Below are 137504 nucleotides of genomic sequence, written 5' to 3' on the forward strand. Positions count from 1 at the left end.
ATCACACACACACAGAGAGAGACCCATCACACACACACACACACAGACCCATCACACACACAGAGAGAGAGAGAGACCCATCACACACACACACAGAGACCCATCACACACACACAGAGACCCATCACACACACACACACAGACCCATCACACACACAGAGAGAGAGAGAGAGACCCATCACACACACACACACAGACCCATCACACACACAGAGAGAGAGAGAGAGACCCATCACACACACACACAGAGACCCATCACACACACACAGAGAGAGACCCATCACACACACACACAGAGACCCATCACACACACAGAGAGAGAGAGACCCATCACACACACACACAGAGACCCATCACACACACAGAGAGAGAGAGAGAGACCCATCACACACACACAGAGACCCATCACACACACAGAGAGAGAGAGACCCATCACACACACACACAGAGACCCATCACACACACAGAGAGAGAGAGAGAGACCCATCACACACACACACACAGACCCATCACACACACAGAGAGAGAGAGAGAGACCCATCACACACACACAGAGACCCATCACACACACACAGAGAGAGACCCATCACACACACACACAGAGACCCATCACACACACACACAGAGACCCATCACACACACACACAGAGACCCATCACACACACACACACAGACCCATCACACACACAGAGAGAGAGAGAGAGACCCATCACACACACACACAGAGACCCATCACACACACACAGAGAGAGACCCATCACACACACACACAGTGACCCATCACACACACAGAGAGAGAGAGAACCATCACATACAGAGAGAGTCGTACCCCTCCTCTGATCCGCCAACAAGTCGGGGAGGGAACTTCCCGGCTCCAATCTGCAATCTGCCCGCGAACCACCGCGACCCCATCGCCAATAGCGCACCTCTCGGGCTTATTCACAGAACATTGTTCGGGGACTCCTATAACCCTCCAACAACAACAGCAGCGACAGCCACCTCACCCCCAGGCGAATCCTCCGGTTGAAATGATCCCGTGGGGACATCCCCAACTTCCGAATCGCCGTGGCTGCGTCCCAGCCTACCCCTGCCCCAGTTCGCCGTGCCGACGTGGGAGTCCCGACCCCCTAGGGCAGGGGTCTGCAACCTTTAAGACATAAAGAGCCACTTGGACCCGTTTCCGAAGGAAAAAATAAACTGGGAGCCGCAAAACCATTGCAACATTTAAAACAAATATAACACTGCATATATTGTTTCTTACCTTATTGCTATATACAAGATCGTGCAGTCAGCTGTCAATCTGAATAAAAAAAGGACTTTTTCACTTAACAATGTAAAATATATTTTTGCAAATTAATAGCTAAATTACCTGGTTAATGGGATTTTTGCTCCTGAACCTCAGTGCACAGTGTCTGCACATCAGGGCTGTAAGACGTCACCTTCATTTTCACACAGGCTTGCAAGCTGTCATCTGTGAGGCGTGATCGATGTTTGTTTTTAATATAGTTCATGTTGGAGAAGACCTGCTCACATACATATGTGGAGCCGAAGATCGACAGGACTCCAAATGCATACTTTTTCATGTTTATATAAGTGTTGGGGATGGCATTCCATGTTTCGAATACAAGTTTGTCCTGTTTGGGAAGGTTTTCAATATCACTCCATTTATGATTCTGAGCCAGAATGGCCTTCTGACGGGAAACATCCTCAAGAGTAGCGGTCAAGCATTTGAACTTGGACACCCATATATCTTTGTCGGCTATATCGGCCAGTTCCATCTCAAGATCAGGTTGACTTACACCTGCAAATGCAGTCATATTCAATAGGGATGGATCGATCGCCAGGGGAGTGACAGGGAAGGATAATGTCGTTTTTTCCTCTCTGAACTCACAGAATCGTTTCCCAAACGAACTTTGCATTGTGGTGATTGCAGACTTGAAATATTCCAAATTTATCGTATCATGACTTTGTTTGAACTCTCTCAAAGAGGGAAAGTGAGACAGTGTACCTCTCTGTAAATCTTTGACAAACACTGTCAACTTGTGCTCGAATGCCAAAACCTCCTCCAGCATGTGCAGGGCTGTGCCTCCTTTCCCCTGAAGGGTTGTATTTAGCGTGTTTAGATGTGCTGTCATGTCTACCATAAAATGTAATTTTTCCAGCCACTCTGGCTGTTCCAGCTCAGCAAAGGTGAGCTCTTTGCTGCCCAGGAAGCTTTTTACTTCTTCCAAACATGTGACAAAGCAACGGCAACGTTATTGCCTGTCACCGGGCGGGCAGTGTGGAGCGGAGCGGCGAACTGTCAGCAGCGGCAACGTCAGAGCAGGTGTCACAGTGCGCCTCCTCCCCTCGCTAGCATCCGCCCCGGAGCCGCGGTCAAGGTTCAAAAGAGCCGCATGCGGCTCCGGAGCCGCAGGTTGCCGACCCCTGCCCTAGGGTATAGCCCAGACCCCCTATCCCGAAGACCCCCCCTGCTGCCTGCCTTGAAGGGCGCAGGGGGAGAAGGACGCTGCAGCAGCAGCACACGTGGAGTCGTGGCTGCGTTTGTGGCTTTACGAGCCCGAGTGCTCGTAGAGGGAACGCGTCTGTGGGTCTCAGTAAGCAGATAGATCAGCAGACGCCTCCCCCCACCCCATCCCATAGTTGCCCCTCTACATTCACAGAGTCAGCACGCATTCTGTGGACACGTCCCATCAGCCACACACTGAATCCTGGGGGTGCATCTCATCAGCGGCATCGGTTTATTACGAGAGAGGTCTGGAGCCGTTTTGACTTTCAGTGTCTCATCAGCAGCATCATCAGCAGCATCATCATCATCAGCAGCATCATCAGCAGCATCATCGTCATCAGCAGCTTCAGCAGCTTCAGCAGCAGCATCATCAGCAGCAGCATCAGCAGCATCATCAGCAGCATCATCATCAGCAGCAGCATCATCATCAGCAGCAGCATAATCGTCATCAGCAGCATCATCAGCAGCAGCATCAGCATCATCATCAGCATCATCAGCAGCAGCATCATCAGCAGCAGCAGCAGGGTCCAGTTTGCTTGACCCGATGCTGGTTAGCTGCCAGATGTTTATCGCCGCTGCTGCCAGAGATGATGGTTGTGTTGAGATGTTCAGTGATTGGTGATTGCAGGACAAAGTGACCAGGGGAAGGGTGGAGGGGTTACTCAGGTGAGGCTCCACCTCCAATGGGGTTGAGGGGCCACCCATCCACCCACACCTTGATTATTCATACGACAGAGGGTCACGATCACGAGGCGGTCATACTTTAGACAGCGTTGTCCCTTCGACTTCTTCACACGATGCTCTATCCGCTGCTGGATGAGGAGGGCCTCCCCACTGGGCTTGTTTGACCATACTTCACCATTCCACGGCAGCGTAGGCCGTTGCAAGCGGGGAGCATAGCAGACATCGAAGCAGGGTGCAGTTCAACTAAAGATGTTGCTGCACTTTCATCTGCGGACACCACAGCGCTCATACAGTTAACGGCGATGAACTGCCTAGCTTAGTTAAATTACAAGTGATGGGTTAAGATGACCCTGGCTAATTCGTCTAATTGGTCTCACCACGTGAATGTGCAGGGCTGCTCTGTGGGCGGCAGAGGGCAGTGCGGAAAAGTCCGATGTTGTACTGCACTTGTATGCTCCCGCGTCGCGTCCATGCGTTCCCGCCTGCTCCAACCCGCACTGACCAGCGTGGTGAAGTATGGTCACGCGACACCCGCGGCCCATTGGCTTTCTTTACCCAAGCTCGAACATTGTAAACACAGTTCGTATCCGCGCTGGGAAATACAATAGCAACGCTTATCCGTGTTGGGAAATGCATTCCAAATCCTTAGAAACGCAAAAAGCATGCTTATCTGCGTTACTAAATACAAATGGAATGTTTATGCAGGCTTGGAAATATAAAGGCATTGCTTATCCACATTGGGAGATATACACGCGACTCTGTGTTCTCATCTGCAGTGGGAAATAAAACACCTTACTCTTGATAGTTGTAGACAATTTAATACCCGACGTTTTTCCCAACTGGAACTTGCTTATCCGTGTTGGGAAATACAACGCGCTATGTTAAACTGCATTAAGAAATGCAACATCACCGACTTAGCCGTGCTTATCGGTACTGTGAAATCCAATCCAAGTTCGTGTACGCGGTAGCCAATGCAACGCCAGCTTTCCGATGCCCATGTAGACTAACAAATACATCGGCGTTGCTTATCCGCGCTGGGAAATATAGCTTGCGGCCGCGAGGGGCGGGGCTCGGTGTCGCGGGGGGCGTGAGGGCGGGTGCGTGCGCATGCGCAGTGCGCGCGCGGCGGGGCGAATGAAGCTGAGCGCGGCCAAGGTGAAGGAGTCGGCGGCTCCAGCTCCGGCTCCGAGCTCCAGAAATCCACTCGCCGATCGGGGCTCCAGCGCCAGTCACGGCTCCAGGCTCCAGCGCAGACACCGCTCCAGGCTCCAGCGCAGTCACGACTCCAGGCTCCAGCTTTAGCCGCAGCCACAGCCATAGCACCAGCGCCTAGCAAAGCCGCGTCTCTAACCACGCAGCACCGAAGCTCACAGGCTTCAAGGCGCGCTTCTCTCTCTCGCCACCTTCCACCGCAGCTGCTCCAGGTTCTGTCTACTGCTAGCCCCGTGCCTGGCTGTACGACTCTGTGGGCTCCGGCAATCGCCGCGACTCCAGGCTCTATCTCCAGCTACATCCCAGACATCATCTGCAGCTGGAGCCGACTGCTGCGTGTCTGCTGCGTGCCTGCTGCGTTGCCTGCTGCTGCACGTTTCATTCCCACAGCCGCGTCCTCTTCCTTCCACACCCCCCCCCCTTCCCGCGTGGCCGCAGCCTCGTTCCAGCAGGCTCCAGACTGCCTGCAGTCATTCATTGTCTCCGCTCGCATCTCCATCCCCGCCACGCGTGGAGCGCGGTCGACGAGGAGGGAGCCACGGGGAGAGGCAAACACGGAGGGAGACGAGGAGGAGGAGGAGGGAGTCGCATAGTGAAGACGGGGACGCTTCTCCGGGTCCCCTTGGCCGCAGCCCAGACCCCCGAGACCAGAGGCGCAGGCGTGGGGACTGCACTGTAGTCGCCGCCTCGTCTCCCGATCGCCAACCTCGTTCTGGTCGTCACCACCACCACCACCTCTCTCGTCTTCCACCTCCCGGAAGCGTGAGTAGTGCACTTGGCGATCCTGCTGCTGCTGCTGTGCGGAGTTGGGCGCGTGCGTGCGTAGTGCACCACGTGTTTACGTGGTGCACTACACAGGGTTGTGTATTGGGGGGTGTGTGTAACACGTGCGTGCCTGTGTGCGACACGGCGCAGTGTGTGTAACACGTGTACACGTGTGTGCCTGTGTGCTACACGGCGCAGTGTGTGTGTGTGTGTAACACGTGCGTGCCTGTGTGCGACACGGCGCAGTGTGTGTGTGTAACACGTGCATGTGGATGTTGTGCGACGTGGGTTGTGTGTGTTGTCCGCACAGCCTCGTGTCATGGGTGACACGGAGCCTTGCGTCTGTGTGTGTGTGTCAGTGTGTGTGTGTGTGTCAGTGTGTGTGTGTGTCTGTGTGTGAGATGCACGGGGTCACGTGCGTGCGTGGACACAGCACAGCGGTGCAGCACGTGGTTCACCCCTGTGTGCGTCTGTGTGTGTCAGTGTGTGTGTCAGTGTGTGTGTGTCTGTGTGTCAGTTTGTCAGTGTGTGTGTGTCTGTGTGTGTCAGTGTGTGTGTCAGTGTGTGTGTCAGTGTGTGTGTCTGTGTGTGTCTGTGTGCGCACGTGTTCATGGTGGCGGCACTTGCAGCACAACCGGGGGGTCGGCACATGTGCAATAGAAGCAGTGTCTGGTGTGTCTGTCTGTGTGTGAGTGTCTGTGTGTCCTGTGCAATAGAAGCAGTGTCTGTGTGTGAGTGCCCTGTGCAATAGAAGCAGTGTCTGTGTGTGTGTATATCTGTGTGTCTATATCTGTGTGTGTGAGTGTCCTGTTCAATAGAAGCAGTGTCAGTGTGTCTGTGTGTGTGTAAATGTCCTGTGCAATAGAAGCAGTGTATGTGTGTCTGCGTGTGTATATCTCTGTGTGTGTATATCTGTGTGTGTGTGAGTGTCCTGTGCAATAGAAGCAGTGGCTGTGTGGTGCACCAGTGCGGACCGCCCCCGCCATGCGCGTGTGCACTCCACGCGTGTCTCCGTTGCGCCTCCATCCCCATTACCGCTGCCGCATTAATTAATGAAGCGACATCATCATCATCGCCACCAGCAGCATCGTGCCCATATCGGCACAGCAGCTCGTACGCACAGCAGCAGCAGCAGTGGTATCGGCAGTGGTATCGGCGGAAGTACAGTTCTGTATATGCAGCGGCAATATAATTCGGGTGAGCCGCAGTAGTTGCAGTAACAATAGCAGCAGTATTGGTGGTGAGTGCAGAAGCAATCACCACAGCGGCAGGAGGATCAATAGCAGCACCAGCAGCAGTAGCAGCAGCAGTAACAGTAGCGACAGCCTTTGCAGCAGTAGGAGCATCAATGGTGTGAGGGCTGTCGGTGGTGGTGAATGATCGTCAGCCTGATGAAGTGCAGCACTGCGAGCTGTGAGTGGCTACTGAGTGCTGCACACAGCTGCAGCACAGACGACTGCTGCAGCACAGACGACTGCTGCAGTACAGACGACTTCTGCAGGGTAGTAGTGTATTGTAGCATCAGACAAACTATTGCGTAGACAGCGAGAGTTGAACAGTTCAGAGAAGCTGCTGCCGCTGCTGCTGCTGCTGCACACGTGGGGAGACCGGCAGCAGCAGCAGCAGTGGCGGCGTGGGCGCTTGGGGCTGTGAGAGAGATCGCCTCTAAGGTTGGCACGGCGCTACGGAGGGGTGGTGTGGCCTGCACCACGCCCGGCCGTCTTTGTCTCCCACTAGCGATGCTTGCACCAGGTGCTCATTTACACACACACACATACTGACACACACACACATACTGACACACACACACATACTGACACACACACACGCGGGGGGGAGACGGGAGGGTCGTCAGCACACTGACACTGCGCGCGCACTCTCTCACTCACTCACACATCGTCACACACTCACACACTGTCACACACTGTCACACACATCGGCACACTGTCACACACTGTCACACACATCGTCACACACACATACTGACACACATACTGACACACACACAGTCACACACACTGACACAGTAAACACACACACACTGACACATACACACTGACACAAACACACACACTGACACACACACACTGACACACACACACTGACACACACTGACACACACACACTGACACAGTCCCCCCCCCCGCCCGCAAGGACACGCGCCCCGCTGTGCTGCTGCACGTCACGTGCGCGTGGGGGTGGGCGAGGGGGGGTGGGCGAGGGGAGGGGGTTGGCGAGGGGGGTGGGCGAGGGGAGGGGCGAGGGGGGTGGGCGAGGGGAGGGGCGAGGGGGGGGTGGGCGAGGGGCGGGGCTATTGATCACAAGCCGCTTATGTAACGCGGGGCCTGACGCAAGCCCTGGGGCCCGCTGTGTTCCCTCCACTCCAGAGCGGGCTTGCTGGGCCCCCTGGGCGACTCTCTGTGTCGGTGTGTTTACTGTGTCGGTGTGTGTGTGTCGGTGTGTGTGTCGGTGTGTGTGTGTCGGTGTGTGTGTCGGTGTGTGTGTGTGTCGGTGTGTGTGTGTGTCGGTGTGTGTCAGTTTGTGTCAGTGTGTGTAAGTGTGTGTCTGTGTGTTTGTGTGTCTGTGTGTTTGTGTGTCAGTGTGTTTGTGTGTCAGTGTGTCAGTGTGTCTGTGTGTTTGTGTGGCAGTGTGGGTGTGTCAGTGTGTTACCTTGTCTGTGTGTGTCAGTGTGTATCAGTGTATGTGTGTTTACTGTGTTTGTGTGTTTGTGTGTCAGTGTGTTTGTGTGTCAGTGTGGGTGTGTCAGTGTGTTACCTTGTCTGTGTGTGTCAGTGTGTATCAGTGTATGTGTGTTTACTGTGTTTGTGTGTCTGTGTGAGTGTGTGTCTGTGTGTGTGTGTGTGCTTACTACACTCGCGCATTTTGGTGCAGACCACGCTAGTGCAGCCCAGTGCAGAGTCCCCGAGTGCAGCACGTGCAGCCGCAGTACTTGGTGCCATTGCACTCGACTGTGTGCAATATCCTGGCGTGCGGCAATGTGCCGTGATGCAGTGTCCCATGAACACTCGCCTTGAATCAGGGCCTCATTCCATCAGACGAGGTCTGTGCCCCCGGCACACCACGTCCAGGACACCCCTCGCTCTGGCTGGGGCGGGGTTGGCGCGACCCCACGACTTGGGGTTTACCAGCAGCTCGGAAATCATCGCGTGTGAAGTGAAGTCCGTGGCTATACAAGACAACGATCCCCCGTGTTGGGCCAAGTGCTTTTCGAGAGCACCTTGCTGCCCATGAACACAGAAACTCGGGCCAACGTTTCGGGCCCTGGTCCTTCTTCAGAGCCAATGGCTCTATGCAGAGCGCAATAGCCACGTGCTGAAAGAGTCGGGTGTGTGTTTCTGTTAGGAGACGTCTATCCTTACAATGGTAACACAGCAGCAAGCAGCAAGAACAACAACAACGATGATGATGAATGAACTGTGGTCATGCCGGTCACTCAGCACAATTACGGGCTCACACTGAGATGATGATGCTTGTGGCAGCATTAGCCCGCCGCTGTGAGAATTAACGCTTTGCAGACGCAAAATAGATTTAAATTGACGTCTTGGTAATGCAAAGACAGAAAGCCCCCGGTTATATATCTTCCAGACTGTCTGGGACAGGGGCTGTGAGCGAGCACTCGCGAAGGCCAGCGCAGCGCACGGATTGTGTGGCCACATCCACTCCCCGCCACCTTTGTCTCCCCAGTGCTGCTGTTACACGCCGCCGCATGAGCCACGGGATGAGATGTCGGTCAGCGGTGTTGGCCATGAGCGAGAATCGAACTCGGGTCACGGGCTTCGTCGTGCAGTGCGCCAACCACTGCGCCACCGCTCGGACACACACACGTGGCGTTTATTAATATACACGCGTGCGCGTGCGCATTGTCTATTTATAGACACGTGCGCATAGCTGATCATACACAAACACAGATCGAGATCCCCGTTGTAAACCCCGATCACCTTTACCAGACTGGGGGAAGTGCTGTTGGCGAGCACCTATGAAGGACGTCATGTATGTATGTATGTTGAACTTCTGTTGCACCATACGTAGCTAACCGTGCTAATCGGAGGTGCGGGGGGGGGTGAGCGAGAGAGAGAGGCGTTGCAGCACTGCTCGTGTGATCCAGACCACCAGTTGGCGCATGGGGGGGTGGGTGGTCAGCACCACGCCCGGCCGCCTTTATCTCCCCAATTGTGATGTTTACGCACGGCCCCAGATACTATTTTAAGACTGAGTTGGCCTAGGGGAGACCCGGGACCGATTCAGGTATTTATCAACGATGTTGACTTTGAGCAGTTCTAGAACTTGGGTCGCTGGGTTCGTAGCGCAGCGTGCTAACCACCGGACTACCACTCTTCGTAGGCGTTCAAACAGAGACACACACTACAACACACACTACAACACACACACTCAATACACACACTACACCACACACACACATTACAACACACACACATTACAACACACACTACAACACACACTACACCACACACACACTACACACACACACCACAACACACACACAATACAACACACACATTACAACACACACACACAATACAACACACACATTACAACACACACACACACAATACAACACACACAATACAACACACACACTACAACACACAACAACAACCGCCATTCGCCACTAAGTGGCGGTGATGTCACCACTATGCTTGTGCCAGGCCATGTGCACCTTGAGGCCACGTGAAGTGTCGAACGCCCGCTGGCAGGAGGTCACGGGGCAGACCCAGGTGCCACGGGTCGACTGACCGAGATGACCGAGATGACTGGCTGATGCACCACCTGTGCCCCCTACTGTGCCAACTTTCTGTGCTTTAGCCACCCGGCGCTCCGCTCGTTGTTGTGAGTGTCGCTCCTCCGCCCTCCGGTGTTGTTGGAGGGCGACTGCCTCCAACTGCCCAGTAGCGTCCTTCACGAGCCTCCTCCACAGAGGCCGATCTTGACACCGCTGGTACCAGTCATCGGCAAGTTCACTCAGCTCCACGTCCTCCTGTACCACATCACTCCATCTCTTCTGTAGCCCGTGCTGCGCCCGTTTAGCTCCCTCTATCCGGCCGAACAAAAGCTGTTTCGGCATGCGGTGGCTGGGCAAGCGGGCTACATGACCCAGCCAACGCAGCCTTGCCTGCCGGAGGAGCTCACCGATGGGACTTTGCCCAGATCTTTCAAGGATTTGTGAGCTCCTCACACAATCCACCTGGTTAAACCCAGGATGGATCGTAGGCAGGCCAGCCTAACACACTACAACACACACACACACTACAACACACACACACACTACAACACACACACATGCCGTACGGTAATAATCATTAGCCATGATCCATCCACTGCTGGATGAAGGACTCTGCCAGTGCCATCCCTCGTGCTCACGAGCTGCAACGATCCATTGCAGCGGGCACATGAGCCGAGCTATCACTGCGTCGACCTTGAGACTCGACCTTCAGACTCGACCTTTAGACTCCACTTTTACACTCCACTTTTACACTCCACCTTTACACTCCACCTTCAGACTCCACCTTCAGACTCGACCTTTAGACTCGGCCTTTAGACTCCATCTTTAGACTACACCTTTAGACTTGGCCTTCACACTCCACCTTTAGACTCCACCTTTAGACTCCACCTTTAGAATCGACCTTTAGACTCCACCTTTAGACTCCACCTTTAGACTCCACCTTTAGACTCAACCTTTAGACTCCACCTTTATACTCGACCTTCAGACTCGATCTTTACACTCGATCTTTACACTCCACCTTTACACTCCACCTTTAGACTCCACCTTTAGACTCGACCTTTATACTCCACCTTTATACTCCACCTTTGGACTCGACCTTCAGACTCCACCTTTACACTCCACCTTTACACTCCACCTTTACACTCCACCTTTACACTCCACCTTTACACTCCACCTTTAGACTCGCCCTTCAGACTCCACCTTTACACTCCACCTTTACACTCGACCTTTACACTCGGCCATCGTCCCTGCTTGCGACGTCTCCAACACGCCTCTCGCCTGCTGCCGCTATTGCCCTCGAGTCCGTGTGCTCCTCTTGCCGTCTCCCGGTGCAGTTTCGAGTGTGCACCTCTCCTCCACCCTTTGCCATTTAGTCAACTTGAATGTCTCGTTCTTTGCTCGTGTCTCTCTGTCTGGTCCGTGTGCCAGGGCTGGCGTTGTGAAGTGATTGAATACGCGAAATTATGGGTTCAATATCAAGGTACCTGCAGCAGCAGCAGCTGCAGTAGCAGCTGCATCGGCCTCGGGCTACGAACATCATCAGCGCTGTTCAAATGTGAAAACTATTCAGTTATGCACACATTCACACGCAGGCACGCACAGAGTCCCGTAGACCGATTCGCACACCTACGTAATTGCAAAGCAGAGAACTCCCCGTGTAGCCTTTAACACTGTTTGGGCAAGTGCTTGTTAGCAAGCGCCTATTAAGTAAGGATGGCGTGGCGCACGAACGGTGGATTTTAGCGTGCTTCACCGTGCCGGTCAGTGTCGTTTGGTGAACGGTGGTGGGTCGGGGTACGACGGCTTCAGTCGCCACTGATGTTAGCCCTGGCCGGGAATCCAGCGCGGGTCGCCGGGTTCATAGCACGGTGCGCTAACCACTGCGCCACCGTTCCACCTTCCGTGCGTGTAAACGTGTGTTCGCTCCCCACTTTCCATGTTTACTGTTATCCTCCTGTCAAACACCAATTACACAATTGCTAATTACGCCCTGCACGCATCTTGATTGGTAAACACGGACACGTGGAGTCAACACAGGCCGGAGCGGCGGCTGAAGGAGGCCGCCCGCGCTGAGATGTCCATCTCCGGCGTGTCTGTGCTGCGTGCTCAAGGCCGGGCCCCTCGGACCCAGAAACCACCCTGTGGGGGGGAATAGAACAGTGATTGTCACGTGGAGAGACCCGCCCTCGTCGTAGGAATGTGGACTTTCCACCGCTGCCCTGAACAGCTGTACACAGGAGATGGCCAGCACCTCGATGCCCTTCGGAGCAGGACATCACTTTTTTTTTTTGACAGTGGGTCAAGGGTGGGGAGCGGTGGCCCAGCGGTCCGCACACTGCGCTATGAAATCCGCTGGACGCAAGTTTGTTCCGTGACCGTGGGCAACACGAGGCTTGGGTCTCCGCTTGACCGGCCCCCACCGGTCCGCGTGGTGAAGAGTGGTCACGGCATTGGGAGGCCCTCATCCAGCAGTGGATTGATTAACGACTCTGAAGTTATTTCCGTGTTCTGTGGATCCTAAGACGCTCTGGGTAGTACGATGTACCCAATAACTTGTGCACCGTGTCAATAAAGTCACGTAGATCTGATCGCGCGCACGCACATGCACGTGCGCGTACCCACCAAAGTAAAGGACGCACCCACAACTTTTGCCTTTAAAGTGCAGTGAGGTGGGGAAATTGTGTCTTATAATCTGGAGAATACGGTGTTATTATTTTTATTATTGTTCAATGTTCTGGGTAGGGAGGAACACGCAGCACACACGGCCGCTGTTTATTGTCTCTGCGCGTGGGAGTGTGAGAGGAGATCTCTCCTGGGAGCGCCGATGTTTGTCTTGCACGTGTGCGCGCGTGTGCCTGTGTGCTTGTGCGCGCGTGTGAGCGCGTGTGCCTGTGTGCGTGTGCGCGCGTGTGCGTGCATGCGTGACCTTGGGCTGGGGATGTGGTTGGGGTCTCGGTGATTTGGGTCGGAGCGTGGTTTGCGGTGTGGAGAGTCGTTCTGCACAGCGGGCATTTCCATGAGCGATCGGTCATCGCCACGATCACTGCAGTTGCTGCCACCATCGTCACTGTTACTGACACTGCCATCGTCTCCACCACCAAAACTACCATCATTATTATCAGAAGTCTCATCACTGCCAACACCACCATCACCACGACTGTTGTCATCGTCACCATCACTGTCACCAACGCCACCATCGTCATCATTATTACCACCGCCAACACCGTTGCTGCAGCCATCATCGCTGCTCTCACCCTTACCACCACCAGCATCACCAAATCACTACCGCCTACAATACTGGCCACTGATAACCTCCACCACCACCAGCTCCACCACCACCACCACACCAAACACAAGCGACAACAACGGCAGCAGTTCCCGTGACCGTCCGGGCGCGCGCCATCTCTCCGCCTCACACCTGCGCGCCCCGCAGCCGCCCTGATTGCGCCGCACGTGCGAGCAATTAGTCGTGGAACGCGGCGGTGGGGGGCCATGGGGCTCGGCCGTTGGCTGCGGGTAGAGGGGGGGGGTGCGTGCGGGGCATTGTGACTCGCGTCACCGCAAGCCGCCCCCCCCCGTAGTCTTTGATGTCCCTGTCAGTTTGGGTCCGTGTGGCCGGGCGAGGCTCCCCGCCGGAGCGGGCCGGCCCCGCTCGGCCTTGCGTGGGGGGGGGGGCTCTTATCAGCCGTCGTGCTTCCCCGTTGTCGTAATGACATAACGAGCTCTTATCTGTCCGCGCTCGACGCCGTCTTGCGTAACCCGCGCGCACGGTCCGGTGCCCGGCCGGCGAGCCGCTCTCGCCCACAGCAGGGCGGCAGCGGGGCGGCCCGCGCGCTGCCGCCGCTGCTTTGTGGGGCTCGCGGCAATCGCCGCCCGGTGGTCGGTCGCCGGCCCCGCCCCCACCGCCTGTCCGCAGACTCGCACGACACCGAGACTTGCAAAGCGACCCACAGACCTGCGTAGAGATCCGCAGGACAACACGGAGGCCCACGGACTCGGCTGCCACGCCGCCGTTCGTTTTGACCACCGGTCGTGGTCCCTTCCAGCGGCGGTGTCGTGCCCAAGCCTCGTTCTGTCTCTCGGCGTCATTCCAAGCATGCGCCTCTCTTTGTACAGAATGTGTCATTCTTAGCAGCTCTCTGAAGGGGCCTAATTTTTACACTCGGCAGAGCGGAGCCCGCATCGTACTTTGCTTGGGAGGCTGCCGAGTAACGCCAGACGTTACAGGCTGCGTGCGGGGTGTCCAGGAGGCAGCACTAGAGCAGAACGTTATTGAATCTATCTGTGCCGCCTCTGAGCATTACCGCTCTCGCATTGTTGGTGGGCTTCTCCTCCAGCGTCTCCACGAAGCCAGTAAAAGGAATTCGTAGCCAAACATCCCGACGTCGCAAAGACCCTCTTGAAACGAACCTTGAGGCTCGGCGAGGCTTTCCTGGGTAAATAAAGGGCACTGTTATATGGTGCTGTGTCGGGTCAATGTGCAAGTGTGCGCAGACCGGGACATGCATGTGTGCAGAGAGACTGGGCATGCAGGTGTGCGCAGGCCAGGTAAGCTCCCCTTGGAGCCGGTGCTGCGGTGGGACTCGCGGTTTGCTATCATATCTCCCCACCCGCATCCTATTGCTCTTGGGCATGCGCTCGGGGTGTGCCTCCACGTGCCGTTTTGCTCTCCGTGCCGGGAACCTGTGCTCCGTTCCTTAAGAAGCTCCCAGCAGGATGGAGCGAAACGTCGGCCATCGTGCCGAATGACACGTGGTTGCATGACTGGAATACGCGCGGCAGTGCCGCACAATCGCGGGCACCCCGCGCGTCACCAATATCGGATCGTCAGAAATCACGCGAGCCCCAATCCCCGCGTGTCTTAAGAGCGCCGTCTGCGCGCCGTCTGGAAACACGAATGGGGCCAGCGGAGGCGCGGGCGGCGGCGGCGGGTTTAGCGGTGGCGGCGATGGCGGGGGTGGCAGATCAGGCGATGTTGGGGCGGTGCTTATGGAGGCTGATGAATTGGTCATCATCGAAGGGACTGATTAGACACGTGGCGATTAACCCACGCCCTCCCGCCCCAGCCCTGCGAGCTCGTGGTCGCACATCCAGCGCATCAACACGGCCCCCAAGTCCCGTTGGCTACTCGTTTCTTCCCTCATGCTGCTCGCCTTCTTTCTCCCGTCGAGCCGAAGCCGTCATTTGCGTCGTCGCTAATGAATCCGTTCTGGGCACGTGATTGGATGTCATCCGTGTTAGAATCGATCTGTTACATCGTCATTGTCGTCATTCTCAGCCATGATCCATCCACTGCTAGATGAAGGTCTGCCCAAGCCGTTGCCACCTCTCGCTGTCCTGCGATGTAACGATCTACCCGGCACCCGCCCACAAATGGGATTTTCATCGCTCCACCTCTGTGGCGGATGTGCTCTCAGGACGTGCTCTCCTCTCTGGCTGCCACCCAGTCACCTCTCACGCCCAGCGGCCATCGTCCTTCCCAAGCCGCAGTGCAATGGTTGCCTTTTGCCTGCGTTTGTTCTCTAATGCACGTGTTCTTCTTTTTACGCTGTCAACATAACTGACAGCGTCCGAATTCTTGCGTGCGAGGTGTTAATTGGGGGTTTGGTGAGCGGCGCTGCACTCTGTGTTACGCACGCACCGTCGCCGCCCTCACGGCCGCTGTGCACGGCCGCCTCTTCGCCCCCGAGGTGACCGATGGGGCAGTCGTGTGGCCTAACGATTCATCGATCCATCCCAATCGATTCCTCCATTGATTTACTATAAAGTTGATATATTTTGTTTTAAACGCTCTCGGTGCATGCATGGAACAGACATCGCTCACCACTCCATGTGACCCGCCTGGGTGGCTCAGCGGTGGAGCGAGTGGCTCGCAATCGGAAGGTCGTGAGTTTAAATCCTGGATGGTGGTCAACTCTCGGCCCGTCATCGCTGCGGAGTCCATAACACGACCACCACCTCGTGTGGAAATCGACAGCATTCTCGCTCGCTGTCAACTCGACCCCGCCGTGCGTACGTGGACTTTCTGCCACCAGCACAGGGTTGCAGACGGGCGATGAAATGAGATGGCTCCCGAGGGGCGGACAGCACGGAGCAGGCGGTCGGCACGGTCGAGGCTGGATCAAAGACAATGCAAAATGAGACGGACGGCACAAATGAAAACGTGGGAGCGAGCCGGCACCAACGGCTCTTCGCACAGAACACACGAGCGCAACTTTAATTAATTAAATATTCCGCCCAGGTAATCGTGAGAGGTGGTACATCTGGATGTCTAAGGTGTCAATTGACACACGCGCGCGCGCACACGTGTTAAATCTATAACTCGCTCACACGGTACAAGCAGTTGGAAGCGTACAGGGCTCGTAACACCAGCAATAGACAGGAGGCCTTGTCGGCGGCGAGTCGGAGCGGACGAAGCGAGCCAGACGTCGCGCCAGCGGAGCGGGCGAGACTGCGCCGAGCGAGAGGCCGTGCACGACAGATGGTGCCGCGAGAGCGGCGCACGCGGGACGGATTCGTGGCCCGCCCGATCGTGTGAGCTCACGGAATCAAATCGTTACACGCGCCGTAATTAATCTTGCCATCGTCATTATTCACCGTCGCCGTCGTTTGATGTCTGATGCAGAAACGGGTGTGCGTGCGTGTGCGTGCGTGCGTGTGTGTGCGTGCGTGCGTGTGCGTGCGTGCGTGTGAGCGTGTGCGTGTGAGCGTGTGAGCGTGCGTGCGTGTGCGTGCGTGCGTGTGTGCGTGTGTGTGTGGGGTGCGGGGCAGGGTCACTGGGGCGTTGCTGCCGGCGGGCCCATGGGGACATTCCGTCCCACTGCGCCGCACGGCGGTGGTAACACGCCCCAGCTGCCCGCACCGTACCTGCCGAGCCTGGCTGCGTGTGTGCGTGTGTATGGGGAGTGGTGGCATAGTGGTTAGCGTGACGAACCCGGTGACCCGTGTTTGATTTATGCTCGTGACCAAACTTAGTCGTGGATATCCGAATCGGTCCTGGGCCTCCACCGGTTTGACTCGGCCTTAAACGAGTAACTCGTGCGGTGTGTAAATATCAGCGGTGGAGAGACAAAGGTGGGCAAGCGCGATGTCGGCCACGCCACCAACCCCCTCTTGTGCCGTGCCTGCCTTCATAGGTGCTCGCTAACAGCACTTGCCTCGGCAGTTTGTTAATAGCGCTATGGGAGATCCTGGTCTCGCTTCTGTTTGGGCATTGTGTGTGTGTGTGAGCATGTGTGGAGGTACGTGCGCGTGTGGTGTAGTGGCATGCATGCTGCGCTACGATCCTGGTGACCCGAGTTCGCTGCCAACATCAGTGACGAATGTCTCGTGTGTTTGTATGTATGTATGCTGGCCTACGCATAGCCGACTGCTGATGAGAAACTGGATGTTGAAGCCGGTCTAGAGTTTACTCGCATTAAATCAAAGCTGCTGAAACATTCACAGGCTTTGTTGTGGCCGATGGGATGTGTAATGAAAGCAGCACACTTTTTTACGCGGAGAGCCAGGTATGGGAAGGAGGCGTGTTGTCTGCCTCGGTGTTTTGAGCTGTCTGCTCGCATTGTCTGGTTCGTTCTGTCTGCCCTGCCGGTCTCGTACGGCCGTCTCGTCTCGTCGTCTTGCCCGCGAGTGTGGGGCACCGCGTGGAATCCGCGCGCTGTTTGTGTGAGCGGTGATTAAAGGACTCTGGCGCGCGCCGTCTGGTGCGTGTCTCTCGAGCGCCACACTCTGCTGCTCCCATCTCTTGGCCACCGCGCAGCTGCAGCCTGTAACACCTGATATTGGCAGGCAGTCTTCCTATCCAAGGGCACACAAGACTGGAACCAGCTTGGCTTCTGAAATCTGATGAGAAACAGGCTCATTCATTGTAATGATTTACATTCACATACTGTGTGTGTGTATATGGTGGTGTGGCAAACACCACACACGGCCGCCTTTGTTTCCCCAGTGCTGATGTTCACAAATCGAGTTGAGGCTGAGTTGACTTAGAGGAAGCCCAAGACAGGTTCAGTTACTATCAACATCGGCCATGACCAATCCGCTGCTGGATGAAGGCCTCCCCAGGCCGTAGCGAACCGTACAGCACGCCTGCACAGCACGAGCTAATTTCATCGTTCCATCTCCGCTGAGGACGTGCCTATGGCGCGTTACTTCCTTGGGCTGCCATTCCGACTTTAGCCTTGACCCCCGGCCACCGTGCTCTTGTCGCGACAAGCAAGCGCATTCGCCACCGGTGTTGTGGCAAGTTTCCACTTGACACTGGGGTTGCACGTGACCGGGCATTGCCGACACTCACCGCTCGCGGACGGACGCGCGTTACAGAGCCGGGTGTCGGGTGCCGGGACCTGTGTAAGGTACACGGCCGGTAAATGTTTTGGCAGCACCGGAGAGACGGCGATCGATTGATCGGCGAGAACATCGGTTTCTGTCTCCACGCGAGAGTTATTACCCCCGCGTTGCTCCGTTTCGGCCGCAGCATCGCCGCGCGAATCGCCGTCGCCATCGCTCGTGATCTTCAGCAGGTGAGAGCCCATTAGGATAAACCGTGTCTTGCCGATTTAAGGCAGAATTGCCGCGTTTTGCAGCGGCGCGCGCATCTCGCCCGTAATGGAATTCGCCGCCCAGTGTTATTTAATTTATACAAATTGCTTGCGTTTTTTACGAGAATTAAAACGATGGGACGGAGCGCGCGGGTATTTGCACGGGAACCCATTTGCAAGAGTAAATGAAAAGCAAAGGTCGGAAAACCTTGAATAAGCACGAAGGAACTCGCTGCGTCGGAGGAGCAGGAAATGGGTTTCGTATGAAATGGATGTAAAATCTATACGGCTGCGCGTGTGTGGTCTGGATCTCATCGCACAAGCAAACAGATGGGGGCTAAACTATCGCTCCTGCAGCCCCCCCGCATGCCAATGAGAACACGGAGACGGGGTTCTCATTACGCACGCACGCACGTACATATGTACGCACACATGTACGCACGTATGTAGGCACGCACTTTCTTTTTCTAAATACACTGCCGCACGAAGGCCTCCACGTGCCGTGTATTTCACTGGGATTGCTTGGCCCGACTTCGCCAGAGCTGGACCCGCGGCCGTATCGGATGTCACTCGCCGCTGGTGTTCGTCAGCCGTGGCCGGGAATCGCGCTCGCGTCGCCGGGCTCGTAGCGCAGTGTGCCGACCGCTGCACCGCCTCTCCTCCCAAACTGATGATGTCATCTCCGAGGGGTTATTCGTGAGAGCGAAGCTTAATTTCAGCCGGGTCCGGCGACCTGAAAGAGAATTCCACGCCGGGCACACCACATCCAGTATAGCCGCGGTCACGAGTGACACGCCGCCTGCTGCGCTCCGTGCACCTTCCAGCGACACGCAAGAACGTCCGGCGAGGAATTTTAGCGTCTGCGATAAATGAAGAGACGATTTCGCTCTTGATGAGAGAAATCAACAATTGAAGCGGGGTGGTAGGGAAGGCGTACGTGACTGAAACCCGCGAGCGCGAAGCCAAAAGGGAAGCGGGCCTCGCGAGGTTGGCAGGCCAGGAAGCGTTGGAGCCGACGCGAAGCCACGAGGTCGTGGCCGCGGTGTCGGCCGGCTCGCAGAGGAGCGTGGGGCACGTTGCGGTTTGGCCCCCGTGGTTCGTGACGCGAGAATGTCAACTAGACGCCCGTGAGCGAGCTCCCGCAAAGGTCACGTGGGGGTTAGCCCACGTGCCCGGGTTGTAACGTTACGCAATGACGGGAAGAGCGGAACGAAATCTGCAAAAAGCGCGTAAAGAAGCACGCGGAGGTCAGAGGCGCGTTCTTGCATGAACGCAGAGACGGAAAAAGGGAACGCGTGGAATGGAGAACCAGCGCAAGTTGAAGACCCCGTACTGACGCTCGACAAAACTACGCGTGCGAGAGAGACGGTGGCCGGTGGTCGAGACAAATGACGGAGCAGCAGCCAAACGTGGCGAGGTGCTCGATGACGTCCGCCACAGAGATGGAGCGATGAAACCGGCTCGTGTGCGGTTTCATCGTGAGGCTGCGAGAGGTAGCGATGACTTTTGAGAGGCCTTCAACTTTGAGTCACGTCGGCAGCGTGCAGCGCAGACCGCCCATGCCTATTTACCACTTTCATCATCGTCATCATCATTGGCCATGATTAGTCCGCTGCCGGATGAAAGTCTCCCCAAGCGGGGTCCACCCCTTACAATCCCACGCTGTAGCGATCCACCCGCTGCTCCATCTTCGTGGCGAGCGTTCCCTCGTGCGCTTTCGCTCTTTGGCTTCCGCTCATATCGCGAGCCTCGACCACCTTCCGTTGGGGCCGCGACGCGACGTGCCACCCAAGGCCCCTCCGTGCTCAGGAGTCGGTGCGACGTCTCCGCCCTGCGTGCACCTCCCATGAGCACGGTCGGCTACGTACGGCGCAAAAGAAGTTCAGCACGCGCACATTGTGCGCGCGTACGCGCTGCGTTTTCCGTTTAACCTCCCTGGATGCGCCCGATTGTAATCGGATGTCGCGAGCTCGGCGGGTTTGAGCCCGGTTAGCGCCCGGAAGGCTGCCCGGCCACGGCCGTTGAGGTTTGCCAGGGCGGAGGCAGCGGCGGCGGCACCACTCGGCGGCGCCGTGAGCCGGCGGCGGTGAATGGAGTCGCTAGGAGACCCCGAGACAAAGGGGGCTTGGATTGGGCAAGAGTGGAGAAGTCCATTGCGTGCGGGAGGTGGCGAGACCCCCACGCACGCAAAGATCGCCCACGTCGCCTCTGCACGGGCTACACGCGCGCCGGCACTGTGGCACACGAGGGTGTGCGGGTGGGCAGCGCCGCATCCGGCCCACTTTGTCTCCCCGGCGCTGATGTTGACACACCCCGCCGGCTTCTCATTGCAAGCCGAGTTGACCTGGGGAAGGCCCAACACTGGTTCAGATATACGCCATTGGCATTGTTCGTGAGCGAGAATCGAACTTGGGTGGTCGGGATTGCAGCGGAGTGTGCTGACTGGCACGAACACTCTGCGTGCGTGCGTGTGTGCGGAGAGCCGTGGGCACACAGACGCACGTTCAGCGTGCAGTCTGTTGTGGGCGTACGAGTGTGTGTGGGCACTTGCTTATGTGTACAGGTGTGGGTGTGTGTGAGACTAGTTCGACTCGGCCTTAAACAATGACCTCATGTGGTGTGTAAACATGAGCACTGTGGAGACGAAGGTGTGGTGATCGCTATGAGATCACCTATGAAGGTTGTGGGTTCGATTCCGACCCTGACGCCTGTATATTTTTCTCCGGGTACTCAAGGGTTTCCCCCCTGCATTTCGGAACGCACGTTTAGAGTATTTGGCTGCTGTGAATTTCCACACGATAAGCCACTAAGTTGGACGATCATGGCCAGGTCTCTTCTGAGAAAGTGGGCCTAACCTGGTAAAAATGTCAATGATTAGAGTTTGTACGTGTGCTCGTCTGCATGTGTATGTGTGTGTGCGAGTGTGTGTGTGCATGCGAGTGTGCACGTGTGTGTGTGTGTGTGTGCGTGCGAGTGTGCGCGTGTGTGTGTGTGCGTGTGTGTGTGCACGTGTGTGTGTGTGCACGTCTGCATGTGTGTGTGCGAGTGTGCGAGTGTGCACGTGTGTTGTGCGAGTGTGCACGTGTGTGTGCACGTGTGTGTGCACGTGTGTGTGCGAGTGTGCGCGTGTGTGTGTGTGCGTGCGAGCGTGCACGTGTGTGTGCGAGTGTGCACGTGCCGGAGAGTGTACATGTGTGCAAAGTCAACACCAGGAACGTACAGTGAGGGTAATCTGCTTAGCTCTTGAAAGACAATGATCCCCCATATAGCCTCAACAGAATTTTGGGGCAAGTCCTGTTAGCGAGCACCTATGAAGGCCATAGTGCGTACACACACGCACGTGTGTGTCGAACGGCCACTGAACGGCACGGCGAGTGTGCGTCTGACTTAGATTTCTGTGCCGGCAATAGGCACTCCAAATTTCCACCTCTGAAAACCACCTCTCTTAAAATGTCGACACACGCGCGTGTGTGCGCGTGTGTGCGCGTGTGTGCGTGCAAATGTGAATAATCCGTTGCATCTCCCAGGCGCTGTGGGATGCTCGGATGAATTGGCCTGCGGGTATCCTCCTGGGCCTTTTCTGCTGCCGAGAAATCCCAGCGGGAGGGGAGACTTTTGATTTTTTTTGCTACTGCCGGCATCCAGCAGTGGATTGACCCTGGCTGATGACGACGACGATGATGACGGCTGCCCTCTCTTAAGTGGGGAAAGAAACGTGGCAATGCCATTCCTGTCCCCGCGGATTTGTGTCTCCGCGGATTTGTGTCCGATCCCCGAGCAGATGTCCGCCCCAGCAGAGGGGGTGACACGTGCACGTTTCCATGTAGGGTTAGGGGTTCGAGATTAGGGTAAGGGTTAGCCATTTAGAGTATAGGGTTAGGTTAGGGTTATGGCTAGTGGGTTAAGGTTAGAGGTTATAAGTTAGGAGGGTGAGGATTTATGGTTCGTGGTTATGGTTTTGTGGTCACGGTTTGCGGTTCGGGTTTACGGTCGCGGTTAGAGCTTAGGACTCGGGGCACGGGTCCGGAGGGTCGTGGCTCGGGTTGGCCGTCGTGTTACCCGAGCCATGGACTCTACTTCTCTTGCCCCGCGTCTTCCGGGATGCCCACTTTGAGCCCCGGAGTTCTCTCCACGGCGTCCCTGCCGGCGCCACGGGCAGCGGTGGCGGCATGGCGGCGATGATCCCCGCAGACGCCGCTGCGCCGTGATCCGGCGCTGATAACGTGGCCCGAGGTGGCTCGCGCTTAACCCGCTAACGACTCCCAAATCCGGGACGCGGCGATAAACGGGGCTCGACTCGGCTAATGCGGAGACCTCGGCCGGGGACCCCTCCTGCCCGCCGCCTCTTCCCCCGGAGCGCTTGGCGGCCTCGTGGCGGCGACGTTGACTCCGCACGCGTGAGCGCGCACTTCCTCGTGCACCGTGCTACACTTTGTGTCGCGCGCAGCGCACGCCTTTGAACTTTGCCCTGTGTTTACGTCCCAGGTCTCCTTTCCCAAAGAGGCCGATCGCAATGGGATGCCTCCCTCCCTCTCTCCCTCCCTCACTCACATGGGTGGAGGAGGGGGGAGGGATTGATTGCCAGGCAGCGGTTGTTTGTGTGAGGTCTGACGGGCGTGCCGAGGCCTGTGAACACGCGTGCGCCTGTGTGCGCGCGTGAGCTCGTGCGCGCGTGCTCGTGTGTGTATGCGTTCGTGTGCCTTCGTGTGCCTGCGCGCGAGTGCGCGAGTGCCTGTGCGTGTTACCGCGAGCCGCACGCCGTCTGTTTCTCGAAGGCGGTGCTGACCTAGATTTGGCAGAGCGGCAGCGGCTTCCGATACAATGGCGGCTATTGAGTGCGGGAACTGAGTTGGCGCACAGAGAGAGAGATCCGTCCTCCATTGCCTCATCCCCACTCCTAGTGGAGTCCAAAATTACTCCTGACACGAGACGGCAGAAAACATTCCAACAAAAACAAACGACCCCCTCCTCCCCCCCTCTTCAAAAAGAAGCGGTGACTTTTACTCGTTACGGCCGCGCCAGGTTAGCCGTGCGTGCGCGTGGGGAGCGGTGGAGGCACGGCGGCGAGCGCAACCCCCGGTTCGACTCCCGCTCGCGGCCAACGTCGGTGACGAATATCTGCACCGGTCCTGGGCCTCTTCCCGGTCCACTTAGCCTGAAACGAGCACCTGGTTCTGCCGCTTAACCATCGGCGCTGGGGAGACAAGGGCGGCCCAGCTTGGTCCTGGCCACCAGCCCCGACGCAGACCCCCGACACCTCCGGCGATCTGAACCAAGCTTCGCACTGTCAGCCTCGAGCGCACGCGCAACACGGCGCCGTGCCTGCTCGTGGACACGGAGCGGGGGGAGGAAGCGGCGTGTACCGCTCGCGAGCGCTCCGCGTATTCCCATCTAGGGGAATTTGGTGACGTTCCAAGTCTCGCTCGGAGCGGTATTTATTCGAGAGACGCTTTTGAAACTTCCCCGTGCGGGAATTTGACAAGACGGGACGCCCTCCCTCCTCCCATCTCCCCACACAGCCCCCCGCAAGCTGTGACCCCTCCGAGCAGGGCGCCCCCCCCCACCACCACATCCTCACCCCCACCACAATTGTCGGCGTTGCGAGTCGTACGGGGAGCCGGGTGAGCGATGGGGGCACCGGGAGGCCCCGTCGCCCTGCAGCAATTAGAGTAATGGGCGCGGGATTATTATGCGTCGCGTGCGCCCATCGGGGATTAATGAAGTCATTGTTCTTTGTGCCGCCGTTGCTTTATGCGAATCGGGGTCGACGAGAAACATTCCCCCAATTTGTTTCCCGTGTCATTGTCTGGCGTCATTGTCTGGTGTCTCCCGCAGAAGAGGAGGAGGAAGGGGAGGGGGGGGCCGCATTTTAGCCGGCGTGCGTTTGGCCCGGAGTAGTCGGGGCTCGTGCCTGCTTGGCTCTCCTCCTGCCTCCAACTGCCCGTGTCGGCGGGGAGGCTCGCGATCGTTATTGTCATCAGCGCTACAATCGCACTGCGCTCACTCTTACTTTGTTCGCCCAGAAAGGCCCTTTGGCTTTGGCGATGCTCGTGGCTGCCTTTCAAGAGGGTTCCGCCTTGCAATTTTTCGGGCAGTCCCATTTTTAAAAAATACATTTTTCTGGAGCCAGTAGTGCGTCAAGAATGTTCACACGAACGATAATTCGTACCACAACCACAACCGCCACCGCCGCTACAACTGCAAACACCGCCGCTGCAACCATCTCAACTGCAACCACCGCAAGCAGTACAATCACCGCCACCAGCACCACGACCACCGCCGCACGGCCAAACCCCGCGTTAGTGGCACTCTCCTCGTGGAATGTGAAAGTGGTTAAAATCAAGCGTGCGTCTAGGGTTACGCAGCCCGCACAGGGAGCAGCCCTGCTCTCTCTCTCTCGAGCACACTGACATCGCCGTTGTGATGTGGTTGTGATGATCGCGTTTGTGGTGCGGTCGTGGTGCGGTCGTGGTGATTCCGGTTGAGTTGTGGTTGTGAAGGTCACGGTTGTGATGGTGACAGTTAAATGTGGCCGTGGTGATCGTGGTAGTGGTGATCGTGGTAGTGAATAGGTCGTGGTGATTCCGGTCGAGTTGCAGTTATGATGGTCACAGTTGTGATGGTGACAGTAGATTGTGGTTGTGGTGGTTGCGGTTGTGTTGTGGAATGTGCCGCGGGGCGACGGAGAGAGAACCGCGGAGAATATTTACCGTTCTTGTCGATTTATTCTGCGGTTACCGCTACGAATGATTCTATAATTATCTCAAACAAACTCGGCGGAAGGTTTGTGACGACGATCGGTCCGGTGACGGCGGGGGCCCGAGCCCTCTTCTCGCACTGAAAATCGAACTTTCACTCGACATCACCGTCCTTCGGCAATCGGCGATGAACGTTCATCGGCGTTGTAAAGATTCTGCGAGCGATTTATCCCGAGCGAGGGCTTCCGCGCAGGGTAACCGGTTTGCCGTGAAAAGGCCGCATAACTCTGAAGCCGCGCAGAATAAACACGCGGCGGCCAACGCCCTAGGCCACCGTCGTCATGCCGGAGCGAGGTGAAAGCCTTGCGGCAGCGGCGGCGGCGGTGCTCTGGAAACCGGGGTTTGCCCGGCTCACGTGAACCGCGCCGCTGCGGCCGATGCGCGCGCGGCGGTCGTGCCGTAAAAAAATAAAATAAAACAACAAAGCCGCCAAATGCCGTTTCCTCTTTTGTTCGGTTATCTTTATTGGCCAGCGTCGGCAAAGCGCGGCGTTAAACACGGCCAGCGTGCAATCGCGCCGATAATCGGCGAAACATTTTTGTTCGTAAAGTGCCGCGCAAAGTGGCGCGGTGCAGGAAGCCGAGGGCTCCCGGGGTCCACACGGGACCCTGGGTTCCCGCGTGACAGTCGGCGGGGGGGGGGGCGCGTCTCGTCGAACCGCGAGCGGGAGGACACGATCGATCGTGGCTCGGAGCGGCTTCGCGTCCGCTACGGATGTGCAGGCGAGCGGCGGGCTGCTCGCGGAGCGGTGAGGAACGGCGCGAGGGGAAGGGGGGTATGGCGCGCACTGGGCTCACGAGGACGGACCGGACGATGGGGAAAGCCGAAATTCCAGGAAATGATTGAAGGAGTTGCTGGCGTGCTCCTGAGATCGTTAACGCCACCAATTGTGGTCGGCCAAGGTATTTGTTTTTTCTTGGAGTAAGTGGGGGGTAGTGGTAGGGGGGGGTCTGTTCCATCGTCCTCACCCCCTTTCTACCCCCGCAGCTACCACTAACACCCACCTCACCCCACCACGCTCACCCACCCCACCTCGCCCCACCTCGCTCACCCACCCCACCTCACCCCACCACGCTCACCCACCCCACCGCGCTCACCCACCCCACCTCGCCCCACCTCACCCCACCTCGCTCACCCACCCCACCTCGCCCCACCTCACCCCACCACGCTCACCCACCCCACCTCGCCCCACCTCGCTCACCCACCCCACCTCACCCCACCACGCTCACCCACCCCACCGCGCTCACCCACCCCACCTCGCCCCACCTCACCCCACCTCGCTCACCCACCCCACCTCGCCCCACCACTACGCTTCACATTCGCGTTCGCGAGCTGCCGCCAAAATATAATCTCTGAAAAATCTCATTTTGAAGCGCGACTCCGAGATATTTCAAATGGCGTCCCAACCCCGAGCCACCGCCCCGAACCCTCCCCAAGCCTCGCGTCGCAACGACGCTCGGAGCACGAGAGAGGAAAATGAAACGAACGCAAATCTAATCGTGGGAATTGGCTGCTATTCCTTAGGAGCCGCGGCGCGCGGCTTGCGCCGCGGGGTTCCCGAGCCCCTTTCGGAGCGCATCGTTCATCTTCGCTGGCGGCAGCGGTGGCGGCGGTGGCGGCGGCTTGCCGATCGTTCCAGCGGTTGGGGTCGCAATGGGCGGCGGAATGGGATGGGCTCGTGGTGCCGTCTGTCGGTCCGACCGACGGGGGCGTAGCGCCGCGTTGCGTGTTGATTGTGAAGCGCCGCGTTGCGTGTTGATTGTCAAGCGCCGCGTTGCGTGTTCATTGTGAAGCGCCGAGTAAACCGCGGCGCGCGCTTATTCCAAACTCGGTGCGGTGTTTGTTTTGGCGCGTGTTGGTTGCACGTGTCAGAGGTGGGACAAGGGAGGACATTTCCGGCACTGGCTTCGAATTCGTGAAGCCAGTTCCAGCGCCTGGAGCGAGCGGTGCTTCCCAGTATAACCACCACGTCTGTCGGGAGACACGGGGGAACTGGATGACCTAGGGGACCTTTGGGGACCCGGGAGACCTGGGGTGAGGGGGCACGGGGGACCTGGGAAGAATGAAAGACCTGGGAGACATCAGCACGAGAGAGACAAAGGCAACACCGTACCAACCCGCATACGCCATGTCACAGGTGCTCGCGGCTACAAAGCACCGGTTCGGATGTCGCCTGCCACTGATGTGAGCTGTGGCCAGGAATCGAACCCGGGTCGCTGGCTCTGTAGCACCGTGCACTAGCCTCGAGGCTCCACTCGCCCACCCCTACCATCTACACGCACGTGCACCTATGCACACGCACGCACAACGCTTGCTGTAATGTTTTCCGCGGCTGGGAATGGAACCCAGATCTCTGCTCGCTAACAGCCAGAGGTCAGAGTGCTGAGCCGGCAACGCCGAGACCCTGGGTTTGAATCCAGGCAGCGTCCCGCCCGTGTTAAGCGTAACCGAGTTCTCAAGCGTAGCGAGTGGACGTTCTCAGCCCCCGGCTGTGTGTGAACCGGAGATCATTTGAAGGGCTCTCAAGGGTAGCTCTTCGATATCCGCTTCCGTGAGCCGTCCGCTCGCACGAAGGGCTGCGCGCCGCGTGCGGAGTTCCGAGCGGCTTCTTAATCCCGTGCCGCCGGGACGGAGAGGTGCAGCGGATGCACGGAGCCCAATTCGGCGGCCCCCTGCGGTCCGCGCGGCCACGTGGGAGAGCGAGTGGGATCCTCGCGTCCGTGAGCTCCGCAGGAAACCTCGAATCCGGCGATTTCCAGAGCGGCTGTTTTCTCGAAAACCCGAGCGGGTTGTGTAAACACGGCGACCCTCCCCGCCCCCGCCCCGCCCCCGCCCCGCCCCCGCCACCGGCCGTAAATTGTTTGCGCTCGTTATTTAAATGTGGCGGCTGCGGCCGGCGTACTCGTTCCATTGCGTCACCAAACAAGGCGATTCATTTCGTAGGTGTTGGGTGGGGGGCCATGCGGGGGTGAGGGTTGGTTGTGGCCACGTGCTAACCACGGCCCCTGCCCTGCTGATCTGATTTGGCACGCGAACCCAACCGTTCTGGCCGCCCGCCACCGTCAGGTCCAACTCCACGTTCGCTATTCGCACGACGACTACCGCTACTCGTACTACTACTATTAGTATTACGAGCACTACCTCCGTGTGCCGTGTTTGTTTAGGTGGAGCCGTACGTGTGGACGCGGTGTGCGTTTCGCAGGGCGGACGCGAGCAGAAATAAATACGCGGACCCCGCCGTGGTGGGCCTGGCCCGGGAGCCAAAATAATAACGGCGCAGCGATGATGCGGCGCCGCGTGCGTGCGAGTGCGCACGAGCCGCCCGGCAGCGTGGTCGCACGGCGCCGCGATGAAACGCTACCTGCGCTGCTGGCAGCGCGTGCGCGTGGGACGCGCGTGTCTCTCTGCCAAACACGGCTTGGAACGTGGCTGGATACGGGCTGTTTTCCTCCGGATAACCCCCCACGCGTGTCCACGCCGGGTCCCGTTTTATAAAAACATTTATAAAAACCACGGGTGCTGAGTGCAGGGCCCAGAACGTCACGCGGGCCAGCAACAAACAGCGCTATGATCTACATCGTCAAGCATTAAGATTTGCCAACACGTGTCTGGAACCGAGCGAGGTTGTCGTCGTTATGAGAAGAGCTTGGGGGGGAAAAGAGGCCGATGGTGATGGGAGGTGAATTCAAAATTGGAGCAGTGCGGGGTCGGAAGCAGAAAGAAGTGGTGTGACCTTCAGGGTGGTGAGTGGCTGATGTAGGCGGGTTGGTGAGTGGGTGGGTGAGTGGATGAGTAGGTGAGTGAGTGTGTGAGTGAACGGGTGAGTGCGTACATTCTTGTGACCTGCGGTGTGGTGATGTTTGCACGCAGCGTGGCTGAGACGAAAGAGTCACAGTCTGGCATAGACTCGAGTCCTCAATGCGAGCTGGGGAATCGATGAGTAACCATGGTAATGGTGATGGAGAAGTGACGAGGAGGCGAGAGAGTGGCTGCAGTGAATCGGTGAGTGCTGGATGCACTCCTTATCTTGGTGAATTTGCTAAGAAACCAAGAATAATGGTGACAGTGCTGCACTCACACTCACACGCAGGGCTCACTGCTGCCAGCAAGGGTCACGGTGCGAAACCTCATCCGTGATACGCTCTCCTCATCAGGGCAGTGTTATTGGCGGATGTGGTGTGCGTGCGATCGCATGCCGCATGGCCATAGAGCGTGTGCTCGTAATCAGCAATGCCAGTCGTGAGTCTCAAGACTCCTTTTCAGGAGGCTGCTGCTCCATTGGGGCGTTTGACCAATTCCAGAAACGACTGTTTCCCTCCTACACGGGGCGAGGGGTGGTGGGGGGGTGGGGAGCGGCTCCGCACCGCCACCTCCCTGTTGCACCTTGCAGCCTCGCGCCTACAACACCTGGCAAGCCTTGCCGGTGGCTTGGGAGAGCGTTTGAGATTGCGTCCATTTAGGGTGATCTGGCTGGGACTCCTATCGCTGTTGTCATTACAATTACAGGTGTGCAGGAGGTGTGTTTAGCGGCCACCGGTGGCTGCGGGGTCCACACGGAGCAGTGACATCCAACGTACGAACTGGAACCGATGTTTCGCGCGCGGTCCCACGCGGTCCCACGCGGTCCCACGCGGTCCCACGCGGTCCCACGCGGTCCCACGCGGTCCCACGCGGTCCCACGCGGTCCCACGCGGTCCCACGCGCGCGCCGTGAGCTGACCGATCGACGTCGATCTGCGACGTCATCTCCCGCTCCTCGGCTGACTCGACGCATCATCCCGCCGTGGCCGATAAGTCGAGAAACACTTTGTGGAATGTCAACAGCGGCTGTGTCCTCCGGGTGGTCTGGCCTCTGTCACGGGAATGTGGACTTTCCCCACCGCTGTGCCGTGCCGCGGGCCGCGTTCACCTGCGCGCCCGGGCTCTTGGCTCGCGCCTTCCTCCGGAGCAATGCCGGCGTTCTCGCTGTTATTCTTAACATTTAATGACTCCCCGTGTTTTTCGTCGCTGCCTTTTGCTCCGGTTTATTTATTCGCCGTTGCAATAAGCGCCGGGCGAGAGCAAAGAGGTTTATTTACTACTCGCGGTGTTTGTTTTTTAATCCGTATCGGTTGCCGTGTTTGTTTTTTTTATCCCCAGACGTTTGACCGGTGAATAATTTTCTCCGCCGACGACTCCGGGACGCTGAGCCTCGCGGAATCCTCGGAGGCCCCTTCCTGCGCGCGCTCGCTCGCTCGGCCGCCGCCGCCGCTGCCCACGCGCCGGCCCACACCGGGGAGGAAGCGGTCGCCAGAAGAGGTAACTAATGCAGGCGTTAGGAAGCAATAAATGACGGGAGGTTATAGATTCCTGGATGGGCCGGGGCGGGGGGGAAACGAGCCAGCGGGGAGGCTGACGGGAGATTACGAGCGGCTTAAAGCAAAGCTTTTAAAACAGCACGGCACGCGCGTTGGACGTACGTCCTATTCAAACAGAATTTGCGCCCCGAAAAGAGTTTCCGTCGCGTATTCGGGGGGGGGGGGCGACGTGCGACGGGGGCCGCCCCCATTGGTCGCCGCGGGTGATGGACGCCGGCGGCCGTCAATCGCGGCGAGGGCGGCGTAGCATGTTTGGGAGCGACCCTGGGAGACCGTGAAATTTTCATTTGAGCGGCGGCGCGCCTCGTAAACCGCGCGCCCTGATGGGTTTCGGTATTGCGACGCTCGCCGGCGGAGACGGAGCGGGGGCGGCGGGGGGGAGCGGGCCGTGGGGGGCGGGGAGGTCGCCGGAGGCCCGTGCCAGCCGCCACTCTCCAGATTTAGCGGTGGCGCGGTGCCAGCGACGGCTCGCGTGGCTCCGGGTTGGAGACATCATAAACTCCACCGCTGGATTTTACGGGGTTGCGTGATAACGCGTACGGGCGGATTCGTTGAGACACTGGAATGCGCTCGCATCGATGAATCGTATTGAAACCCAGAGACACGCACGGAGACCCACGGACTCGCAGACGGACCCACACGCGCACAGACCCAGAAACTCACAGAGAGACCCACAGATTCGCATAGAGAACTGGAGACTCGCAAAGAGACCCCACTGAGAAACTGGAATGCGCTGGCAGGGGCTTCACCATCGTCAGCGCTTTCTCCGGCAGCGCCGGGCACTTGCGGCCCACACAGCTTCTCAGGGGAACCGGTGGAGCCCAGCTCTGGTGCAGCATCATCACCGCTTCCACCACAATCATCATCATCATCATCACCACTCCACTACTGCTATAATCATCATCACAGCTTCCAGCCCCTTCCAGTGATCAATTACGCTACCTGTGAGTAGAGATAGATTTTGTCATCTCTTTAACCTTGAGCCATAAGCTGTCACGGTGCCGCGGAGATGAGAAAATACTCTCAAATTACAAATTACTGCAGCGGTGTGATGCAGATGCACGTGGACAATAGACCGCACGTCGCGTTATTGAGATACACATTGAGGTGTGTAATTCAGATATCGATTACAAATCGCACGCGTCAAGTGATCACACGGCACATTGAAATGACGTGTAATTGGGACGACGCCCGTCCCGATGTGGCGGGGATGGCCACGTCGCCTTCGCGTCTCCTCCGCTCGGCCCGGTCTCCCCGAGCTCGGCCGCTCTGGCCCGGATGACGGCGGAACAGCGGCGTCCACGCCGGTCTGCGCTTTATTTCTTTCATTGTTTGTCCTGAGATCTCCTTTGTTGGCTGAAACATTGACCGCGTATGAACACCGTTTCCAGAGCCCTCCCTGGGCCTTGTTTACTCGGTCACCGCGCCGCTACGGCAAACCCCACGGAGGCAACGAGCGCCATGCCGTCGCCCGCCGCTCACGCCAGAGCCGCGTGTTTTAAGTGAACCCAGCCGGGGCTGATTTGGGATCTTTATTCTTTTTTTATTGTCTTCATTCCTTTATTTTAGGCGGCATCGGAAATGTTCATCGTGGCGGCGGCGGCGGCGGTCCCGCGGCGAGCCGTTTTAATGTTCCGTCTGAAATATTTGGGTTTTAATGCAAATCGACGGCAGTGGAATGTAATTAAGGCGATGGCGGGGATGGAAAGAGGGCTCCGTCCTCTGGGCTGCGTGCACAAACGGCCTTTATTTACCGCGTTACCAAGACACGGTGATGTAATCGCAACTCGGAGCAGAATCCTCTGGCCTCCTTTACGGCCAAAACTGTTTCTTGGCTGGCCCACTGGGCAACCAGAAATAAGTTGTTGGATGCCAGGCGACGTTTGTTAATCATCGTCCCCGGGGGGAAAGGGCTTCCAATGGAAGTTAATAATCGCGCAGGCCGGCCAGGCCCAGATGACATCACCTCGCGCTCATAAAACGAGCGTATCCTCGCGAGCGCTCTCTGCCAAAAACAAACTGCAATAAAAAATATTAATACTACTCATATTAAAATATATATCGGTGTGTGCCGGCACTCGGTCGCACATTTGCTGGCGAGGGGTTCGTGGCTTTGGGCGGCGGTGGTGATGTGGCTGCTGCGTTGAGTTCCGGTTGTGAGGTGTCTGGGGCCGGTGCCACCGTCGCTACACACGCCACCGCCACGATCGAGGAGGAGGTTTACCCGAGTGCCAAGTCGCGCGGTCGCTCTCCGTCATGCCGCGGGTTTTTGCGCTCCGGTGTTAAACGCTCGTGGCGGGAAATTGGCCGCTAGTGGTGGCGTTTGGCTCGCGGACTGCCGGGTCGATGCCGCGGGCCCTGGGCTCTCTTCAAAGCAAGTTGAGAACAAACGGCGCAGCTTTGTTTATTATTTACCGCTGGTAGCTTTACTCATAATGGTGTGGCCGGGGTGTTCGATGCGGCGAGTTGGTGGGCAGATGTGTGGGTGGGTGGGCGGGTGTGTGAGGGAGCGAGCGCCAGCGATGGAGCCGAGATCACGCGCGATAGTTTGCGCTCGCTGTCGGTGTGAGAATGGACCATGCGCGCGTGCGTACTTGCACGTCTTCACACTTCACACGTGCGCGTGTGTGTTGATGCGTGCGCGTGTGTGTTGATGCGTGTGCGAGCGAGCGCGTGTGTGCTTATGGGCATTGTGTGTGTGGGTAGCGGTGGCGCAGTGGTTAGCGCATGACGTTGGGGAATACGATGAACTAGGTTCATCCTCGGCCACGACTAACATCAGCGATATATACAAAGGAACTAATCCTAAGATTGCTTAGCCTTGAGTCTCTCTGGTGGCGTTGATTATTATGAAGCCAGGAGCACTGCCAAGAGGACTATTTGTGTTTCACGTTTTGTTTTGAAACGGAGAACTCTGTAGGAGACACAGAGCGTGACCGATGGACGCTTGTGCATTGTACATTTATAGATCGTTACAGGAGAGACAAAGGTGGCTGTGTGCGGTGAGAGCCACACCGCTCCTTTGTATACCGTTTTATCCTTAACACGCGCGCGTGGTCCATTCTCACACCCACAGCGAGCGCTAACAGCACTGGAGAAGGCTGTACGGGGTTCTCTGTCTTGGATCTCTGTGCGAGTCTGTGGGTCCGCGTGATTGTGTGCGTTCGTATGTGTGTAGTGGGGAACGGTAGTGTAGCGATTAGCGCGCTGTGGTACGAACACCGGTTATGATTATCTGCACCGGACCTGGTTGATAAACATCACCTTTGGGGAGACAAAGGTGGCCAGGCGTGGTGATGGCCACCCTCCCCCTGGTGTACTCGCTAACAGGTGCTCGCTAACAGCACTCAAGGCTATACGAGAGATCATCGTCTCTTTGTGCGTCTGGCTACATACGCATGCGTGTGTGTGTGCGCGTGTGCACATTAGCCGCGCGACGCGCTAATGGGCGCCGCCCAGGATGCTGCACCGCTGCATTAGTTCCGTGAAGATGTTCCTGGTGACTCGCTCGGTAGGCCTCCCTCCCCCCTCCCGCATCAAAATTCACGCATCTCAATCGACCTTATTTTTCACACCCAGAATATATTCCACAATTTAAATCGTGTAAAACAAAAAAATGGAACAATTTGGCAGTAAAGCCGTCCTGAATCACTTCCCGTTGTAAATTCAACGGCGGAGAAAGCCACAAGTGTCGGCGCGTCGTGCGGTGGCGTGTGTGTACGCTGAACTGCTTTTGCACCGTACATAGCCAACCTTGCTAATGGGCGGTGCATTGCGAGGGGCGGCGTGTTACGCCGGCGCTCCGTCCCCAACGCCGCCGCTGTCGTCGGCAGCGCTTGGCGGCAACAGGTGGATTCGTGCGAGAGGCGCTCGCCAAACACTCGGCATGCGAAGAGATGAAATTGGGGCCTGGAGGTTTCTGGAGACTTGTGAAGGGTTTGTGCCGACGTGCCCGCCCCCCGAGGGCTCGCGGTCGCTCCGGCCACAGGGGAGAGATTGGACCGTCCCCAGGGCCGTCATCGGCGCAGGCCCAAATCCTGCGCCGACGGCCTTTATTTCCCGCGGAAAATGAATATTTCGCTCCGCTCGAATGCGTGCTTCAAGTCGGCTAATGATGCCCGGGACGATCTATCATCTCCCCCCCCCCCCCCCCCCCTTTGTTCCGTTCCTGTGGCTCGCCGCTGCCGCCCGTTCCGTCACGTGGGCCCCGTCCGAGCAGCGTCGCGGTGCGCTCCCCGTTTCTGTACGCGACGACCGTACCCCCCCGCCCCCCCATTATCTCTCTCGCTCTCTCGCTCTCTCTCTCTCACGCTCTCTCTGGGCCGTTAATGCGCTGGGGGCGCTTTGTGTGTGTGCGCTTTACAGCTGTGGCAGTTCGTCCCTCCACTCTCTGCCGTTTTATTTGTTGTGTCACTCTCTCCGGCTCGTCCGCTGAACGTTTTTTTTAATCCAGGAATTGGAGTGGCTGAAAGAGGACACATTACAGCAGCAGAGATCCTCTTAGACGGATGAATGAGACGGCGATCGATGGCTGCTGTCCGGCTGTTTGAGTGTGCGCGCGCGCGTCCCGCGTGTGTGTGTGTGCGGGCGGTGGGCGGGCGCGTGCGCGCACACGCGTGTGCTTTCCCCACGGGGAGCGGTAGCGTCTTGGTTATCGCACTACGCTGCAAACCCGGGGACGCCAGTTCGATCCACGGACACGGCTAGCGTAGTGGCGAATATCTAAACCTGTTCTGGGACTCCCCTAGGTCGGCTGAACCTTAAATGAGTACCTGCCGCAGTTATGTAAATAACAGTGCTGGGGAGACAAATACTCACTGGTGCCCCAACAGTCTGTTAGACTCAACAAAGGGTTCTTTGTCTTTGCCATTTTGTGAAGTGCAATTCAAGGTCCACTCGGCCTAAAACTAGAGTACCCGGTCAGTCGTACCCCTGGGCACATGTTGCGTGACCGTCCTCGACACCAAGATCACTCGCCCATGGCAATTGCACGCTGTACGCGCGCAGTATGTATGTGTGTGCGCGCGTACCGATGTCGTCATCCCCGCGGCATGTGAACCAGTGGGGCAGGTTGTTGCGTGCGGTGTGATCGAGTGTGGGTACTCCCACCTCTTTCAACAAGTCTGTGCAGCCAGCGTGGAAGTTTAGGCCAAATACACTCGCAGGGAGGCCCTTCCAACCAGCAGCAGTGCGAACGGCCGCTTGCAGGGCAACGCCGTTAACATTGTCGTCGGCAACCGTGATCGTAGACATTTTGCGTCGGGTTCCGTGTTGGCGTGTTCGGTCGCGGCTACGTGGCGACGACGACGTTCCCCGCACGCGTTGGACATTTATCTTGCACGGCATTCATGCCGCAGCCTCCCCCCCCTCCCCAACCCCAAAGGCTGCGGCTGCTGCTGCCGTAGGGGGATGTTCGTGGCTCTCGCGAGCCAGGGCCTTGCCCTGAGCCAGTGCCAGCGACCCGAGCTGCACCTGGTCCCGCGCGACGCGCAAAACTGTCGGCAGTGCCAACCGGCGTGCGAGCCAAGCGCTCGCGCGCGGAGCCTTGGCGCGGCTCCTCGTCCCTGGCAGAACCGCCGCCACGCATCCCCCCCGCCCGCGTGGGGCTTCCCCAAGGTCGACTTGACCCGAAACGAGCGCTCGCTCCTGCGCGAGCGTCCTTCTCCCGGGGCCAAAGCCGCCGTATAAATAGACGAGCCCCGGTCGCTCCGCGCGACGGAGCCATCTTTACGGAAGCCTGTTTCGAACAACCCGGTTACGGGGTCCCAGGCGAGACGCGACGGGGCGTTACCGAGCCGTGTGCCGGCGGCGTTCGCCTGCTCGTACGAGCACGATCTGCACCCGCGGTGGAAATTCCACGGTTCCATGGGGCCCAGTTTATCCGTTGGGATGTTTGTTGTCAAGGTGCTGGACCCGAGAGATGAAGATGTTGATGATGATGACGACGATGACGACGACGCTGATGATGATGTTGATGCAGGGTTGACCCTCCGTACCTGGTCTCTGTAACCTTGACCATGGCACGCAGCACGGTTATACAGTACGACACCGCGCATCCGACTCGCTCGGGACCGTGGTCTATGATAGTCGCACCATCACGCACAAATACTGCTCTGGGTGTGGGACAGTTAATCGGTCAGGGCAAATATGTGACGGTCGGATATGTGACGGTGAAAAATTAAAGGCTCGGCCCTGCCATTGCCCGCTCATGTCATTGCTGGCGGAAGGGCCTCCACTGGCCCATCTGGGAGGATGCTTGGCCTACTCTTCCACGTTGACTCACCACGCGAGACCCGCCGATCCACGCCGATCCACGTGACCACGCCGATCCACGTGACCACGAGGAGAACATGCAAACTCCAAATATGCAGGTGTCAGGGTTGGGATCGAACACACGACCTCCTGCACACCAGGCGAGGGAGTTAACATCTCCTAGCCACCACAGCGATCTCTGGGTTGCAATGCGTGAACCGTTGCACCAGGGCAGCTCCCACGGGATGCAATAGCCGAGCAGCAGCCAAGCACTGGAACGCGTCCGAGAGGATGTCCACCGAGGGGGTGCAGCGATGACGAGATCGGTTCGTGTGCACGGGAGGCGGCTCAGGGGAGGCCTTGGTCCAGCAGCGGATTAACCAATGGATGATGATGATGATGGTGACTGCGATGCCGGTGAGCGGTGAGAGTTTGAGTCTCTTCAGCGGCGGAGCAGGGATTTTAATTGGCCGCTCGCTCGCTCGCCCTCCGAGCCGCCTGCCGTCCCGTAACGCACATCCGCTCGCGGACACAATTTTTGCGGAGCACCCTGCCGCGGGATACACAGAATCATTGTCCGTAGGGCGCCCGTTATTCTTTTTTTATATTTATTTACTTTTTCGCCGCTAAATAAATGGATTAGTTTGCACGATCCGCTGGATCGTGAGCCTCCTGCCACTCCTGATTTGCTTCATCTCGCTCCTAACACAAAGCAACTGGTCCCGGACAACGTGTTCCCTCCCTCCCCACCTCTTCCTCCATCTCCTCCCTCCTGCGCCTCCTCTGCAGTTGACAAACACGCAGGTATTCAAAACAAATGCGGGAGGAAAATTACAGAATCTCTTTTCTCTATCGCCGCTATCGGTTATTGCGTGGCGCAATGCCGGTCCTCGCCGGCTCCCGTCACGGCCGGGGACGGGGCATACCACCCTCGGACTCGGGCCGCCGGAGGCTACCCTCGTCAATAACATAACCGGGACCCAAGTAGGGGGCTGGCGGGCTGGCGGGCGGGCGGGCGGGCGGGCGGGCGGGCGGGCGGGCGGCGTCGTGCGGGAATGGCTCTCGGCGCGGAGGCTGGAGAGCGAACACCGCCGGCTAAATCCCTCCCCCGTCTCTGACCTTCGGGTCAATAGGGCTGCACACAGGGAGGTATATTTAGCTCGTCTGGCGCTCGCAGTCGGGCGGGTTTGGGGGCGGGGGGGGGTGCAGCGGGCGGTGAAGTTGAAGATGGGGGCGTGGGGGTGGGGGGGGACCAAGCGGGTGGATAGGTGGGGACTCGAGAAGGGACGGTGGTGGCTGGAGGGTTTCTACCGATGCGCTCGCCGTGCCAGCGGCCGGTCAGCCCGGGTCCCGGCTGGAAATAACCGCGAGCGGAGTGGAAGACGGGACGTGCCGTTCCTCCCGTCCGCGGCCTCTGGCCAGCGCCTCCATTACCGGGGTCGTCCACCTTACGTAATGCGGCCGTCTCCACCGCCACCGCAGTTTACGTTACGGCGCGGGGCGGGGGTGCTTTCGTTCCGCCGCGCGGCACCGCGTCACGTGGCGCGTGCGGGGCGAGCCGTGCCCACGCGGGGGGCTGCTCGCGGTAGCGCCGACGGTAAACACGTCCTGACGGTGGCGGGCGGCGCGTCTCGCCAGGAATCTGAACGCGAAGAAAAGTGACGGCGTCGGTCATCCGACGGGCGGCGGGACAAACGCGGCAGGGCGGCCCCCAGCGGTGCCGGAGTCCCCTGCTGCTGCGGCGGTGGCCGCGGCGTCCTGGGCTTGATGGCATTGTTATGTCGGTGCAACAAAGGCGTTAACTTGAGGTCTCTTGACGTCTGAGCGTCGTTTGAAGGGATCTTCTTCACAATTAGCGCTTCAAGGTGGAGGCGCGTCTACACGACCACGTGTCTTCCCATCGCTTTGTCGCTTACAGAAATGGAACCCTAGGCAGTTTAGTTTAGTGGGTCGCCGTCGTCCACTCTCCCTTGAACCCCGAAAAGCCTGGCCCATTCCCCCTAGCCCTGACCCTAGCCCTGACCCTCGCCCTGCCCCCTCCACCCTATCCCTACACTTAACCATACCCCTGACCCTAATCCTGACGCAGCACTGCCCCAACCCTGAAGAGGGAGGGAGGCAGAATTTAGACAGGGGGCTCCATTTTGTTACTTTCACTCGGCCCCATGCCAATCGCGCTATACCACGAATCTGTATGTGAGTTTATGGCTCTCTGTGTGAGTCTGGCTCTCTGGGTGAGTCTGCGGCTCTCTGTGTGAGTCTGTGGCTCTCTGTGTGAGTCTGTGGCTCTCTGTGTGAGTCTGTGGCTCTCTGTGTGAGTCTGTGGCTCTGTGTGAGTCTGTGGCTCTCTGTGTGAGTCTATGGCTCTGTGTGAGTCTGTGGCTCTGTGTGAGTCTGTGGCTCTGTGCGAGTCTCTGGCTCTCTGCGTCAGTCTGTGGGTATCGAGCGTGACTCGAGGTCCTCTCGGGTAGCAGCGGTACCTGCACGAGCGCCGCTGCCGCCCCCGGTGCCCTGCCCGGCACGTGACGCCTCCACGCCGGCGCCCGCGGCACCGTTCCCGCACGGCCGCGTCGCTCCCCTGGCGACGGAGCATGGCGCCTTTCACGCCGTGCGCCAGCGTCGCCGTGTTTGTTTTTATCGGAGTGCGGTGGGGAGTTTGCGGTCTTGGCAAGAGGCTCTTGGCCCGGTGCCACCGTGGCCTCGCCGCATCGGCGGCTTCACCTGCTGGCGGCGGCAGGTGAAGCCACCCTCGTGGCGCCGCGCCCGGCGGGCGCCGGCGCGAGGCTCCGTTGATCGCGGCGATCGCAGTGGGCGTCCGGTGGCACGGGACCTGACTCGAGAAACAATTCTCAATTCCGGTGACAAAGACGCCGTCGCGTGCAACTCACACGAACCCCCCCAGTCGCGACGATCGCGTCACACGCGGCCGGCGGCACCGCAGCTCCTGCCCAGAACGTTGAACGGTGTTGTTGTTGGCCAGAGCAAACCCATTGGCACGGCACGCTCATCCGAGCAGTCGTGGAACGGCTGTGCTACCCGCCTGGCTCAGGAGCCATCGCAGAATGCTGACAGAGGCTCTTTAACTCTGAGCTATCATCACTGCTGCTGCTGTATCAAGCACAGTGTTGGATGAAGTTGGAATCCTTCCACGGCTACTGCTGCTGCCAAATCTGGGGCGGAGCACCGAGCTCTCTCTCACCTCACTGCTGCACCGCAGAGAATTCAACCTGAAGCAGCAGTCAGGGTGGTTGATGATCCCCACCACTCACCGGGTCACTCCGGTCACTCGCTCATCGGCAGCCGGTCGCCTTCTTATCACTCTTCCATCGCTACTACGACTACTACCATGGGTACCGTGAACCTCGCCCTTTGATTGCTGCACCCATGTTGAGGATTCAGTTTGACCAGACACGGACTCTCCGCACTCGTACACGATGCTGTATTCAGCCGCCACGCCGCAAGTCAAAACAACTCGCCCACCCGCCACGCTGCAGGTCACACGCTTTTGTGTCTCTGCTTCTTTCTTTGCACTGCTCCACTTTCGTCAGGTGGCTACGTTCTCCACGTTGTCGACTCGGTGCCTTTAACCCCTGTTGTTGAAAAAATGTCAATATCCAGTGCGCCCAGTTTCTTCATTTTCCTCGTCATAGAGGTCGATGGTGTGGCGAATTGGCTTAAGCGAGCAACCAATCGCGTGTGAGCGATTCGCGATCACGTGACGCTCGTTAAGTGAATGAAGGCGTGCGAGAGGCGCGTTGTGCGCCTGTGTAAACCGCGCGTCCCTCTCGACCCTGGGCGATCGTAATGGCGGGTGCGTGGTTGGACGTGTGTGACGGTGAGCGGTCACGGGTGCCGACTCGCGATTGGCTGCGTCACGGCCTTCTCCGTCGACCTCTGTCGAGGTTCCCGAGTCTCCGTGCATCCCCCCAACCCCTCCCGCCGCCCCTCCTCGCGCCCCCACCCTCAAAACAAAACTCGATTTGCGAGCGCGATCTGTTACTGCGCCTTCACGGACCCCGACAAAATAATGTCATTATTCCACCATTGACTTTGACACGGGTTTACGGAGGCGCAATAACGAGCGCGCATCAACGTCCCCTTTTGCGCACGTGCGTCTCACAAAGTTCTTCAGACGCCTGCCGCGTTGAGACACGGGTGACGCGCCCGCCGACGGCCACGACGGGCGTTCGAAGACGGCGAGCGGCTGCGGCCCGTGGAGGCGCCGCGCTGTTCGTCTCCGCCATCGACGATCCCTTCGCTTTCGGCGTCCATTTTCCTCCGTTCAATAAATCCCCCGATGCTTCAATGCGCCCTCGCGCCCATCCCTCCGTGCGTTTCGCACATCCGTCAGCGCGCCCTTCAATCTGCCGGCAGAGCCGGTGACTTTGCCGCAGCAGGGCGCCGCGCGTCGCGGCGAAACCGCGGGTTTTAACGCCCGAATTTGGTGACCTCCGGTGAACCCGGAGGAAGCCGTTTCGCGTCCCCCGGCTGAGCCGTTGGGCCGAGGGCACGGCCCGTCCCGTCTGGCGGAGTAATCGCTCGCGCAGCGTCGGCCACCGCAGCGGAATATTAAAGCCGTGTCTTTGGTTCAATCTTAAAAAAAAAAATTTGCCACGAAATTAGGAATTCGCTGTGATATCACGTCCTGCAGAGAAGGATGATAATTTATTTTTTTCAAAGCGAAGCGCAGATTTGGCGAGAGATTTGCTTGAATTTGAGTCGCATCTGCGGAATTCGTTATTCCCACGCCGCCGTCATTGTCTCTGGCTGTCGCCGTCGTCGTCATAATTAAGACGATTGTCCCCCTGCATCCTCCGTCGTCAAAATGCTGAGCGCGATAGTCATTCTCCACTCGTCGCCACCCTCGCCACCGACACCCCTCGCCTGGCCATCTGCCGCCCCGCGCTCGCCCGCTCTTTTGCCCGCCCCGGCGGGGATTGTGTCGTCACCTCCTCTCGCAAAGGTCACGTCGGCACCCGCGCCTTCCGCCTCCGCGGCGCTGGGAAACCGGCCGCCTCTTGGGCGTCCCCGGGGCCCGCGGCCAGGACTCTGTCGAGATTGCGCCGCCGCTTTCCGCTGGGGCTGCGGGCGAGAGCGCTCCGACCTTTACTCAAAACGGTAACTCGAGCGAACGCTCGTCGCGCCGTCGGAGCGGAATACAAATCCGTGATCTGGCGTCGGGGCAAAAGCTTTTTTTGCCGACGGTGTCGTCGCACCGCGGGTCGTCGTCGTCATCGTCGTCGGGGCGCTGCGAGCACGTGCAGAGACACCGGCGCAAAGCTGCCGGTGCCTTCGTTGTATCGAACGCCCGCGCCAGGCTCGCGGGTTAATGCTCTCCATGCGGTCTCGGCCGCGTTGCCGGGGTCGAAGGTTAATCGGTCGGAGATCCCCGTGCCGTGCCGGTAATCGTTGCCCTCGCGAGGCGAGCGCTGCCATGTTAGCGGGGTTTGGCGCGGCCGTGGCGAGTGTTTGGCAGCTCGTCGTGACGGTGGCGTTATTTTTAAATTGCCGGATTTACTGTCCCTGCACGCCCGCTCGGTGTCTCCCGCCGGTGCCGAGCCGAGCCGCACGCCGCACCGCGCTGCTCGGAATGCTCTTTTGCTTTGCTATTTAAAGACACCGACGCTGGGAAACGACGGCGCGTGGATTAATATGAAACCGAAACTGACAAGAACAGGGGCTCAACCCGGGAAGTGGGCTTAGGCCAAAGCCAGAATTCTGGATGGCCTCAATTTTTTTTTCTTTAAAATGAAACACTTTTAAAGGCCACAGTGAAGAAAGAAAGACCCAGTAAATCCGTACAAGACAGATCTTGCTCGGAGAATGTTTGGATAAAATGGAAGGCGGGGCGAGCAGGCTGCGTGCACGCCGAGGCTGACGCCGCGCAAGCTCTGCGCGTGTGTACGTGTGTCTGTTGAACTTCTTTCGCACCGTACGTGGCCAACCAAGTCGGTCAGAGGTGCGGATGTGGTAGGTCCGGTGCTCCCCTCCCGATTCGTTAGCGGCACCCAACCGTACATCCTCCTCGTGCCCCACTCTCGCTCCCCGGCGCTCGGCAGCCGGGTAAAGCGGCCGGATCAGCCGGATCGGCCGGATCGGCGGGGTTGCGCCGGTGCGTCGGCGCGCTCAGAGATGGAGCCGTAATCCCGGCGAGTCATTTGTGCCTCTGTTTTCGATAACATCCCAAATCTCAAAAGTTTTTGACCTTTGCTTGCGCTTCCATAATGCATCAGAATATAAATAATGCACGGCCGTACGTTAGATGGATAGATAAGTCAAGCAGACGACGGACGTCTCTCTCTCTCCGTGCGAGGGCGAGCGGCGCTGCGTGTACACACGCCGCTGTGCGCACGCATGCACACTTTCTATTATTTATTCCCGTTTTCGTGGCGTAAACCGTCTGCGAATTTGGCGATGAATTATTGAGCGTTGACGCAATCAAAATTCTGCCGCCCGCGTTAAATTTTTAAATCTTTACAGCGTGGGAAAAATAAAAAAAACATCCTTTTTGTTTTTGCGCCGTCCTTGGCCACGCCACACACGCACGGAGAAATCGTTTTGAGATTGAGACATTTCAGTCCGCGCGCACCCTAGCGGCCGATTGAATCAACCTGCACGGTCACCACTCCCAATCCCACTCGTCTGCTTCATCGCAGCGCACAAGAGAGGCTTCTACACCGGACCATGAATGGTCATCATCAGCCATGATCTATCCGCTGCCGGATGAAGACCTCCATAAACCCTTGTCATCTCTCGCAGTTTTGCGATGCAACAAACGTTCCGGCGCGCAGGCCGATGGCACTGCTCCATCTCCTTGGGGGTACGTTGTCTCTCCGGTATGATCGCTCCCTCCTCTGGCTGTCCCTCCGTCGTTAGACGCAACCGCCGGCTTCCATCTTCGCGTAATGTGACGCGTCCTTCCCAGGCCCTTTCGTTTTCTTCACGGCCAATGTCATCTCTCAAGCTCGCGTTCACCGGAGCATGAGGGTCAGTGCAAAACATTGAATATTGAAAAAAAGCCTGACTTCCAATCACTCACGGGAGTACATATTCCCCGTTACATAGTGGAGACGTCACCACAAAGTGCTTGTGCCAGGCTAGGTGCACAGTGAGCCCGGCGATGTCCGCTCTGCATGGTCGCGAGACAGGCCCCGGTGGTTTGGAAAGGACTGCAATCCGGTGGGTGCTGCACGTCGTTATCTGCCCGATGCTCTGTTTGCTGATGTGAGAAGCCGATGCGGTGTGCAGTTGTAGGGTCTGGAGTTGAGTGGATTTGCCACCGGCTGGTCCCAGCCGCGTCAGGATTGGGCAGAGCGTGCGGAGGTGCCAGTTGGCAGATCGTGGCAAATGCCTTCCAGATTGAATGCGGGGCGGAGGAATGGCACTCATCGCAGCGAGCAGAGCCGCCACTTCTAACGCAGCGAGAGGTCATTGGGACAAGCACACGTGCAGACGAGCACAAGGGCGTCCACGCAACACACAATCACAGCTGCTCTTGTGCCAGGCGATGTGAACTTTGAGGCCGCGCGAAAATGTCGAAGGTTATCTGGCGGGAAGTCACAAGTTAGGCCGAGGTCTTAAGGGTCAATTGACTATCATGGGCCACGGGTATACACTCGCACACATAATCACACGCGTAATCACACACATGGATACACATGCAAACCACGCAAGGGCACTCGCACACACAAAATGGCACACGCGCGACACACGCACATACAGATGCGCACACACACACACGTGCACACGTCTCCCCGCAAACGCGGAGACGTGCACGCATAGATGCATCGATAAGTGGGCATTACTCACACTGCCGCGCGGTGACCCACGTTCACAGCCTGGCTGACGATGACACACGCATGCATACACACACACGCGCACAACCCCAACAGCAGCTGCCAATAAGGGGTGGTGACATCACTACGGCGCTCGTGACAGGCTAGGGACAGACCCAGATGTGCCAACTCGCCGCGTTTTAGCTGCCCGGCACTCTGCTCCTTGTTGCGAGCGTCGCTCATCCGCCCTCCGTTGCTGCTGGAGGGCAGATGCCTCCATCACGAAGACAACGATCTCCTGTATAGCCGTGCAGGCCGATGGAGAGGTACGGCACACGTGGCGTGGCCAGTACCGCATCCGGCCTCCAACACGCAGGCGCGCACACACACGTGCACAAAAGCACACCCCGTGATTGCGCCTCCGTCCCCTCCTGCCTGCGCTCCTGCTGCAAGCTGCTTGCCGCGAGCGAGGGAGCGAGCGCGGCTTTGGGAGCGAGGTGAAGTTCTGGTGGCCGCGTAATCGCGGGTGCGGCGGCCGCCTGAGCGGCGGTGGCAGTGCTGCTGCGGGGCTAAAATCGAGGTGCGAACGCAGCGCGCTGGAATGCGGCGCCAAAGCTGAAAAACGAGATCCCTGCCACCACGGTTGCCACCACCGCGACTCTCGATTCAAGGAATCTTCTCCATTTGGGCAAGTTCAGTGTCCGTTCTGTGTGTGTGTGTGTGAGATGCAGTGTGCTTACACACCCACGCACAACAACGACAGCCGCCATTTGAAATTAATTGTCATGACAGTGCCTGTGCCAGGCTAGGTGCACTCTGGGGCCACGTGAATTTGTACAGACTCGCTGCTGGAAGGAGGTTTTAGGACAGACCCAGATGCCATGGCTAGAACGCTGCGTTTTGTCCGCCTGGCACTTCGCTCGTCGTTGTGAGCGTCGCGCCTCCATCCTCCGCTGTTGCTGCAGGGCAGCTGCCTCCAACCGCCCAATAGCGGCCTTCGTGAACCTCCTCCTCATACGCACACACACGCGCGTGAGCACACACACACACAGACACACACACACACGCGCGCGAGCACACACACACACACGCGCGCGCGAGCACACACACAGACACACACACAGACGCGCGAGCACACACACAGACGCGCGAGCACACACACAGACGCGCGAGCACACAGACGCGCGAGCACACACACGCGCGAGCACACACGCGCGAGCACACACGCGCGAGCACACGCGCGAGCACACACGCGCGAGCACACACGCGCGAGCACACACACGCGCGAGCACGCGCGCGCGAACACACACACGCGCGCGCGAACACACACACGCGCGCGCGAACACACACACGCGCGCGCGAACACACACGCGCGCGCGAACACACACACGCGCGCGAACACACACACGCGCGCGAACACACACGCGCGAACACACGCGCGAACACACACGCGCGCGCGCGAGCGCAGGCGCGCGCAGGCACGCGCAGACGCGCACAAACACACACACACACAGACGCACACACACAGGCACACACACACGCGCGCGAGCACACACACAGGCACACACACACGCGCGCGAGCACACACACAGGCACACACACACGCGCGCGAGCACACACACAGGCACACACACGCGCGCGAGCACACAGACACACGCGCGCGAGCACACAGACACACGCGCGCGAGCACACAGACACACGCGCGCGAGCACACAGACACACGCGCGCGAGCACACAGACACACGCGCGCGAGCACACAGACACACGCGCGCGAGCACACAGACACACGCGCGCGCGAGCACACAGACACACGCGCGCGCGAGCACACAGACACACACGCGCGCGAGCACACAGACACACGCGCGCGAGCACACAGACACACGCGCGCGAGCACACAGACACACACAGACACACACACACAGACACGCGCGCGAGCACACTCGCGAGCACACTCGCGAGCACACACAACAACCGTCATTCGTCATCGGCAAGTCCACTCAGCTCGACATCCTCCTGTACCACATCACTCCATCTCTTCTCTAGCCCGTGCCGCGCCCGTTTAGCCCCCTCGATCCGGCCGAACAAAAGCTGTTTAGGCAGGCAGTGGCTGGGCATGCGGGCTCCATGACCCAATGATATGTGCGCTCCTCACACAATCCAGCCTGATTAAACCCAGGATGGATCGTAGGCAGGACAGCCTAAATGTTTCTAACCGGTGAAGATGTGCCATTAGGAGGGTCCACGTTTCACTAGCATAGAGAAGGGAGGGAATGACCGTGGCCGAGAAGACCTGAAGCTTCGTGCGGAGCGAGACCAGTTAGCTTCCACACAGCGTTACGCAACCGATGAAAAGATATTGCCGCTCGACTGATTCGGAGTGAGGCCTCTGCTGTTAAACTGGAGCCGGTCATAAGCACACTGCCCAGGTATGGGAAACTCTCCACTCTCTCCACTACTGTCCTATCACCGATTGGGAGTTGTGGGGGTGGAGTGTCCGATGGTACAAAATACCCAGGCAGGTGCTTCGTTTTGGTGGGGAGCCATCTCTTGACCACACCCAGGCATCGATCCAGCCTCCCATTGTATCTGTACCAGATGGAAATTCTTCAGGTACAGCTATTGAAGGCTTCACGAACTACGTGGTGGAAATAAATGTTAAATAATGTGGGAGCCAGAGGACATCCCTGTCGCACCCCAAGGTGAACAGGGAATGGCTCCGACTCCTGGCCACGTAGTTTTACCCGGGCCCGCTCGCCATCATGGAGGTCCTTAATGATCGCGAGCAGTGGGTCAGGGACTCCGAAAGCACGAAGAACAACCCAGAGCCCAGGCCTACTGATGGTATCATAGGCCTTGACCGGGTCAATAAAGCAAAGATGTAGGTCTTGTTGGAATTCCCTACACCTCTGCTTTAGCAGACAGACAGAAAATATGGCATCTGTGCAGGACCGCCCTTTATTGAAACCACATTGTGGCTCCGCAAGCCTCTCTTCAGCGTGCCTGGCAAGGCGATGTTGAATAATCCTTGCCAGGAACTGAGGAGTGAGATGCCCCTGTAGTTGTTACAGTCTGTGCGGTCCCCCTTCTTAAAGAGGGGGACCACCAGGATATCCTTCCAATTCAGCGGAACCCGTCCAGTGTAGGGCAGTCTGCACCGACGCCACCCTCCCTCAGCATTTCGCTTGGGAGATCATCTCTGCCCCGTGCCTTTCCTGGTCTCAGGCTCTGGATCGCCCTCAGTATTTACTCAACAGATGGCACCTCAGCCAGCCACTCACAGGGGCTGATTTCTTCTTCCCATATTTGAGGCACCGCAGCCTCAGCAGGGTCATCCCCACTTTGTCCCACGATGTTTTCCATGTTGAGGGATTTCCCCTCCCCCAGGACTTCACAGAAATGCTCAGCAAATCTGCAAACCTGTTCCTGGGGTTCGGAGATTGGATCACCGTTTTTCCCCTAATGATGGTAATAGGTGTGGCGCTACAGGTTACTTTTTTGATGGAGTTAAATAGTGATTTGTGATCGCGGGCCATTGAGGCAGACTACATCTCCTCAGGAACCTGTGACCACCAACCATCCTTGCAGCGCCTCACGGCTCTCCGAACCTGCGAGCGAAGGCTGCGGTAAGCCTCCTCATTCTCTAACGTGGGATGCTGTAGCCGATGAGAGTGGGCCTGTCGCTTTTTCTCAGCCAGCTTGAACACCTCCTCTGTCAGCCAGGGTCTCTGGGGTGGTCTGGACCGTGTACCCAAAGCAGCCATTGCAGCTGCATGAGCCACAGTCCTTAACCTCACCCATTTCCCCTCGACATTAGGAGAAGTGGGGGACGATGCCAACCCCAGCCGCAAGCGATGATGAAATTCTCGCTTGCAACTTTCATCAGCTAGCTGAGGCCATGCGACTATGGGTTTGAATGGGGTCCTGGGTATACACCCACCATCGGAGTGGAAGAATGGCAGGTGCATCTTACAGATGACAAGTCGATGGTCAGTGGGCAGATCAGCTCCACGGTAGGTCCTGGTGTCAAGGACATGGGCCCGCATCCGTTGTTCCGTCACTATGTCGTCCAGCAGATGTTCTTGCTTGGATCCGGCATGCATCCATCAAGTTCAAGTTCATTTATTAGGTAAAGCCCTGTGAGCCATTCGGCTCTTGAATCGGGTGCAACCGCAACAAACAAAAAACAGAAACATGAACAAAAAAACATCTTATGATGTGTGGATGCGCCAATGCCGGAACAGCGTGTTGGTAATTACAAGCCCATCGGCTGCACAAAAATCTAGCAGCCTCCTACCGTTGTTATTGAGCTGATCTGGCCCATGCCTTCCAATCACTCCTGACCAGGTGCAGCATCGTGACCAATTCGGACATTGAAGTCACCCAACAAATATGACTTTTTCCCGAGGGGCCACTTTAGCCAGCACCTGTGATAGGAGGTCATAGAAGGAATCTGACTCATTGGCCTTGCCTGCATGCCTCTACGGATGTTCGTCTTCGGTGAGGGCATAAGTAACCACGACCACCACTCCTCGCCTCTGGTTGATGGGAAGGCGAGCCCAAAGTATCCTGGGGCTTACAGCTTCCCACACCTCACCGCCATGCTCCCACGCCCCCTTCATTCTTTTGTTCAGAAGAAGAGCACGCACACACGCACTAGCGCACACACGCGCGCGCACTAACTCGCACACACGCGTGTGCACTAGCACACACACACGCGCACACGCACACACAAACACATTCCGTGCATTCAACCGCTGCTCAGTAATAGGTGTCAAAATCTTGAGGTTACGAGCACCATGGAACATTGCGTAAGCCTCTGCCGCGTGTTAATCACCGTCACGGCGGCTCAATTTTGAGAAGAGCGTCAGATTTTCTCGCTGGCCCCCTGGTGGGGCCCGCTGGCAGCCCCTCCCGCCGCTCGTGGGTTTGGCCGGCACGGGCTGCGTCACAGACGCGGTTTTCTCCTGGATCCGCGAGCGCCGTAGGCGCCGGTGCGGAATGGCCGGGACGAATGCCGTGCGGCCCGGGGAACCGTGATCGCGCCAAGGGTGACGGGCACGGGGAGGGAGCCTATCTCCGGAACCGGTTCGCGGGCGAGGACGGGGGGAAGGTTGCGGCACGCATGCGAGCCCCCGACTCGCCACGCCTTCGTCACGGCCTCGTCACCACGGCGCAAGTTGCTCCGGCACATTGTCGGCGTCCGTTGCGTCCCCGGCCGAATTAACAAATAAATAGACGGCTCTCGTTTCGCGCCGCGTTCGTCTTCGCCACGTAAATTTGTGCTGAGCCTCGGCGTTGCGGGATTTTGAACAATTATCTGTGGCTAATTTTGGGTAATGAGTGCCACTTAAAGGTTAAATGGGCATGTGGCAACAAATGAACTGAAATGTTGGTTTCATACGAAATAAAACACTTGACCTATTTTTCAAATTGCTTGTCTAATCTAGATATGCAAATTATGAGTAATTAAAGCTAACTAATGGCACGCGTATAATTAAAACTGCGATTCAATTTAACGTTGACACATTAGCCCTAAAGAGCACAACCACCGTAAGCAGATTGCCACGAGCTCTGATTTCGTTTTAATGGCAAGATTAAGCGCCACTGTTGCCGGTTTTAATGGCAATCGTCTCTCCTGCAACGGGGGGCGGTGGCGCAGCCCCCTGCCATGCCAACCTCCCCCCCCCCCCCGCCCCCCCGTGCATCACACCGCCACTCGCCATCCTCTTCTCACGTCCATTCCGCCCGGCTCATTGCGCCGTTTCGCGACATTTTCCCTCTTGGCGGCGGCGGAGATGGCGATCGCGGTGTCTCGCATGCACGCACGGTTGGACGCGCGCGCGCACTCGGAGGAGCGCGCGTGAGTAAACGCGACACGACAACGCGTTTTGGAGGCATTATTCAGACCCACGACGGCGGACATCGGCACGGAGGTCCCGCCGAACACATGAAGGGAGGATCTCTCCGCTGCCCTCCCGCCTCCCGTTGGGGGTGGCGGGGAGATGTACGGATAGTGGGGGGGGGGGTTTCGGCCACGGGGGGAGCACGGTGGGGGTAAGGTGGAGGAAACCGGAGGAGCGTTGGGGATTTAGCGGAGGCGCGAGGGAATGTGGCGAGATACCGGGCGGCGTGAGAAGGATGTGGGAGGCGTCGAGGGACGTCGAACAATAAGGGGCCACTCGTGATGCGGGGGAGCGGGTGTGGGGGGGGCACGAGGACCCGCGGGGGGGTGGAGCAGGGAGGCATCCGGGGAGCGACGTGGAGCGGGACACGGAGGACCGCGGGCACACCCGGGGAAAGGGGGACGCGGGGAGATGCTGTGCAGCAAGGGGGGGGGGGGGTGGGGGGCCGCGGCGACCCGTTCCTCGCTCCCCCCCCACCCCTCCCCTCTCGGCCGAAGCCCGGTCCGCGGGCGCCCGTTATTCATTTTAATTATTGACTCTTCAATCTCCACGTTTGTTTCCGAGCCGTGTGACCGTCCTGTGTTTTTATTTTTGTTTGCAACCTTTGAGGGGGGGTGGTGGAGGTGGTGGGGGGGGGGGGCCCATTCCCGGGCAGAGGTGCGCGCGGGCAAGATCAGCGGCGGCCCTGATGGAATCGTTCAATTATTCAGGGGCATTGCCTGAATATGACAGGGCCGCACTCTATAATTTTCAAAGTTTAATGAAAAATGTACTTTGCATTATTTAGCGATGATAAAATAATTCTATTGAGGTTCTCTCTCCCGGCCTTTTGTCGGAGTGGTTTGTAAACGCGGCGCGGATGCAGGGCGCGCACGGGGGGCTCCGCCACGGCGATGGGGGGCCCGCGAGGCCAGGACGAGTCCCGTTTGCGCGAGTGACGACGGTGGCGACGTGGAAACAAAGCGCAGCGAGGAAGAGAAATCGCAGCAGAGACGAGCGGACCGCAATCGGCGCGTCAGGTGGCAGCGTCTGAGTCCGCCGACTTAAAACCGTTGAAAGCGCCCTCCTCCTCTTCCCCCCCGGGGTGCCGTGTTGGCTGCACGTCGCTCTGAGCGGGATTTAACCCTGATGAATTCCTTTATAATGGAGCGTCTCCACGCCCCTGTCCTGCACGTCCCGCAATGCACAGGAATTCATCTCCCACGCCCATCAGCGCTGCTCCGGTCCGCACAGGCCGCCCCCCCACCTCCCTGGTTTTGGGTCTCGCCGCTGGCAAGCGCCGGCTCATTGGGCCTCGTCCCGAACGGTCGTTAATGAGACAGCGCGGCCGCCCCACCCCCCCACGGAGCTCTCCGTGTCAGGTGTGGCCACTTACGTCAATTGACAAGGGTTGGGTGAAACGATCCATCAATTAGTTCTCTTTATTGGACACACCTAACGAAGGGGCGCAGTGGGGGGTGGAGGCCCTGATGGACGTCTGGAGGGGGGGAAAGCATGGCCTGGATTCTTGCTATTGACCCAGATCCGGAGCTGGAGCCAGATGAATCGAGCGAGTGAGCTATGGCACCGGAGTAAATAACCCACGGGTGGAGCGGCGGTGAGCGCACTGCTCTAGCGCACTGAACCCGCTGACCCGAGTTTGCTTCCCAGCCCGCGATGTGGGCAGGGGCCCTCATCCAGCAGTGGATTGACAGCAGGGCTGTCTGTGCACATTTACAGAGAGTGAGTGAATTGGGTACAATTAACAGGGCACCTTTTACTCCCTCCCACGCCACCGTAGTCCTTTAACGAGCATTCTTGCGGCGGCTTTAATGTGGTCCCATGCATTCTCTGTGCACTTCAAGGAGATTTACAAACCCGCCACCCCCTCCCCCACAATTTACTGAATTTCTCCAGACAGCGATGGTTTTCACCTCTGGACCGTGACCGATGTAATTTCCCTTTTGTGTGTGTGTGTGCGGCGTCACAGAAATGGGACTCGGGATTTAATGTTGAGTGGCGCTCTTCCCTCTGGCCGTGACGTCCGTACCTGAGGAACGAACAGAGCGAGTGGGCAGGGTGGCCGCTCGTAGCGGATTGTCTGACGCTCGCCCAGTTTGCTGCTCGCCGCCGTCAAGCGGCCCGGCGAGCCTCTATCCCCGCCGTCACCTCTACTCCCGGATGGCTAAAACGACCGCCTAGCGGAAAATCGATAAACCGCTCGTAGTGGGGTAAAGTGTGGGTATGTCCGCGGTTGTGCGGGGCGCCCCCGCAAATTGAAGAACTCTCCTCTCGGCCCTCAACCCAATCTGTTAACGCCCAATCCATCCTTCGATCCGTCCTTCTGTGCCTCTCGCTTTGCTCCGTCCGTGTCACGCCCTCCGCACGCTCGTCTGGCCCTCCCTCTCGACCACAGTTCATCCGTCCTTGTCCTTCCGTACGTCCGTGGGCGAGCCTCTGACCGGGGGGAGCCGTGACGTCGGAGTTTGTCCTCGCGGCCCACGGCGGCGCCTCCTGGGCCCTCTCCCTCGAGTGCCCGCGTCGCAGGCCGCGTGCGCTCCGTGGCATTTACTCCCCCCGGGCACGGCGCGCCGTAATTTCGTTATGAAGTCATTACCGAAATCCCTGGCCTTGTCAGAGCCGGTGACAAATGACCCGTCCTTAAGCAGGTAGCCAACTCGCCGCGCGCCCGGCCGCAGAGCCATTACCCACAAGCGCCGTGGAGAAGATGTTTAATAATCTTATTACGGACCCCTTGCAGCCCATTTGTTATATTTGTCAGCTGTAAGTACCCATTACATTTTGTGCGAACGATTCTCATTTCGTTCCGTTTGCCACGGTTTTAGTTTTTATGCCAGCCTGAATGGAAATCGTACGCGCACGCGCGCACGCGTACACGCGGGCACGCGCGTGTTCGTATGTGCGGACGTCGCCGGGTCCAGTCCCCCGGCGCGGGTGACACGCGGGGTAAAGCGTCGTCACGAGAGCGCGGTTCTCCTCCTGCGCCAGGAGGAGGGGGCGCGGGCGGGGAGTGTTGGGGGGGGGGGGCGTTCGCGAGCTCGTTAAAATATGTACGTATTCATTCGAAAAAAGAAACACGGAGAATTTACATGCGGTAAAAATTAATTAGGTGCCACGGCCCATTAGTCTAGCGTGCTGTTCAGTGCTCGCTGTGTCTGCGAGAGAGGGGAGTGATGGTAACCCCCACCCCCGCCCGCCCCCCCCACACCCCCACACACCCCTCCGCCGCCCCCCCACCCGCCTCGCGGGACGGCCTGGGGATCGGCGTCCAGTGCCGCCACCTGACGGAGCCGTCCCCGTAATTAACGACGCGCTCGTCAGTTGGCTAACGGCGCCCCTACGGGCTCGGCCACGTGCGCGCGTGTCGCAGGTTCTGCCGCCGCCACCGCCGCCGGTGGTGGTGCCGCCGCTGCCGCCACCGGGCGGCGCGGGGCGAGGAGGAGGAGGCGGCGTGGACGAGGACGGCACGAGCGGTGGACGCCATCGTCCGGGTCGGCTGGAGCGTCCGAACCGGGAGCAGAGGTGAGGCCCCCGCGGGCGTCGCGCCGGCCGCTCGCGATCGATGGCGTGATCGGGGCCGGGCCACGCGCTGTCACATGTCGTGATTTCTCCCCCGTTTTGTTCTCCGTTTTGTCGTGGGGGTTTTTTTCCCACCCTTTCATTTTTTTTTACTTGACGAACTCGTAGTGACAGCTGTCGCACTCCACGAGGGGTCGCGAGCGGGGTCGCCCCGACCCCTCGCAAAATGGCGGGGGGGGGGGGGGTTGGGGCAGTGGGTGGGCTCTGAGAGAATTGGAGCTTAGGGGGGTTGTGACCAATCCGCTTCTGGTCCCACTTCACTCCCAGGGACGTCGTCGCGTTTATTTTGTATCCGTCGGTGTCGACGCCCCCAGGTGCGTTATTCCATTGGCATGGCGTGCGCGGCGTGGAGAAGGCCCCGCGACGCGTGAATGCTCCGCAGCGTCGCGCCTGATAATAATCGGTGCCGTCGTTACGGCTCGCCGGCCGAGTTCGGATTTTTCTCGCTGTCGAGACTCACGCCTCGTCTCTCTGGCCAGTCCTTGGCCACGTCCGCGCTCTGCGCTCTGCGCTCTGCGCTCTGCGCTCTGCCCTCTGCGCTCTGCGCTCTGCGCTCTGCGCTCTGCGCTCTGCGCTCTGCGCTCTGCGCTCTGCGCTCTGCGATCCCCGCTCTGCGCTCCGCGCTCTGCGCTCCGCGCTCTGCGCTCCGCGCTCTGCGCTCCGCGCTCTGCGCTCCGCGCTCTGCGCTCCGCGCTCCGCGCTCTGCGCTCCGCGCTCTGCGCTCCGCGCTCTGCGCTCCGCGCTCTGCGATCCCCGCTCTGCGCTCTGCGCTCCGCGCTCTGCGATCCCCGCTCTGCGATCCCCGCTCTGCGATCCCCGCTCTGCGCTCCGCGCTCTGCGCTCCGCGCTCTGCGCTCCGCGCTCTGCGCTCCGCGCTCCGCGCTCCGCGCTCCGCGCTCCGCGCTCTGCGCTCTGCGATCCCCGCTCTGCGCTCTGCGATCCCCGCTCCTGGGTTTGCGCGGCGCCCTCGCGCGTGGACAATTAATCTGATTTGTCACGGGGAAGCCATCACTCTTGCTGCGCGCAGCCAGCCCGGTCGATAAATAAAACACGGAAGAGAGCGGCCGAGGGCCATTGTGAAGCATTCGCGCCGGCCCACCGATCTGCCGCGCTTTGTTTACGTGACTGATGAGCGTATAAATGCAAATAACAGGCCTCCTTGCGAGCCTTCGCTTCGCGCATTATTCAAATAAACGTCCGAGCTTGTCGCGTTGCCCTGGCGATTGGGCGCGGCAAAACGATACGGTTCCGTTTGTCGATACCGTTGGGCCTCCGCGAGCATCGTGGCGCTCTGTGGGCCGTCCGTGGGAAACTCGCCATCGGTCCCGGATTGCAGAAGTCGCGCGCCCTGACGTTCTGAAGCCACGGAGGAGCTGCTGCCCATGTCTGAAATTCCGCGTCCGTGGGTGCGGTGCCGGCTCTAGACGCTGCTCGGGCCGGAGGATCCTGCCGGAGCTCGCTTCGCGCTGGCAGCAGCGGTGGGCGCCGGTGATGCTCTCCATCGTAGGGTTCGCCCGGGTTCGCCAAATAAAAAGAGACTTAGTATACCACTTGGCAGCGGCCGTGGCGGTTTTGAAACAAAGCCAGTGCCACTTTCGCAGTCCAAAGGTAGCGGGCGTGATGCTGCCAGCAATGCTTTGCAGCGCGCAATAAGTTAATTTCCCAGTGGCACAAATTAAAAGATATTTACAGTTGTTGTGCGCGTGTGCGTTTAATCCCTTTTTGCATTGCGGATTTGGTTTGCGTGAAAGTAAATAATAAATAAATACAAAATAAACGCGTGACTTACAGCACGGTGCGGCGCGAGACGCGGGGAAACGCATCCGTGGCGGCGAACAGAGTGGTTTTGTTTGAGGCTTAGTTTGAGGTTTTTTTCTCGCGAGCGGGGAGTGATGGAGAGAACGCTACAGGGCAGAGGGGGACTTGAGACGCGGCTACAGTAGAAGTGCAAATGAAGACACTTCACAGGGGGAGAGAGAGAGCGCGAGAGGGAGGGGGGAGGGGCGGTCGTCGGCGGATGAGAAGAGAATCGTCTCGAGCCTGGGCTGGAGCAGATAGATGAGGAGTCTCAGTAGTTGTGGATGGCCAGGGGGAGGGCCTTTCGGCGATGGGAGCAGCAGCAGAGAAGGAGTGACCTTCCGCCGAGAGGGGAAGTTTGATCGAGGGGCAGCAGGGGCGACGCTTGAGCTTCGACCGGAGCAACAGTCAGTCGGGTTTGACGTCAGCCGTGTCGCTCCACAACACGCGGAGCTGAAACGTCGGACTTCGTGCCGAACAATGCCCAGCGCTACGACCCGAAAACGCATCGGAGAGCGCAAGCGAGAAAACCGAGGCGGCCGCCCCATGAGAATCCATCTGTACGCGACCCACCAACCCCCCAGTGTTGCAGGTGCGCCCTACCACCAGCAGCGGCGGGCGATGCCGCGTGTGGTGTTTACGCAGCTCGGGGGGATTTACGTGTAAACAAAACTGTACCGTGGTGCAAGGGCTCCTCCTCCGTGTGCGAGCACAAAGCTGGGGACGGCTCTTAGCGCGCTGGCGTGAGAACCGCGCGTCGCCGCTCTCTCTCTCTCGCTCTCTCTCGCTCCGTGAAAGGCGGCGAGGATTTAGGCGTTTGCATCATCCGGCCGGATTGTTGCAAAATGTCGCTGTTTACAGATTTCGCACGCACGAGCGCGCTCGTGCTCGCTCGCGCGTTCACGAGCGCCAAGCACCGGCCGCTCCGCTCGCAGGAGGCGACGTGGGTTCTGAGCCAGCCAGGGATTTGCAACGAGCGTTTATCATTTTGATTTACAAACAAATAAAGTGCCTGCCAGCCAAACGCTTTCTCTGCAGTCGTTCCGCTCCGTCCAAGTTAATGTTTTCTTGGAAGCACCGTGGCTTGCAGACGAAATAAACCTCCGTTTGGAGCGCGCGGGAGCGCGTGTGGGAGCGCTGCCCGTGCGACCAGCGTTTGTCCTCGGCCCGCAAAGGGAACGGCGGATTTCTTGAGAAATAAAACCCTCGTGCCGTCCGCAATGACCTCAGCGCTGCCGGCTCTCTCCCGGCGGATGCTGCGAGCGAGTAGGAGGCACCGCAGCCTCGTGGGGGTGGGGTCTCGTGGGGGAGGGGGCGCTAGGCGATTAGCAAACACGCGTCTGGCCGGAGGTGGTTAGGTTGTTGTGGCCGGAATTAATTTAGCAAACATTTGCCCTGCTCGTGCTGAAGTTGTTGTAAAAGAAGAATGATTTAGAGGCCCTTGTCAGTCGACTGCTGGGTGAAGGCCTCACCCGGGGGTTGTTCGCCACCGATGTTAGTTGTGGTCAAGTATCGAACTCTCCGGTTACTGGGTTAATAGAGCAGGACACTAACCGCTATGTCACTGGTGCCTCCTGAGCGAAGTTAGTGAGCATTTTGGTTCACAGTTATAACACTGCTGGTTCAAAACCCAATCGATAGCCGATTCAGCCCCATCATGTCTCCATGTTAAAACAAAACGAGGGGGCCCACTTTGTGGACAGTTGACTGGTCATTCTCCCAGGAAACTTCTCCTTGCCATGGGAATGTGGAATTTCCAACACGGGCTCACGGCGGCCATTGGAGATGAGCGCATTTTTTTTCTTTATCGCGCAAACTCCTCCCACGTCGTCCTCCATCGTGGTCGTGGCCGTCCGCTGCAGAGCAGCCCATCGGAACCAGGGGAGCAGAGTAGCGGTGGCCGCTTCGTACCTAAGGTACAAAGCCCGGAATGGTAACGCGCCCTACGCCGTTACACAAATACGCACGTGCTAGCGATTGGGGTGTCGTTCGAGCGTCGGGGTCGGCCGCGGGCCCCCGCTGCCCGGGCACGTGACCAGAAAAACACAACCTGGAGGTCGGACTGCTCCCAGAGCGACGAAAACTTGACCCGGGCTAACCGCCTCTCCGGGCACGCCGTCATCCAAATTAAACCGGGCTCGCGGATGTGGGCCGACACCTTTGGCGGGAGCGCGGAGGTTCGTGGAACCCGCCGTATGAACCGACGCAAACAGGCCAGATTGATTAATTATTTTTACGACGCTGGCGACGACGGCGATGATGTTATTGTTGTTCGATTAGATGCTAACGGTTTGGCAGATGTTGCAACAGAGCCGCGTAAGTGAGGCTAACGAAGCGGGCGCGGGGAAACGCGATCGGGTGTCTGCGATGTTCGCATGCGGAGACGCGGCCGACATTCGAGCCGCCCGCCCGTCAATCATCGCGTTACGCAAAATAAATAAATAACATTGAATAAATCCTCGCACCTGCCCGCCGGCGCAGGCGCTCGCCAAACTATGCACCGCTCCAGTTTTTTTGTTTAAATTCATATTTTGTGTATTTAATCGAGTGTCTCATAACACAGCCGACTCGGTTCTGCCAGTTTAGGGTGCCCCGGCTGTTGCGCTCCGAGCCCCAGAACCTCGACTCCTGCGATGAGGCCGAGGAGGGGAGCGGGCCACGTTTGCGATCGGAGAGAGCGTGCCGCCGGGAAAGGTCACGACCTCAGCGATCGCAAAACACCGGCACGCACCGTGAGAGAGCCGGCCTCCCGAGCGCAGTTTAACGGCCGAAGAAATGGGCCGAGGCGGGTGATTTACGCGCCGCCGCCACCACGCGTCTATTAAGAGGGCCGTCATCTCCGCGGGGCGGAGCGGTCGCGCCGGCCATCGTAGCGAACCCCACGGCGCCGCCGCCGCCGCTGGGAAGTTGATGAGATTTATAAAGCGCATCGCCGAGCGCCGTGGGGACACCCGTGGCCCCGTGTGCAGTAAAATTTTTAAAAGTTTTATTGCTGGAAAACTCAAAATATTCTCGATTGTTTGGGGGACGTCCGGGAAGATTTGTTAGTGCAGCGAACCCCGTCCCGAGCCAGCGTCAACGCACAAAAAGTTGGCATTTGTAAGCATTTTTTTGTTTGTTTATGCTTTGGCGGAAGTGTACGGATGCCAACAAGAGAGCTATTTTTAACCATTGTTTAAAAATATTCGCTTCTGTATTTTCACCACTTGGCTCCTCTTTCGCTTGAAGCGCCGTGAGTTTCGTAGCGGCGTGTGCTGCGGTTGTGGTTTGGACAGAATCGGGCTTTCAAAAAATAATTATAAATAGCTGTGCATGTACACATTCGGAAATGAAATAATTACGCACGGCAAATGTAACGCCGCAGCGGCGGCCGCGCAAATAAATAAACCCGTTCCAAATCGGCCGCCGCCACGGAGCGAGTTTTAAGAATGCCCCCTCTCTCCGTGGGAACGAGGCCGACGATGACGACCATTTGGACGCGGTTCTTGGCGATGTTTTTGCCCGTGACCTTGGCACGGGAAGAGCATCGCGCTCTGCCCAACAAAACCGCAACCCGCACGCTCCCAGCTGCTACCGCTACACGGGAGAGATGGCGGGGGACGGTTGCGCCCTCGGCGGAAGAGCCGGCTGGCGGAGTTGATGATGTTGTTGCGGTAGCGGTGGCCACGGTGGCGATGGCGGCGGTGGTCGCGGCCGGGAAGAGCGACGTCACGGGGTTCCTCGTGCCGCGAACTTCCCCGAGGCGTTTTATCGTTGAGTTCCCGTCCCGCACGTACGCACGAACACGCGCGCACATCGCCGCTCTCACTTCACGCGAATATCAACAACGCAAAATTAATGGCCCTGGGAAAATTAAATAAAAGCCTCCGACGGTCGTTATTTAATTTTGAGCCCCGTCGGCATTTTGGCTCTCGGCATGAACAAAATTTTTTTTTGTATAAATTGTTGCACGGAAGGAAATTTCCTGTTTAAAAATGTAAGATCCTGCGAGAGCAGAGACGGCGGCTCGCAGTGGGACATTTACAGTAAATTCTTGCGCGGGGGGGTACAGTGCGCTGGAGCGAGCCTCTGTGCCGTGCTGACGGTCGGCACCGGTCTCGACACGAGTCCCGAATCCGTGCGGTCTGCCTGGAATGCGCTTCACGGGACGTAAACACGCCAAGAAGGATTAACCATGCGCTCGCTAAAGCACCACGCGTTTCTCTTCCTTCTCCTTGACTCGCCCCCCACCCCCACTCCGCGTGATCTCCGGGCTCTTTTATTTAACAGCCCCCTCTAGTTTTTGGTTTAAAAGTATGCGCGTAAGTCTTTTTTCACAACCTCTTCTACAAAATAAATAAAATATTTCCGTGCGTATCATTATTGTAATTCCGCGAATCGGGGCGCGGGTTGCGATGCGTCGTGTCCCGCGGCGACGGCGAGCCGCGGGACCGCGCTCGAGATCGCGCTCGAGATCGCGCTCGAGATCGCGCTCCCTCCGAAACAATACGTCGCGCCGGTGCCCCCATCGCGAGGCCGCGGCGCTCGAAGGCCGGCGGTTGGCGACGGCCGTGCCGCGTGCCCGGGCGGCCCGGTTCGGAGCGCAAAGCTCGGAGACGCTTCGGGGCCGCCCGCGTTTTGCGGTCGTTCGGTGTCGTTCGGCGCGACGTCCTCAAAAAGCTGCCAGCACGCCGGAGCGAAACGTCGAACGTGGTGCCGATCGTCGCGTGGCGCGACCCGAAAACGCGTGGAGAGCTGCACGGCACGGATTAGGTGATCGGCACGGTGAGGGGTGGCTGGGTGATGGGGGGGAGTGGAGGAGGGGGGATGTGGGTTGTGCAGAGCGAGGATCGGGGTCTAAAGAGCTGAAAAGGGCCCCCCCCCCTCAACCCCCACTCTTGCTTCTTGCTTTTCTTGGCATGTCATGGAAAAGTGAATTTCTGTGCTGATTGCTGTCATGTGGGACGTTTGTTTTGGCTGTGTCTCTCGCTTCGGGTCTGGCTTGAGACTTCACAAAATTGGGGAAGAAAAAAAAACGAAACCCCCCTTGCACCCCCCCTGCCCCCCCCCCTGCAGACCCCAAGCCTCCAGATCCCCACCCCCTCTCATTATGTTGAACTTCTCAGTATATTCACGGCATGTGCCAGACTTCACTGCTGCCCAGATTAATTTCTTCTCGGTATCTTCCCCGCCCGTGCTGAGTGGCGCTGCGATTTAGCGCCCCGGGTTGCAAACATTTGCCGTTGCCGTGTTTGGCTGTGTAACCATGCGGAGGGCCGGCCCGGGGCGTGGGGCTGGGGAGGGGAATTGGTCGACGGCATCGTGACTTCCCCTGCTTTTGCAACGCGAACTTCAAGGAAAGTTTCACGAAGCCAATCGCCGAGAGCCGGCAAGCGGCGAGCGGTTGCGTTGCCGCGTCGGGTCCCCTCCGGCGCTCGGCTCGGCGTTTTACCCTTTGGCCGAGAGCGAAAGAGAGAGACGGAGGCGAGCGGGAAGCCGCATCGCAGGCGAGACGCCACAAGGCGGGGCGGTGTACCGGGCGGCCGTTTCCGTGAATCTAAAACAACAACAACAGCGGCGACAAGTGAATAGCAGCAGGCGCGGCCGCGTGCGCCAAGCGGGCTGGCCAATCGGGGAAGGGAGTTTGACGACATTCGTGCGGTGGCCCACCTACCCTCGTGCTGGCCTACAGGCCGCGTGCACGACCACCGCCGCGGACGAGTAATGTTGGGTGACAGGAACACGTGTGTACGCGCTCGGCAAGAAAGCCACCCGGCGCCGAAGAGGAGCGGCGATGATGGGGTGCGCCTGCAGCGAGCGCCGCGCGCCTGAGGTTGGGCAAGAGGAGGTCGTGGATTAAAGTGGCCGCGGGAGGAGGGGGTCTGATTCCTCAAAAATTGGCAGCAATCAACTCGAAGAAACAATAACATGCCCCGCGTCGCGCAGCCCGTCGACGGCCGAGAGCTACAATTTATTACCTTGCCCCCCCCCCCTCCTCGTGCCCCTCACTCCCTGCTACTCCACTGACCCTGCCCTTCACCCCTCCCAACTCCAACCACCCCACCCCCCCCCCCAAGAACATGAAGGCTGCGAGCCAGGCGGGTGGGGGCCCGGGGAGAAGTCGGGGCTGTGCTTTTATTATGAAATGTCACATGCAATAAAACGCGATATCAGTCTCGGCTTTGTAAACACTGCACACGCGCGTCGCTGTATTAGGGACCATTCGAGTGCTGCGTGTGCGTGCGTGTGTGCGCGTCTGTCCGTGCGCGAGCGAGCGGTGCGCGTGTGTGGCCGCGCCTTTCGCACGAGAGACGTGAGAGAGAGATGAGGAGAGGTGGGGAAAGAGAGAGCGAGACGTGTAAATGGCGAGTGAATGTTTTCCTTCGGTCGGAAACTTGCTTATCTTAACGAGCGCGAATCTAATCTCTCGGCGCGAGCGTTGACGCCTCGTTGCCATCGTGGAAATTATCCCAATGCGTCGCCGTGGCTTTTTAGGCGCGATCGGCAACGTGGAGGAGAGGGCGGCATCCCCGTTGCGCCCCCCGCCCCGACAGCCTGCCTCACGCACGCACGCACGCCCTGCCTGATGGACATTTCCATAATAACTGTAATGATGCGATTTCTCTGCGTGCATGAGCACACACACCCAGGCATCCCGAGCCGCACACCCTCCGCCCGATCCAGCGCGAAGAAGAATTCCCACTCTCCCTCCGCACCACAACCACCACCACCGCTACCGCCACCGCTCCCTCCTCCGCTCCTCCCACTCTCCCTCCACACCACCACCCCCTCCTCCCACTCGCCCTCCGCACCACCACCGTTCCCTCCTCCTCTCTCCCGCTCTGCTTCCACACCACCACCACCCCCTCCTCCCACTCTCCCTCCGCACCACCACCACCACCACCACCGTTCCCTTCCTCTCCTCTTGCTCCACCGCCCGCCTCCGCCCCGCATCCTCCCGTAAACTTTCTGTCTCATCTCTTCTTCTTCTGCCGATTCTTTCTCGCGTGTCCCCATGTTCCTCGGCACGGCGTCGTATCACTTTCCGCGAGCTTTGAAGTCTCCTCTGGATATTCGTAACAGGCCCGGTGGACTCGGAGCGAGCGATCGCGCGGTCGAACAGTAAACAGGCCCACGGGTCGGCCGCTCGCGCTCCGTTTGACTCGCTGCCAAGCCGGCCATTCTTTCGTTCCGTGCAGAGAGCAAAATAATGGTTTGCACATTGAGCGATTATGGCCGGGTCCCCTGAATCGCGGCCAAAATCCCAGGCCGGGCCGCGGGGCCGCCGGGCGCGGCTGCGCGTACGCGTGCGTGCGTACCGCTAATTGCGAGCGTTGTGGGCGCGGGGGGCATTTGAGGGGCACGTCGGTGGCGGGCGGGGGGGGGGGCGCTGGTGGGTGGGTGGGGGGCGCTGGTGGGTGGGGGGCGCTGGTGCGGGTGGGTGGGGGGCGCTGGTGGGTGGGTGGGTGGCGCTGGTGGGTGGGTGGCGCTGGTGGGTGGGTGGGTGGCGCTGGTGGGCGGGGGGGGGGCGCTGGTGGGTGGGTGGGTGGCGCTGGTGGGTGGGTGGCGCTGGTGGGTGGGTGGGTGGTGCTGGTGGGTGGGTGGTGCTGGTTCACTCCTCGGGGGCCGCAGCGCAGTGTAAATATATAACTATATAAATGTGTGTGTGTGTATAAATGAGGATCGGCAGCCCGTGCCGGGGAGTGAAGGGGGCTCCCACCGCTCCCCGCCACCAGCACCAACACGTGCGCGCGAGCAGGCGCTGGGGTTCTTGGAAAACGGGCGCCCGTCACCGGATTGGCAAGAATGCCCACGTTGGAGTCTTTAACCTTTGTGGAGCTGAAACCGCTAACCTTTTCAGCGATAGAATTAATATCCTTTTCCTAACGTTTCTTTTTTTTTGGTTATTTTCTCGTGAAAGAATGTGTTTCTTTGCGCTCCCTCCCCCACCGCCGCCCTCGCCGCGCGGCGGTGGAGGCGGTTGTTTTCTGGCTTTCGTGGTAAATGATTACGAGAGTGGAGTTTTACATTTCATTGCCTTTCTCTGGGGGCTTACGCTCCGCGGTTTGGCTAGCCGAATTTACAAACGTTCTTCTTCCTACCAGCCGCACGGTCATCCTTCTCGGCTAACGAGCGGGTCGCTTCTCGCGACGCACAATCGCTCATTTTGCGGGCGAGCTAGCGGGAGAGCGCCCGGGTCATTGTCATGGACGAGCACCGGTAGCTTGTTGACCGAGTCACTCGCCGCCAAGAGGCGACGCACCTCCGAGAGGAAGCTCCGGTAGCCGGCCGGGGCGGCCGCACTCGTTACTCAAACGAGAGATCAAAACGTCGACTTCACGATGGGCCGCTGGGGCCGCACGGTCGCGGCGAACGATGCGAAGCGACGGCTGGGCCGGGGCGCACGCGCGGGATTGGAGAGTTCCGTTGCAAATCCGCCACCCCCCCCCCCCCTTTTATTTACAATGGTCTCTCAAATTGCTGCCACATTGCGTGGGCCCGCGACCGTGCCAGCGGACGAGGACAGATCTGTTTACGGCCCTAATGGGCTGCGCCGCGGCGCGCGGCTCTCGTCGGAGCGTGGCTCTCGCTTGGCTTGGCCGGCCGCCACGCCGATGGCTCGGCGCTCGAATGTAAATTACCTCGCGTGGCCTCTCATTACGGCGTCGCGAGCGGCGGAACGCGCGCGGTCTCCTAATGAAAACACCCTCGCCAAGTTCTGGCTGGAAGTCATTTGCTGACATTTCAAAATGACCCCGCTTTTTCATTTGCGACGAAAAATGCTCCCCCCCACCGTCCGTCCGTCCGATCTCGTGCGTGCGAACGCCTTTATTTAAATGTTGCTATACGCCGGTCATTAAAGGACGGCCGCACGCGTTTGTGCGCGGGTCTTTTTGTTGTCGTTATTTCTCTCGCCCGTCTTGACTCGGAAGGGTTTGGCTTGACGATTAAGGTTACGGTCCCCGCCCGTTTAGTCAAACGACTGGAAAACCTGCGGCGGTTGCGGAAAAACACGGGAGCTGTGAAAAAGCACCGGGTGCGCGAGAGTAACCGGACGATCGTCGCGGCCGGAGGCAGGGCCTGGCTCGCGAGACGGGGGGTTCGCGGGCCCCGCGAGGCACGCACGGTGACGCGACGGTAGCCGCCCCGGCGTGAAACATCCCACAGCGCTACCGCGGTCACCAATATCAAACCGTGGAGGACTTTATTATGGCGAGTCCACGGTTCTCTGCGCGAGTCTGTATCTCGCAGCTTGGACCACAGGGCATCGCCGCTGCATGCGTCAATTGTTCACAGGCAGCTGTCCCCGGGCTCGCTCAACAGCCTCCACGTGGACGTGTAAATGTTCCCGACTGCCACCATACGAAGACCCATTTCCACCCAACTCTTTCCTCTGAGCCATCTCCACACCCTCTCCGCCCACGGCTGTTTAGGAATTCACGGCGCGGCACGTGGGGCAGCGAAGAAAGACGACGCTCGCCTCGTGGGAGAGATTTACCACCTGCTTAAAAAATTATCTCGTGGGGAACGACGGCGTGAATTAAAATCGAAGAGTCCGGACGCGACGCACGCGCCCTCGCCGCTTGCGCCGGATCCCGGGCCGTGCCGCAGATCCCTCGACTTTTTCCCCGCTTGAGACATCGCGGATTGTGATTGACGGCCCGCTGATCATCCGCGGGCCTCTTTATGACCACGGTTTGGGTTAAATTCATCGTCGGCCGTTGGCTACGGAGAGTTTTCCCGCGGCGTGTCAGATGCTCGGCGCGTCCTCGCGGCAATAAAACAACGGCAATAATTTAAACAAACGGGCGGCGGCGCGTCAATTGGCCGTGTCCGGTTACGGGTGGCGGCAAGTTTGCGGCGTGCGCCCGTAAAATAAATCTTTCCGAGAAGCTCGTTTACAGAGTGCGGTGGCGCTGGGCGCGGGGCCGCGCGCCAACTGCTGCCCGCCGCGTGCTGCCGGCGCCGAGCCGGACTTGAGTTTTACAGAGTGGCCCCGTCAGGTGCCGCTGATAGATTAATTGGGTGATTAATGGGCCTGCGTGGGATGTGCATTAATTCAATTAGTCACGGCCGACACGACGGGTTCCTGTAAACCCGGGGACGCCCCCCCGGGGGATTGAGCGGTGGGGGGGACTTTCTGCGTGACCCCCCGTGGCGTGGTTTTAAGAGTTCGGCGTTTAACGAGCGGTTTTAGCCGGGGCTTTTTCCGCCCCAACCTGACTGCCTCGCGAACACCGGCGTGGGTACCGCGGAGACCCCCGCCCCGACACCGCTCGCTCCGTTTACCTCCGCCCCTCGTTACCGTGCCCACGCAAGTCGTTGCCGCGAGGGCCTCGCTACTGCAAGTGCATCCGAGCGGGTGGCGCGGAGGTGGAGCGCGCGGCTCGCGATCCAGAAGGCCGCGAGTTCAATCCCTGGTCGGGGAGCGACTCGGCCAATCATCCCTCAGAGGTCGATAAAATTATTGCCGCTTTGTGGGGAAGTTAAACAAAAAATCGTGACCCTGCGTTAGCAGTGGTGCACACGCACAAATAGCAAGATCCCAACACGTACAAATCGATAACACTGGGGTAGAGGTCAACGGTGGTTTTCCTATTGACTCGCCTCTGCCATGTGAACGTGCAATTTTCACCGCTGGCTTAGGGCTGCCCTAGCGAGATGGGATCTGTGCTGTGCTCAATTAACCGGGAAACCTCTTTAATCTTTTTTGGTCTTGGTGATTTTCTCTTTAGTTTTCCAGGCCACAACTTTTCCGAGTTTTCCACTGGCATCCGGACGTGGTTTGCACCTTCTCACTTGCTGAAGCGCTACATTTCCCTGCGCATCACATTCCTTATCAATCACATTCCTTATCAATCACGTTGCGTACCAATCACGTTGCGTGCCAATCACGTTTTGACCAGTCTTATTGCTTACCATTCGGTCCCTCGGCGCAACAGTTGTTACAGAGTTTGTCATTATTTGTGCAGTGACATCGCGGGATGTCAGCGTGCATTGCCGGCCTTAGAGAGTCGCGGCGTGCGGCGTAGCGACATCGCGGACACCACGAGGGTGTGGGTGCAGTACCGGCCCTAGAGGGGCCCGGTGAGCGCTGATTGATAGCGCTGGGTGGCACCACGCTCGCGTGCAGTGCCAGCCCTTACAGGACAGGGTGTGGGAGTGCCGGCCATAGGAATGAGGTTACTAAAGGCCGTGGCACTTTGATTGACCCAGGAGGACACGTGACCAGTTAAGTCTACAAAGGGGCTCGGGGCGGTCACGTGGTTAGCATCCAGATCCTTCCCGAGGGTTCTGGAAGGTGGGCGTGGCCTAGGGCGGAGCCGGCCACGCCACAGGGAATAGAAGCCGAGTCCCCAGAGGGACCGGCGTTGTTGTTCATCCTGAAGAAACCTTCGTCTACGCTCTACGCGTCTCCAACACGTGGACCTGGACCCGAGCTGTGGGCCTGTTCCGTAGTAGCAGTCACATGGTAACTAGTGTAGTGACTAGTGTAGTGTAGCTATTAGTGTAGTGACTAGTGTAGTTAGCCTGGTGGTCACCACCACAGGTTGTTATTCTGTTAATGGGTAGTTACCCCGTGTGTTGGAGTTAAATAAATGTGTTGCCTCCAAGTCTACGTCTGCGACTCAGTCGAACTCACTACATTTGTATTACTTTGAAGGCCACGGCGTTGATTGACAAATGTGGTCTTGGTTTCGCAACTGCGTGCGCCACCGAGGGTCGATTGCGTAGCCCTTGAGCTCCACCAACGGAAACGGACCGGAGAGGAAGCAGAATAAGATGCAGGGGGGGCGGGGGAGTGGGGGGGGGTTATTGGTGGGGGAGAGGAGAGGGTGGAGGAGTGGGGACACCGGTGGCGCAAGCAAATTAAAATTAAAAAGGAATGAAAGGAATTAAAATTGATTTGCGGGCGACGCCGCTGCTGCGGCCGTGTGGGTGGGCGGGCAGCGCCGGCGCCTGCATGCTAAGCAGAGACGTCGCGTTCGCAGGTCTCGCCACTTGAAAACCCATTACCATCGCGGCTCTTTTAACCGGGAGCTTTTGGTTGAATCCATAACGTGAATTAGAGACGAGTGCCCTCGGCCGCTGAAGCAACTCCCGATCAAGTGCGCATCTCGCCCGCATTTGTTTTGTCTCGCCACCACTAAATTAAAATCACGAGTGTGCCGTGATCAATGTTCGCCGTCTTTTCTTCCAAAAGCGTTTCTTTTTTTGCGCGGGAGTTTTGCGTGCCGGAGTTCGCCGATGCGCCCGTGCTGGTGCGCCTCTCGGAGACCCTGCATCTCCGAGCCAAGCACGGTCGCTCCTCATGGACTCTCGCGCTGAGCCACCTGGGCAGATAAACCGAGGCACGTGGCAGGGTGAACTGGGTCACGTGGCAGGGTGAACTGTAACTGCAATGCGGTGGTCGTGTCCGCCTGCGGCGCCGCTGCGTAATTGTGACTGACCACCAAGTGGGTCTAGGGTCGCTCTCCCCTGCAGGGTGGCGATCTGCTGCAGGGAGCGCTCGCCTCTGACTGCCGACAAGCGGCCGCTGGGTGCACGGAGGTACACCATCTCCTGTTCCGGAGATGTCCTGCAAGGCATGCTGGGATGAAACACCTGGGGTCTTAACCACCCGTGGGGGCTCCACGAAGCCAGATTTTGTTTTGTTTTGTTTTTTTGCGTTGCGAAGGACGCGAAGTACTTTCACACAATGTTCTGCGTGGATGATTTAGAACATAACCTCGGGGCTCGCTGTGACACGGGGCGTCCACCATCGCATCCTCCCCTGCACTCGTGCTCACTATTTAGAGACATCCACAACTGCTTTCAGAGAGAGAGAGCCGGGTGGGGGTGTGAGTGCCGAGTCTCGGGCAGCAAAGGTGTCGATGTCTTTATTTGGCCGAGTCGTCAGCCACGGTCTATCCACTGCTGGATGAGGGCCTCCCCAAGCCGCCGCCACCTCTCAATGCCTCGCGATGCTGAAGGCGCGCACGCCTGTCACCCGGTGTCTCGCACGCACAAAGATCCCTTAACAGACTCGTGGGGCAAGTGCTGTTAGCGAGCGCCTATGAAGAATGGTTCGGCACACGAGGGGGTGGGTGGCCAGCACCACGTACGTGCGTCGCTCCGTCCGGCCAAAGGTGCCCGTAGCAGGGGGGGGGGTGGGCGTCTAGACGGGGGCTTAGTATCCAGGTAACCGCCCCCTCGCTCGTCCGCTCGCTCCCTTCCGCGGCGGGAGTGGGGGGGAGTGAACGCACGCAGTTTGTCCCACCGCCACCACCGCCACCCTGGGTAAACATCGTCGCGAGCGATCGCTACGACGGCGGCGGGGGCGGTGGTGGCGCAGCGATGCCTTGTTTGGGTAGAAAGTGTTTTTAAAGGGCGGCCGACAAAAGTGCAGCCGCCTGTGTTCAGGAACAAAGAGTCTGGAAATTGATGTCAGGACCTGCAAATGTGTGTGTGTTCACGTGTGTGTGTGTGCGCGCTCGTGTCAGGGTGAGTGTGCGTGGGTTTCTACCGAAGGTGGGGAGCGGTGGTCCGCACGCCACGCTCCGAACCTGGTGACCCAATTTTGTTTTCATGCCGCGGCCTACGTCGGTGGCCATTAATATGAACCCGTCTGAGCTTCCCCTAGGTCGACTCAGCCTTAAGCGAGTAACCGGTGCGGTGTATAAACATCGACACTTTAGACACGATGACGACCCGGCGCGGTGCAAGCCGCACCACCACCTCGTTCTGCCGGGCCAGCTTTAATAAGTGCCTGCTAACAGTACTTGCCCCAATAGCCTTTGTAGGCTCCACGGGGGATCTTTGTCTTTGTGGGATCGTGGTGTCGTCGTGGTTGGCACGTTGGACTTTGATCCCTGCCCTTGATGCACATCGACGACGAGTGCCGGTGGCTGTGTGAGCCTGGCCCGGCCACCCCGGGATTGACCCGGCCTGAAGCGAGTGCCTCGGGCAGGTGGTAGCGCGAGGTGGTAGCGCGAGTGTGTCGGTGTGTACCCGTGGGTACTTGTTGTGTGTACCTGTGGGTACTTGTGTCGGTGTGTGTCGGTGTGTACCCGTGGGTACTTGTGTGTGTGTCGGTGTGTACCTGTGGGTACTTGTGTCGGTGTGTGTCGGTGTGTGTCGGTGTGTACCTGTGGGTACTTGTGTGTGTGTGTCGGTGTGTACCTGTGGGTACTTGTGTGTGTGTCGGTGTGTACCTGTGGGTACTTGTGTGTGTACGAGTGGGTACTTGTGTCGGTGTGTGTCGGTGTGTACCTGTGGGTACTTGTGTGTGTGTCAGTGTGTACCTGTGGGTACTTGTGTCGGTGTGTGTCGGTGTGTACCTGTGGGTACTTGTGTGTGTGTCGGTGTGTACCTGTGGGTACTTGTGTGTGTGTCGGTGTGTACCTGTGGGTACTTGTGTGTGTGTCGGTGTGTACCTGTGGGTACTTGTGTGTGTGTCGGTGTGTACCTGTGGGTACTTGTGTGTGTACGCGTGGGTACTTGTGTCGGTGTGTGTCGGTGTGTGTCGGTGTGTACCTGTGGGTACTTGTGTGTGTGTCAGTGTGTACCTGTGGGAACTTGTGTGTGTGTCGGTGTGTACCTGTGGGTACTTGTGTGTGTGTCGGTGTGTACCTGTGGGAACTTGTGTGTGTGTCGGTGTGTACCTGTGGGTACTTGTGTGTGTGTCGGTGTGTACCTGTGGGTACTTGTGTGTGTGTCGGTGTGTACCTGTGGGTACTTGTGTGTGTGTCGGTGTGTACCTGTGGGTACTTGTGTGTGTGTCGGTGTGTACCTGTGGGTACTTGTGTGTGTGTCGGTGTGTACCTGTGGGAACTTGTGTGTGTGTCGGTGTGTACCTGTGGGTACTTGTGTGTGTACGCGTGGGTACTTGTGTCGGTGTGTGTCGGTGTGTACCTGTGGGTACTTGTGTGTGTGTCGGTGTGTACCTGTGGGTACTTGTGTGTGTGTCGGTGTGTACCTGTGGGTACTTGTGTGTGTACCTGTGGGTACTTGTGTGTGTGTCGGTGTGTACCTGTGGGTACTTGTGTGTGTGTCGGTGTGTACCTGTGGGTACTTGTGTGTGTACCTGTGGGTACTTGTGTGTGTGTCGGTGTGTACCTGTGGGTACTTGTGTGTGTGTCGGTGTGTACCTGTGGGTACTTGTGTGTGTACCTGTGGGTACTTGTGTGTGTGTCGGTGTGTACCTGTGGGTACTTGTGTGTGTGTCGGTGTGTACCCGTGGGTACTTGTGTGTGTACGCGTGAGCCATTAGTGCACTGCGCACGAGCACTTTGGAGACAATGGCGGCTGGGCAAGCGCGGTGCCGACCACCCAACCACCCCCTCGTGTACCGTGCCACCCTTCCAAAAATAGGCGCTCGCTAACAACAACACTTGCCCTGACAGCCTGTACATGCTGGCCGGGCGGGGGGACGGGGGGCGGCGGTCGTTGCGTGGCTAGGTTCGTGTGCCCGCCCGCCCGCGTGTGTGTGTAACTCTGTTATTATTGTAGCGCCGCGGAGAGTTCCTTACACAGCTGGACGTTTCCGAGCTGTCGTGGACTCCTGCGGGGGGTCGGGGGCCGCCGGGGGGAGGGGGCATCGTGTGGTGTGGGAGGGGCTGTCCGCTGTGGAGGTGTCGTAACGGCGTCTCGCCGTTCCACCAGACACAACATCCCTATGCTGCTGCTGCTGCGTCACGCCGTCGACGCGAGCTGCGTGTCACGTGGAGTTCAGCGCCCTCCGTTGTCTGGGCCTGGGCACGCCTGGGCAGGCACTCCACTGCTGGATGAAGGCCTCCCCGCACCGGGTCGGTCTCTCGTCCAATGGATTTTATTATAATTTCAAGTAAAGGGCACTTCGTGCTCTTCGGACCTGCACTGCGAGATTAGGGCCTCTCCACTCCGTGTCGGTCATGGACGTTTTTTGACCGTACTTCACCAGGTTAGGTCGGTGCAGGTTGGGTCTGGTGAAGGGGGCACCCAGGACCGGTTCGGATTTTGTCCGCTACCGATGTTGGCCGTGGCCGGGAACCGAACTCCCGTCGCCGATTGGCCACGCAGCAGTGCGCTCATCTGCTCGCCGTGAGCAGCCAAGGCCGGAGACATCAAGACGTCCCACTCTGACCAGCGTGGGGAAGTAAGGCCAAACGACCCCGATAGCGGACACGGCGTGGGGAGGGGCTTGATCCAGCGGTGGATTGTGGGAATTTTCTAGGCCCCTCCAGGCGCTGCCGTCTCTTGCAAAGTGATTTCATCACCCTCGGAACTCGGCGCTTTCCGTCGGTCACGTCCTACAGCGGCGCTCCTTTTCACGGCGGCGTTTTCACTCGCGGCCAAGTGCGCTCGGAGAGAGACGGCGGGGGGACGGGTGGTGGAGACACCTCGACGCAATGAAGTGCCGCTCGGCCGGTGAACTCGTAAATTGGCGGCTGATTGGTGCCGGGCCGCAACGCTGCTGGTGCCGACACCCAAACTGCGAAGTTCAACTCGAAACAGCTGAGCGCGTGACGGGTTCGTGCGGAGATTTATACGATCTTCGGCTCCTTCTCCTCGCTCGCGCCAATGCAGAGAGAGAGAGAGAAAAAAAAGTCAAGTTGTAAGGACAGGAAGTGTTTAACACGTCTTTTACAAACCCTCGCTGTGAGCCACCCCGCGCCTCGCCGCTCGCCCGCGTTTGTTTCTCTTGCGGGCGAGAGGGCGAGCGGGTGTGAGGGGGGGAGGGGGGGAGCGGGGGAGAGAGGGGGAGAGAGGGCCCCCATCCTGACATCTCGTCTGGTTTTACGTTTCGTGCCTAATTTTGTTTTGTTCTCGGTCTGGGCACTGACCAGAGGCCGCGAGGATACGAAACAATCCCAGAGCTGCTGCTGCTGCTACGATTTGTGCTGCAGCCGCACACACAAACCGGAGCCCGGGTTTTTGTATTATAATATTATTTAATTTTATTATTTAAAAAAACATGGAGTGTTTTTTGCGGTCGCGTGTCAGCTCTTGACGAATGAGTTGAATTTCCACGAAAAAACGATTACGTGACTTCGTGGGTAAAAAGAAAATCAAGAAACCAAATCGTAACCTCCAATTTTAACGCGTGACATTTTACATTTCACAAATGTAGTGATTTTTTTTATTCTTTTTTTTCTTTAGAAGTTTTTTTTCTCTCTCCGGGCGCACCACTCCCGTGTGCGCGTGGCGGCCGTGTGAGTGGCGCCGTGTTTGGATTCGCCGTAGTAGGAGGCAGCGAGCGCTCCAGTGCCGCGCTGTTTGCGCAGGTGCCTCGGGCCCTTTGTAGCGTGGGCAAGACGGCACCTTTGTACCTCGAGGAATTTTTCCACTCCTGGCCGAAACTCGCGGGATTCTCTGCCGCCGCCACCGCCCCCCTCCCCTCACCCACCTGCCCCCGCCCCTGTTTGTTTTTGAGTTGTTACGTTCGAGACCGTTATCGCCGCGGCTTGCATCGCGAACGAAGCCCCCCGATGGGCGCGTGTCGCTGAAGCACGGAGGAATTGTTTTCCTCGCGGTTGCGTCTCCGAGGAGGCTGACGTGCTGCGCTCCGAGCGCCCCCGCCCTCCCCGTCCCATTCTGTGGCCCCTTCCCCGCCTTCCCACGTGGCTCGCCGTTGAGGCTGACAGGCGTGGACCGGTTTAGCTGCTGCCATCGCCGGCCACGGGGATGCAGAGGCCTTGTGCCCCCGACAGAAATGGAATTCCCGCTGACAAATGGCGCTCTCGCCGGCACGGACTGCTGGGCGGCTCGCGGCTCGTGAATGTCAGAGAGGCGGCGCGATTCACATCGCCGCCGTTCATATGGAGGCGACACAGTCGTACAAAATCGGAATATTCATGATGAGCTCTGAAGGTTTTTTTTATATACCAGCTGTTGATTTTGCATTTAAATGTAATATTGACCTTTTCATTGCGGCTGCATTTTCATGCATCTTACGCCAATCTCGTTTGGTTTAACGTTTCCCTCCTGGGTTTTTTTAAATTGGTCTGTCTCGTCGTCTGATCGTCGGAGGGAGCGACGCAGTCTGTCGTTGGTCGCGGCTGTTTTTCCAACGGGACGTCGCTGATGCTCTTCTGTGCTGCGTCCGTTTGTCCGTCCCTCTTAATCTCGGTCCGTCCGTCCATCCGTCTCACCCTCCGTTCATCTCTCCATCAGTCTGTCAGTCTTTCCCTCTCAACCTCGGCTCATCTCGCTGTCTCTCCATCTGTCGTCTCTCTGCACGTCATTCTTTCTACCTGTCGGTCAATCTGCCCGTCCGTCCGTCATCTGTCCGTCCTGTCATCTGTCCCACTGTGGCAGCCACCGTTGCCGCAGCCGCCGGTTACAACCAGATTTGACAGAAATGTGCTTGCCCGGGCAAATGAGCCAGTTTGGTGTGGAGGGGGGCGGCCGGCGGGGGGGCAGAGGTCACCAGGTGCAGGGGTCATGGTCCCGCGCCGCCGCCCCGCCCGTCCGCCCGCAGCTTCGTAACGTTTTGGTCGGTTAGTGGATGGGGCGTGAGACGAGGAAACGGAGCGGCGGAGAGGGAGACGAAGGCCGGAGGTCAGAGCGGACAAAGATGGAGGAGAGAGAGGGAGGGAGAGAGCGAGGGGGGAGAGGGAGGCGACGGGGGTTTTGTGAGCGCCACGTCGTGGGAAGCGGTAACCCCGAGCGGCCGTCGCGGTGTCCGGTGTCGTTACGGAGCCTCCGAGGAGCTCGAAATGAAAGAAATTAATAAGTGAACGCGGCGCCACAAATGTTAGCAAAATCCAGCGTTTGCACATCGCGACTTTCAGGATTTATTCTTTTGTATATGCATATAATTTCTACACTCCAGTGTAAACAGCTCACACGTTGTATACAATATGTAATTTTTGTGTTTATAGCACGAATTGTACAGAGTACAGGCGTGTATGGGAGCGGCAGGCCGGGCGCGCTGCGGGCGAGGTAGTGAATCAAGCACAGCGCCAGCGGTGCGACTCGTAAATCCGTCTCTTCGAGCGATCGCGGACAGAGCGGCGTTTACACACACACCCGCGCACACACACCTACACGCGTGCACACACATACACGCGTGCACACACATACACGCGTGCACACATACACGTGCGCACACACATCCATGCGCGCATACACATGCGCACACAAAAAAGACAAAAATCCCCCTATAGCCGTAACAGACTGTAGCGGCAAGTGTTGTAAGCGAGCACCTATGAAGGCGGAACGGTACACGAGGGGGTGGGTGGCCGGCACCACGCCCGACCGCCTTTGTCTCTCCAGTGGCGATGTTCACACACCGCACACCAGGTACTCATTTGAGGCCGAGTCGACCTAGGGGAGGCCCAGGACCGGTTAAGATAATCGTCACCGGTCTTGTCAATGAGCGGGAATCGAACCCGGGTCGCCGGGTTCATAGCGCAGTGCGCTAACCGCTACACTACCACTTCCCACGATATAAAATGCAAGACACACACACAGACACATATAGATACACACACATAAATACACAGACAAAGATCGCCATTTAGCCTGCCTAAATTGTTTGGGCAAGTGCTGTAGGAAAGTCCCTCTGTAGGACGGGGAACTGCTTACCGGCCTGGTGAGGCCCAGGACCGATTCAGAAAATACTCACCACTGATATTAGCCGTGAGCGGGAATCGAACTCGGATCGCCGAGTTCATAGCGCGATGCGATAACGACTTCACGTTGCTCCTAATACACACGCGCACACATTGTGCCAGGCCGCCACGTGAAGTGCCGAAGGCTTGCTGCCGGCGGGAGGTCGCGAGACAGACCCAGGTGCTACGGGTTAACCGACTGAGATGACCGGCTGTATCTCCACGCTATATCTTCATTCTCAGTCTTCAAAGACGACAAAATTAAATTGTGCAATGCGCACACTGACACACATTCGCGCATCATCTGGGTTCAACGTGGGCAGGGTTTTTCTCACTGGCTCACAAAGTTATTTCATCTGCATTGAGCCAAGCGTGCTCGCTGTTCCGCGGGCCCATCGCACGCTCGCAAACAACTTTCAGCGGCGGCGGCGGTACGATGGCCGGCGCATCCTTCCCAGCGGGGACCCTCCGCACACAGCCTCGAGACTCCACAGGTGCGGGTCAACAATTCGGATTGTCGTTAGGTGATTGATAGGGTGTACGTTACACGGTCGTGCGTGAGCGCGAGTGTGTGCGGGGAACACTAGGGTAGCGGTTCGCGCGTTGCGCTACGAACCCCGGCAAACCGAGTTCGATACCCACTCGGGCCCAGTAGCAGTGGTGAATATCTGAACCGGTCCTGAACCTTCCCGAGGTCGACTCAGCCTCAAAATGAGTCCCTGGCGCGCGGTGTGTTTAGAACATCGGCAGCACCTTCTCGTGTGCCGTGCCGGCCTTCATAGCTACTGCTCGCTAACAGGACCTGCCCCAACAGTCTGTTCAGGCTATCCGGGGATCTTTGTCTCTGTGTGTGTGTGTTTTCTACCTAGGTGATTGCGTGGGGAGCTGTTGCCGGTGTGGTGGCTCGTGCCGTCAAAACCAATCACGCGGTCTTTGAGTGCGCGTGTGAGTGTGCGTGCTTGTACGTGCGCGTGTGAGTGCGCGTGCTTGTACGTGCGTGTGAGCGTGCCTGTGAGCGTGCGTGCTTGTACGTGCGCGTGTGAGTGTGCGTGCTTGTACGTGCGTGTGAGCGTGCGTGTGAGCGTGCCTGTGAGCGTGCTTATACGTGCGTGTGAGCGTACGCCTGTGAGCGTGCGTGCTTGTACGTGTGTGAGTCCGCGTGTGAGCGTGCGTGCTGCGCTGCGTACCCGGCGATCCGATTTTGATTCCCGCTCACAGCCAACACCAGTGACGATTATCAGAATCGGTCTTGGGCCCTCCCCTAGGTCGACTCGAACTCCCTCTAGGGCGTGGTGTTGGCCACCCACCTCCTCGTATGCCGTGCCGGCCTTTATAGGTGCTCACTAACTGGACTTGCCCCAACAGTCTGTTAAGGCTATATTGGGGGATGTTTGTCTTTGTGTTCGTGCCACGTGTATGTGTGTGAATGCGTACGTCCATCACAGCAGGCCCTGCCACGTGAGCCCTGCGCTATCCCTCTCTTCCACTCTTTCGCTCACTCTCCCACACTATCCCCCGCTTTGTCTCTCCCACTCTCTCCGACGTCCCTTCCTCTCTCCCGCTCTCCCTAGCTTCCCCACTCTCTCCTTCATCCTGTCTGTCCCACTCTCTCTTCTCCCTCCCACTCTCTCCCTCTCTTCCTCGTTCTTTCTCCCTCGCTCTCCTTCTCTCTCCTCTCTCTCCCTCCCGAACTCCCAGCTCCGGTTCAGCTGCCACTCTTCAGGGTCCTCAGTGACACTCACCACAAACACCGCCAGCAGTGCAAAGAAACGCGCACAGTGAAAACAAACGAAGGGAGCGGAGCGCGGGGAGCGGAGCGCGGGGAGCGGGGAGGGAGGGGAGGGGAGCGCGGGGAGGGGAGGGAGGGGAGCGGAGAGCGGGGAGGGGAGGGAGGGGAGGGGAGCGCGGTGAGTGGGGAGGGGAGGGAGGGGAGCGCGGGGAGCGGGGAGGGGAGGGGGGAGCGGGGAGGGGAGGGGGGAGCGGTGAGGGGAGCGCGGTGAGGGGAGCGCGGTGAGGGGAGCGCGGTGAGGGGAGCGCGGTGAGCGGAGCGCGGTGAGGGGAGCGCGGTGAGCGGAGCGCGGTGAGGGGAGCGCGGTGAGGGGAGCGCGGTGAGCGGAGCGCGGTGAGCGGAGCGCGGTGAGCGGAGCGCGGTGAGCGGAGCGCGGTGAGGGGAGCGCGGTGAGGGGAGCGCGGTGAGGGGAGCGCGGTGAGGGGAGCGCGGTGAGCGGAGCGTGGTGAGGGGAGCGCGGTGAGGGGAGCGTGGGTAGCGGAGCGCGCGGCGCCTCCGCCATTGAAAACAAAACTCTCGACGGCAGTTGAGGAAATCGAGCCGTGCGGCGTCGTCCCCATGAGAGCTTTCTCTCCGATCTTGGAAACTTCGCAAAGTCGTGCTTGCCGAAGGCCGTTTAATCGCAGACAAACTGGCCGGTTGGGTGTAACGGTCGGCACCGTGCGGGACTTGCAGTGCGGAGGTCGCCGGTTCGATTCCGTCTCCCTGCGCGGCGGTTGGAACAATGGGGGGGCGAGTTTATTAAATTCCCCCCCGCCCACTCCCTCTGTCCACGCAGCAGCGTTGTTGATCTTGTGTTGGGTGCCGGGGTAAAGTGCGAGTGCGCTCTCCGCTTCCAACACGTGCGGTTGGCGTGGTGGAATCGTAGACCTACGTGTAGTCATACAACCAGCAACGTGCTGTGGGGAGGCCTTCGTCCAGCGGTGGATCGACAAAGTGCCGTCCAGTAAATCTGTTTATCCACGAGAGTCTCGCCGAGGCTCGCGGTCCGGAGGGGCCCTGCTACGTTTGAGACATTCGGCCAATTCCATCGCCGAGCATCGTGCTTCTCCGGACAGCCCGGTGACCCCCCGCGACCCCCCGCGGGTCCGCACCTCGCTGGCCGTTGGCTTCCAAAGCTTCGCGGATCCTTCCGCGACCCGCCAACCGTTGCCACCGCGAAACCGTTGGCTCGCACGCGCGGTCCCTTGCCAGGGATCGTGCGTGGAAATCCCGTGGAAGGAAGGAGGGCGTGGGTGGTCGTCCTGCTCGTCCGTCACCGCGTAGGGGGGGCGGGGGGGGGGCTCATCGCGACGCAAGAAATAAAGTGGGGGGCGGGAGGCGGGGGGCGGCCGTGGCTTGCGAGTCCCGGGGGGGAGAGGGGTGCGGGTGACTGTGGAGGCGCGGGGGCTGGGACGCGAGCTCGCGACGTTGGCGGGGGGCGGCGGTGCTGGTCGAGGCGTGTGCGGGGTGTTATTGTGGTGTAATTGTCGGAGTTTTAATCGCGTGAGTAAGCGACCCGTTCTATCCTAACTGCTACAAATTTACATTCGCGGTTGACCCCACGACCTCCCTGTGATGAGTTTGTGTGCCTGCGAGAAAACACCTTCGCATTCCGATTTCCCCGCCGCCGTCGCCGCTAATGAAAGATGGTTTTGTGTTTAGAATGTGGAGGCCGAGCGGCTTTCCCAGCCGCGCCGCGTTATTTGCGTCGGGGTTTACGAGCCGCTGTTGGGGTTTGTTACCGCGAGCGCTCCGAAGGTTGTATTCATCTGTTTCTATCAGCACGCTGCTGGGCGGCTCTGCGCCCCTCCAGAGAGCCGTGGTGCCGCTCCCTCTCTCCCTCGCTCCCTCGCCGCGCCTTCGGAGTTTCGTCAAAACCCAAAAACGTGCCACTCATAATGGCCGCATTTTGCGAAAGTGGCTGATGTGAAACGAGACCTAATGAGGCCCGGGCCTTGACTTTTAATGGGTTTATTAGCTATGACACGCGTTGATTTTCAAGCGGTTCCTTGTACAAAGCCACCCTGTGTGACCGACGGCTGTGCACACACGCACATGCACACGCACACACATGCACATACACGCAATTGCACACACACGTACGCACACATGAGCGTGCAACTGATTGGATGAGCGAGCGAGAAAATAAAGCGGAGAGGGAGCGAGGAAAGGAGCGGACGAGCGCGCAAGCAGCCGAGTAGGTGAGCGTGCAAGGCTACAGGAGGGTGAGCAAGGAGATTTAGGGGAGCGTGAGCGAAGAAATGAATGGTTGGGCTCGCAAATGAATGGGCAAGTAAATGAAAGGGTGAGCAAATAAACGGACGAGCGAGCGGGCAAATGAACGGGAGAGCAAATGCCGTTGTCGCTGCGTCGCCGCGGGCCCTGCAGCCGACGCGCCCCCCGTGGCCGCTGTCTTGGTTACAGGCCACGTCTTTTCCTGCGATTCGATGCGAAACACCGTTTTGTGGAAAAATGGGTCATATTTTTTTGCAAAACAATCAAATAAAAAAACTGCGCATTTCTAAGTGGCGGCTTCCTCTCGTGTGACAATGGGTCGTCCCCGCGCGGGGTTTGTGAAGCGACATTTCTGGCGCTGCGTCGGCAGCTGTGTGGAAGCGCAAAGCAAAAGCCAAACACAAATCTGGCATCGTCATCGAATACCGAGTGCCACCGCTTCACAAACGGAGAATTAATTTAATAAACTCCCACTCCTTCCATACCGGAAAGAAAAGACTTGTTCTCTTGAGATGCTATCATGTGCAGTGAATTCAGTACATGGTCCCAGCCATAGGAATGTGGAATTCTCACCACAGGCTCGATAAACTGCCCAGTGATAGTGTTGAATGAGGGTTTGGTTCACAATCTGACCTCATTGTGGGGTCATGACCTGATGTCTCGCTCGGGGACGTGAGCGGACCTCTCCCGGGGCGACGTGCTTGATGCGGCCCTCCGGCCCGCTGACCTGGTGGGCCACCAGGTCTGAGAGGACTGACGGAGCGGTGCTACGGGTCGGCCTGACTCAAACACTGGGACCGTGTCTCCACCACAGCCACCACAGTAGCGATCATCGTCACCCTATCATCACTCCAGCTATCACCATCACCACAATTGCTATCATCATCAAGTACACCTGCAATACCGCAACCACCATGATCATCATCAACAGGACCAGCATTATAAATGCCATCATCATTGCCATTATCGCTTCCATCACCACCATCAGCTCCACTGGAACCACTCGCACTACCGCCACCACAACCATCGGCATCACCATCAGTCACCACCTGCACCACCACTACCACAACCACCACCACCGTCACGAGCGCCACAACTACCACAGCCACCACCAGCAGCAGCAGCAGCAACAACAGCCTGTGCAGATTGACTGGGCGCTGGCATGTTCCAGTCCCCTCCCTCACCTCACGGATAGTTATAAAAGGAAAAATTATGCGATCTAACCCAAAACCTTTATTATGAATAATACTGGTCACGAAAGCCTACATGTTAAACTGAAACCCCTGCTGTTAAATCCTGGCTTTAATGTCTCCACGTGTATAAGTGTTTCCAGAATCCCTGGAGGACATTCCGAGAAATGCGGTGTAGGAGTTATCAGCGTAATTATATATTTATATATTTGGATTATATATAAATATAAGGCACGGGCGCTTGCCCCTTCATGTCCATCGTGCTTGTGTTGCCGTGCGTCTGGGCGCCGGAGAGAACCCGGTGACCCGAGTTAAATTTTTGCTCACGGCCACCAACACCAGCGACGGTTATCTGAACCGGCTTGGGCCTCCCCTAGGTCGACTTAGCCTCAAATGAGTACCAGGGAGACAAAAGCGGCCGGGCGAGGCGCTGGCCACCCACCCCTTCGTGTGCCGTGCCGGCCTTCATAGGTGCTCGCTAAACAACACTTGTCCCAACACTGCTAAGGTTATACAGGGGATCTTTGTATTATATTGTAATGGTAAGCCTTATTGTAATAGTCAGTCAAGGCCTCTGATACCATCAATAGGCCAGGGCTGAGGGATATTGGTTTTATTTTCAGAGTCCCTGGCCCTCTGCTCACCATCGTTAAATACCTTCATGATGGTGGGCCGGCGTGGGTAAAACTGTGTGGCTGAGAGTCAGAGCCATTCCCTGTTCACCTTGAGGTGTGACAAGGATGTCATCTGGCTCCTACATTGTTTAACATACTTTTTGACCACGTAGTTTGAGAATCTTTCTATGGATGTACCGAACGAATTTCCATCTGGTACAGATACAGTGGGAAGCTGATCAGTGCCTTGGTCAAGGGATGCCTACCTATTGGTCAACCATGTTACGTATGCTGATGATTTGGTAATTCCTGCTGAGAAGGAGTTAGAGACTCTGCTGCTGAGTCTGGAACGTGCCACGAAGAGGTTGGGCCCTGCCATCATCCCCACAAAAACAAAACACCTGCATGGGTATTGTGTGTCATCAAACATGAGTGATGGGGCAGAGGTGATAGAAGTTCCCATACCTCGGCAGTTTGCTTATGACTAGTTCCGGTTTGGCAGAAGAGGTCTCACTCCACATCAGTTGAGCTGCCTTTTCTTTTCATCGGCTGGATACCGCTGTGTGGAAGCTACCTGGCCTGTCACCCCATAATAAGTTCTACGTCTTCTCGACCAGTCGTACCTTACCTTTTCTCTGCTTGACCCCTCTGAAGGAACGTCTGCACCAGTTTGAAACATTCATCTTAGCTGCCTACAATCCATCCTGGGTTTAACCAGGCTGGATTGTGTGAGGTGTTCACAGATCCTTGAAAGATCTGGAGTCGATCCCATCAGTGAACTCCTGTAGGCGAGGCTATATTGGCCGAGCTGTGTAGCCCGCATGCCCAGACACCGCATGCCCAAGCAGCTTCTGTTTGGCCAGATTGAGGTGGTTAAATGGGTATGGCATGGGCTAGAGAAGAGATGGCACTGATGTGATACAGGAGAATGTGGAGCGGAGTGGATTTGCCGATGGCCGGTTCCAGCGGTGTCGAGATCGGCCTCGATGCAGGAGGCTCGTGAAGCACGCCACTAGGCAGATGGAGGCAGTCGTTTTCCAACAACAGCGGAGGGCAGAGGAGCGACTCGCACAACAATGTGTGGAGCGCGGGGCGGCTATAACGCATCGAGGTGGCACAGTCGTAAGCACAGGTGCTGCATCTGCCAGTCATCTCACAGCCATGACACCCAGGTCTGTCCCGTGACCTGCCAGCGGGCCTTCGACACTTTATTTTGCCTTAGAGTGCACCTAGCCTGGCACATATGCTGTAATGACGTCACCGACACTTAGCGGCGAATGGTGGGGAGCGATGGTGTAGCGGTTAGCGCTACGAATCCGGCGACACGGGTTCGATTCTTGCTCACGACCAACTCCAGTGACGATTACTTGAACCGGTCCTGGGCCTCCCCGAGGTCGGCTCAGCCTCAAATGAGTACCTGGTACGGTGTGTAAACATCGCCACTGGGGAGACAAAGGCGGCCGGACGTGGTGTTGGCCACCCACCCCCTCTTGTGCCCTGCTGGCCTTCGTAGGTGCTCGCTAACAGCACTTGCCCCAACAGTCTGTTACGGCTAGACTGGGGATCTTTGGTGTGTGGTAATTGGTGGATGTGTGTGTGTGTGGTAGTGATGTGTAGTAATTGGCGGGGGTGTGTGTGTGTGTGTCGCGCTGTGCGCGTCACTCGTTTGGGCGGACCCCGTGCGATTGCGCTGCGCGATCAATATCCGCTCTCGCCGCAGATCAAGTGGCAAGGGTCGTGGATTGTTATTGATCTGTCTGTGCGCTTGCACAATCGTCTGAGAGTTTTGCGACACAAACACTTAAGATCTGCCGATTGCTCGGAAGCAGTTTTTAAACTTGGCACACACAAAGCAAACATTAACGAGGCTTCTCCCTACCCCCTTCGGGGGGTGTCGGTGATCTTGTTGTTTGTGTCTGCCCCGTCGCGGTGTACGCACCCCGGCGTCGCGGCGTGAACGGCGTTGTTAGCGGCACTCCGGGGGCGTGGCACGCCCTGCCGCCTGCTGCGTCTCGCACCGCGACCCGTTCAGACACCCGAGTCGATGCGACGCTTTAATCTCCCGCGATCGGCCCCGGGGAGGTTTTAGCGTGACGTGACGGTGACGTGACGTGACGTGACGGTGACGGTGACGATGCCAATCTTGAGTTCGCACTCGCGGTGAATTTCTACAGGCGTTGGCGCGTGGCGTCCGCCGAGCGGGGGGGCGTCTCGACCGAGGCGACGTCCGGCAACGAAAGCGACGATCGTTTAATTCTCGTTTTGTTTGTCGAGAGGACGTGTTCCGCTGCGGAGCTCTCGCGATGTAAAGGTCAGGGGCCAGTTGCATTCAATTGCTCAAGTGAAATTAAGTCCCCTTAGCTCGCAATGCGGAGCAGTGCGAACGAAGGGGACTATCGCTCGAGGTGTTAAAAGCGGCGGGGGGCAGCGTGCGAGCACAGTGGCGACGACGACGCCCCGAGTTGGGCGCCGGCGGCGGGAGCGACGGCCATCGCCCGTGCCACCGATCGGGTGCCGGCCACCGCCTCCTACGGAGGCCTCGTGAGTGGGGTGATCTCGTGTCGTTGCGCGTCCTGTCTGCCGGCGAGGTCACGGCGGGGTCGAGTGAGCAGCGCGGGCTTGCTTGTTGTGTACACCAGAGCGGCGCAGGTGTGGGTACGGTGTGGCCAGCAGCACGACAGCTGCGTGCTGGGACGTGCGCGCCGGCAGGGCAGCTGTTGCCACTGTTTATGGACAACACGGCCTTCGGGAGGCCCGGTTTGCTCACCCGGATTTGGCAAGAGCAGTGCGGCGTGGCTGCTCGTGGAGCGGGATCGGGTGGAGCGTGAGTGGTGGCGGTAGCGGTTTGGGGATGCGCAAGCGTGCGGCGGCTGCACCGGGTTGAGATAATGCCTTGCCCTTGGGGCCTGCCCACTCGCTCGTTCACGTGCTGCCACGCGCTTGGATGCGGCCTCCTGTTCCTGAAGCCGGTGACTGTGTTGACAGGCGGAGCATAAAGACAACGCCTCTGCTATTAGCGGCAAATCACGCGCGTCGCTTGCGGCCGATTATACGTTTGAAATTCTGCGGGGTCGGGGGCCATTGACGGGAGCGTCCGTCGCTGTAACGTCACTCTGGTGCCGCGGCTTTAAACGCCGCGTTCTGCCCTCCTCCCCGTTCCCTCTCCTCCGCGTTCCCGTCTCCTGTCCCCTCCGCCCCCACGCCACTCCGTCCGTGGCCCCCGTTTCCCCTCGACTCTGCTCTGTAGATGCGGAGGCCTGGGCCTCGCGGTGCTGGTGCGATCCGAGAGGAGGGGGTTTTAAGTTTTTCCGCTCGCGCGTTGGGGGTCGCGGGAGATGCACGCCAACCCTCGCCGCAATCGACGTGTCGGCCCTAGGCTTTGCCCGTGCCAGCTGCACGCCAGCTCACGTTCACGCGTGCGCACGACACGTTCACGCGCGCGCACGCACGCCACGTTCACACGTGCGTGCACACGCCACGTGTATGCGCACGCATGCGCGTGCACGCCATGTGTATGCGTGCGTGCGCACGCCACGTTCACGCGCCGAGCAGCCTTAGGACCTAACCGCCTCTCTCTGCTTCCTCCCGGCCCCCGCACTGTCCGCACTGTCCGCACTGTCCGCACTGTCCAACGTCGTGCGGTCGGACAGCCCCGGTGGCCGACACGACATGCGGAGGCCTTGGTGCGCCACTGATTATGGCCGTATCTCGCGGAAGGCGCCCAATCTTGTCAAATCTCGGAAGCTAAGCAGGGTTGAAGCTGGACAATGCTCGGATGGGCGACCGCCGTGCACAAATAGGTTGTCGGAGGCGCCCGTGCGGCCGGGCTCTCTGGTGGGCTGGCCCTTGCCGTGAGAATGCGGAGTTTCCACGACCGTCTCGGGGTATTCGGTGGAGACGATCGGCCGCTGCGTTTGCGCCGGAGTAAATGCGCGGCGCTCGACGTCCGAGAAGGGCTCGGGCCGGAGTCGGAGCGCAGGCGCCGAGCGGCTCGTTCCGTCGCGGCATCGCGGGCGGCCGCGGCGGCTCGTGGGGGGAGGCCTCCGTCCGGAGGTCGATTGATCGCGGCCGACGACGACGACGACGGTGATGAAGTCCCGAGCGTTATCGCGGCAGATGTTGGAATGTGCGGTGCCCGCGCGGGCGCGAGCAGTCTCCGCGATTGGCGGAGACGGATCGATGCGTGGCAGCGCCGAGCCACCCGCGTGCCGGCGGCGGAGCGCCGTAAATTGGGACGGGGCGCAACTCGTACAGAACAAGCGGTGAGAGTGATGGCCGAACAAGCGGAGCGGCCACCGAGCCCCATAAATTTTAGTCGGCGGCGCTTCCCATGGCGCGCGGGCCCCGTTCCCCCCGCCGACAGAAATTAGAACCGCGTGTGACGGCGCGCGGGCTCCGATCCACGTGGCGCACGTGCGTGAGCGCGTGAGTGAGTGAGTGCGTGCGTGAGTGCGCGCACTGGCAGGATGCTGTTTTGAAGCCCCCTATCCTCCTCTGGCGTTATGCTCTCCCTTCTCTTCTTCAGTAATTTTTGTCCTTTTTATTATTACTATTATTATTTTCACCGCCGCAATTCCGCCCAGCGCTTGCGTCGACACGAGACTAACCCGTTGTGGCAGCTGCTGGCCGTCGGGAAGTGGGATGAAAGACGCCCCATCAGTCCAGCCGCGTCTCTCTCCCCACCCCCCTCCTCCTCGCAGCAGCAGCAGCCGCCCCCTCCACCCTCTCGCTGTGATGATTCCCAGGCGAGGAGACGGACCGGGTGACGGTGGGGATTGCGAGCCGTGTGTGATGTGGCCGCGTGTCCCGTGGCTTCTCTCCCTTGCGTGCGTCCCAGGCGTCGCTCAGATGGCTGCCCCCCCCCCCACGCTCCCCCCCCCCTTTCCATGTCACTCCGGGCGCTGTGAAGGTGACACGGGCGCAAGAAAAAACCCGCACCGCTCACATTTATCTCGTTAAGCTCCTGAGCTGATTGGTTTATCGTGGAGGGGCGCCTCGCGCTCTGTTTTTTTATTTTTTATTTTGCGTAAAAAAAAACGAGATGAGAATGTCACACATTTCATCTGATGGCTGTCGGCCGGCACCGTAAGCGCTTCTCAAGATAAAAGCGAGTTAGGGATGAGAAATCCCGCGTAACGGTGATTAGAATTTTTATCCGGTTTAGAAATATATATTTTTTGGGAACGCGTGCGCCCGCTGGTGCGTGGTGCCCGACGCGCGAACGGGTTAACAACACAAAAATGCGTCTCAAATTGGAACCACGAGACGCATTCTTCCCCCCTCTCAACTCTAAATGTGTTTAATGTTTAATGCACTTGAAATGACTCCCAAGTCCGCAAAAAACCAAGACCAATTTCAGCGAGAGATAAAATCATCATTACCATTGTGGCAGATAACGGCCTTCAATAAAAATAAAATGATCCATTTAAAATTCCTGTCTAATCCTGTCATCTAAAAACGGCCGCTTTGCGAGCCCCCACTCCTCTCCCCCGCGACCCCACTCCCGTGTCTCACGTTGACATCTCTTTATGATTTCTGGAGTCTTCGCGGTCGCCGCCGATCGCTCGCTACGGCGCGTTCCAGTGACGCAGAGCCGGGCCGAGGCGTGAAATGGACGACGGGGCGCACGGGACCGCGATGGCGTGCGTAGCCCCCCCGTGTCGGAGCCAGCGAGTCTGTACGGTCCGCGGCCTGGCCGGCCCGCCTGCCCGCCCGCTCACGAAAGAGAGAGCGAGGGAGAGGGAGCGGACTATCGAGTGACACTTGCAGCTTTCATGAGCTGCGCTTTCCGTGGAAAAAGTCGGCTGACGGCTAATGATGTTTGGGTGCCAGATCTTCGTCGTAATTAGCCATCCCGCAGGCTGAACCGCACGGATGAGCAGCCCACTGTGGGTTGAGTAATGCGGAGAATATAGTTCAGACCGATCGACGCGCACGCTGCCACACGCACACATGCGCACACATGCGCACACGCACACACGCACCCCTTTCTAAGAGTCCTTCACCCCTCCCAACCCCTCTCAAGCCGTCACGGTTTGGTATGCCGGCCGACGAAGGCATTCGTAGAAGTGAGAACAAATCGCACTCAATAAAGACGTTCTCAATCGGATCGTAAAACACACACAGACATGCGCACGCACACGGCGAGATGCACAACGCACACAGACGGACGCACGCAAACACAGCCGCGCGCAAAACAAAGACGGTACGAATTGACACACACACAGAAGCACACACTCGCACAGATAGAGAGATGCTCAAGACACACAGACACAAGACACACACACAGACAAGCTTAAATCCACAGCAGCAGCAGCGTTGGCATCGTGTTATTTTAAACGTTGTCACAACCTCCCACGTGCCCCGGAGTAACGAGTGCCGGGACTCGCCGTGCGACCTAATGACCCCTGAGGGCTAAATAAAGATTGACACTCGCCGGTGCTCTCTCTCTCTCTGGTTGCCGCTGCGGGGCTGGCGAGCGGCCGCCTTGTTTTTGATTCACTTTGCTATTTAAAGAACAAACTCCGCGAGCCGTGCGGCCAGCGCCGCCGCGCTCGACGCCAGCCCGCGCGGCGACCCGCGTGGCGACGCCACCGCCCCCGAGCCGGCCGCGTCGCTCGAGCGACCCCCGTCGCCGAGATGCGGCGGCGCGGCGTTCGCGTCCCCCAGGCGGGGGGGCGGCGTGCGGGGGCGGCGTGCGGGGGCGGGGGGTGGGGGGGCACGGCGAGTCGCGGAGGGGCGCGAGCGGAGCGGCCGCGCTCTGTGACGCTCGGTGGCCGCGTGGGCGCCTTGTCTCCCGCAGGAATGTCCGAGGGCTGAGGGCGCACGCCCCGAGATGGCCTTCGTCTTCGTCAGCCCCTCGTGAGCAGCTCCCGATGGCAGGTGAGCGTCACCGCATCCCCGCCCCCGCACCTCCCGACCTCCGACCCTTCGCTTGGCTCCGCCTCCCCCCCACCCCCTTTCCTCGTGCGGGCGTCGCGTGTCCGCCGGGGTCGCGCACGGGGGTCGCCTACGGGGGTCGCCTGAGAGAAAAACGGAGGCGGAGTTTGGTGGGAGTGGCAGCCCGCGTTGCTGCTGCTGCTGCTGCTGCTGCGTTGGCAGCGGTGCACAAGCACGGTCAACAAAACAAGCCGGCACGTTCGCCGGCAACGCTGGGACCCGACGAGGAGAAGTGGCAGGAGGCGACGTATGGGCAGCAACGACAGCAGCAGCAGCAGCAGCCTTCCTTCCCCACAGACAGAGAGAGACTGGAGCCTAGACCACGGCAGTGAGGGTCGTCGCTGCACTTTGCTCTTCGTTTGTTCATGGGATTTTTTATTTTTTGCACACACTGATTTCTAATCATCCTCTTGCTTGCTTCTCAACAGATGATTGACTGCTGTCAAAGTGCATTGATATCGGGGGGAGAAGGCGGAGGCCTTGCATCTGGGGGATTGCTGTCTCTGTGGTTATAACAACAACAACAGCAACAATAATGGGTGGAGTAAATTTGGATTGCTTCTATGGTGGTCACCGACGAATTCCGGTTAGGCTGCTACTGTTGAACTCCATCCCTGTGCTGGGCACCTCCGGAAATACGTTTTGGTATTCACGTCACACGACGCTAAAACGAAGGAAGGCGCCGATGCGTTTCGCGGACGAGTGTAGTCTGGCGGTAGGGGGCTGTGTCGCCCTGCGTCATCCCCGCCGAGTGACTTCGATTCTGTCCCGGGTGCTCGGGTTGGCCGTCTCGATGTTGAGCGCCCCGTGCCGGGTCCCCGTCGATTGGACCCCGAGCGCAGCACGGAGCGCACGGCGCTGTCCCGGCTTCGCTCTCCGACTTGGCCGGCACCGCGGTAGAAAATCCCGACCACCTGGAATCGAGACTCCGCACGTTCCCACCCCCCCCCCCTCCTCGTGGAGGCGGAATATCAGGTTTGTTAGGGGCGGCGCTAAAAAACGCTTAAAGTGAAACGCGACCCCGGCGCAGCCGAAACATTGTTCCCCTTGTTGTTTGAGGTCCCCTAGGCACCGTTAAAACGAGTGTCATCAACCGCGCTCCGCGCCGACCTTGGGAAGGTAAAATTAGACGCTCCACGCCGCCGCCGCGTGGGCGTGCGGTGGACCTGGTCGAGCGTCGACGTGGATGCCGGTTATTGTTTTCCATTTGTTTGTCGTGACGTAGGAGCGGTGGGGGGGTTGCGGGGGAGCGGGGGGACGGCTCTCCTCGCGGGCTGTCCTGACACGCCGTGCCCGGCGTGGCACGGAGATCTCGAGCGCGGCCCACGAAGGTTTCCGCGTCGAAACGAACGGAAAGAAAATAAATCGGCGCTCGTCCGTTGGGCGCGAAACGTGCGGCCCGCGTGAGCGAAGGACGAGTCGCGTAACGCCGCGGACGAGCACGCCATGTACAATTCGCGGCCGGTTGTGTTTACGTAGCGTCGAGATGTGACCGCCCATCGAGATGCAAAAATAGCGACATATTTATTTTATAGAGGCAGTCAGTCATAGGCATCGTGATTAAAGGAATTCACAAGCCAATGGCCCACGACCGTATCACTTTCTCCCGACTATATATATTTAGCAAAACATTAACACATTCCAGGAATCGTACCGTTTTTCCGATGAAGCGCAGGAAGTTACAGATGTCACACGTCAAAAAAGTAAACACCGCCCTTTGCAGTAAGAACGTGGCAACGCTTCTGGGCCATATGGAATAACTGCGACCATCATCAAAGAAGCGGGACCAGCTGTCGGAACAAAGTTTGCGGAGCTATTTACTAAATGTCCTCACAGAAGTGAAATATCTCAGTTGTGGGATGGGTGCCCTCAATGCTGCCTCTGTGTGACTCGGGGCAGATTGAAGCAGCAGTCATCGCTTACAACCCCAGGCTAAAATTAAAATATTTCTCGTGAGATTTTAAAAAGACACCGACAAGACGGGAACAACAACGACGCGGAGTTCACACGAAGAGAGCGACGGAGGGGAGTGAGGCACCAGAAGATGTTTCGCCATCATACTGGAGGAGTCCGATGAGCTATGAAGCTCATTTTCACAGATGTCCGGATGAGCGTGCGCGGTGAGCTTCACAGCGACACCAGAGGGTGTTCGCCATGCGGACGAGTGGGCGCGGATGTAAAGTGGATGTTGCCGACAGCACGGCGATGGTGACGAGGAGTGGCCAACAGGGAACGGGTTTGGGGAGTGGCGACGCACAACGGCTGCAGAGTTCGGCTCAGGAGCGAGCGCGAACGTGGAGCTACGGTCGCAAACACGAACCAGTCCAGAGGGTTGGGAGTGGCGCTGTAGAGAGAGGGCGGTGAGGGTGGGGGAGTGGCGCTGTGGAGAGAGGCAGGTGAGGGTGGTGAGTGAACCCTCTCCCCGTGATCTGTCACTTAAACCGCCCTCTCGCCAGCGGCAGAAAAATACCGGAAATCGGCCAAACTCCGCGGCGCTGCTCATTAGCGGTCTCCTTTAATTGATTTCGGCGAGAGAAGCGGCGTGTGCGCTTGCGTGGGGGTTTGCGCTCGTGGGCCAGCACGCCTGGGCCCTCCAATTAAACCCCGAGCTGTCACCCGCACGGGAGACTGACTCGGCCCTGTTTGTCTTGCCCCCCACCACCACCCCACACGCTCACCACCACCACCACCACCCCCACACGCTCACCACCACCACCACAACCCCCACACGCTCACCACCACCACCACCACAACCCCCACACGCTCACCACCACCACCACCACCACCCCACACGCTCACCACCACCACCACAACCCCCACACGCTCACCACCACCACCACAACCCCCACACGCTCACACCGCCTCCTGCACACACACGACACTGCTGCGCCCTCCCCCACCGCCATTACAAGAAGCCGTGAACTTCTTGAGCAACGGACGCCGAGCGTTGGGCGAGCGGCGGCGCGCGAGTCGCCCGTCCGGCTGGCGCGGTGCGAGCTCGCACGCGGCGCGCGCGGACGAGACCGCTGGCAGACGCGCAGAACCCCCCCGTCGCGAAGCAGATGCTGGGGGGGCGGCGACGCGCCGCACCGGACGGCGCGGGGCCCGTGGAGTCGGGCGTCCGTGGCCGCCCTGGCGGTCGTGCCCACAGGGAACCGGACGGTCGTGCGGACCCCCTCCACCCCCCGCTGCAGCAGCCTACCGTACGCAGGCCTCAAGGCCGTTTATACGGAGGCCTCCGGTCCCTCGTATACAGAATACTCGGCCCTGCGTGCATGCGACCCTGCGGACACCCCCTACGCAGACTCTACCCCCCTACCCTCGGGCCGCGTGGCTCAGCGGGGGAGCGAGCGGCACACAGTGGGCAGGTGACGAGTTCAAACCCTTGTTGGGGCTTGGCTCGGCGCATCGTCTCGCCGCTCGCCAGGGACGTCAACAGTGGTGGTTCTTCGGAGAGATTCACCGCCACCGTAGGAATGTGGAATTTCCAACGCTGGCTCTGCTGGCTTTAACGTATTTTGACAAGATCTTAAAATCTCAAAGGACATCAACTAAAAGATCGTAATATATAGAATCCTCAAAAGAATCGTTCTTTACACACGCAATTCTCCCAAACCCCGATACACGAAGCCACAGAAACGCCGACGCACGAGAGCCACGCGACTGTCGCGGAGTGATGGCTGCCGTCTCGCGTAATTCCGTCACCGCCGAGGAGATGCCGTCAAACCCCCAATTACGCAATTACTCAACGACAATGGCAATTATTTTAATATATAAATAAAGCGGGAGATTGGAGGGCAGCACGCCGTGGTGTCACGCGCTCGTGACGGCAAACACGGCCAAGTGGGAGTTTACAGAACCCTCCCCCTCCGCCTCGTGAGTCCCAGCAGGCAGTCGATGGCGATCGATGCCGCGCTGATTTGAGTGTTACATTTTCATCTTCGCCATCGACAGAGTAAAATAAAAAATCGATGCCGTTCGGCGTGAGCGCGGCGGATCCGCGGGCATCGGTGAAGCGATTAGACCCGCGCGACGCTCGTCGCGTCCCAGCGATTTGTCCGCGTGCGCGCGTTTGCCGTTCCCCGCGCGAACCCCGATCGAAGGCCGCGTCGCCCGCCGGGCCGAGCCTCGACGGTCACGCCGGTCGCCCCCGGGCGACCGCCGCCGTCCGCCGGCGAGGGACGGCGCCGCCGCTCGATCCTGCCGAGCTGCGGGGCGCGGGGCGAGCGCCGGTACCGGAGCCAAGGCCGTTTGATTCCACGCGAGGCCTTTCGTGCGGTGGCTGGAGGGGGCGATGGAGGGGATGGCGGCGGAGGAGGAGGGGGAGAGCGCTCGCGAAGGGTTAATGTGGGGTGAAGGGAGGGCGGCGGGTGCCGCATGCGGAGGCTTCGACGCCGGTTCCGCCACGGGCTGCCGCTGCCGTGTCGGCGTTTGGCAGGCCGTGGTCACGACGCCTTGCTTGCCACCGCTCGGCGGTGCTGGCCGGATTGGTGGGGGTCCCACATTTTAATCGTCATCAAAAATAATTATCCACCCCATGCATCGGCCAATGGGGGTTGCTTAATCTTACTTCACGTTGGTCGGTGCATGTTGCTGAAGGTAGGGAGAGGCCTAGGTTCGGCCTGGTTGAGATATTGCTCACCACTGATGTTAGCTGTGGCCAGGAATAAATGGTAGGATGCCGGCTGCATCGTGTGGTGCGCTGACCACTGCGCCGCTGCTGTTTTGCTCTGTCTTGGGGTGCGACCAAACATTGATTTGCAGTGGATTACAATGACATTCTATTAAAACAACAAAACTAAACAACATTCTCCAGAGAGAAAACACTAAATAGCGGAATTATCGAATCTCAAGATGTGAACCATTGAGTCGCAAGATGTGAATCTCATTGAGTCGCAAGGTTATCCATTGAGTCTCAAGATGTGAATTTCATTGAGTCTCGATATGTGAATCTTATTGAGTCGCAAGATGTGAATCTCATTGAGTCGCAAGGTTATCCATTGAGTCTCAAGATGTGAATCTCATTGAGTCTCAAGATGTGAATCGTGCTGCAATATCCCGTTGGTTGCGAGGGTGCCAGCACACACAGGCTTCTCGCCACACGTCCCGGATCTCGGCGCGCAGGGCGGCTCCCGTCCCTGCGGGCCGTGCCGTGCCGCGGTTTCCACGTCCACCACAGCCCTCGCGTGCGACACGCGGTGTGTCGTGAGTTCTCTACCGAGACGGGAAGGTCGTGAGAGATGACGATGCGGGCCCCGAGGAGGAGGAGGGCGGCAGGCGTGGGGGTGGGGAGCCTCTGCTGCTCAACAACAACGAGATCATTCACCGCAGCCCGGGTTCCTGTCGGCAGAACAGAGCGGCCGCTGGCTATGGTTTTAATAATAATAGTAGCAGTAGCAGTAGTGCGCGAACCACCGCGATTCCCTGCCACAGATGACATCGGTGGCAAGTTCTGCTGTTGGGTACGGCGGCAATCTGTTCAGGTGCTCGATGCAAATGTCCGCTTCGGCAGAGAGAGTTCGTGGAGGTCGGCTGACCGCAGTGGTTTTACTGCACGGTCCATAGTGTGGGCTGCACGGCCACACCCGTCGCACTTCATAACCCCCCCCCCCCGCTCCGTTTGCAGGCACGAGCGGGACACGCGGCGGCCGGGGGGGCCGGGGACGGGGGGGCGCCGGCTCCCGCTGCAAGCGCGAGCGCCCCCCGAAGCGCCCGGCCGACGACGACGACGAGGGCGACGACCTGCCGGCGGGGGGGGGGCGGGGGGGGGCGGCGGGGCGGGCGGCGGGGGGGGGCGCGACGAGCTGCCCCTCCTTCGCCTCCTCCTCGTCGTCGTCCTGCTCCTCCACGGACGAGCGGGTGCCGCCCTTCGCCGCGCCGCTCCTCGCCGGCAGCAGCAGCGGCTGCGAGAGCCCCGGCTCGCCGAGTCGCGGGGAGTCCAGCAAGAAGCTGAAAGGTACGGCTCGCGCGTCCGCCCCGCCGCCCCCGCCGCGGCCCCCCCGCCGCCCCCCCGCGGCCCCCGCCGGGCCGTCTCTGCCGCCGGGCCAGGACGCCGGTCGAGGTGATGCTCGTTTCCCGTTTACAGCCCTGGAGCTGGCGGTAGAAATTCTACATTTTTATGGCCGGGGAGGTGTGGGAGGGGCGAGTCTATCCATAGCACAACCGTTATCGGCTTCTCCGCGTTGTGGTGCTCGTAATCCATTTCACCGCGCGCCGATCAAAGCAAAAATTGCGTCGAATGTTTTTGTGGTGCGGCAAAAGGGCCGAAGACTCCGCGGCGGCGTCCCGCAGGAGTCGGTAGGGTCGGCACGCGTGGCACGCCGCGTGGCACGGTGCGCGTGACGCGCATTATAACATGGCCATCGATTTATATCTCACCGTCGTGTGACGCTCTGCTCGTAATTAAACCGGCAGGCAGCCACATCACCCCGGGGGCGTCCGCGGCTGACGGACGGGCGGCGGATGAACGACGGGCGGCGAAACGAGTTTGAGTTTGGGGACCGCGGGGGGAGGCGATAGGAGGGGGGGGTTGCGGTTTTGGGAGGGCGGCGCGCGGCGCCCCCTTGCCGAACCGCGTCGCTTCGGGACCGGTTTCGGTAACCGGGTGCCGCGGGACGCCCGCGAGCGACCCGGTGAAAGCGATGCCCTCAACTCCATCTCGCCGGGCGGCGCACGTCACGCTTGGCAGAGCGAATGAATAAGTTAGTAGCTCTCGGCGGCGGGCCGTGGGCTTTCCCGGAATCCGCCTTGCCGTGACCTCTCCCCGCTCGGTGCCACGCAGTCGGCGGCACCGCGAGGCTCGCGGCGGAGCGCGGCCCCCGGCGGCCTCCAAGGATCCGAGCTCCGCGTGACCTCGGAGGCCGCTGGCACCGAGGATCCCGTGGGGGGGGGGGGGGGTGGGGGGGGCGTCGCAGCGGCAGGTGTTGGCGGCTGTCAGCGGCTTTAAAAACTTTTTGTAAGCGCGGGTATTGGGTGTAGCGGGTTTTGGGTGTAGCGGGTTTTGGGTGTTGCGGGTTTTGGGTGTAGCGGGTATTGGGTGTAGCGGGTATTGGGTGTAGCGGGTTTTGGGTGTTGCGGGTATTGGGTGTAGCGGGTAAGACAATCTTGCCGCGATTTACGACCGTAATAATAAATTCCCTTTTATACAATCGAATAAACCCCAATTAGTGTCGAGGATTCTTTTCGAGGCAGGGCTCGTGCTGGATTGTTTTGCCGGTTATTCCAGATGTTTTTTTCCATACGGATGAAACCGGTTGGCCCAGCGTAGGTCCTTTGCCTCCGAGTGGACAACTCAACCTCGGCACGGACGGCTCCGCTGCAAACCGAACCTCCGCGGGGCGTCTCTCAGCAGACCCTGCCGGAAGAACGCAGCCCGGTCCCACCGGCACCGACGCCGACGCCGACTCGGCGTGCGGCGGCACGAGTCCGTCGAGCTGCGTGCGTTTAAACGCGGCACGTCCACGCGCATCGCTTCAAAGAAAGCGACCGAAATTGGCGGTCGTCCGAGCGTGCCGCGCACCACCCCGGAGCGGCTCGCCGGTGCCGCGTGATGTCGTCTGGTTCAGCGGAACCACGCCGCTTCGTTTGCCGTCCCCGGGCGAGTTTGGTTCTCGGCGCGACCCCGGTCCCCGCGCGGGCGACCGCTCTGTGCCGTCCCCATGGGACGGCTCGCAGCTGGGCCTCGCCGCACGGGCCGTTGGCGTAATTGGGTACCGCCCGCCCGCCCGCCGCCATGCGACCCGGCAGGGTTTGATCCACGAGGCCACCCACTCGGCCGACTCGGATCCGGAGTCTCTTCTCCCCACGGGGGGCGGCCGCTGGGAGCAGCCGGGGAATCCGAATTCATTCCTCAGCAAAGTTTTCTGAGTTTCCTTTGTCGCTTTCACGGTGGGGCGGGTGGGAAAAAAATAATTAAAATTGTAATAACAATAATTACTGCTCGAATGGCAAGTGGAATTATTCCGAGCGCCCGTGCCAGCTTTTTTATTTCCTGACCGTCGAATGCCACGAAAAACTTAAAACAACAGTTTTTTAGCGGAGAGTGTTCGATGCCGGAGAGCTGCACTGAGGATTCCGCGTTTTTATTGGGGCGCCGGCATGGCGGATGCCAGCCAAGACTCGCGTTGGCACGTTAGCGCCGCGCCGCCGCCATCGCTCCCCATCGTCACTCGCCGCTCTGTCGGCGATCGACGCTACGCGGCCTTTACATCTCGGCACGATGCGTCGACGTAACAGCTCGAGAATCGGTCGGCGCCTGCGAGCGGCAGAGGGCGCCGTCTCTCGGCACGGGGTCACACGAGTTCTCCAGCGCCGGCTCCGCCGCCGGCGCTCCGCTCGTGTTGGCCGCGTCCTGTGCACCCCTCCCCCCTCCCGTCCGCACCCTGAGCGTGCTTCCGCGGAGCGCGGTTGGCAGTCGCCGCGCTTGGAAGGTCGCCCAAGCCGTGAGCTGCGCCGATCCCCGCAGCGGGCACGGGCTGCCCCGCTTGGCAGCCAGCGCCGGCTGGGTCGCCGCCACCCGCTACCGCTCCCCTCCGCCCCGCCCCCTTCCAGCCCGGAGCTCTTTCAAAAGCTGTTTTTCGTCAAGCGTAGATTTCGTGAATAGATAATGTTTTTGGGGGCTTTCAGTTTCTCTTCAGGTTGTTGCCAATTTGCGATCTCTGCTGCCGCGTGCAGCGGCTCGGTCCGTGCCATCGGTCCCCACCCCCCCCCCCCGTTTCCTCTCCCCTTGTCCCCCACCCACGTCCCGCCTCCACCCCCACGCAGTACAGCGAGAAATGTCAAAACGATATCTAAAATGCCTCGTGTCTTCTCGGCATTCAAGTCCAACTGTTGTGGTTGTCATTGACTGCATTGTTTAACACACGGTGTCCGCGCGCGCTATGAATGTGCGTTGTGTGTGCCTGCGTGCGGCGGCGGCCCACGCTGCCCCTTCCCCGTTCCCCCACACCCCTCACCCCCACCAGGGGGTGAGGGGTGGGGGGGAACAGACAGCGCGGTGCGGCGCTGGGAATCGCGCCACGCTGCGTCAGACCGGTTCGGCCGTCACCCCCTCAAAATACAACCCCCGCCTCCCCCCCCCGACGTGCCGTTCAAACGCTCGCGCCAGCGGGACTCTGATTCTGTTACTCGGCCGGAGCGCTGTCACGAGCCGTCCGGCAGGGGGGGGCGCGAGGGGCCAACTCGGGCCCACGTAGCTCGCCACTCGGCGTGATTGAGCGCACGCGCGCAAATGCGCACGGTGCGTGTCAAAGTGCGCGTGTGTGCACGTGGAAAAGGATGTCTGAACCACTCCTGAGCCCCTCCCCTCGGTCGACTTGGCCTTAAATGGCGCAAACCCCCGGCGGGACCACCAACCATTTGAGCGCCACGCCGGCTGTAATAGGCGCTCGCTGACCGCACTGGTCACCGACGGTCTTTGTAAACGGCCACCCGGGGGGGGTCTGTGTGTGCGCATGCGTTCCAGCAGGAGGCTACATCCCCAGCTACCTGGAGAAGGACGAGCCGTGCGTGGTGTGCGGGGACAAGGCCACGGGCTACCACTACCGCTGCATCACCTGTGAGGGCTGCAAGGTGATTCCCATAGGTGTCGCCCAGGCTGCCCGCCGCCCGCTCGTCCGCCCGCTCGTCCGCCCGTTCGCTCGCCCGCTTGCTCACTCGCCCGCTTGCTCACCCTCTTGGTCGTCCGCCCCCTCACTCTCCCGTTCACTCGCCCACCCGCTCACCCAATTGCCTGCCTGCCCAACCCACCCACCCACCCACTCACTCCCCCCCCACAGTTGTATAGACAGGAAGAGGCAAATGTAATTCACCACCGCCGCCGCACAAATTGATAAATTAAACAGCATCGGGCGTTTCTCGGTAACGCGGTCGAGCAGCACTTTTGAGAAAGGCATTCATCTGCATTACGGTGCCCATGAAGGTGCTCTTTGTTTCTCAAAAAAAACAACAACGGCGATTGAGCCAAAAGCTTCTGCAGATCTCGCCGGGCCGAGAGCTCATTCCTGCGCGCAGGCCGGCGTGCTCGGGCTGAGTGACACCCGCGCCGCTTGCTCCCCGGCCCCGTGCCGCTGCGCGGTCCGCCGAGAGCCGCCCGTGCTCAATTTAATTTGAGGCCAAATTGATTTTGACTGCGGGGCCTCGCAGCCTCGCGGGGCTCGGGACCGGGGGGTGGAGGGGGCGGCCGCTGCCGTCCCCGACGCGCCGGCGCCGGGCTCGGGGCGGGGGAGTGGGCGGGCCGAGCCGCGGTTTTAGTCATCGATTACTCAAATCGCCGGATAAACAAAATATATCGGGGGGGTAGAAAAAACTCTCGCCTCTGTTCCCATTCGTGCCGTTGGACGGGAGGTGACGCGCGGAGCTCGACGGCGCCGGCGTCGCGCTGGGCGGAATCGCTTCCTCTCCCGTGCTGCTATCGGTGATGCCATCGCCAGCCATTCACTTCCGGCGTGTCTCTCCGTACGTCCGTCCATCCAGGGGTTTTTCCGGCGCACGATCCAGAAGAAGCTGCACCCGTCGTACGCCTGCAAGTTCGGCGGCCGCTGCGCCGTGGACCGGGTGACTCGCAACCAGTGCCAGGAGTGCCGCTTCCGCAAGTGCTTGGCTGCCGGGATGGCGGCCGACTGTGAGTGTTACGGGCGGTGGGCAAAGCGAACGGGTGGGACAGGATAGCGCGTGTGTGTGTCTGTGTGTGTGTCTGTGTGTGTGTCTGTGTGTGTGTCTGTGTGTGTGTCTGTGTGTGTGTCTGTGTGTGTGTCTGTGTGTGTGTCTGTGTGTGTGTCTGTGTGTGTGTCTGTGTGTGTGTCTGTGTGTGTGTCTGTGTGTGTGTCTGTGTGTGTGTCTGTGTGTGTGTCTGTGTGTGTGTCTGTGTGTGTGTCTGTGTGTGTGTCTGTGTGTGTGTGTTGGCACAGTAGAGGGCACAGGTGGTGCATCGGCCAGTCGACCCGTGGCACCCGGATCTGTCCCGTTTCCTCCTACCAGCGGGCGTTCGACACCTCACATAGACTTAACGTGCACATAGCCTGGCACAAGCGTAGTGGCGAATGGCGGTTGTTGTCGTTGTTGTTTCTGTGTGGGTTGACTGACAGACCGAGGTGTTACAGGTTGCCTGATCGTCAACATGTAACACCGCGGTCTGTCCCATGACCTCCTGTCACCTTGGTATGTATTTTGACCTCCTACAGCGAGTCACATGGCCTGGCTAGGTACACTTATAGTGTTTTGGTAACACCATCACCGCTCGATGACCTGGTAGGTAGCGCACTGCGCTATGAACCTGGCTGCCCGAGTTCAATTCCTGGCCATGGCTGACATTCAGGGGCGATTATCTGACTCAATCACTGGAACTTCCCGAGGTCAACCAAGCCTGAAATGAGTACCTGCTGCTGCAGTGTGTGAGCATCAGCACTGGGGAGAGACAAAGGTGGCCGGACGTACGCCACACCAGCCTTAAGAGGCGGGCTACGTGCGGGGAGGACCTTTGTGTGCGAGAGAGAAGGGGGCACGAGAGGCATTACAGAAAGATCTCATTCCCGTAATGATTTAAGCGCGATGATTGAAAATGCCCTCCAGCTCTCGCCTGGTTACGATTGTCGGGATTCGCGTTGGGGGTGGCGGTGGGGGTGGTTGGTGGGGTTGGGCGCTGGGGGTGGGGGGCGGCCGCAGAGTGAACTCGGGACGGACGTGACGAGCGGCGTGGGTTGGCGCTCTGGTCACTGGGATGCGGCGCGACCCCGGCGCCCGGCATTCCCTCTCCCCCGCGAGACAAATGGGCTGCACGGGAAAGGGAAGGGAGCTTTTATTGCTACCGATTGAAATGCATGAATTCAGCCTTGCATGTAATGTGCCCTTCAGACTTCCCTTAACGAATGACAGATGTTCCCATATCGGTTTTTTTTTTTCAAACGATCAATTCCTCCCTCTCACGTGGCCAAATTAAACCCGAAATTTATCAAGCGGCCGGTCAGAACTCGCCAAACCCACGGCCGGCGCGGTGAATTTGTGCCGATATTTCATCTGCCGTTGCCACCGTCGTCGTCGTCCTCCTCCTCGCCCACGCCGCTCGACGCGTTCCGCCCGTTTCTCCTTCTCCCGACGGCGACACGACAACAAATCAACGCGGCCGCCACACGCCGCCCGTGAGGGCCGCCGCCCGCACCGCCCCCTCTGCTCTCAACGCGGGGAGCAGAGGGGGCCGGGTGTGTCTGCAGAATCAGAATATTTGTTTATACTGCCGGAAGAATCCGATGAGCTATTGAGCTCTTTTTCATAGATGTCCAGTAGGGGCGGGTACGAACGTTACTACGACAAACATGGTCGTAGTGCACAGTGCAACACATCACCCAGACATGTACAAATCAACTAAACCATCCCCGTCCTACCAGGCAAGGGCCACTGAGGTATTCACTTTCAGAAGCCACCTGGACCATCATTTGGACATTTATAGCACCAAAATAATCCAAATAATCTTAATGGACGTTTCTAAATGTGGAGGGAAAACCACACGACCACGGGGAGAGAGACACGCACACTCCGAATATACAGCAGGGTCGGGATCGAACCCACGACCTCCTGCATACCGCCCACCGCGAACCTCCAGCCCCCCGTCGCCCTTCGCCGCCCCCCCCCCCAGCAGCACCGCCCTCCTGTGGGTTTCACCCAGAGGGAATGGGGAGGCCCCCCGGTTTGTTTGAGCGCACGGAGGGTGCGGAGGGAGCGGAGGGTGCAGGCCAGGGGACCGCCGCTCGCCGCGTCCGTTTACGCTTCGTCTCTCCTCGCCCCGGCCGCGGCGCGGACGAATTAATGCGAGTTTTACCAAGAAAATAAAGAACTGAAGAGCCACAGCTCTCTCTCTCTCTCTCGTTTCCCCCGCTCTTCTCTCTAAAAGAGAAGCGAAGCTCCCCTCCGCTGCCCGCGCGTAAATCATTGGCACCTGGCGGAGGGCGCGGGGGGGATCCGGGCTGAGCCGGCTCTGCGGGGGATCGCGAGAGGGGACGCGGGAGAGATTGCGTGCGACCTCGTGGAGGGAGCGGGGGGAGGGGAGCAGGGGTGTGGAGGAGAGCGACGGAGAGACAGGAGAGAGGGAGGAGGGGCAGGGAGCGTGGAGGAGAGGGGGCGGCGGGAGAGGTCAGAGCGCAGGTGACGCGGCGTGCCGCGGGGGAGCGGAAGGGGGACGGCCCGACCGACGGAGGGGCCGACGTCGAGGGCGGTGCGGGGGGCGGGGGACGGGAGGTCGGAGTGGGAGAGGGCAGCACAGGTGAGAGGGCAGCAGCGGCGGGGCAGCCGAGGAGAGTGCGGCGCCGCCCCCGCGCTCCCCCCGTCGCCCCGATCTCTCTCCCGATGGCCGATCCTCACCAGCTGCGGCCGATCGGCACAGCTGCCGCCGAAACCCTATCCTCCGTGCTGCGCGGCAGCCCGGCCTCCTCAAGCCGCCCGACATCCACCCTAATAAGTCCCGAATGCACCGCGAGTCTGCCTCAATTATCTTTTGTTTCGCATCTATTTTGGCAGCGCGAAGGTTGGGGTGGTGGTGGGGAGGGCGGGTGGGTCTGGCGGTCGCGGGTCGCGTGAGCTCCGTGCTCACCGAGAGAAATGTGGACGAAACGTGCGCTCGTTCCACTCGGCTAGCGCCCCTCCACCGCCGTCCCCCCACCTCAAACCGACTCGATTCGCGGTATTTTGCATCTTTCTAAAGTTCAATGAGCGGCGAGCAGCTTTTATTAATATTGCACGAGACGCGGCGGCCATCATCGTGGTCGGTCTGGCTTACGAGCGCGGCCTCAGTCGACGCGCCTGCGGACCCGGGAGGTAGAGTTGGTTTTGATTTCAGTCGCGCCGTATTTTATTTCTCCTCCTTCTCGAGCCCCACCGTCCAACCCGATGCACGGATTCGGCTCGGACGCCGCGGCCCCTCGTAGCCGCGAGCGCCAAGGGAGCCGCCGCGTGTCAAAAGGAGGGGGCCGCGGTGAGCCGCGCGCCCCCTTTTACGCACGGGGTGGGGAGCCCGTGTGGGAGACGTGGGCGGCCGATGGAGCGGAGGCCACTCCAGAACGTGAACGTAAACAACGAAGGCCGCTGCTCAATGAAGATCGGCAGCAACTTGAGGAAACGTCGCCCGTCCTTGCCGCCGCGTCGTCACACGGCGGCCATCGTCACCGCTGTGTTGGTGGTCGTCGTCGGTGACCTTTGCCTTGGTGTCAGCGGCAGCGTCTCGGTTTCCGATTGGCTCGGCGTGATCATCGTTACCGTTAATGCAAGTAATGGATATTGCTTTAAAAGAGTCCGTGTGCTATGTGTAACGGGTTGAGTTAATTTTGAGATGAAGGGAGACCAGGGTCACTGCAGTTGCACGGGGGCAGTTTTGCTCATTGAAATGTAGTGTTGAGTAATATTACAATTTGAGAGTTGGGCCATGACATCAGCGAATAGCATGCATTATGATATTACCCAACCAGCCATCCACCCAACCCAGCAATTCATCTGTCCTGGCATCTCTCCAGTCACCCATCCACGCATCCAACAACCATCCATCCACCCCCCGCTCTCACTCGGCCACGCATCCTCCGAATGAACGAACCGTGCATCTAGCCACCAATGTAACCAGCCAGTCACTGACCCAGTCACCCATCCAACAAGCCACCCACCCACTCACCCAGCCAGCCACTGATCCACTCAGCCACCCTCCAGCAAACCATCTACCCACTCACTCAGCCGGTCAAGCTTCCACCCATCCAACCAGCGATCCATCCACCCAGCCACTCACCCAGCCCCCCAGCCACCCGCTAGTCAATCATTTCGTCCACTGGTCTATCCAGTCACCTACCCAGCCACCTACCCAGCCTCTCGCCCAAGCTACCAACTGCACAGCGACCAATCTTCCCAGCCGCACACCAAGCCACTCGCCCCAGGCAGCTCACCGTCCATTCATCCACCCACCACCCAGTCTGGGCCCAGTCGAAGGTCGCCCTGCGGCCGTGCGGGTCGTTGTGCCGTTTGCTTCGCCGGCACTCCGCTTCGCCCGGGCTCTACCGCCATCACCGCAACCCCCGTGCCGTTTGGCGGCGGTGGACTTGGCGGCGGAGGCAGCGGTTGTTGGCGCCGATCGGCGGTGCGAGCCGGGTCATGTGAGGCCTGCTTGGCACGGACTCGCGGGCGGCCGCGCCCGCCAACGTCGCACCGCAGCCGCCAAGATCCTCCTGTGGGAAACGCTGCGCTGAATCGGATTAATTCAATATTTGCGGAGTTTCTACTACCAACGTGAAAATAATTCTTTTTATAAAAAAATTCTGCTCGGAAAACTCTCGGAAGCATTCAGGAAATCGCGTAAATATTTTTGGAGCTGCAGATTTGATCGTGCGAGGCGAGTAGCCGATGTGACCGCTGTTGTTTGACAGCGAGCGCAGTAACGCCATCGCCTCGCCACCATACGGTGCGTTTTAGCGGAGCGCGCGTGCCACGGCTCCTCGGGAGGGGAGGGCGGTGGGCCCTGCGTAGGCACGGCATGGCGAGTTCACTGGGTTCACACTTATGCAGGCAGTTTTATTATTATTATTAAAACGAATGCTGCAAAAAAATTCTAACCAACCGCAAGTTCTTTGTAACCGAAGTTGTTGGGGTGGACTGGATGTGCCGTGCCTCACTCGTGCTGCCGTGGTTCCCAGCATCGTCAAGGCGACGCTGGTCCCATCGCGCCCTTTTCCATTAGAGTCACTCGGTGGTCGGCGCCACGTGGACATTATTACGCAACACCTGAGCGTGCGTCACGACTTGTCGGTGTCATCTTGAGTGCGATCATTTTGTTTCGTAATTGCCTCCAGGGCGTTTACTTACGCGCGCACGCACGCGCACGTCGTGTTATTTGTTGCTAATGAGGAGGGCTTCTCGGCTCTCGCTGCGTGAGCTCCGGGACGATTATCCAGCGCACCCGAGGGAACCCCTCTGTCCCGTCCAGCTGCGGCCATTGGTCGCCCGCCGCTCTGCGTGACGACGCGTGCGCCGGAGGGCGCCGCGGCACCGTCGTTTATTCCGTATTTTTATCCGAAAGCGACGACGCGGGAGCCGCGTTGGCCGGAGGCGGCGTGCGCCCTCGGCAGCCAGCGTTTCCGCGCGGCCGCCGTGCGAGTCGAGCGGTTCACGCGGACGCGGCGCGCGCACAGAAGGCGGCGTCCCGTCGCCACGTAGACGTGAGTGGGGCACGGAAGCGCTTGCCAATCGGGGAGGATGGGGAGGGGGGGTTAGGCGGAGCGGGAGCATGGAGGGGGAAGGAATGGGGGGGGGGGTTCCATCGTCGTCGTTGGCAGCCGCGGTCCCCCGCTGGATGAAGGGCTCCCACAGCTGGGGCCACCTCTCGTGATCTTGCGACGCAACAGTCCGCCGAGCGAGCCGATTTCGAGCGGGCTGTGTGCCGGCCGTGGTCTCCGTAACCGGCAGGTTGGCATCGTCGCGGTTTTCACTTCTTCTTTTGAACGTCATTCGTGGTGGCGCGCGTCGCGGCCCCCGTCGGCCCCACGCGTCGAGCCGGCCGCCGCCAAGAGACGGAACGCGGCCGCTCGCCGCCGATTCGCGGGGCGGCACGGCTCGTGCCTCCCGAGGGTCCGGCGTTGCCACCGAACCCCCGAAAGAAAAACACGGAATCAAACGTTGAGATGCAGGGCGAACGTGACAGCTGAAAAGAGCGCCCAGCCGGTGACCTGCGAATGTTCCTGCACAGGAAGTCTGACCGTAGGGTTTTATAAAGAAGCATTTTATAGAACTGTATTTCAAGTCCCATTAACCAAGCAGTGTCAGAGTGATATAAAACAGACCCAAACAGCGAATGTATTTTTCCCAGTGAGGAAGGGAATTGGCCCTGCAGACGTCCGCTAGATTTAGAATACAATTTTGGCCCATTTAACCGCATTTTTTTCTATTCAATCCCCCCTTCCCCCCCCCCTTCATTTTTCCAGACGCAGAATTTTTAAATTCCATTCATTTTAGCAAAGCTGCAGTTTAACCCCTTCCCTGCCCCCGGAGCGGATTCAATCTCCTCCTAATCCTCAGCGGTGGTGGTGGCGGTAGCGTCGGTGGTGATGGCGGTGCTGGTGGCGGTGCCGGTGATGGCGGTGGCTGTAGTAGCGGGGGTGGCCCACGCGGTTCACGGGTCTGGCGGGGCGCGCGAGCGCCGTGCACCGTCGCCCGCGGGTTCCCTCGCCCACGCGGCGCCCGCGTCGACTCCGCGGGAAAACGCCATCGGGACGTCAAGAGGCCGCGAGCGACGAGGTTTTACGGGGCTCCCGGCGCGCGGGGTTTAGGCGATCGCTGCAGCCGCCGCGGCGAGGAAGCGACGAGGCTGCCTCCCGCGGCGGCGGCGGCGTCGTCGACCCGCGCCGCCGCCGCGGCCTCGGGGCGCCACCCGCTGGCCGAGCGCCCTCACGACGCCGGCTCGGCATCGCGTGCGAGATCCACCCGGCTCGGAGCCGCCGTGACCGACGCTCGCGTCGCTGCTGGGTGAAGGTGTCACCACCTCGTTGCCGTGCCGGTCACGGGGGTCGTTATGGTTGTTGTTGTTTTTGGGCGATCTGTCCGGGTGAGAGCATGCGTCTGTGACCTTTCACGTCGCGGTTGCGTTGATGGGAAGATCAGAGTTGTGGTTTCACCGCCTCCCGTGGGAAGAGAAGTCCTCTTCTCCTGCTTCCGCCATCGGTCTCCTCGGCACGGCTCCCTCGGCGGCACTCTGCTCTCCAATTTGCTTCATCCCTCTGTATAAATCCTCCCGCTGTCTTTCCGGGTCATCTTCTCCGTGTTTATTCCGTCTCTTTTTTCGCGCGTGGTTTTTGCGCAAATGTTCTCCTGGCCGCGCTGTCGTCGACGCATCACGAGTGGAAACGGCGCAGGCCGAGTGACCTCTGATCCACCTGCTCGAGGGGTGCACTTGATCCCATGCGCTCTGAATATGAGAGTAATGTTGGTAGCGTGACAGGGAAACCGATATTTCCGTGAGCTCCTAACCTGTTCGAGTTGTGCCGCGTGCCGTTCGGCGCGGCGTCCAGTACTGGAGAAACTCCCAGCGCGTGGATCGAAACGCCGGAAGTGGCGTCGTAAAACACGCAGCGGTGCGACCCGAAACCAGCGTGGGAGAGCCACGTTAACAACCCCTCCGTCTCCGCACCCCTGGCCCTCTCCCGCCTTGACCCCGCGCCCCCTGACCTCCGCTCAGTGGTGCTGGACGAGAGCAAGCGGCAGGCGAAGCGCCGTCTCATCGCCGACAACCGCGAGCGCCGGCGGCAGGAGGAGCTGCAGCGGAGCCTGAAGGAGCGGCCGGAGCCAAGCGACGAGGAGTGGGACCTCATCCGCGTCGTCACCGACGCTCACCGTGCCACCAACGCGCAGGGCAGCACCTGGAAGCAGCACCGCAAGTTCATGGTGTGTACGTCCACACACCATGAACTTGGTGTGTGCGTGCACGTGTGTCCGTGTGTGCGTGCACGGTGCTGAGCACAGGGCCCAAAAGCCCAAAATGCCAAGCGGCCAGCAACAAACAGCACTATTAAAGTTGCAATAGATGATGAGAGTTGTGCGTACGTGCGTGTGCGCGTGTACATATACACATGCGTGTGCACGCGTACATTTACGTGTGTTCGTGTACATGCGGATGTGTGCGTACTGTACTCGGGTTTACATGTGTCGGCGTGCATTCCTGTGTGCACACGTAAGTGCGCGATGCCTGCGCGTGTGCGTGCCAGTCGGAGGACATCGGCCACGGCTCGGTGATCTCGAGTCGTGATGGAGACAAGGTCGACCTGCAGGCGTTCGGCCACTTCACCCGCATCATCACGCCAGCCATCACCCGCGTGGTCGACTTCGCCAAGAAGCTACCCATGTTCACGGAGGTGAGGGCCGTCCACCTACCCGCTCGCTCACCCACTCGCCTGCTTGCTCACTCGGTCACACTCCTCCACCCACCCACTCGTTCCTCCACCCATCCACTCACTCTTTCACCCACCCACTTACCAGCTCGCCCACACATTCACTCACTCCTCCACACAGCCAAGCACCAACTCATTCATCCACATCCATCTACTCATTCGTGCATTCACTCCCCCACCCGCTGACCCGCCGGCAATGCCCGCTCGCCGTCTCAGCTGCCGTGCGAGGACCAGATCGTGCTGCTCAAGGGCTGCTGCATGGAGATCATGTCGCTACGCGCGGCGGTGCGCTACGAGTTTGAGAGCGACACGCTCACGCTCAACGGGGAGGTGGCCGTGAAGCGCGAGCAGCTCAAGAACGGCGGCCTGGGCGTCGTGTCCGACGCCATCTTCGAGCTGGGCCGCTCGCTCGCCGCGTTTGAGCTCGACGACTCGGAAGTGGCGCTGCTGCAGGCCATCCTGCTCATGTCCTCCGGTACGCTCGCCGCACCCGCTCGCCGCACCCGCTCACCGCACCCGCTCACCGCACCCGCTCACCGCACCCGCTCACCGCACCCGCTCACCGCTCACCGCACCCACACCAATCCGTGGTCTACGACCGCGCCAATGGGATCCGGACGGCTCGCTCGACGCTGACTCGCGTCCCCGACACCGCGTGTCCCCCCGCCCACACGGTAGACCGCCCGGGCCTGGTGAGCGTGGACAAGGTGGAGAAGATGCAGGAGACCTACCTGCTCGCCTTCGAGCACTACGTCAACCACCGCAAGCACGCCATGCGCTTCTTCTGGCCCAAGCTGCTCATGAAGGTCACCGACCTGCGCCTCATCGGCGCCTGCCACTCCAGCCGCATCCTGCACATGAAGGTCACCTGCCCCTCCGAGCTTTTCCCACCGCTCTTCCTCGAGGTGTTTGAGGACTGACGGAGCCACGGAACCCGGGGGTGGGGGGGGGGGCCAGCGGGATGGAGCGACCGGCGTGGGCGGCGCCGTCGACGCGCTCGTTCGCCGCGGTGACGGCGACGCCAGGCGGGCGCGCGGGAAACCCCGGAGAGGAGCGCGAAGCCGCGACGAGCGAGCGAGCCGTCTCGAGAGATGGGGCGCCGGCGGTTCCGAGCACCGCCGCGCCTGGCTGCTCGCGACCGGCAGAGAGCGACCCGGCGTGTGACCGGCGCGTGACCGGCGCGTGACCGGCGCGTGACCGGCGCGTGACCGGCGCGTGACCGGCGCGTGACCGGCGCGCCGCTCCGCGGAGACTGAAGCCGCTTCCGCCGCGTTCCCCGAACGGGCCTGCACTTAAACGAGACGACTCCTACCGTCCGCTTCACGGCACTTGGCCCGACTCTAAGTATTTGCCGGGAACCGGCAGCGACGACGCCCGGGCGCCGCCTCCCGAGGGCTCGCGTGTTTCATTTCTCTCGGTCGGACGGCCACGGCGCGTCGCTCCGTCCCCTCGGGAAGCTCCTCGCTTGCCCCGCGCCGGACCGCTCGGCCGGCCGGCTGGCCGGGCCGATGGCCCCGCCCGCTCCTCCCTGAACGCCACGGCCCGCCCCTGCCGCGGCCGCCGCGCTCAAAGGAATGCCGAGGAGGTACGGTGACGCTCGCCGGAAGGCGATGTACAAAGTGACGAACTGGGTACGTGGTGTCCTGATGTGTTACAGTTCTCGGACCAATTAAACCAAGTTTATTTCTTCGTCCGCGTTTTTTTATTGTTATTATTGTTACTATTGTTGTTACGTCTCCACTGAAAGTCTTTAAAAAAGCAATGTGACGACATTCATTATTTTGCTCCAGGCGGCCGCGGCCGCCGCCACGACCCGCCGTGCGTGCAGCAGCAGTATTGGCAGCGTCCTCGCATCGGCCAAGCACGGCCTCGAGGTTTTCCGGACAATAAATCCAGGGAGTGATTTTTTTTAATGACACCGATGCCTTTTAAAAAGTAAATAACTCGTGTAATTACCGAGGGAGGCGGCGGCGCTCGCGGTCCCAGGGGGCGCGCGGGCGCCATCCCTCCGCGGTGCGTTTTTAAGAGGCTTCTGTGTCCGGTGAACCGGGGCCGACACGCCACCCCGCGATGTTCACCCCCTCTCCGGAGCGCAGCATCAACAACTCGTAATTTATACCGCAGACTTTGTACCCGTGTGGTGTTTTTCGTGTAAGCCACCCCCCCCCCCTTTTCTTATTTAATATTTGCGTATTTAGTTGTTGTTTTTCCTTCGTCTGTTCTTCGAAACTTTCAAAACCACACAAACAGTGCCTTGCATTTCAAGGCACGTTTCGGAGCGCGCCGGAGCCCGGCACGGTGCCGTCACCGCGGCGGCGGCCGCGCTCCTCCGCCGGCGCGACTGTCGCGCGTCGCCCCGCTGTACATAGTAGCGCGCTCCGTGAGGAGTCTCTCGTGCGCCGCGCGTCGTTCCGTTCCCTTCGCCCGCCACCCCCCGTGCCGCGGTGGGCAAGGGGTTCTGTGCGGGTGCCGCCGTCGCCAGGCCTGGCCCCCGCGTATTCATCGTCAATAATTAAAGCGTAGCGACAGCAGCGAGAGTAATAAACAAAACGACGAAACTAATCTTAATGATACTGTAATAAAAAAAACTAACGAAACGAGCCGCATGTGATGCTGGTGCTGCGATGAGAAAGAGAAAGGAGGAAGCCACGAGTAGGAAAAGAATATTGAATGAATCGTCGACAGAAGCTCTGGTGCCTGTGATTTTAACGAACGATGAGACGTCTGTGGAACTGTAAACCCTTTAAGTTTTCATAACTCGTGCGCTCATCCGACAAAAGCCCATCATCTCCTCTCGACGGTTATAAATGCCGTTGTTCTCGTTGCTTTGAGTTGTGTGTCGGGTTTGGCCGTTGAGTTTGCCTCCGCCAGGAGCGACCTGTTGCCAGGACGTCTACCCTCTCAGGATCTTCTCCGTCACATTCCTTCCCTTTCTTCCCTTCCTTCTCCTCCTTCCCCTCCTCCTTCCCCTCCTCCTTCTACTTCCCCTCCTCCTTCCCCTCCTTCCCCTTCTTCTCCTCCGTCCCCTCCTCCTCGCCCGCGAGGCTGCTTGCCATACAGTCAACGCTTTCTCACGAAAGCCCGAGGTTCATTCTCTCTGTTGGCCCTCGCAGAAGCGCGCACGCTGATTTGTCACGGAAGCTGCGGGGGAGCGCCGCTCGCCGCCGCCGCCGCCGCTCGCCGCACCGACAGCCTCGGGGCCGCCGGCACCGCGGCGGACGCGGCGCGTGGGGCCAGCTCGTTCGGTCTCGCTCCTGTCGCTTGTCCTTGAGCAGTGATTGAGGTGATCATTCCGCGCCTGCGAAAGCTGAACCGTCGGAGGTCTCATTTCATTTAATTTGATGCCGCATAATTATTATTTTATTATCGAAAGCGTAAAAAGAATGTGGCGCGCAGCTCGCTTTTTTTTTCAAGGTGAACTTTTCCCTCCCCCCCCCGCACTGCGTGCGAGGGCCGCGCATCGCTTCGCCCGCCGCTCCCCTTTCGCTCTGAGCCATCGTCGGGCGCGTCCCGCCTCTCGGCGCGTCAACCGCCACGCGCGGCAGAGGTCACCGCGGGTCACGCTCCTCCGACTGTCGGCATCCGCGGCGGCCGCGTGCGGCCAGGGCTCGGCACCCGCATGCGCACCCCGTGGCTTCGCCACCGTCCCTCTCCTGCATCGCGCCGCTCGCTACGTTGCCGACGTCATTTCCAGCGAGAGGGGCCGGTGGCGCGGGGTTCGCGCGTGGTTTTGCTCACCCACGCGATCGCCGCCGGAGGGCACCGCTTGGTACCGCTTAGTCAAATTGGCGCACGTCGGCGGCCTTCTAACGGCTCGTCCGGTGCAGTCATCCAAAGATGGCGCTTAGAGGGGAGGTACAACGAACAATCGGACTCGAGACTCGAGGGGTCGAAGCGGTGCCCGGGGTCGAGACGGGGGAGCGTGGGGGCCCCCCACGGTTGCCCTCCGCCGGCAGCTCCCGACAGACGCTGGATGTTGAAGAAGCTGTTGTACCTCTGCGCAATCCGACAATCAGTCGCTCCACGTTTTACTGGTGCACTTTAAGTTTTAGCATCTCGCCGGGAGGAGCGGAGCAGAAACGAAATGTCCACATCCCTCCTGCCGCACAGACTCGTCCGGTGGTGGCCCGCGAGCTGCCGGGCGCCGTGACCTGCGTCGCCACTGGGGGGCCACGCGCCCACTTGCGGTTGGGGTTTCCCCTTTTTCCTTTGTTACCTCTTTACGATATGTATATGTGTTTAGAAACTGCTCTTCGTTTAAAACAGCAGTAGCATCAGCGGCAACAGCCGCAGCAACTACTGTACATCTCCAGCCAGGTGCGATGGCCTTACTCGCGTTCTCCGCCTACAAAGGTATTGAACAGCAGCTCACGGTGTTCTTTTTTTAATTAATGTTTTTTTTTACAAATTTTACAAACATCTTCTTATGCAAAATTGAAAGCTACTATGCTAACGAGTATAAGTCATATACACACACGTGAACATGTAGAATATCGGGCAGGCGCCCGCACACGAAGTGTCGACATCGCCACTTTGAAGACAAAGGCAGCCGGGCGTGGTGCTGGCCAGCCACGTCCTTCGTGCGCCGTGCCAGTCATCGTCGAGGTGCTCGCTCTTGCCCCAACAGAGTCTCTTCAAGGCTGTTCGGGAGGTCTTTGTACAGACTCGCACACACACACGCACCGTCGCAGTGGGTATAGCATAGGTCCATTCCAGAACTCTGCGTTTGTCCAAATGCAAACGCAATTCGGTAATCGGGGAGCGTACGATTTCCTTTTTCGTGGCGCGATTCAGAGAGGAGGGGAGGAGGGAGAGCGATGACGATGAGACGGCGGTGCTCCGAGGTGAGCAGCCGGCGTGACGAGCACGCGAGATACCTCACCCGTGCCGGGAGCCGGCGCGCTCCCTCCCGGCGCACTGGACACGGCTTCAGAGCGACGTCGCCCTCGGAACCAGATCTGTGACCGCTTCAGATTCGGAACTACTTGAAGCGCGGCCGCTGCCGCCGCGTGGCAAAACCTCAGAAATAACACGAACCTACCTACAGACCTCACGCCATGGTTTATCCGTTCATGTCTCTTAACTTAACGTCGTAGTGGTGAATAAAACACAATGGTAATTTAAACACGCAGACATAAGTAGGGAAAGAATTGTAACTTAAATTAAAAACAAGCTTAAACAGGGTAACGATAGAAGGCTTTGCTCGTAGATACAACAAGGTGGCTGGGCACGGGACAGAGAATCGCGCCGCGTCGACTTCTTTGTAGAGGAGCCATTCTCGTAGCGGGGGGGGGGGGTGCTCCGTGCAGGGGACGCGGCCGGGCCGCTCGCTCGACCCCACGTGGGGCACCCCGCGTCGCCGGCGTGACTCCACGCCAACTCCGCAAAACGCTCGCACGATCGGACGCCGGTTTCTCAAAACGCGCGGGACCCGACGTCCGACAACCGACAACAACAACAACAATAACAACAACACGGAGAACGCTGCGCTCGTCGCCGCGCTCTCCCGGTCTGTCCGCGGAGCGAGACGGAGAGATCGGCCGCCGAGCGAGCCGTCAACTCTTCCCGGTGGCGAGCTTCGCGCGGTGCGGCGGTGGTGGTGGTGGTGCAGTAACTTTGAGCCATAGGCGGCCGTGGGAGCCAGGGTGGGGGGGGTCTCGTAGCGATCGCCTCCCCCAGCGCTCCAGGCCAGACCGTCCTGCAGCGGTCAGAGGGCTGCCGCTGAGCGTAGCGCCCGGGCAAAAATGCAGAGTGCCGCTTTAGTGATAATAACGATGGCGACGATGACGATGGTGACGATGATGATGATGAGAGCATTTATCTCTTGCCCGTAAAAAGATATAAAAGAAATTGCAAGAATAATTCAGGGTTTTGTTAAAATAATAATTCTCTACTTTTGTCGTCCCGTGAACACTTACAATTGTACGTACTGTATTTTTATAAAGAAAAATAATGATGCCGAAATAAAATGTATCTCAATTGTATATTATGATTATTGATTATTATTACTGAAGAAACATTTTCCAAAAAAACCGTGAGAAAAGTTTATGAAAAAAACACAACCAGGAATAATAATAGTAGTTGTTATTACGCTTTAATCAAGACATTCTCGGGAAAGTGTTTCTGATTCTTGTTTTGTGCGTGTACAGAGTTGAGGTTTCCGTGTGTTTTCTGGGCGTTTGTTTTTGTACTTTAACACTCGGTGAGGAGTGTTGCTGCGTTGCACATGTCCGAGTGTGGCGCGGGTTTAGCCGCGGTCTCTTCTCGCGCTCACGTCGATGACGACCGATGGATGGGTCGTTGTTCCGAAGATGTCAGCCCATTGGTTTTGCTCCTTGTAAATCGTTCCAGTTCTCACACTACTACTGACCGAATGCTGGAGTGAAACTCCGTGCCGGGCCCGTTCCACGCGTAGCGTCCTCATCACACGTCTTTCCCAGGAGGCGTTGCGCGCTCGCCGTCGCATCGACAGAGACGGCGCCGCGTCAGAGACCACGAAATCCCCGCATCGACGCTCGTTCACTGCGATCCAAAACTCACCTCTCTCTCTTTTTTCGTTTAATTTTTTTCTTCGAATTGTGTTTATTTTTTTTTACGCGATACAATTGAGAGTAATTTATTTGCTAGGCGATAATTAATCCGTTGTTGAAGGGGCAAAGCTGTAACGGGAATGTCCGCGGGCCCCACGTCTCCGCTCGCGACCGCCTCGCCGGGAGGGTCGCGTGGGCGTGCGCGTGTGGGGGGTCTGGGACGATGTCCGCTGACCCTGCCAAGGGAAGAAGCAGCACTCCTCTGCTGCTGTTGGAGGCTATTCGCGGTTGTGTCGCCTCGCTCTCCGACCGAGCGTTTCCGGGTCGTGCCGCGCGACGACGTTTCGCTCCGCGTGCCGGGAGCTTCCGTTCCCTTCCGGACGCTCGCAGCACGGGGATCAAAACGCGGGGGGCGTCGTGGCGAACACCGCGCGACGCGAGCCGACAATGCTCGGGGGGAGAGCCGTGCGCTCCGCTCCGCCGGGCCGCTGCGCGAGCGTGGACCCGCGCCGTGTCGGTTCGTCGCGCCACTCGCCGACGGCCACGCGCCGTAAAGCCGACGCCTTTTCTCGCTCGAGGCCGGACGGGGCATGCGCCGTCGTCCATCGTCTGAGATTCTGGCTGCGTCATTTCCAATCGAGGCCCCAAGCCAAACGAGCGGCGAACTCGCCGACAGCTTTCTCGACGTCTTCTTCGATGAGGATGTTCCGCACGCGAGCATGGGGCCCGCGCAGCTGGCAATTCACAGATTGTGCAGTTTGGAAAATCGATGCTCAGTTGGTAACGAGGCACTTGCGTCCGACCTAATTTCCCAGCGCTGTGCGGGTGCCGCCGCCACCGCCACCAAGTTACACTACACTCGCCAAGGCCGTTTTGGTAGCGCGCGTCGAGGGTGGGCAGCGTGGGGCGTGGGACTGGTGTCTTGGAAGGGCGCTGCCCGGGACGGGTGCGGGTAGATGTGAGTCGGAGGTCGTCTCGACTCCACGTGTGAATACTTGTACAGATGTCTGCATTGTACAGCATCCGAGATGTTGTGTTGACAGGGTATTGCTGTAGATAGTCTGTGAAGAGCTTTTACATGAAATGTGTTTTACTCGGCCAACAGCATTAACTTGAAATTATATGTAATTATATATCTACTACAGAATATAATATGACGTTCTCTTCAACACTGAGCCCAGGTTTAAGTATTATGCGCCAAATGGACCTTCCTTCCAATGCACACGTGGGCGCGTGCTCGTCGAAATTCCACCTTTGTTCTTGATGTCATTGGGCTTGCGTGTGGTGCGGTGGAGAGCGGAGCGTCACCCGCGCCGTGTGCTGTGCGAGGTTTGGTTCTCTCCCAAACCCGTGACCGCCCCTCTCTGGCTGCTGGCCAGACGTGCCCCGACTCGAATGTGACAACGTTGAATGTTCGAGTCCTGCTCGAAGAGGTCGGGAGGCTTGAGGTGATCGATTTAGTCAGGACGGGCCACTGAGTGTGCCCAACGTTTTGGCAGTCGGTCATCCAGCAGTGGATGTTATAAAAAGAGCTGTGCGTGTACGTGACCAGTAACGCACCTCACAGTTTGGCCCATGTTTAATTTGGTGTTCCTAAGTGATCACGGTGATTGGGATATTGTCAAATTCATCTTCAAATTCAGCTGGGCTCAGTTTTGGGAAAGAGAATTCTCAAAAAGCTAGGCATGTGACTGCAGGCTTTGCTGAGCATTGATTCTCTGGTTTATTGAAATAACGACAAACTTTACAATGGGTGCTCACTACACACAGTATTTTGGGCTTGTGTTCATCGATCCATACGCGTTACCAAAATGAGCTTTTTTTTGTTATCGTTTTTTCCTTTGAAAAAGTTTGGAGACTTTTAGCATTTCGCATATTGCTTTCGTCGCATATATATATTTTTAGTTCCGTTTTAAAAAATATATTATTTCATTTTGTTTTCTCTCGTAAATGTAAAATAAAAAAAATCAGCCCCGTGAAGGCGGAGGGCTCGCCGTGGCACTCGCTTGGGAGAGTGCTGGCCACCGCTCGCCCCCAGCCATCGCGTGGACAAATCGTGAGCATGACGCGTCTTCCACGCCGGCCAAATGTTTCGGGCCACGTGTGGAGGAGTCCGTTCCACTGCTGGATGTCATCCTGGAACGAGGGCACTTGGCGCGAGCCCCTCACATTCCTCGGAGCTGGCTTCCGCCATCGCTCCCGATCTGCTGGGCCCTTGGGCGGCGATCGATGGGGTCTGTGTCTGACCATCGGCTCGTCATGGCCAGCAGCAAGGAGGCTGTCAAGCTAGCTGTGATGATGGCCGGTTGCCCCGCAAACCTGGGCCCTCTGAGCCGTGGTGAATGTGGCGCAATTGGTGATCCCGGGCGCATCCATCTTTCCCGTGTGCTCGGTCTCACGTGGGTTTGCCCTCGGCTTCGTTTCTTGGTTTTCCAACTGGTCAGATTTGGTCCCGCGTCTCTGGGAGTATCTGACGTAGGCAGATGTCAAGAGGTCTGGGTTCATCCATTATTAAGCCCTCGATCGCTGTCAGTTCATGAATCCAAAGCCAGACTGCAGGGGCGGGCGGAGGGGCTGCGTTCGGCCCGGCACACTGTAACAAAAACACACAATGACAACATGGTGACATGACATTTCATCGTCGCCTTCATTTTTCTGTTCGGGTTTGTTTTATCGCAGTGTTCTTTGAAGGCAGGGCAGAGGGCACATGCATTGGGAGCTGGGAAACGGGGCGAAAGGGCTGGTGTTCGCGGTAGTCACTGAGCACGATGATGGCTCTCTACGGGGCTGCTCTTCTCAAAAACAATCCCAAGAAAATACATTCTTACCCCAGGCTGGTTTGCGATTCCAACGGAGGGCCGATGTCAAAACTCCGACTTTAGCAGAGGAGACAGAAAAGTGCATGGGAAAGGTGCTCGCCACACGCGAGCAGAGTACTGTGCTGTACATGTGCCTTGTGGTTCGGAAGGGGTCGAAGCGATGGGAGTGCGTGTGTGCCGTTCACTCGACCGCGCGCACGGGTCATCTTAATCGGGAAGATTGCACTGCGGAAGAACGGAGGGGCCGGCTATATTTTTTGTGCGAGCTGTGGATTGAAAATCCCGGGGGCGCGAGTGAGTCTTTGTAGGGATGCTGAGAAAGCGGCGATTGTTTTGTGTATGGGGCGGTGGGGGGGGAACTCGTTCAAGGGCCTGTGGCGGGAGATGAATCAGAGGCTGGTTGGGTGGTTGGCGGGGGTGTCTGATTTGACACAACGGGGGGTGGGCGAAGCTGCTGCTGGTGGTAGTGGTCTCACGGGGCCCATGGGGCCTGCGTGTGTGGGTGGCTTTGGTGGCTCGGGTTGTTTTGAAGCAGGCAGGCTGGTCTGCCGGGAACGGCTGTGATGCTGTCGCGTGGCGGTCGTCTTTGCGGGGAAAGCCTGCGGAAAGTCGCTCTTGAATGTTGTTTTATTGTGAATTCTAATGATTGAAAATAATTATATTTCTGTACAGAAAAGTGCGCTGTTATTATGCTAAAGCTGTTGCTATTTAGTTAAAAAGCATTGTATTTATGCAAAAAACCTTTACAAATAAAATATTAAAAGAAAATGTCGGTCCACTGATTTTTTTGGGGGGTTTTTTGTATTTCCTGAAATAAAAGTGCCATATTTATATATATTTTTCTCCCGACAGCTGTCACGTGTGCGCAGTAAAGGACGACTGTGATCACCACAGCCGTGGATTTTTTTTTTATATAACCTCAACAAATAATTAATGAGCATTTGTTTACATTTTTCATCACGGAAATTCAGACGCCTCCACGTCATGCAGTCAGAGGGACCCGTCGGGCCCAGTTCCGCTGCGATGGTTCAGCCCGTTTGACCCAAATTCACCAATGACCCAATTCCTACGCTGCCCATGCAGCCCATTTGACCCAATTTTAGTGAAGATAGCGCAGCAGGGGATAACAGAAGTAATATATGCTTTTTATTTTATTTGGTAGTCATTTCCAGGCACCAAATGGTAAAATTCAGGCAGCTTAAAAGCTTTTAAAAGCACGGGTCCAGCCTGAGACGACATCTCTCGGCATGCACCCGACGCCGTCAGCTCGCGGTAGCTCGGCAGAGATAAGCCCGGATAAGGCGCGGATGGGAGCCCAGCGTGCGTGCCAGGTGTTATAGGTCACTGCGAGGCTCCATGGCGCTAGGCAGCAGAGGCTCGGAGTGCAGGAATATCGATTGTTGCGCCATTCGACGCTCCCGTGCCCATCCTCCCTGCCCGCACCGACAAGGGTTTGTGGAGTTCGCGGTCAAAACCTGCGAGGCATGGAGGGGCCCTTATCCACGAGCGAAGTGACAAAAGGGCGGTGAAAGTACAAAGGCTTCACAATCATCATCGTCGGCCATGATCTCTCCGCTGCTGGATGAAGACCACCCGAGCCGTCGCCGTCTCTCACGGTGTCGGGATGCGGCGATCCGCACTGCTCCGTCACACCAGCTGACCGCGTCCATCCATCTCCACGGCGGATACAATGTGTGCACATCTTGATTCGTTGTCGTCGTCGCGATCAACCAGTCGATGGGCGTATCGGTGGGGTAAGAAATAATGTCTTTAATATTCGACGGCTCCTACATCAGCAGGTATCCCGTTTACATGGAGAGGTGCCCCTGTGTGGGACATGGCTGTCAGAACGCGGACCTTGGCGAACGCTGCTGAGACAACAGTTTGGGCAGTGGTCAAATAATGAAACTCAATCTGCAATACACTTTACTTTTATAAAGGGCCCTTCGTGCAGAGCATCACAGGGCTCCGCAATCCAAACCACCGGGCAATGAATCCGGTTCAAGGACAAGCGAATGCGCAAACGGCGCGTCTCCCTCCGCGTGTTCACTCGAGAGCGACCCCCACTGCAGCTGCATTCCTGGAGTCACTTGGTCCGCCGAGTAGCAGAGGCAGCTCGCGAGGGACAGCGGCGACTCAAGGTCCCCTCGCCCCTCCCGATTTGAAAACGACTTCTAGGAACTGCCAAAGGTTCAGCGCCCTCTCAGCCCCGCGTGTGTGCGGCGTATCTCGTGCGGGGCGGACAGCGAATGAAGGTTGGGTGGCGGTGGTGGTGGCTGCGCACGTGGCGCTGCCTGTAACCGAGCACTGGAGGCAGCAGCGAGACTTGGTGGATCACCGCACGAGGAGGTGTCATACCCTGGCTCGCCAGGAGAAGGCAGTACAGCAAGTGGACTAATCGCCATTTCTTCCCATCTGTACGGGGATTGAGCGAGGCGCGGGTTTTCTCTGGATGTTCCAGTCTCCTCCCGCGTTAACTCGTCGTTACTCATCGCTAAAACGTTCTGAAAATGAAATAAATATACCCAATGGGGTAGGGCCTTCCTAAAAAAGAGTCGGACAACTCAGCGTGGGTCTGCTGTATAAATAATGAGAATAAAAATAAAGCCAATGCAATTCTCCTTCAATGGCTGACACTGTGGCATGTGCGGATTGCTTTTAAGCTACGGACATTTATTTTCAATGTTAAGTTTTTTTATCCAGAATTTAAATTTCGACGCCTTGCCTCTCCAACGTAAACATCACGAACCTATATCTGCTTTCCTCTCTGTCTGCTCTGGTGAAGGTCTCTCACTCAGAGAGTGAACTGATATTCTATTCCATTGTTGCTCATGGCAGCAGCGCTGTGGCCAGGAGGTCGATGCCAAGTCGAGATCTGCTGCTCGTCACCACGACCAGAGAGAGTCCGTGTTGTGTGTGGCTGCTGCTCCTCCGTTGAAGGAACGCAGGTCACAGTGGGTTTACTGTGTGGTCCATCGTGTGGGTTGCTTGGCCACAATCGCACTGCTGTGACTTGTGGCTCCAATGGTCCATTCATGAAGTTGTGGTGCAGTATCCGCCTAGTAATAATGTTATGCTGCCGGTTGAGGGTTCCAACAGTGTCTTGGAGGACGAGGAGTGTCACAGCCAGGACGAGTACGACGATGTGTGGGTCTCGAAAGAGGTGATTATTCTGGAAACGGGTGTTCATGAATAATCACAGAGATCGTGTTCGCTGATGGACCAGCGCTTTGTTCGGGGTGCCATGATGGCGACAGATCAATCGTCCCCTGGCTGCTGCTGCCGCTGCTGATGGCTGTTCTCGGTGCCGCCTGCCTCGCTCTGCTGCAAGAGCAGCAGCGCAGAGCGACAGTGACGACGCCGCTGCCGCCGCAGCCGCCGCTGCTCACGAGTGGTGCCGCTGCTGCACGATTCGACTGCGACCGATGGCCCCGAGACGAGACGTCTCTCGCCGCGGTAGAAAGTCCTCCAGACGCTTTCTCTCGAGACGCGCGCATGGCGCCATCACGCGGCGCACTTGGGCAAGTGCGTCTCGAGGCGAGTCGAGGCGGCCTGCCAGCGTCGGAGGAGTCGAGCTCCTTGGAGTGAAGGCGACTTCCACCAGCAGTAGCGTGAGCAGGCAATTGCAGGGCTGCACCTTTCCCTCTTAATGAACGTCTCACCGGCTTCGGGGTAAAACGCATTGATCTAGCAGTGAATTGAGCACAGAGGTAGCAAACCGGTTTTGATTCCTTACCCGTACCCGGCCGCACCAGGGTCGCAAACGGGTACCCGTACCCGGCCGTACCCGTACCGGCCGGGTACGGGTAGGGTACGGGTATCGGGTACCTGATTGCGACCTCTGGGATGAAGCCATGTTGTAGGCGCGGGTGGGTTGATTCTAGGAACTTGAATTGTGAGAAGAGACAAGACGTTGGGAAATGAGTGACAAACAGTGACTCACCAGTGACTCACGGCCTACCCGTACCCGTACCCGGCCGCCCTCGTGGTGAGATACCATCCCCGTCAACCCCCTAGCAGTGCCCTCTACCCTATTACACGACACCAATTGAGACCTGACTGCTCACCCCGTGCCCCTATAAATCTCAACGTGCACCCTACAAAGTCCCACCACAAGGGGGACACACAAATAGACACTTGTGTGTGCCCGTATTGAAACCTCAATGTGCCTGGACAAGAAAAGCGCGGGGGGCACGGAGTGTGTGGGGGGGGGGGCACGGAGCGTGTGGGGGGGGGGGCACGGAGCGTGTGGGGGGGGGGGCACGGAGCGTGTGGCGGGGGGGGCACGGAGCGTGTGGGGGGGGGGCACGGAGCGTGTGGGGGGGGGGCACGGAGCGTGTGGGGGGGGGGGGCACGGAGCGTGTGGGGGGGGGGCACGGAGCGTGTGGGGGGGGGCACGGAGCGTGTGGGGGGGGGGGCACGGAGCGTGTGGGGGGGGGGGCACGGAGCGTGTGGGGGGGGGGGGCACGGAGCGTGTGGGGGGGGGGGGCACGGAGCGTGTGGGGGGGGGGGGCACGGAGCGTGTGGGGGGGGGGGCACGGAGCGTGTGGGGGGGGGGGCACGGAGCGTGTGGGGGGGGGGGCACGGAGCGTGTGGGGGGGGGGCACGGAGCGTGTGGGGGGGGGGCACGGAGCGTGTGGGGGGGGGGCACGGAGCGTGTGGGGGGGGGGCACGGAGCGTGTGGGGGGGGGGCACGGAGCGTGTGGGGGGGGGGCACGGAGCGTGTGGGGGGGGGGGCACGGAGCGTGTGGGGGGGGGGCACGGAGCGTGTGGGGGGGGGGCACGGAGCGTGTGGGGGGGGGCACGGAGCGTGTGGGGGGGGGGCACGGAGCGTGTGGGGGGGGGGCACGGAGCGTGTGGGGGGGGGGGCACGGAGCGTGTGGGGGGGGGGCACGGAGCGTGTGGGGGGGGGGCACGGAGCGTGTGGGGGGGGGGCACGGAGCGTGTGGGGGGGGGCACGGAGCGTGTGGGGGGGGGGCACGGAGCGTGTGGGGGGGGGCACGGAGCGTGTGGGGGGGGGGCACGGAGCGTGTGGGGGGGGGGCACGGAGCGTGTGGGGGGGGGGCACGGAGCGTGTGGGGGGGGGCACGGAGCGTGTGGGGGGGGGGGCACGGAGCGTGTGGGGGGGGGCACGGAGCGTGTGAGGGGGGGCACGGAGCGTGTGGGGGGGGGCACGGAGCGTGTGGGGGGGGCACGGAGCGTGTGGGGGGGGGCACGGAGCGTATGGGGGGGGGCACGGAGCGTGTGGGGGGGGGCACGGAGCGTGTGGGGGGGGCACGGAGCGTGTGGGGGGGGCACGGAGCGTGTGGGGGGGGGCACGGAGCGTGTGGGGGGGGGGCACGGAGCGTGTGGGGGGGGGCACGGAGCGTGTGGGGGGGGGCACGGAGCGTGTGGGGGGGGGCACGGAGCGTGTGGGGGGGGGCACGGAGCGTGTGGGGGGGGGGGCACGGAGCGTGTGGGGGGGGGGGGCAGCGACGCGCACGGAGAACCTCCGGCGACCGCCCCTCGCCGCTGCCCCCCCCGCAGCGTCATCAGTCAGCGGGAATCGATACCCGCGCCCGCGGAATCGACTGAGACACGATTACGTGAATCGATTTCTCCCGCGACGTCACCGGGCGCGCGCTGATACACGGGGCGCTCCGCCGGAAGTCGCGTGACCCCCCCGGTGACAGCCGCGACCCGCGCCGCCGCCGCCGCCTCCCTCCGCTGCCGCCGCCGCCGCTTGGACCCCGCGCCTCGGCGCCGCTGAGGTGAGCGGCGCCCCCCCCACCCCGCTTCGTTCCCGGAGCGTCGCGCCGCCCGACCTCTCGGCGGGAGGAACCCTCCTCCGTGGCTCGGGACTGGGGCCGCGCTCGGCGACGTGCGGGCCTCCCCCCTCTGGCTTTGTGCGAAATGGCGGCGCCGCTTGGCGCTCGAGTGGCGCTCGGGGCCGCGAGTCGCGCCGCGTCGCGTCGCTGGAGGCCGCGCGGGGTGCGGGCAGCGTGGTGGTGGTGGTGGGGGTGGTGGTGGTGTCAGGGGGGCAGGAGAGGGGAGGGAGCCTTGCGGCCTAGGGGCTCCTACTTGCCAACCCGCCCTATATCCGGTAGCGCGAGTCGCGCGAGTCCGTAGGTGTGGCGCCTCGCTGCGCGCACACCCCGAGGCACCGAGATGCGAGCTGGGGCACGGTGAGACTCTGTGATGAGACACACTGGGACGTTCTGATGCAGCGAGACGCTGATGCAGCGAGAGAGACGGGTGTGGGACTGAACGGAGAGTGAGATGCACGGATACTTAGTGGGAGACCAACACTGTGGTGGTGATGGTGATGATGATACCCGCGAGGGGGTGAGCTGCTGACGGCGAGAGAGACTCCGTGTTGGGGTTGGGGGGTACAGGGCGCGAGAGACTCCGAGACCCGAGTTGGGACCCATCGACAAGAGACCGAGGAGAGGCACTCTGAGACGCGGCTCCTCGGCGTGCGGTGTGCGTCTGGTGGTGGGATTTAACCCGCGCACCATCTGACGCTTCGTAAATCTCGACCCAATTAATTCGCATGTTGGCACATCCCGTTGTCAATCCACTGCTGGATGAAGCCCTTGCATCTGTGGGGAGTTACAGCTGAACTGCTTCTGGGTGCCCTCCAACGTTTGGCTAAAGCGCACTGCCTGGCGCGGGCCGGTTTAGGTGAAACAACCACGACTGTGACCCAACTTCGTCCCGTCGAGTAACAAGTTTATCGGATGATCGAGACTTTTATTTCGCAAGCGTCAACGGGTTTGTTTAACGTCACCGCAATCCTCTCCAACATCAAACGTCGTCTGGTGATGGCTGCTACGTTACCAGTTGTGCAACAAGGGCAATTAGCTAACGCAACATTCGTCAATGACACGGCCGGGCGTCTTTAAAAGGAAAAATGCATATGCGACGTTTCGGTCAACGGCCCTTCTTCATAGTACGTAAATGACGACCAAATAGTTTACTTATCCGAAATGAGGGCAAGTTAATCCGCGATGGAGCAGAGAAGACTGTTTCCCCAAATGCCCCCCCCCCACTGCCCACTACGATAAACTCTGTCGCAGTTAATGACGAGAACGTTTCGGAAAGCCCCGAGGTGGAGTTTCGTTTTCCTTCTCTTCGCTGAGCGAGCGAACGTCAAAGTCGCTCGCTCAGCGCGAGCGGCGCGTCCCCAGGTGGGGAGGCGTGGATTTGCACGAGACATCGGTGAGCCCAGCCAGGTCACGGGGTAGAGTTCGAGCCAGGCACGGGGGCCTGGGCACGACGCGTCGGCCCGCGGGTTGTCCGAGTGGTGGCATCCGCACCTTGGACGCGACGCACGCGTGGTGCGAAAGTCTAAAGTGCAACGGGCTGGAGACCCGCGGCACTGCGACATCGTCGCAGGGGACAGAGTTGATGATCTTTTACTGGTAGGAACCTCCTGGTTACACCAGCCCACAGAGGATTATTGTGTCCGTCCGTCGTGCATCCAAAAATGGGAGGGGTGGGGAGGGGCTGGGTGTGGGGGGTGGGAGGGGTGGGGCTGGGTGGGGAGGGGAGGGGCTGGTCACCCCTTGGTGCCCTTATAAAACTCAACGTTTAACTTACGCCGGCTTGTGCCCGCCCTCACAGTCGGGCATATTTGCGGAATACACCACGCCGCCGTTGACCCTGGCCATTGACCGAGCAACCCAACGTTCCTACCAGCTCCCTCCGCAGGAATGTGTTTGGCGTTTCTCTATTGCGCCGCTTTTGCCGACCGTCTGTCGCTGTCAACACAGAACAATAACAGCGGTGGTAATCAAAGTAGTTGCGTGACCTCTTCAGGCATAGAAGCCTCGTCGACTTTGAGGCTCATTCTCCAGGCGCGTCCAGCTGAATTGTGATGTTATAACTAAGAGTTTCTTTTTCTGGAAGGAGTCTTTAACTTTTGTCGGTAGTACCCAGAGAACTCCCTCTGTCGCATATGAATAGCACTCCGAAGGTCCACACAGCGTCCCCTGAACCAACTTGCTGTGCTGCCAACTGCTGGCCACTAGGCAAGCTGGCGGGTGTGGGAGTGTTGTTACATTTCGGTGTGAGCCACCAGAGTCTTGCCTCCACAGACGCGCGCCATCCTACTCTGGCTGACCGTCCAGGTTTGCTTCTCCCGCAAGTTGATTGGATGGTGTCTGTACATCACTCCTAATGTACGTGTTTATTAATGACTGTAGGTGATGGTGCCAAATGTATTCTGACACTAAAGAGAGCAGTTTATACTTCATACACAATGGACAAGATAGAATCAAGGTTTAGTTTGTATACCTTGATGCGACGTTAAGCGCTGTATCTGCTTGTTAATGCTCGTATTTATATGTTGTGCACATGCAGGCGAGTGGATGTGAGGAGGATGTTGTGCCTTGGACTTTTCCGTATTTTATTGTCCAAGAGTTTGCTTCTTTCCCATTGATCATTCATCATGATGGACGTGCATCTTGTCAGAGCCAAAGACAACCGTCCCTCTTCCACAAGGGTTGAGAATTTCACCTTTGTCGTTTCCTGATTCTTTAATTGGTCATAAATTACTACACACTTGGCATTCGTACAGCCATTTACAAATAACTAAAGCCCAGCCAGAACTGTTTAAAGTGTAACCCCAGCCAACCCAATCCTGAGCTCTTAACTAGAGCGGTTGCCATACAATAGCGCCACACCGAAACTGCGTCACTCTTCATGACATGCCACTGACGTCACAATCAGGGCAGGTTATTCAACTGGTGGCAAGTGCTCGTGGAGTGGCCCCCCGAGACACGACGATGCAAAGGAGATTGAGGAGAGATTTGAGACGTGAAGACAAGGTAGTCGCATTGGTGTTCCTGTAAAGGGCTTGTTATGTCACGAAGCCATTCGACGTCATAACACGTGACATCGCGCATCCCACCAGAATACACCAATGCCGCTCGCTACAGCGTCACGTTGTGTACTCCAGCACCACTACTCACCTTTGTGTGATTGCACTCTTAAGTGGAATGTTCCACTAGTTTGCCATTTAACTCCTGAGTTCAGGAATACAAGTAGGGCACCAATTCTAAAACTTAAAATTATTCATTATTTATTTTTCAATAACAGTTTCCAAAATAAATTATTGATTTCAATTGTCAAGGAATTCATCGTGAAATCCAGTTCAGTTTTAGTAATAGTTGCATTGAATAATGCAACCGCACAGCCCGTTCCAAAGTGATTGGTCACTTGGCGATACAGAATGTATCTAAACAAACTTGCAGACCTTTTTTTATCCACTGCTGGATCGAGGCTTCCCTAAACTGCGTGGATCGTGAGTCCTCTTTAACTATACTTCACTATGCTGGTCAGAGCAAGTTGGTAAACCAATAATCAATTCGGTTTTTATGAAATGTGTACGTCGTCCATAATGCTAAACAATTACAAATCCTTATTAACCGTGGTGTAACCATGACCGCGTCACCACGGGGTTTGCAATACCAAGTGTTCCTATTTGGTGTGTAGGTGCATCGCCGCTTTTGGCAAGTCCGTTGCGGTTTGCATCGTAAATGTTTCCGTGCGGGTGTCTGGTGTTTCAGGGCGGGAGCCAACGAAGGCGTGCTCGGTGTGTCGCAGGAGTCGTGTTTTCACACTGAGGGTTGTTCCGGACGTTGAAGGCAGCCCGGGCCACTTTGGCGCAGTGAAGTGGCAAGGGGGGTGGCACGAGGCGCTCTGTAAACTCGACGGAGACCTTTGAGACCTGCAGCGCGTTACCGACTTGTCGCCGTAATCGTCACGTGTTTTCAGTTGTTCGAGAAATTGTTATTTTCCGCTCTACGCCTGTATAGAAAATTACTCCTGTGCTTTTGCAATCTGAAGCCTCTGGCGTTACAACGCTCGTGTTGTGCGAGGCTGTGTGGGTTGTGTTTTTTTAAGTAGCCGGTCTCCCCTTCATTGTGCTGACCGTGTGTTTGTGACTGTTGCTGTTCAGTCGTTTTTTTGTTAGTTTCCTGGTTTGTAAAGCGATTGCAGTGCATTTTTGTTTCTCTAAAATAATTACTAAGCAATTATATTTTTACACAATAATCCCGGCACTGTAACAGAGACGGTGGCAGGGCGGTGGTGGTGCGCGCCTGTGGGTGTCATACCCTGGCTTGCCAGGAGAAGGTGGTACAGCGAAATTGTGGCTTTATCTCCATCTGTTCCTTCTGTATGTATGTATGTTGAACTTCTTTCGCATCGTACCGAGCCAAGCACGCTATGGGTTCAGTGTTGCCCTCTCAAACGTGTGCCGGTTTTCTCCGGGTGTTTCCGTTTCCTCCCATGTATAAATGCTCATTAATTAGCAGAAAACATCCAAATATATAGAGGATTGCAGAAATTGGGTAATTTATGGCACCAGCTCACCACCTGGCTGCCATCCGGCTTGTTTTTGGTTCCTCAGCATTATGAGATGCAGTTTGCATGACACATGCTCTATAGCACGAAACATTATTATTATTATTGTCGTGAAGGTTTTTGTTTAAATATGCGTAGAGTTTTCATACCCCATCTTAATCGTCTTATAAGCATTCACACAGTGTAATAATGCAGAGACGTGGAGCGTTGGGGTATAAACTTTCTTGGGCCATTCTCGTAATGTGAATGGTTTCACTGCTCTGTCACCATTCCAGATAGATTATATCACGCACAACCGGAATACAGTTAGGGAAATCGTTTTGTTTTTAGTCTTCGTCAAATGCGATGGCTGGCCGCGAGATCGACTTTCCCAATGCCACAGTGCTCGGGCAGTTCCTGCAAATCGTCCCCAAAGTGCCCTTTCCTAGCAACTGCGTCGTCAAGCCAAGATCTAATTGGGGAAAACGTAATATATTATTTTTTAAATAACAACTTGGTCACATCCCGTTTTGAGTTTGTTGTCGCTGCTGCTGTTTTTCTGTGTTCGGCACGAACGTGGTCGCAGTGTTTTGTAGATTAAGTTGGCAACACCGTGTGCAGAATTGGAAGCGTTTTTATGAAGAGCAAAAGGGCCGGGGCATTTCACTTTCCACAACCCCACACGGCTCTGCGCTGTGCCACCTGAACTTTTGTTAAGAGCTGTGGTGCCCCTTGTGCTGCACTCGAACCGAGCTCTCACGTTACCGTGGGGATAACGATCTGTCTCCTCGATAACGGGCTTCCGTGTGAGGTTGTGCCTTTACATGAAGAGTGAAACTCGGCTCACGCGGAATACAGAAGTTTGTGTCATAATGTGTTGTCATGTTGAGCGCATTTCCTTCATAAATGGAAAATGAAATGCAAGGAACTGCGATTGTTGCCATGCAACCCAAAGTGTTGGGGCCATATCGTAAACTCCTGTAATCTGTGCTCCTTCAACGGAGGAGGAATGGGAAAACAACCCAAACTCTCTCCTGATCCTTCCTCGTGGCTAGCAGACCTCAACATATAACTCTTGAAATACATTTGCCATCATACGCAAGAATATAATAAAAAGGAACGTGAATGTAATGTAAAGGTTCTTCCTCGGCAGACATCTGCGATGCACCTTAGAGGTATATTTACTCCTAGACTTGACTTGTTAGAAATGTTTAAGCTCATAATTTACATGGCCAGCACTTTTGTCAATCCACTGCTGGATGAATGATTCTGCTGTTACACATTAACCACAATTTTAAATGAAAGGGAATTTAACTCATCAAATCGTGACGCTGAATCGCACAGTTCAGTAGCTAATTTCGAAATATAGCAGCAGCCCCACACCTCCTTGTCCACCTCCCCACTTAACCCACTCATCCACTTGCCCACCCACCTGTCTGCCTGTCCACTTACCACCTCACCACTTGTCCACCTGCCCAGCTGTCCCCTTACCCACCTACCTACCCATCCATGCCAACTGACGGGCGCATTGTCTGCAAATCAAGGCAGTGGGCGCGTTTCGTAAGACATGGGTGGCTGGTTTGGAGTGTTGCGCGCGGGTTCGACAAACACCTCTGTCACGGCACGAGTGAAAGACGGCACGAGTGAAAGACGGCATTTTTGCGGTGTTATTGGTGATGTCTGCTGCGCAGAAACCACTCGCGGTCAGGAGCTGTAACCGCGGACCGGCCGACCGTGCGAGCCGCCCGCCTGCGAGCGACACAGCAGCGAGAGCTCCGTAGCCGCGCTAGGCATGGCGGCCAGAGGGGCAACGGCCCGCACCAACGGCACCACGGCCGGCGCGCTGGCGTCCACCAGCAAGATCCTGCAGTTCAAGCTGGTGCTCTTGGGAGAGTCGGCGGTGGGGAAGTCGAGCCTGGTGCTACGCTTCGTCAAGGGGCAGTTCCACGAGTACCAGGAGAGCACCATCGGCGGTGAGGGAAACCGGCGTCACTGACGGAGCTTGGAAAGTTGGGGGGGATGATTGGGATGTGATCAGGGCTGTGGCCCAGACGGCGTTGGCTCGGTGGGTTGTTCTGAAAGGGTTTAGGGCGAGCACACTTCTCAACTACGCTTGAGAGCATTTGTGGAGAGGGGGACTGTGACTCGTAAAGATGATCCAATATGAGAAAACCTGTAGTGTCAATTTGTGTTGCCATTCGAGACTTATCCTTTTCAAAACCAGAACAGATTTATTCAAGGCCTGTTACCCTTAGCCTTGAACAAACCAAACTAAAAAGCACTGTTCGCAAAGATGCAAATGCGTTTGATCAAACAGCTGCCTTGTTGCATTTCATATTGCCAATGAAACCCTTCTGATGACAAACACATTTTTTAGAGCATTTAATAATTCATGCATGCGCATGCTTTTCAAAAGTAACTGATTATGCAAATGTGTTTAATTTCGGTGGACGATGGATATTATGGATAACGATTATTGACAACCTTGGTAAAGTTTTGAAAATTTGAAACCGCAGCAGTTGTAACGCCCCGTCAATTCCTTCTGATTATAAATGACTGCAGTGTATGCGGTTGGGAGCATCTCAGGTGTAAAGGTGCGCTGCCTAATAATGTCCTCGTATGTCGCGTCATCTGCCCTTTTATGCCCGTCGTGGCAATGGCAGAGCACAAGCACTGTGGATGTCCAATTGCTTTAATGAACTCCGTTCTTATCACGTTGCCCGGGGGAGTTTGCCCGTCTCGTAAATGCCGTCTTGGGCCCTCCGGTGGTAATTAAGTATGATGCATTATGTTCACTTGCAGTTACCATGCAAATTAGTGCTTTCAGTTGGTATTTTTAGCCAAGATGGCTGTTTACGTGTTGTTTTTTGCATCGCCCGTCGCACCATGTTAGTGCCAAGATGAGTAGGACTGTTGAGATGCCATCGGTGGTGCAGGGCAGAAGGGGTTCAGGGAAACCGAGCGAGAGATGGGCGCATGCAGTGGATTTGGATATGAGGACAGCAATAGACACAATAGAAGCATATGGAGACAGGGAGTCTGAGCAGCTGACTCAATTCAATGAGACCCTTTTCTTGGGATAAGAATCTCTAATATTTGTCTATGAACAAAACCAAATCCTCTGTGATGGCAGAGATAAACAATCTCATTGTGAAACATTGTGGTAGCAACATCCTTAAGCCTTTCGCATGATGGCCTTCAATGAGGTCCGTCTCGCAAAGCTCCCACACTCGGTCTTCCCTTAGGAGTTGTGCTTTGAGTCGTTGTGCACGGGGCTGCTTAGGGCTTGCCTGGATTCAACCAAATTAATTGCCCAAAAAAAAACATTCGACTGCGGTGATCTTATTTTGTAGTCATCGGTGAACATGGCTGAGACCAGTGACACGCTAAGTCTTCTTGCAAATGGCTGGAAGTCTTCTCGTATACATATATAGCCACTGACCAATTGTTGGTCTTCGTCTGTGCACTGCAATATATTTAGTATCCTAGCCTGCATGTTTATTCACACTACAGTTGTTTATTTCAATTCGTCATAATCGTACTTTGATATTTAGCGGTTAGTGGAAGTCACCGTAATGCTTGATGAAGTTTGTCATCGTTGACTACAGTAACAAAACACTTGGCTGACGAATATTTTTGTCGCTAATATTGTTAAACGCTGGCATGGAGGAGGGGGTGACTGCAATTGCGAGATAACAGCTGTGGGCCGTGTGCAGCGGCGTTCCTGACGCAGACGGTGTGCCTGGAGGACACGACGGTGAAGTTTGAGATCTGGGACACGGCTGGGCAGGAGCGCTACCACAGCCTGGCGCCCATGTACTACCGCGGAGCGCAGGCGGCCATCATCGTTTATGACATCACCAACCAGGTCAAGCCCCGCTCGCTGCCAGCACCACCGACGCGCCCATCGCCACAAACGAGACCATAACACCTGTTGACCACTGCAGACCGTGCCACTGTAATCTTCACTACCATCATAATTACACCCATCGCCACCAAAAAGTGACCCAACACTCGTCAACACCACAGCCAGCACAACCAAAAACATATCCACCACTTCCAGACCCACCACCACATCACTGCCAAGGTGACAACAATTGTCACCAACACACTTCAGGTCTATGTTGAGATTTCTGTGTATTTTCTATGTTCAAGGCCTCAGTGATGGTTCTAGCACCCAGTAAACCTGGGACACCACATAATGCGGGAAGGTGGCTCTTACATCCACACCCCGAGTGTAAAGCTCCATGAGTGGGATGCGACTAAGCAGACCTTGGAGGTCAACTGTTCACATTGCAACTGCTGCAAGAATATGGCAGAAGGAAGTGATGGTGAGGTGTAGTGTGGTGAGATCATTGGCATTGCCTGTAGAACTGAGTGCCCTTCCCTGCCACCCCACAAGCAGTTGCGTTTGAAAGTCGGATCAGCGGGTGGAGTGGTGGTACACAGTGGGCACTGGTGTTCCTTCGTGAGGCATGATAGATCCCCCTGTGTACAATGTCCACTTTTGGTAATCACAACGCAAAAACACGTGGAATTCATTCTGTGCCACGTCTGCGTGCTCTATGCAGGACACGTTCTCTCGTGCCAAAACCTGGGTGAAGGAGCTGCAGAGACAAGCCAGCCCCAACATCGTCATCGCACTCGCCGGGAACAAAGCCGACCTCGCCAGCAAGCGGATAGTGGAGTTCGAGGCGAGTATTTGTGTATGCATGTTGAACTCCTTTGACACCGGACCTGGCCGACCGTGCTAATTGAAGGTGGGAGTCTGGGTCTGCCCTGAGAGCGTCGGTGGCTTGGTAATAGAGTATGGCTTATCGTGGTGGCTGTGGTATTAGTGTGGCAATTGAGTCTAGTCTGCCATAGTGAGGGAGTGGTAATTACAGTTTTTGTAAGAGACTGATATTGGGCCACGGTGTGTTGTGCCACACCGATTTCTTGGCACCTTATTGGTGTGCACTCCAACCCTGCTGCACGTGGCTGCCGAGCTGCCCAACACACGGCCGTCCACGTTGTCAGGAACTGTCACCGACGGCGAGGGCGAGAAGGTGAAAAGAAAACGGCCGATTGAACTCAAATGTTACATGGAAAATCGAGTGTTTTGAATATTGACTTTGTGATGGCAAAACACAAAGAAGGTGCTGTGGAATACTGACACTGGTTTTGCCGTCGGCAGGAGGCGCAATCGTACGCGGACGACAACGGACTCTTGTTTATGGAGACGTCGGCGAAGACGGCGATGAATGTCAATGATATATTCTTGGCAATAGGTATGGTCCCTGATCACTTTATTCTCGTTACTGTATTGAGGAGACTCTTAAAGGTGTTTTGTAAAATGTTAGCTTCCTTATGTAACACGTGTTGTAATTGAGTGTTAATGGCTATATATGAAATACAATCGGTATATTTTACATTTGCCCTCTGCAGCTCTCAACCTCCCACATGCAGTGGCCACCCATCCAAGTGCTCAATCCTGCTAAGCTTTTGAGATCTGATACAAATGACCAATTCACTTGGAATGCATGACAGTGAAATATATTCGTAATATTGAAACATGTAGAAATATTTCAAATATGCCATGCGGGCATGTTCTGAAAGAGTCTTGCAACTCGTTGAGGCTTCTAATGGATAGTAAAGGAAATTAAGTTAACATTGTCACTTCCCCAATGTTATCCGAATTGTGCTATCGTCGTCATGTGACAAAGTGCTCCTTATCTCTCGCAGAGCAGTGTAACCCTCCGTGTTAGGGAATTGTCCACAGAAGCGGATATCACAGAGCCAACTTTTGAAATCCCAGAAAACGCAATGCTTATTGTTCTTCTTCGTTGTTACGTTGCAGCCAAAAAGCTGCCACGGAGCGAGCCACCGGGCACAGGCACAAAAACACCGGGTACGATGCCGGTGGTCATTGGACCAGACAGCCACCAGAGGAGGACCTGCTGCAGTTAACTTGGTGCCGACATCACCACCACCGGCACCCCCCCCCCCCCCCTACAGCGGCACGCACCCCGCACCGTCACCACCATGTCTGTCTGCAAGCAACCGCCCAGGCGCAATCGGCCAGCCGGCGCGTCGGTCGGCAAGGGTTTCCTCGTTTGAATCCCGTTTAAAATAAAAACTCGATGTAGAAAAATCATCCTGTTATTAAATTTGCAAAAGAAGTTTTGGCATTTGTATCTTGATGAGGGCTGATGTACGAGGACGTTTTTTGTATTGGTCAAGTGCCGTCAATGATCAGCTCTTAACGATTGTTTTGTTTTCAGGATATGTACAAGTTGCAATATGAAACAGTTCTGTGCATGCATTAACAATAGTCATAACATTACCGGTTATTAACAGCATAACAAAGTGTAGCCAACCTCATTGTGCATTGGTGAAACTGGAACGTGAGTAGGATTTTTTTGTCGTTCATGATGGGTGTGGCAGGGCGACTTACGCTCTCCAATTCAGTCTCTGCAGACAAGGATCTGGTGTAATAGTTGTGGCAGGAAAAATCGGAGGTTGTCTTGTCTGCTGCTCATGCAGGGTTTATGCCGATTTGTTCATGGAATATCCTCCCTTTTCTCACCGTCACTTGAAAGAGCAGGTTAATGGATTGGTGCCTGTTATTCCACAGTAGAAATCTGATTTGTACATAGGCCACCCACTGATGTCCAATTACATCTCCAGGCAAATCCTGTGTAGTCTTAAATCATGGACCACGTGTAGTTACTTTAAGGTGGCTTCATTAGAATTTAACGAGTTAGATTTTTCTGTATACAATAAATTTAATTCATGAATTGTTACAGAAATGTTTGTTCCTGTTTAGTGCACTATAAAATGTTTTCTGAAATCCAATTAATTCTGGTGCCGAACTTCATTCTTCTGTCATCCACTGTTAGATGGTGCTGCTGCCAAGGTTGATTACAAAGAGCTAAAGGATTTTAAAAGCCAATCTTGTATTACAGCAAAATAACTATGAACTGCATGGCTTATTGGGGAGTTTGTTGAACAGAGTTAATTTATTCTGGGGCCATATTGTTCTTTATATGAAATCCACAAAGTAGTGTTCACTGCTTTAGTATCAAATGGGTAAGGAACTATGCTATTAGTGATTTCACTTCAGTTTTACTGGAACTAAATTGGTGTTCTTTTCCACCACCTATTGCTGGCCATGATGGAAAATCCAAAGAGGTCACGGGTAAAAAGTGTTTAATACAAAATTGACCTGCACAGTTTAAAAGGCAAGGGTAACACAACCTTTGACAATTGGTTTGTCCCATGACACGCACATTTCCATAGCCAACGTCACATTATTAGTTACCAAGTGGTTTGTTTTCACGTTCAGCACATTGGAGCCCCTTGTATCGTGACTGCGCAAAGTTGGTTAGGTTCATATTCAGTCTCAAAACGTTTATGCAGGAAAGTTAAGTAAAAACACGCTTTAAAATGTTAATTAAAAATTATTGGCCAATTCAATATTGCGAACTACATCAGCATCAAGTCGCATCAGAAGTCACGGTAAATTCACCACCCGTGTGCATTGCCCCCAAAATAAAATCAGATTAAAAGGAAAGCGATCTGGATCGCGGGAGGTAGGGTTTGGTTACACGTTTTCGCACGACTTTATCATCACCCTTTGTTGCCTAAACGCCCATGTGAATGTGTCGATGCCATTTGAAAGAGTTGAGGCAGTTTTTTTTTTTAACACCACTTTCAAAATCCCCCCCTAGTTAAAACGTGTAAAGTCTTTTGCGGTCAAAGCTGCACAAGTGGAAACTCCTCCGGGCCTTCCCCCTCGCGGCCCCGCGAGTCTCGGCGTGCATCCCCCGCGGCGTTGCGGTTGCGAATCCAACGCAGGAACGCCGCGAGGACGCGACTCAGAAACCCCGGCGGACGCGTGGCGACCGCGGCCGCCGAGTCGCAGCGATGCGGCGGAGCTCCCACGATGCCGCCGCCCTCCTCGGCCTCCGACAGGGCCCCAAAGAAGGTGATGGAGGAGGGGTCCGCCTCGGGGTGCGAACGCGGGTCGCATAGCTCCAAGACGCAGAAGGCATCCTGGTCCCCTTCCTCAGCCGCCTCGCCGCTGCACGGATATGGGAGGGCAATGGTCACGAGTTGTCACCTTTACAAGTCGGCGCCCAAGGGTTTATGCATCGGCAACGTCAGTGTCATGGGGCGCGGTGGCACGAGATGTGGACCAAACTTTCAATTTGCAGTTAGACGTATCCACTTGTAAACCCAGGCACGTTAGTTGATTCTGACAATATTTAGAAAACAAGTGCAAAACACTAATTTGGTATGAAGGTGTTACAGTTCACAAGTTCGTCACATAGACCGCCAACTCACTGCACCTGAGGCCCCTTGTGTTGAAACAATCCTCCAGGCGGTGCCAATCGCCACTTTGCACCCCCCCCCCCACACACACAGCACACCCCACACAGCACCCCCCACACACCACCCCCCCCACACACAGCACCCCCCACACCACCCCCCACACACACACACACACCCACACCCACACAGCACCCCCCACACACACAGCACCCCCATCAATTCGCGTGGTTCGCGTTCCCACTTCATCGCGCACTGCAGTCGGACCGTGTGAGATTTGGCGGCTTCGTCGCGGCTCCACGGGCAGAGTCTAAAACTAAAAGCCAAATCTTCCATCTTGCTCCGTTGTTGCATCCTTAACCAGCAGATGAAATGCACCCATTGTGCGAGGGCTACCGGTTTGTCGAGTTCTCATCAAATAGGCTGCGCGCCCCAGTCTGTACCAATCGCGATTGAAACTGCGTTACTTTATTTACATTTGTAAAGTATGTGAAGTTTTGGGGCAGTGCCCCCTTTAGGCGCACGAGTGAAACACCACCACGCTGGTTGTTAAACGCGCGGAGTTCAGCTCCAATATCTACAATTTCTGGTTGCCTATCGGAGGCAGTTTAAACTTTTAAATCCACGTGCCCTGCAGAAAATAACGATAATTATCAGATGACCAATAATAGAGTACAATGTAATGTAATTTTACGAATGGAGTGCAAGTTAATTGCATTACGATATACAGTTGCTGCAAGTAACTTGCGAAAGATCGCAAAAAAATTCAAGGCGGTCGTGACTAAAAGTTGAACACGGCTACCCCCACCCCATCACCTCCGCGGGGGTGAATAAGTCGACCACCTTGAGACAACAGTACCTCTCGTTTGGTCAAAATTGCCTCGTCATGGGAATGTGGAACTTCCAGCAAGCTGGCTCACGGGAACTGCACCAACGCGCTCGCCAACTCCACTCGATCGGCCATCATCGTCTCTAACACTGCTGGAGGAATTCCTCGCCAATGGATCCATCTCCCACGGCCTCGCGATGTGACAATCCAACCCAGCAGCACCCGCACAGAGAGCTCCAATTACATCGCTCCGTCTCCGCGGTGGAGGAGCTCGCGGGCGCATTAAGTTGGCATCGATTTTTTTTTTACAAATTAATTATGAATTTTTCTAATTCACATTCCCTCCGGACAAAAGGCTCACCTCGCCGAAGCGTAGTTGTGGACGTAGAGCGATGAAGCCATGCAGATCACAGGCGTGCCCAAGTATGGACGAATGTAGTTTTGCGTCGGACACAAAAGTTTCACGAAATTTGAGTTCCAGCCGATTTCAAAGGCTGGCAACCCCCCGGAGTCGCAGTCCACGTGCGCTGCCAAATAGAAATGTCCACGTGCTTTGCGAGCAGCGCTGTACAATGCTTCTAAAACAAAAACGTTCTTCCAAGTCGAAGTGTTTTGTAGCGATTGTCTCTCCCAGCTGACCGGGACCGGCGAGGAGGAGGAGGAGGCGGGGGAGTCCGGGGGCTGTGGCCGCCACTTTTTATTCTCCCGCCACCTCCACGCGGCGTTGCCAGGACAGAGGTTTCTCTCTCTCACACACAAACTCATCTCACTCGAGTTCACACGTTCGCACGGAATCTTAAGTTGGCTGGCCGTAGCATGAATGTTTTCAACTTGAACAAGTTGCTCACTCGGTCGGTGCCGATTTTGGTAAGTCGCCATCTAGCAGTGGATCGATTCTGGCTGGTGGATGACAACAGAGGGTTTTTCCCTCGGGTCTGGCACCGCGCGGCCCCTTCCCTCGCTCCAGGCTCCGCCCTCTGTGTGGCCCCACCCCCGAGGTTTGCCGGTCTCTGGCTCTTAGTCTTTCCAAAAACTCAACACCGTTCCTCAATCACAGTGTTACCTTTAAAAGATAAAAATACAAATATCACTGTTTCATTGCTTTGATGACTTTATTTTGGTGATTTTCGAAAAGTTTTTTGGTTTGGCCATGTTTGTTTGTTGTAGTACGGAGTTAGACTGATGGCCTTAATCTAAGTTGTCTTGTGGTTGTTGTTGTTGTTTGACTTGCATCCCACTGGGATTTTTGCACACAGTGTTGGTGTGCGGTGCTTTTCCTGCAATATTTTGCTGTCTTTTCTTGGATTTTCTGTTTGCACATAGTCACTTTAAGATGTTTTCTTGTTCTTGTTTTTTGTTTGTTGCGGTTGCACCCGATTCAAGAGCCGAATGGCTCACAGGGCTTTACCTAATACATAAATGAAAATAATAAAATAATAATAATAAAACATAATAAATGTATTCTCACGACGTTTCGGCCACAACGCAAGCAGCCGTCCTCAGGTGATGAACAGGTCTGTCGAGAAGACAGAGTCTCATTCAGACGCTTGCGTTGTGGCCGAAACGTCGTGAGAATTATTTTATTATG

At 58.0% G+C, this 137504-nt stretch overlaps 2 protein-coding genes across 3 annotated transcripts; both read left to right on the top strand.

Annotated features, from left to right (window-relative positions):
• The first annotated feature begins 4316 nt into the window (after positions 1-4316).
• On the top strand, positions 4317-117187 carry LOC144938269 (thyroid hormone receptor beta-like). 2 transcript variants are annotated; one of them, XM_078866131.1, is made up of 11 exons: positions 4317-5167; positions 30369-30527; positions 53887-54038; positions 88061-88140; positions 93824-94153; positions 97661-97767; positions 98671-98818; positions 106388-106593; positions 106914-107060; positions 107313-107571; positions 107775-117187. In XM_078866131.1, the coding sequence occupies exons 4-11, from the start codon at positions 88134-88136 to the stop codon at positions 108014-108016; spliced, it is 1446 nt and encodes a 481-aa protein (XP_078722257.1). In that variant the 5' UTR covers positions 4317-5167; positions 30369-30527; positions 53887-54038; positions 88061-88133; the 3' UTR covers positions 108017-117187. The 2 variants fall into 2 exon arrangements, with proteins under 2 accessions (XP_078722257.1, XP_078722258.1); XM_078866132.1 differs by lacking the exon at positions 53887-54038.
• A 4849-nt stretch (positions 117188-122036) lies between these two features.
• LOC144938272 (ras-related protein Rab-5B-like) lies at positions 122037-133611 on the top strand. Its single transcript, XM_078866137.1, has 6 exons — positions 122037-122195; positions 128466-128747; positions 130491-130642; positions 131346-131468; positions 131951-132044; positions 132614-133611. The coding sequence occupies exons 2-6, from the start codon at positions 128567-128569 to the stop codon at positions 132721-132723; spliced, it is 660 nt and encodes a 219-aa protein (XP_078722263.1). The 5' UTR covers positions 122037-122195; positions 128466-128566; the 3' UTR covers positions 132724-133611.
• Positions 133612-137504: the final 3893 nt, after the last annotated feature.

This window comes from Lampetra fluviatilis, chromosome 21 (assembly GCF_964198595.1).
Source record: "Lampetra fluviatilis chromosome 21, kcLamFluv1.1, whole genome shotgun sequence".
NCBI lineage: Eukaryota > Metazoa > Chordata > Hyperoartia > Petromyzontiformes > Petromyzontidae > Lampetra > Lampetra fluviatilis.

Bases quoted from the DNA above. Each gene is read 5' to 3' on its own strand.
- LOC144938269 (XM_078866131.1), top strand. The intron at 97,768-98,670 runs GTGATTCCCATA...CCGTCCATCCAG, and splicing joins TCACCTGTGAGGGCTGCAAG to GGGTTTTTCCGGCGCACGAT. The intron at 98,819-106,387 runs GTGAGTGTTACG...ACCTCCGCTCAG, and splicing joins TGCCGGGATGGCGGCCGACT to TGGTGCTGGACGAGAGCAAG.
- LOC144938272 (XM_078866137.1), top strand. From the start codon at position 128,567: ATGGCGGCCAGAGGGGCAACGGCCCGCACCAACGGCACCACGGCCGGC. The intron at 128,748-130,490 runs GTGAGGGAAACC...GGCCGTGTGCAG, and splicing joins CCAGGAGAGCACCATCGGCG to CGGCGTTCCTGACGCAGACG. The intron at 130,643-131,345 runs GTCAAGCCCCGC...TGCTCTATGCAG, and splicing joins TTTATGACATCACCAACCAG to GACACGTTCTCTCGTGCCAA.